Source organism: Salvelinus fontinalis, chromosome 14 (assembly GCF_029448725.1).
Source record: "Salvelinus fontinalis isolate EN_2023a chromosome 14, ASM2944872v1, whole genome shotgun sequence".
Lineage (NCBI taxonomy): Eukaryota > Metazoa > Chordata > Actinopteri > Salmoniformes > Salmonidae > Salvelinus > Salvelinus fontinalis.
In genome coordinates, this window is record NC_074678.1 from 2,430,870 (window position 1) to 2,575,048 (window position 144,179).

A 144,179-nucleotide genomic window follows, 5' to 3' on the forward strand; every position below is an offset into this window, starting at 1 on the left:
CCAAGTCACTTTTTAACAACTCATAAGTAGGTCTCAAGTCTTAGCACTCAAGTCCCAAGTCAAGTCCCAAGTCAAGACCGACAAGTCTCAAGTCCTAAACTTTGAGTTTCGGGTCCTAAACAAGTCATAATGTGCTCTTTACCAAATGTAATACCATTTCAAATTTTTAACAAGAGTAATAGTTAGTATATTACATTTACGCTAATCATGAATGCTTTTACAAATATATATATTTATTACTTTCCAAATAAACTTTATATTTCCATGGAAATACATGGGTAGTCATGAGAAATATCCTCCCCCCCATAGCGATCGACTATCGAGGATCGCAATCGGGCGATGTAGGCTTGTAGACAATCGCCCAACCTTAACACCCGCACACACACACACACACACACCCTATCTGTGTGTGGTAACAGTATGCTAACATATGTCAATGGTTTTAGGAACTGTAGTAACATCAGGCATTAAGGCATTGGTATTAAAGTCAAAGTTGAGTTTAAGAGTCTGACTCGAGTCCAAGTCATGTGACTCGAGTCCACACCTCTGTTATTAACACTGGTATCTTAATTTAATTTTCTGTTTGATTTGAATGAAAAATGACCACAACCACATTGGTCTTTGAGATGGTCCTTTATTCATTAGGCTATAAACAACATTTTGCATTACTGACATTCTCCATGGACTCATGAAATACCCAAGGTACCTATTTAAAAACTTTGATTGCTGCAGCAGCGGCAGCAAATGCAACAGCGGCAACCACAGCCACTCCACCAAGCAGGCCAGAACCAATGAACAAATCCTTCATGAAGTCATCTGCCTATAAGGAAAAAGACAAGCAGAAAACAAATTAATATGGAGTGCATCTCATCAAGCAAAGCATTCATTAGAATATTATCTCGATTATACTGTCATGGCTACCTGTTTGGACTTTGATCTGCCATAACGGAGGAAAGTAACAAAATGCTCGCAGTTGTTTCCAAGGAGGCCATATTTTATTGTACGGCCTCTCATTTTGTCCACATCCCCCATAATGACGTCAGTCGGCCTTGGTTTGAACTCGTCATCCAAGTAGTTGTTGATTTTGTAAGTATTCCTTGATGCCACATCCTTTAACATCTCTATTGTTACCATGCCTTTACAGGGAAGACTGCTGCTGGATGAGCTAACACTGCAGAAAGCTACTCTTGAAGGCCCATCTACAAAACAGGAGGAAAGAAAAAGGTTTGTGTTTTGCTGATGAGAGAAATAGAGACTGAGAGAACACAGCAGATGCTGTAGCTGATTGATTACGTTCATAAAGTTCTGACTCCATCGACCATGTTCAGATATCAGTTTTACTCTGCTGTTAAGGGCAGCAGGTAGTCTAGTGGTTAGAGCATTGGGACAGTACTCTGCTGTTAGGAGCAGCAGGTAGCCTAGTGGTTAGAGCATTGAGCCAGTACTCTGCTGTTAGCAGAAGAAGGTAGCCTAGTGGTTAGAGCATTGGGCCAGTACTCTGCTGTTAGGGGCAGCAGGTAGCCTAGTGGTTAGAGCATTGGGACAGTACTCTGCTGTTAGGAGCAGCAGGTAGCCTAGTGGTTAGAGCATTGGACCAGTACTCTGCTGTTAGCAGAAGAAGGTAGCCTAGTGGTTAGAGCATTGGGCCAGTACTCTGCTGTTAGGGGCAGCAGGTAGCCTAGTGGTTAGAGCATTGGGACAGTACTCTGCTGTTATGGGGCAGCAGGTAGCCTAGTGGTTAGAGCATTGGGCCAGTACTCTGCTGTTAGGGGAGGCAGGTAGCCTAGTGGTTAGAGCATTGGGCCAGTACTCTGCTGTTAGGGGAGGCAGGTAGCCTAGTGGTTAGAGCATTGGGCCAGTACTCTGCTGTTAGGGGCAGCAGGTAGCCTAGTGGTTAGAGCATTGGGACAGTACTCTGCTGTTAGGGGCAGCAGGTAGCCTAGTGGTTAGAACATTGGGCCAGTACTCTGCTGTTAGGGGAGGCAGGTAGCCTAGTGGTTAGAGCATTGATCCAGTACTCTGCTGTTAGGAGCAGCAGGTAGCCTAGTGGTTAGAGCATTGGGGCAGTACTCTGCTGTTAGGGGCAGCAGGTAGCCAAATGGTTAGAGCATTGGGCTAGTACTCTGCTGTTAGAGGAGGTAGTCTAGTGGTTAGTGCATTGGGTCAGTACTCTGCTGTTAGGAGAAGCAGGTAGCCTAGTGGTTAGAGCATTGGGCCAGTACTCTGCTGTTAGGAGCAGCAGGTAGCCTAGTGGTTAGAGCATTGGGCCAGTACTCTGCTGTTAGGGGAAGCAGGTAGTCTAGTGGTTAGAGCATTGGGCCAGTACTCTGCTGTTAGGGGAAGCTGGTAGTCTAGTGGTTAGAGCATTGGGCCAGTACTCTGCTGTTAGGGGCAGCAGGTAGCCTAGTGGTTAGAGCATTGGGCCAGTACTCTGCTGTTAGGGGCAGCAGGTAGCCTAGTGGTTAGAGCATTGGGCCAGTACTCTGCTGTTAGGAGCAGCAGGTAGTCTAGTGGTTAGAGCATTGGTTCAGTACTCTGCTGTTAGGGGCAGCAGGTAGACTAGTGGTTAGAGCATTGGGCCAGTACTCTGCTGTTAGGGGCAGCAGGTAGCCTAGTGGTTAGAGCATTGGGCCAGTACTCTGCTGTTAGGGGCAGCAGGTAGCCTAGTGGTTAGAGCATTGGGCCAGTACTCTGCTGTTAGGGGCAGCAGGTAGCCTAGTGGTTAGAGCATTGGGCCAGTACTCTGCTGTTAGGGGCAGCAGGTAGCCTAGTGGTTAGAGCATTGGGCCAGTACTCTGCTGTTAGGGGCAGCAGGTAGCCTAGTGGTTAGAGCATTGGGCCAGTACTCTGCTGTTAGGGGCAGCAGGTAGCCTAGTGGTTAGAGCATTGGGCCAGTACTCTGCTGTTAACATTTGACTTCAGATGATGTTTACACTCTCCCCCAATTCTGGAATTGGAATATAGGCTACCACAAATACATTTCCAGATAAACATCATACCTGGAGTTACCACATGGATGACCTCTCCATTTCCAATGTACAGAGCCCAGTGTTTGTATGCACCTCTGTTTATCTCAATCATGTCACCGATCTCCATCTAAGAATAAGGTGGGTAAGAAGACATGTAATTTTGTAACACCCACACACACAGTCCTGTTTTACTAACATATTTCCTTTAGCCCCTAACCCTAATGCTGGTCCTCACAAGTATAGTTAAACATGTCCACACACACACACACACACACACACACACACACACACACACACACACACACACACACACACACACACACACACACACACACACACACACACACACACACACACACACACACACACACACACACACCTTTTATTATTATAAATTAGCATTAGTCAAAGATCAGCAACAGTACTTACTGTGGTCGGACTCCTGGTTTATATGTGAATGTCTCACTGTGGGCTGTGTCTAATGACAAAAACGTTTCCCTTAGATTACAAGGTCCAAAACCAACATCCTGTTATTCAAATTAACTCTTTGAGACCCGAGCATTCTTGCAACTAGCTCTACCTCTGACATCGAATGTTTATTTCTCTATGTATTTGTTTCTACATAATCACTACTTCAGAAAGGACACACCACGTAGAAGTATGTTTAACAACTTAATAAAGAATGAATGAGGGGGGTGGGGGGGATTCCAATGGGGTTACTGAGTCTGTTGGTACGTGTTACGGGATTGTTATGGATAATGAGTAACATATGTATACATTTGACTTAGTAGTATCCTGTTTAGTTATAATTCTATGTTACTGTATGGGTGAATTATAACTAAATAGAATACTACTATGTTACTGTATGGGTGAATTATAACTAAATAGAATACTACTATGTTACTGTATGGGTGAATTATAACTAAACAGGATACTACTATGTTACTGTATGGGTGAATTATAACTAAACAGAATACTACTATGTTACTGTATGGGTGAATTATAACTAAATAGAATACTACTATGTTACTGTATGGATGAATGAATGTTATTATAATCATAATGCTGAATATAATGTGTTCCTTGTTAGAAAGAATGGAGTTATCTTCAGACAGGCTTGAATGCTGTGTTCCTTACAGGAAATTCTGTCTCTACCCAGGGAGGGGAGAGACCTTGGGTTGGTTGCAGATTGTTTAACACGTGGCAGACAGTAATGTGAGAACGCTAACTGTACTGCCATTGTATCCGAGAGGAGGAAGGACATTTTAAAACCTATGACGTCAGTTTTATTATATAACCTGGTGTAAATTTTACTATGATCAGTACTCTCGAGAATAAACGCAATTGATTGATTGATTTTGAGACTGGTTTCTGTCCATTTAATGCTGATAAGTATCTTACAAATTCTTATGTACGGGCAGAGTGTTTAATTGAATTGGTTGATAACATATAGGAATTAAATTACTTTAACAGTAAGGAGATTGTGTGAAACAGAAGTATCTTCCTTCCACCAGATGGTCATGTGACCACAAAAGTAAACTTGAATGACCTGACAGATCTCGTCACTGTCACCCTTTATAGGGGATCCAAATTGCCTTATTGGAGATGATAGTAACTGCCATAGAAATTATTCTGATCCCTAAAAACCTCCCTTTTCCCCAGATTGTTATTAAGTTACCTTTCAGGAGCCACATTCTGTGTAAAATGCCAATTTTACAGAAACCAGAAGGTTTTAAGTTCTGTCTGACAACAGCTCAGATATATCATATATGGTGATGCTTATGGTTTCTATAGTGTCAAAGGGGGAATTGTGGAGGCAGAATTTTAGGTGAGCTGTTGTAACATCTCAAGGGATGTAACGGCTTTCTTCCTGGGATGAAGGAGAGGACCAAAATGCAGCGCAGTTAGTGTTCAACATGTTTAATAAAGAATGACAATAAAGTGAACACTATACAAAATACAAAATAACAAACGTGAAAACCGAGCCAGTCCTATCTGGTGCAAAACACAGAGACAGGAAACAACCACCACACTCCCCAACACAAAACAAGCCACCTATATATGATTCTCAATCAGGGACAACGATTGACAGCTGTCTCTGATTGAGAACCATATTAGGCTGAACACAGAAACAGACGAACTAGACACACAACATAGAATTCCCACCCAGCTCACGTCCTGACCAACACTAAACAAGCAAAACACATAAGAACTCTGGTCAGGACGTTACAAGGGATATGTTTTGTGTTGGACTGTGTGTCACGTTCGTTCATATTTAGGGCTGCCTAAATATGATCCCCAATCAGAGACGACGATAAACAGCTGTCTCTGATTGGGAACCATATCAGGCCAACATAGATATACAAAACCCCCTAGACCTACAAAAACCCTAGACATACAAAACCCCCTAGAGTACCCACCCTAGTCACACCCTGACGTAACCAAAATATATAGAAAACAGAGATATCTGAGGTCAGGGTGTGACACTGTGATGTTATGCCTTTTATAGACTCCTGGGATGTCTGCACCCTAACACAAGGCCATTGTGTTCCGGAACTGTTGCTAGTATAGAAAGAACTGTTGTGTAAACATTATGATTGTATTATAACCTCACACTATATAAGGGACATGGAACCATTTATTCTTTGAGTTCTTCCCTGTGAAATCAGAGGTAGATCTCCCCTGCAGCTGCTTGATTAAAGAGTGTTCTATTTCATCATTAAATAGTTTCTGCCATAATCTTTGGATCGACATTTCCACAACAGTTGTACAGTATATACAGTATATAAATACAGTATATATATATATATATATATGACATCAGATTGTTGGATTATGGATTGTAGATTGTTACCAGACAGTGCTGAGACTATGACATTAGATTGACATCAGATTGTTAGCTAGCAAATACAGCTAGCTACTTTAGCCTAGTCAAACACCTGGTTCAAATGTTTGCAATGTTAGCTAGCTGGCTATCCAAAACTGGAACTCTTCCATGTCAAGGTAAGCTTTTGGTTTGATTAATTTATTGCCACCGGAGCCCACCGATGTAACTGCTAAACTGTTTGCTGTACACTGTACTGCATGATTGTAGCAGGCTTACGAACACGTTAGTTTTAGTAGCTACAGTATGTTGACTATGACATTAATATGGTGAAAACGAGGTAGGCTGTATGTAGCGGTTATGGTGTGAAAGTTTGGCTTGGAAAGTTTTTTTTCGCCTGGTCACAGACAGCTGATGTGTTGTGCACTGAAGTCCACAAGTGAAGGGAAAAGTTGAGAGGAGGAGAGAGCGTAGATGCAAGAAGGTAGTATATACTGAACAAAAATATAAACGCAACATGCAACAATTTCAAAGATTTTACTGTTACATTTCATTTGAGGAAATCAGTCAATTGAAATCAATTCATTAAACCCTGATCTATGGACTTCAAATGACTGGGAATAAAGATATTTGTTTGTTGGTCACAGATAACTTTTTTTGTAAAGGTAGAGGCGTGGATCAGAAAACCAGTCAGCATCTGGTGTGACCACCATTTGCCTCATGCAGCTCGACACATATCCTTCACATAGAGTTAATCAGGCTGTTGATTGTGGCCTGTGGAATGTTGTCCCACTCCTCTTCAATCGCTGTGCAAGTTGCTGGATATTGGCAGAAATGCCTTCATGTGAACTTTCATGTGCCTTAATAACAGACTTGTATCCCATCTGTAAATACGAATACAATTGTTAAATTATGAGCCTAGTTGATTTAGCCACAGAAAAATAAAGGAACTTGATTGGCTGAGATAATGAATGGGCTGGACATGCTCGGAGATGAGTTCGGATTGGTCTGCCATGTAACATGCTTCTGTCTCTAACGTGAGCTGCTCAGTATGTGTAGATAATCTCTGCTACTGCGGAGTTTTTGAAAGATATAACATTAGCCTTGAATAACTGCAAAAGTGTTGCTACTGCTCTCAACAACATTGCTATCCTGAATTTAGCGCTATCAACAAAACTCAGTGGGAAAAAGTTGTGACGGTTGTTAAAGGAATTTGGATTCCTGTTTATTAACCAATTCAATTAAAACACTCTGCCCATAAATAAGAATTTGTAAGATAATTATTTGACACATGACATTCAACATTTATGAGTTATAATTCTAAGTCAAATGTATACATATTTTAGTCATTAAACACAAAAATCCCGTAACACGGTCTACTCGCTAGCACACTGGCCGTGTGAATCTGAGTGACTTGACACAACTCGGGCCAAACAAGATGTAGCTACAAAGGTAAAGGTAAACTGAGGTAAAGGTTAAAGGGTTACAGTCTGCTGTGAAGCTTTCATCCATGTATACATACGGGTAAGAGTCTATCTACATTTTCAGATATTATATGTGTCAAATTTCGTCAGGAAGTCATTTTCAATGCAAGTTAAAGCGTACTGGTAGCTAGCTAGCGAAAGTTAGCTTGCTGGCTCGATGGGTAACGTTACGTGTATGATCTGAGTAGTAAGAGAAAGCCATTTGCATTCCTAGTTATAGCTAATGTTAACTAGCTAGCTAACGTTGAACCTACATAGTTAGCATTCACACGTAGGCATGGGAGACAACCATGTAATGTTACAATGCCATTCGCTAGTCTATTAAAAACTCCTAAACACGAGGAGGTTACCTGCCAGTATCATGCCTCATTAAGTTTGCTATGACGTCATTAGCCACGGTCAATAGCTTACATGTTGTCGTCTTTTCTGGTTACTTGATATGAAGTACATTGCATATAGCTACAGGTGGTTGGCTGTGTCATTGCTTAAGGTTGCTTGCTAGATAAGGAGATCTTTTAATGTAGACCCACCAGATGATTTCAGCGAGAGAACCCGGAGGTGTGTCTCCAGTAGAATATCCCCATATGCCCAGATAACAGCCTATCTTGAGAGGGAATCCTGCAGAGCTTCATATAAAAATATAATACATACAGTAAGTTACAAAGGTCATACCACAGAGTACACAGTCTGTAAATGGCAGGATGACTTTAGCTGTTCTATAGTATACAGTCTGTAATGGTAGGATAACTTTAGCTGGTCTATAGTATACAGTCTGTAATGGTAGAATGACTTTAGCTGGTCTATAGTATACAGTCTTGTAATGGTAGGATGACTTTAGCTGGTCTATAGTATACAGTCTGTAATGGTAGAATGACTTTAGCTGGTCTATAGTATACAGTCTGTAATGGTAGGATGACTTTAGCTGGTCTACAGTATACAGTCTGTAATGGTAGGATGACTTTAGCTGGTCTATAGTATACAGTCTTGTAATGGTAGGATGACTTTAGCTGGTCTATAGTATACAGTCTTGTAATGGTAGGATAACTTTAGCTTGTCTATAGTATACAGTCTTGTAATGGTAGGATGACTTTAGCTGGTCTATAGTATACAGTCTTGTAATGGTAGGATGACTTTAGCTGGTCTATAGTATACAGTCTTGTAATGGTAGGATAACTTTAGCTGGTCTATAGTATACAGTCTTGTAATGGTAGGATGACTTTAGCTAGTCTATAGTATACAGTCTTGTAATGGTAGGATGACTTTAGCTGGTCTATAGTATACAGTCTTGTAATGGTAGGATAACTTTAGCTGGTCTATAGTATACAGTCTTGTAATGGTAGGATAACTTTAGCTGGTCTATAGTATACAGTCTTGTAATGGTAGGATAACTTTAGCTGGTCTATAGTATACAGTCTTGTAATGGTAGGATAACTTTAGCTGGTCTATAGTATACAGTCTTGTAATGGTAGGATGACTTTAGCTGGTCTATAGTATACAGTCTGTAATGGTAGGATGACTTTAGCAGGTCTATAGTGTACAGTCTTGTAATGGTAGGATGACTTTAGCTGGTCTACAGTATACAGTCTTGTAATGTTAGGATGACTTTAGCTGGTCTATAGTATACAGTCTGTAATGGTAGGATGACTTTAGCTGGTCTATAATATACAGTCTTGTAATGGTAGGATAACTTTAGCTGGTCTATAGTATACAGTCTTGTAATGGTAGGATGACTTTAGCTGGTCTATAGTATACAGTCTGTAATGGTAGGATGACTTTAGCTGGTCTATAGTATACAGTCTGTAATGGTAGGATGACTTTAGCTGGTCTATAGTATACAGTCTTGTAATGGTAGGATGACTTTAGCTGGTCTATAGTATACAGTCTTGTAATGGTAGGATAACTTTAGCTGGTCTATAGTATACAGTCTTGTAATGGTAGGATAACTTTAGCTGGTCTATAGTATACAGTCTTGTAATGGTAGGATAACTTTAGCTGGTCTATAGTATACAGTCTTGTAATGGTAGGATGACTTTAGCTGGTCTATAGTATACAGTCTGTAATGGTAGGATGACTTTAGCAGGTCTATAGTGTACAGTCTTGTAATGGTAGGATGACTTTAGCTGGTCTACAGTATACAGTCTTGTAATGTTAGGATGACTTTAGCTGGTCTATAGTATACAGTCTGTAATGGTAGGATGACTTTATCTGGTCTATAGTATACAGTCTTGTAATGGTAGGATAACTTTAGCTGGTTTATAGTATACAGTCTGAAATGGTAGGATGACTTTAGCTGGTCTATTTGATTATATCTAAACAAAGCTTTCTGCTGTGAACTGACCTGAAGGAGCAGAGTCAAGACTTGCCTTATTTATTCTTTAATAAATGGTTAAACATATTTGTACGAGGTGTTTCCTTTCTGAAGTAGTAATTATGTAGAAAACATTTTATAGAGAAACAAACATTCTAAACCAGAGGTAGAGCTAGTTGCAAAAACGGTTGGGTCTAAAAGAGTTAAATTGAATAACAGGATGTTCGTTTTGGATCTTGTAATATGAGGGCATGTTTTTTTTTTTCACGAGACACAGCCCACAGTGAGACATTCACACGCAAACCAGGAGTCCAACCACAGTAAGTACTGTTGCTGATCTTTGACTAATACTAATTTTTAATAATCAACAGTACCATAAAAGGAGTTTTTGTGTGGACATGTTTAACTATACTTGTGGCGACCAGATTTAGAGTTAGGTTTTGTGTTAGGGGTTAGAGAAAATAGTTTAGTAAAACAGGACTGTGTGTGTGTGTGGGGGGGGGGGGGGGGGGGGGGGTGTTACATAATTACATGTCTTCTTACCCACCTTATTCTTAGATGGAGATCGGTGACATGATTGAGATAAACAGAGGTGCATACAAACACTGGGCTCTGTACATTGGAAATGGAGAGGTCATCCATGTGGTAATTCCAGGTATGATGTTTATCTGGAAATGTATTTATGGCTCATTCCAGAAATGGGGCAGGGTGTAAACATCATCTGAAGTCAAATGTTAACAGCAGAGTACTGGTCCAATGCTCTAACCACTAGTCTACCTGCTGCCCCTAACAGCAGAGTACTGGTCCAATGCTCTAACCACTAGTCTACCTGCTGCCCCTAACAGCAGAGTACTGGCCCAATGCTCTAACCACTAGGCTACCTGCTGCCCCTAACAGCAGAATACTGGCCCAATGCTCTAACCACTAGGCTACCTGCTGCTCCTAACAGCAGAGTACTGGATCAATGCTCTAACCACTAGGCTACCTGCTGCCCCTAACAGCAGAATACTGGCCCAATGCTCTAACCACTAGGCTACCTGCTGCCCCTAACAGCAGAATACTGGCCCAATGCTCTAACCACTAGTCTACCTGCTGCCCCTAACAGCAGAGTACTGGTCCAATGCTCTAACCACTAGTCTACCTGCTGCCCCTAACAGCAGAGTACTGGCCCAATGCTCTAACCACTAGGCTACCTGCTGCCCCTAACAGCAGAATACTGGCCCAATGCTCTAACCACTAGGCTACCTGCTGCTCCTAACAGCAGAGTACTGGATCAATGCTCTAACCACTAGGCTACCTGCTGCCCCTAACAGCAGAATACTGGCCCAATGCTCTAACCACTAGGCTACCTGCTGCCCCTAACAGCAGAATACTGGCCCAATGCTCTAACCACTAGGCTACCTGCTGCCCCTAACAGCATAATACTGGCCCAATGCTCTAACCACTAGGCTACCTGCTGCCCCTAACAGCAGAATACTGGCCCAATGCTCTAACCACTAGGCTACCTGCTGCCCCTAACAGCAGAATACTGGCCCAATGCTCTAACCACTAGGCTACCTGCTGCCCCTAACAGCAGAATACTGGCCCAATGCTCTAACCACTAGGCTACCTGCTGCCCCTAACAGCAGAGTACTGGCCCAATGCTCTAACCACTAGACTACCTGCTGCTCCTAACAGCAGAGTACTGGCCCAATGCTCTAACCACTAGGCTACCTGCTGCCCCTAACAGCAGAATACTGGCCCAATGCTCTAACCACTAGGCTACCTGCTGCCCCTAACAGCAGAATACTGGCCCAATGCTCTAACCACTAGTCTACCTGCTGCCCTTAACAGCAGAGTACTGGCCCAATGCTCTAACCACTAGGCTACCTGCTGCCCCTAACAGCAGAGTACTGGCCCAATGCTCTAACCACTAGGCTACCTGCTGCTCCTAACAGCAGAGTACTGGCCCAATGCTCTAACCACTAGTCTACCTGCTGCCCCTAACAGCAGAGTACTGGCCCAATGCTCTAACCACTAGGCTACCTGCTGCTCCTAACAGCAGAGTACTGGCCCAATGCTCTAACCACTAGGCTACCTGCTGCCCTTAACAGCAGAGTACTGGCTCAATGCTCTAACCACTAGGCTACCTGCTGCTCCTAACAGCAGAGTACTGTCCCAATGCTCTAACCACTAGTCTACCTGCTGCCCTTAACAGCAGAGTACTGGCCCAATGCTCTAACCACTAGACTACCTGCTGCCCTTAACAGCACAGTAAAACTGATATCTGAACATGGTCGATGGAGTCAGAACTTTATGAACGTAATCAATCAGCTACAGCATCTGCTGTGTTCTCTCAGTCTCTTTATTTCTCTCATCAGCAAAACACAAACCTTTTTCTTTCCTCCTGTTTTGTAGATGGGCCTTCAAGAGTAGCTTTCTGCAGTGTTAGCTCATCCAGCGGCAGTCTTTCCTGTAAAGGCACGATTACAATAGAGATGTTAAAGGATGTGGCAGCAGGGAATCCTTACAAAATCCACAACTACTTGGATGACGAGTTCAAACCAAGGCCGACTGACGTCATTATGAAGGAAGTGGACAAAATGAGAGGCCGTACAATAAAATATGGCCTCCTTGGAAACAACTGCGAGCATTTTGTTACTTTCCTCCGTTATGGAAAATCAAAGTCCAAACAGGTAGCCATGACAGTATAAATGAGAGAATATTCTAATGAATGCTTTGCTTGATGAGATGCACTCCATATTAATGTTTATTTTTCTTTTTCCTTATAGGCAGATGACTTCATGAAGGATTTGTTAACTGGTACTGCAGGCCTGCTTGGTGTACTGGCTGCTGTTACTGTTTCTACAGCTGCTGCAGCAAGCACACTCAGTAAATAATTTTTTGGTTCTCTCATGAATCCATGGAGAATGTCAGTAATGCAAAATGTTGTTTATAGCCTAATGAATAAAGGACCATCTCAAAGACCAATGTGGTTGTTTGGTCATTTTTAATTCAAATCAAACAGAATATTAAATTAATATACTAGCCTTTATATTATTAAAACATGGTTATGGGCTTAACAAAAGAAGACACCTGTACCATGTCAGATACAGTTGAAATGTATTCCATTTTGAGGTTGCATCCCAATATTGGACTTTATATACATCACACAAGACTGAAATATAACAAACCGGTTGACATCAAAACAATGGATTTTCTGCAGTTTAAAACAATATATGTTTATTAGTTATTACATCATGAAAGATATGACTAACATTCCACCCATGAGGCCACTAGAGGGCGATGGACTGCAGGAAAAGCATCTATGGAGAATCCTCCCATACAGTTCATGTACATAATATATTCTATTATAATGTATTAGCCCCGTTTTTACTTTTAGGGACAGATTGCAGGACCCAGATTAAACCTACTCCTGGATTTAAAAGCATTGTTAATGGATAATCTCAATTGAAAGTGATTCTTAATCCAGGACTAGACTTAATCTGGGTCTGTGAAACCTGCACTTTAATGTTCTGAACTAGTTGAATGCATACAGTAAGATACAGTTGAAGTCGGAAGTTTACATACACTTAGTAGGTTGGAGTCATTAAAACTCGTTTTTCAACCACTCCACAAATTTCTTGTTAACAAACTATAGTTTTGACAAGTCGGTGAGGACATATACTTTGTGCATGACAAAAGTAATTTTTCCAACAATTGTTTACAGACAGATTATTTCACTTATCATTCACTGTATCACAAAGTGGGTCAGAAGTTTACATACACTAAGTTGACTGTGCCTTTATACAGCTTGGAAAATTCCAGAATATTATGTCATGGCTTTAGAAGCTTCTGATAGCCTAATTGACATAATTTGAGTCAATTGGAGGTGTACCTGTGGGTGTATTTCAAGGCCTACCTTCAAACCCAGTGCCTCTTTGCTTGACATCATGGGAAAATCAAAAGAAATTAGCCAAGACCTCAGAATTGTAGACCTCCACCAATCTGGTTCATCCTTGGGAGCAATTTCAAAACACCTGCAGGTACCACGTTCATCTGTACAAACAATAGTACGCAAGTATTAACACCATGGGACCACGCAGCCGTCATACTGCTAAGGAAGGAGACACGTTCTGTCTCCTAGAGATGAAAGTACTTTGGTGCAAAAAGTTGCAAATCAATCCCAGAGCAACAGCAAAGGACCCTGTGAAGATGCTGGAGGATACAGGGACAAAAGTATCTATATCCACAGTAAAACGAGTCCTATATCAACATAACCTAAAAGGCCGCTCAGCAAGGAAGAAGCCACTGCTCCAAAACCTCCATAAAAAAGACAGACTACAGTTTGCAACTGCACATGGGGACAAAGATTGTACTTTTTGGAGAAATGTCCTCTGGTCTGAAGAAACAAAACTAGAACTGTTTGGCCATAATGACCATCGTTATGTTTGGAGGAATAAGGGGGATGCTTGCAAGCTGAGGAACACCATCCCAACCGTGAAGCACGGGGGTTTGACCCAAGTTAAACTATTTAAAGGCAATCCTACCAAATACTAATTGAGTGTATGTAAACTTCTGACCCACTGGGAATGTGATGAAAGAAATTAAAGCTGAGATAAATCATTCTCTCTGCTTTTATTCTGACATTTTATGTTCTTAAAATAAAGTGGTGATCCTAACTGATCTAAAACAGGGAATTACTACTAGGATTAAATGTCAGGAATTGTGAAAAAATGAATTTAAATGTATTTGGCTAAGGTGTATGTAAACTTCCGACGTCGACAGTAGGAGAACAGGTTTTTGATGACATCGTCCCACGTGAATGATGCATTGCTGCCTTTGGGCCAATTAGTGTACTTTTGTAAATGACTGATCTCTATGGCAAGACACATCATTCATCCAAGTTCCGTCAAAATCAAGCCAGCGGTGTCTGAAATATTGCTTCTGACTAACGTATGTACAGTTGATTACTATAGCAACCCCCTTTGACAGGGTTTGCAACATGTGTGCCAAGTTTTGTTACAATATGAACATCTTTGACAGATTTATATGCATTTGTGCCAGACCATGCCCACATGAATGTTTATTGGTCGATAGCAGCCATGTTGTTTTAAGTACTCCTCTGAAAAATAGTGTGTTGAGAGACCTTTTGTCCATTGTTGACACATATCAACTTTCATGCAGATCAGTCATTCGGTGCCAGAGGAGTAGCATTTTTAGTGTTCTTCCCCAACATTCAAAATGGAGGAAAATTCATAATTGCTGACCTTGTAGGTATAGGTGCCTAAGGCCAAATTGTTCCTTGTGAAGAGAGGGAACTATGTACCGAATTTCATGATTTTAGGTCAAACGGGATTAGGGACGTAACCTTTTAAAACGTGCGTTATCAATCGCTTGTTATAGCGCCACCATCTGGACAATTAGTATACTTTTGTAAATATGGGATCTCTATGGGGGTGAAGAGAAAAAATGAAACATGGTCCTGAGCACCAAATCATAAAATACTTTATCCAATAGATCCTTGTCCTGTACACACTGACATCACCCACAGATGCGCAAACTCTTGGCGGCAGTAAGAAAGCCATCGCCGTCTGCGCCCATGAAACATAGCCCATTCTTTTTTATTATTTCTAAATAAAATAACTTTTGATGTTACAATGATGTTCTGATTCTTGCTTGAACAATCGCTAAGATTATATTTGGTTGTGATCTTTGCAAAATCACTATTTTGGATGCGACAGTTGTTAGCTAGAATGCTAACGCTCATTGACATTGGCTGTAGCAAAAGCTAGCTAAAGAGACATTTTACTGGTTGAAGTTTAAGTGTTTTTTTTAAAGTATAATGCAGTTGATTTGCAATGACACAAACATTATATTAAGCAGGACATTCATAAGAGCCTTAAAATCATATTATAATCCAATAGTAGTGTGAAATGTACTCATAAGAACATGTAAATAGAGGCTTTATTTGCTGGTATCTACAATAACTCCATTTGTTCTGACACCAACTTTTGCGCATCGTCCTCGTGCAGCAATGTTTGCAACACAAAAAGGGGTCTATTAACAAGATTTCAGACCACCACCAGAGGGCAGTAACAGTTTACCTTCTGATGTATGGGGCGTGAGCATGGGACTGTTGCAAACTGTCAGACATGAGTGAGATTTGGGAATAACACTTAAAATGTTTGAACATTCTAGATAAGGCTTTTAAAACATGAAAGCATGTTATATCTATGGAAAATTAGAAGATTACAAGCCTTAAAGTCCTTAGAAGGCTTGAAAACTGGCTTGATTAGACAAGAGCTGATATCAAATCAAAATCAAATTAAAGTTTATTGGTCACGTACACAGATTTGCAGATGTTATCGCAGTTGCAGTAATGCTAGCTTCAACAGTGCAGCTTCAACAGTGCAGTAATACCTAGCAATACAAAAAACAATAAACACATGGAAACGTTCTGAGAAAATAAATGGAAGAATAATGTAAGAAATAACACATCAAAGTTGTCTAGAAACAGGGCGACCGTGTCGGAAGAACGCTGTCTGATTGTGTTCTCTGCACAGCCCCCTTATTGGGCAAACATGAGGTAGTCCTACACTGTTGATCTTTATCAGGAACTACATTACTGTAGGGGACTGGTTCCAGACCTTTTACTGTTACTGGGCCAAGTACCCCCAGATCCTAGTACCCCCTGTGGATAGGCCAGGTACTCCCTGTGGATAGGCCAGGTACCCCCAGGTCCTAGTACCCCTGGTTGGGAACCACTGCTGTAGGGTATCGTATTCCTACTAAAGAGAGTTGTTAAAGTTATTGGTTCACGTCTGGTTCACTCCGGCTGTTGTTATAATTGTATAATTATTTGAGCAAAAAACATCGCCAGCAAAGTGGATGCATTGTATCATTTCACCTCACCTGTGAGACTGAAGAAGTAATTCAGCAACTCTTTGAGGAAAGTGTAAGTTGATAACAACGCATCGGGAGCCTTTGTCTTCACCAGAGGTTTACAGGTGAAAAAGTAAATCGGAAGACAAGACATGTGATTGGTAAATGAGTTGTGAAAATCTGATCGATAATTGAAAAATATGTAAGTATCTTTCAAAAGGAGGCTAGAAGAGGACAGAGAAGAGGTTGCAAGGTGTCGAGGAAAATCCAATTGAGATTCTCCCCCGCTGTCCTCCAAGATTTGCTGAATTTCCTCTTCACTGAAGAGTGAGGTAGCGACCGCTCAATTGCACCTTACCTGTGAGAACCATGAGCATGTCTGATTATGCAGACTTTACCATGCAGAAAACCATTCAAAAGCTATGATATACTGTATTACCGGAGCTAGACCTGAATGTTTCCCCTTCTACTTGCAGGCTGCTAGATATTTGTTTGATAATAAACAGCCTAGTCCAGTCATGTTTAGCTGGCTAACAAGCTGGTAACTTGAACAGCAGTATGGTATTAGATGGCAGTAGGAGAAAGGAAAGGGATCCTAGACACTGTATTTGTTACATTACCGTTGTTACAGAATTACAGAAGTTTATTTTTTTCATGGCAATCAATACGTTTTAGAAATTATGCCTTTTTACAAGAGATTTTACAGTAACATGAAAGGAAATAAATGCATATAAAAATAAAGGACTCAAACAGGGAGAAGACAAAAATCTGTTCTTCAAAAACCTCAGTTCAATCACAGAAAATAGAAATGAATAACAAATAATCCAAATAGCTGTAAATAATTGAACTGACATTGAGAAGCATTCCCTTGCAGAAGGTGTGTATTAGCGGAGCAGTGACAACAACACATAATCATAATCATTATATCACAGCAGAGAAATCAAATCAGAGTTGAGCTTATTGATATACTGTATTTCCCACATTGATGCATGCTTCCCACAGTGTTTAAAGAGCACATGATGAGACAAATATTGTTCGTAAAATACTGCACCTGTCATTGGTTAATATGTGCATAGCATCAGTGCATTGTGAATGACCACTGAGAAAACACCCTGGACAACAGTTCATTTGTCTCTTCAGTAAGTACAAAATGTCACTATATCGCCGCGTTCATGTACTCATCGGAACTAGGAAACTCAGAAATGTCCGACTTGCTAACTGGTTGAAGTTATACACGTGCCACGTTCAACCAGTTAGCAAGTCGGAAATGTCCGCGTTTCCTAGTTCTGACTGGCTCGTTAACGTGGTATGAATTCAGATAGACGGCTCCTAACATGAAGAATGCCTAGGACAAATACAAAGCGTTTTGTTCCTCTTGATCCTGTGTTATTAGTAAATACTTCACCATTTAAATCCTGTTTAACTCCAAAATATATACAAAATATACAGTTAATCACAATGGACAACATATTTAGAAGAAGTCTAGATGGTGATATTGGAAATTATCTGCAGACACAGTACAATACTAATTTCACTGACAATGTTGCAAACATAGCCCTACTTTTCTCAAACATAACATTGAGGTTGTCATGGCAATACACCACAGAGGGTGTGTTCGTAAATTCAATCTGGAATGCCCGAGTACGTTCAGAGTGCGGTGTTGTCAAGAGTGTCAGTTCGTACATTCTGAGCGTTTCGCTCTCGTCGGAGCGTTCAGAGAAGCACACTGGACGCTGTGGCCGAGGACTACGGTTGTTCCGTGTATTCTGACCTCGCAATGGCGGTCAAGCTCCCAAACTAACTGGCTAACGTTGGCTAGCTTGCTAGCTACTTCCAGACACGTATGAGAGAACAGCTCACTCTGACCACTTGACTCGCCCTGGCAGAGCTGGTTAGGCTGTTTTCATGTTACCCAGTTGGTGACTAACTGTGCTACTGGCAACAATTTAATTACGCCTTTTTTACCGACGTTTACTGACACCAGCCATGTTCAACAGTTGTCAGTTGTTTGCGCTCTGGCACACAGACTAGAGTGCTCTGAAATCGGGGTTGATAGCCAGACCGAATTTACGAACGCAGCTCCGAGAGTGTTCACATACTGCAGGTCCTCCAAATGTCATAATATAAGGTAGAATTCAGTCCTTTGTAAGAGAAAAGAGTGGGTGTTGTAGCTTTCTTTTGTGGAGTGCTTGAAGCACACAGCACGGGTTTGTTCTAGTAGGTTAGGTGCATGACTCGCCCTTTTCCACACTCAGTGATACTGCCTTATCTGTGGAGATAAAACAATGCAAACAGGAACCAGCAAAGGCCCAATGCCTTTATCACAGACCACCTCAGGTGAAACGACATTGAAGTGACCTTTTATAACCACACCCATCCAGTCAAATAGGCTGCAGTGTTTCAAGGCAAGCATGTACAACAATGTTACTTACTAGGCACAGTTAGGAATATGGCAGTGCTAGTGGGCTATGTGTTACGTGTGAAGTATTATGAATATAGTCTTTCAACGCCACAGTGCACGATAGTGTCTGTGAAGCAATCCACATAGAGTAGAGAACTGGTCTGAAATTAATCGAGGCAGAAGGAATCACATAACCATGTCGTGTGTGTGTGTGTGTGTGTGTGTGTGTGTGTGTGTGTGTGTGTGTGTGTGTGTGTGTGTGTGTGTGTGTAAATGCCAAGAAGGGAGCTTTGGTTTTCAACATTCTACATAATCTTAGTGTTTCTGCATAGTCTTAGTCCAGGAGTGTGGTGTTGTCATGACGACATAGGAGAGGGTGGACAGGGTTGGAGGGAGAGCGCGGCTTTAAGAAAGGCTCTTGTCGTAGGCCTTGACCACACGTTTGACATGGAACAGTTTGTGTCTCAACTTGCGACACTCCAGCTTCTTAGCCTGGTAGTCTGGTGTCTGGGGAGGAGCAGAGAGAAAACAGATCATTTGTTTCATCGTCTATTCTCCATCATGGGGTGATAAAGGTTCATTCTTTATAATGTATGGGATTTCATAGAAATGTCTGCTCACCCTCTTAACGTCTTTCAGTCGATTATATTCCTCTGCCACAACCTGAAGTAAAGAATGAGGAGAATAATAAGTATTTCTCCCTGGTTCTAAGTGTGTATCTCAGTGGAGGCTGGTGAAGGAAGGAGAGCTCATAGTATTGAGCTTGTCCTCCCATTTAAATTGACACCAGCCTCCACCATCCGGACACACATATGGCCCCTGGCGACAGGGGTTGTAGCCCCACCTCCACCCTCTGTCTGTCTCCACCCTCAGTCTATGACCCTGCTGTCTCTCTATGACCATACTGTCTGTCTATGACCCTACTGTCTGTCTATGACCCTACTGTCTGTCTATGACCCTACTGTCTGTCTATGACCCTACTGTCTGTCTATGACCATACTGTCTATGGCCCTACTGTCTGTCTCCACCCCTACTGTCTGTGTATGACCCTACTGTCTGTCTCCACCCTCTCTCTATGACCCTACTGTCTGTGTATGACCCTACTGTCTGTGTATGACCCTACTGTCTGTGTATGACCCTACTGTCTGTCTATGACCCTACTGTCTGTGTATGACCCTACTGTCTGTGTATGACCCTACTGTCTGTGTATGACCCTACTGTCTGTCTCCACCCTCTCTCTATGACCCTACTGTCTGTGTATGACCCTACTGTCTGTGTATGACCCTACTGTCTGTCTATGACCCTACTGTCTGTCTATGACCCTACTGTCTATGACCCTACTGTCTATGACCCTACTGTCTATGACCCTACTGTCTATGACCCTACTGTCTGTTCATGACCCTACTGTCTATGACCCTACTGTCTGTCTCCACCCTCTCTCTATGACCCTACTGTCTGTCTCCACCCTCTCTCTATGACCCTACTGTCTGTCTCCACCCTCTCTCTATGACCCTACTGTCTATGACCCTACTGTCTGTCTATGACCCTACTGTCTGTGTATGACCCACCTGTCTGTGTATGACCCTACTGTCTGTCCATGACCCTACTGTCTGTGTATGACCCACCTGTCTGTCTATGACCCTACTGTCTGTCTATGACCCACCTGTCTGTCTATGACCCTAATGTCTGTCTATGACCCTCCTGTCTGTGTATGACCCTACTGTCTGTCCATAACCCTACTGTCTGTCCATGACCCTACTGTCTGTCTATGACCCTACTGTCTGTCTATGACCCTACTGTCTGTCTATGACCCTACTGTCTGTCTATGACCTTACTGTCTGTCTATGACCCTACTGTCTGTCTATGACCCTACTGTCTGTCTATGACCCTACTGTCTGTCTATGACCCTACTGTCTGTGTATGACCCTTCTCTCTGTTCATGACCCTACTGTCTGTCTCCACCCTCTCTCTATGACCCTACTGTCTGTCTCCACCCTCTCTCTATCACCCTACTGTCTGTCTCCACCCTCTCTCTATGACCCTACTGTCTGTCTCCACCCTCTCTCTATGACCCTACTGTCTATGACCCTACTGTCTGTCTATGACCCTACTGTCTGTCTATGACCCTACTGTCTGTCTATGACCCTTCTGTCTGTCTATGACCCTACTGTCTGTCTATGACCCTACTGTCTGTCTATGACCCTACTGTCTGTCTATGACCCTACTGTCTGTCTATGACCCTACTGTCTGTCTCCACCCTCTCTCTATGACCCTACTGTCTGTCTCCACCCTCTCTCTATGACCCTACTGTCTGTCTCCACCCTCTCTCTATGACCCTACTGTCTGTCTATGACCCTACTGTATGTCTATGACCCTACTGTCTGTCTATGACCCTACTGTCTGTCTATGACCCTACTGTCTGTCCATGACCCTACTGTCTATGACCCTACTGTCTGTCTATGACCCTACTGTCTGTCTATGACCCTACTGTCTGTCTATGACCCTACTGTCTGTCTATGACCCTACTGTCTGTCTATGACCCTTCTGTCTGTCTATGACCCTACTGTCTGTGTATGACCCTACTGTCTATGACCCTACTGTCTGTCTATGACCCTACTGTCTGTCCATGACCCTACTGTCTGTCCATGACCCTACTGTCTGTCCATGACCCTACTGTCTGTCCATGACCCTACTGTCTGTCTCCACCCTCTCTCTATGACCCTACTGTCTGTCTTCACCCTCTCTCTATGACCCTACTGTCTGTCTCCACCCTCTCTCTATGACCCTACTGTCTGTCTCCACCCTCTCTCTATGACCCTACTGTCTGTCTCCACCCTATCTCTATGACCCTACTGTCTGTCTCCACCCTCTCTCTATGACCCTACTGTCTGTCTCCACCCTCTCTCTATGACCCTACTGTCTGTCTCCACCCTCTCTCTATGACCCTACTGTCTGTCTCCACCCTCTCTCTATGACCCTACTGTCTGTCTCCACCCTCTCTCTATGACCCTACTGTCTGTCTCCACCCTCTCTCTATGACCCTACTGTCTGTCTCCACCCTCTCTCTATGACCCTACTGTCTGTCTCCACCCTCTCTCTATGACCCTACTGTCTGTCTCCACCCTTTCTCTATGACCCTACTGTCTGTCTCCACCCTCTCTCTATGACCCTACTGTCTGTCTCCACCCTCTCTCTATGACCCTACTGTCTGTCTCCACCCTCTCTCTATGACCCTACTGTCTGTCTCTCTCTCCACAATTCCCGCTGTACTCTCAAAAATAATAACATAACATTTAAAAAAAATATATGTAAATACTACATTGACACAAGCCTCCACTGGTCTCCCACCTGGTACTGGGCGGAGGTCTCGTCCAGTGTGTCCAGCTGCCTGCTGAGTTTGTTCATCTGGTCACTGATGTCATCCATCTCAGCACACAAGTGTTTGTACTCCCTCAGGTCGGCATCAAACTCCCTCTTGTACTCCTGCCGCTGGCTGTCTGACGTTATCTCTGGGTAGACGCTGAGGGGGGAGAGAGAGAGAGAGATAGACGAAGTCAGAGAATATTGTTAGACATTGTTTACACATACACTATACAGTTGAAGTCAGAAGTTTACATACACTTTAGCCAAATACATGTAAAATCAGTTTTTCACAATTCCTGACATTTAATCCTAGTAAAAATTCCCTGTCTTAAGTCAGTTAAGATCACCACTTTATTTTAAGAATGTGAAATGTCAGAATAATAGTAGAGAGAATTATTTATTTCAGCTTTTATTTCTTTCATCACATTCCCAGTGGGTCAGAAGTTTCCATACACTCAATTAGTATTTGGTAGCATTGCTTTTCAATTGTTTAACTTGAGTCAAACGTTTAGGGTAGCCTTCCACAAGCTTCCCACAATAAGTTGGGTGAATTTTGTCCCATTCCTCCTGACAGAGCTGGTGTAACTGAGTCAGGTTTGTACGCCTTGCTCGCACACGCCTTTTCAGTACTGCTCACACATTTTTTACGGGATTGAGGTTAGGGCTTTGTGATGGCCACTCCAATACCTTGACTTTGTTGAACTTAAGCCATTTTGACACAATTTTTGAAGTATGCTTGGGGTCATTGTCCATTTTGAAAACCCATTTGCGACCAAGTTTTAACTTCCTGACTGATGTCTTGAGATGTTGCTTCAATATATCTAGATCATTTTCCTGCCTCATGATGCCATCTATTTTGTGAAGTGCACCAGTCCCTTCTGCAGCAAAGCACCCCCACAACATGATGCTGCCACCCCCGTGCTTCACGGTTGGGATGGTGTTCTTCAGCTTGCAAGCATCCCCATTATTCCTCCAAACATAACAATGGTCATTATGGCCAAACAGTTCTAGTTTTGTTTCATCAGACCAGAGGACATTTCTCCAAAAAGTATCATCTTTGTTCCCATGTGCAGTTGCAAACCGTAGTCTGTCTTTTTTCTGCCGGTTTTGGAGCAGGTTTTGGAGGTTTTGGAGCTTCCTTGCTGAGAGACTTTTCAGGTTATGTCGATATAGGACTCGTTTTACTGTGGATATAGATACTTTGTACCTGTTTCCTCCAGCATCTTCACATGGGTCTTTGCTGTTGTTCTGTGATTGATTTGTACTTTTCGCACTAAAGTACGTTCATCTCTAGGAGACAGAACGCCTCTTCTTCCTGAGCGGTATGACGGCTGTGTGGTCCCATGGTGTTTATACTTGCGTACTATTGTTTGTACAGATGAACGTGGTACCTTCAGGAATTTGGAAATTGCTCCAATGGATGAATCAGACTTGTGGAGGTCTACAATTTTTTTTCTGAGGTCTTGGCTAATTTCTTTTGATTTTCCCATGATGTCAAGCAAAGAGACAATGAGTTTGAAGGTAGGCCTTGAAATACATCCACAGGTGCACCTCCAATTGACTCAAATTATGTCAATTAGGCTATCAGAAGCTTCTAAAGCCATGACATAATTTTCAATTTTCCAAGCTGTTTAAAGGCACAGTCAATTTAGTGTATGTAACTTCTGACCCACTGGAATTGTGATACAATGAATTATACGTGAAATAATCTGTCTGTAAACAATTGTTGGAAAAATTATTTGTGTCATGCACAAAGTATATGTCCTAACCGACTTGCCAAAACTATAGTTTGTTTAACAAGAAATTTGTGGAGTGGTTGAAAAACGAGTTTTAATGACTCCGACTTCAACTGTATATACACAACAGTATGTGGACCCCCCCTCAACTTAGTGGATTTGGCTATTTCAGCCACACCTGTTGCTGACAGGTGTATAAAATTAAGCATGCAATCTCCATAGACAAACACTGGCAGTAGAATTGCCTTACTGAAGAGCTCAGTGACTTTTAACGTGGCACCGTCATAGGATGCCACCTTTCCAACAAGTCAGTTCGTCAAATTTCTGCCCTGCTAGAGGTGCCCCAGTCAATTGTAAGTGCTGTTATTGTGCAATGGAAACGTCTAGGAGCACCAACGGCTCAGCCATAAAGTGGTAGGCCACACAAGCTCATAGAACGGGACCACCGAGTGCTGAAGAGCGTAGCGTGTAAAAATCGTCTGTCCTCAGTTACAACACTCACTACCGAGTTCCAAACTGCCTCTGGAAGCAACGTCAGCACAATAACTGTTTGTCGGGAGCTTCATGAAATGGGTTTCCATGGCTGAGTAGCCGCACACAAGCCTAAGATCACCATGTGCAATGCCGAGCGTCGGCTGGAGTGGTGTAAAGCTAGCCACCATTGGACTCTGGAGCAGTGGAAACGCGCTCTCTGGAGTGATGAATCACGCTTCACCATCTGGCAGTCTGATGGACAAATCTGGGTTTGCCGGATGCCAGGAGAACGCTACCTGCCCCAAGTGCCAACTGTTAAGTTTGGTGGAAGAAGAAGAATTGTCTGGGGCTGTTTTTCATGGTTTGGGCTAGGCCCCTTAGTTCTAGTGAAGGGAAATGTTTACACTACAGCATACAATGACATTCTGGACAATTCTGTGCTTCCAACTTTGTGGCAACAATTTAGGGAAGGCCCTTTCCTGTTTCAGCATGACAATGCCCTGTGCACAAAGCGAGGTCCATACAGAAATGGTTTGTCGAGATCAGTTTGGAAGAACTTGACTGCACTGCACAGAGCCCTGACCTCAACCCCATCAAGCACTTTTGGGATGAATTGGAACACCAACTGCGAGCCAGACCTAATCGCCCAACATCAGTGCTCGACATCACTAATGCTCTTGTGGCTGAATGCAAGTAAGTCCCCTCAGCAATGTTCCAACATCTAGTGGAAAGCCTTCCTAGAAGAGTGGAGACTGTTATAGCAGCAATGTTCCAACATCTAGTGGAAAGCCTTCCTAGAAGAGTGGAGGCTGTTATAGCAGTAATGTTCCAACATCTAGTGGAAAGCCTTCCCATAAGAGTGGAGGCTGTTACAGCAGCAAAGACGGGACCAACTCCATATTAATGCCCATGATTTTGTAATGAGATGTTAGACGTGTAATTGTCCACATACTTTTGGTCATATAGTGAATTTGATCAATATAATTCAAATGTACTATGATCAACAGTATTAGGGTCATATTCTGTCTTGCTGTACACTCAGCATATTTCAACGAGAAGCTCCGCTTTCTTTTTGGTCACTTCTCGACCATTACAGGAATTAAGTGCTCCTGTAATACACAGTACAGCAAGCCAGGGCTTCATATCTTCTGTTTTACACCAGTCAAACAATGGTTTTAAGATCCCAATTCTCTCACCAGGGCCCTCTCAGTCTCAAGGAGAGGAAAGGCATAGGGGAGGTGGATGCAGCTCTCTCACTAACGACCTACTCACAACTGACCCCCACACCTTAAACCTTTGGCCCAATTCTCTCATTATTTTCAATTACAACCTCATGTGGAATGGCATGCCAGTAGAGATTAGTTACTGTACTGGACCAAACAAGACCAGTCCAGACTGCTATACTGTTAGAAAAAAGGGTTCCAAAGCGGTTCTTCAGCTGTCCCCATAGGAGAACACTTTTTGGTTCCAGGTAGAACGCATTTTGGTTTCTGGTAGAACCCTTTTGGGTCCCATGTAGAACTCTTTTGGGTTCCATGTAGAACCCTCTGTGGAAAGGGTTCTACATGGAACCCAAAAGGGTTCTACCTGGAACCGAAAGTGTTCTACCTGGAAACAAAAAGGGTTATTCAAAAAGGGTTATTCAAGTTCTCGATAACACCTTTTTTTCTAAGTGTGTACTGGGTGTGTGTGTGTGCGCGCGTGTGTAAAATCTCAGACTAATATGGCTCTAGTGTTTGTGTGTGTGTGTGATTACGTGTGTATGAGTGCTTGCCATGTGTGTCTAACCTCCCACACTACCATTGCATTGTTGCAAGTGTGTGTGAGTGAGTGTGAACGTGTGTGTGTGTGTGTGTGTGTGTGTGTGTGTGTATGTGTGTGTGTGTGTATGTGTGTGTGTGTGTGTGTGTGTGTGTGTGTATGTGTGTGTGTGTGTGTGTGTGTGTGTGTGTGTGTATGTGTGTGTGTGTGTATGTGTGTGTGTGTGTGTGTGTATGTGTGTGTATGTGTGTGTGTGTGTGTGTGTGTGTGTGTGTGTGTGTGTGTGTGTGTGTGTGTGTGTATGTGTGTGTGTGTGTATGTGTGTGTGTGTGTGAGTGAGTGTGAACGTGTGTGTGTGTGTGTGTGTGTGTGTGTGTGTGTGTGTGTGTGTGTGTGTGTGTGTGTGTGTGTGTGTGTGTGTGTGTGTGTGTGTGTGTGTGTGTGTGAATATGCCTGCCTGCGCGCGCATGTGTGTGTGTGCGTGAACGTGCCTGCCAATTTGTGTGATATAATAATGTATAATATATGCCATTTAGCAGATGCTTTAATCAAAAGCGAGTTAGTCATGTGTGTAATACATTTGTACGTGTGTATGTGTATGTTCATGCCTCCCTGTGTGTCTCACCTCTCCCACTCCTCTGGGTCCAGTTCGTTGCCAGTCTCTCCTCCCGTGGTGTACTCTGTTTCGTACTGAGATTCATCCAGCTCAGGGTTGCGCCGGCGCCTCTTCCCCCTGTTGGCAGAGGGCTTCCGGACCCCCCCTGCCTCCTCAGAGGGGCTGGAACTGGCCCCCTGGGAGGGCTGGTCCGAGGGACGGCTAGCCAGATGCTCCGAATACCTAAGGTAGAACAATAACATTCAATATAAACTCAACAATGAATGTAATGTAAAATGTAAATATAACATGGTAGACACTCTGAAAACCTGAATACATCTGCTCTATGTACCAAAAGCCCTCTGAATACCTGAAAACCTCTGAATACCAAAAACACTCTGAATACATCTGCACTATGTACCAACAATTCTGAATACCTGAATACCTCTGTTCTTTCTACCAAAAATACTCCGAATACCTGAATAACTCTGCTCTATGTACAAAAAATTACCTTCGTTTTGACTTTAGTTTCTATGACCTTAGACATGGCCTTAGTTTCTTGTCACATACAACCAAGAACATATCAGCCATGACCTTCCTATGGTTTCTGATCCACTTAAAGGGGAAAACGACAATGAAGTACAAGAATATAACTGATCACAAGTCACCGAAACCACTGGACAAATGGAAGAGACAGACTCCGGATTTCCTTAATAATAGGAGGGGAAGAGAAGTTCACTGTTGAGTTAGAAGGGATTTAAGGTTTCACCTCAAGGCTCAGTGGAAGTGGCTACGATATTACAGCAGAGCACCATATAACATAAACTAGCAAGGTCGGGAAAGTCTTGAGGCTAGCATTCCTCTGTTTATGAAGCAGGACTTTTAGTTTTATCAACATTACATAAACTCAGCAACAACAAAAAACGTCCTCTCACTGTCAACTGTGTTTATTTTCAGCAAACTTAACATGTGTAAATATTTGTATGAACCTAACAAGATTCAACAACTGAGACATAAACTGAACAAGTTCCACAGACATGTGACAAACAGAAATGGAATAATGTGTCCCTGAACAAAGGGGGGGGGGGGTCAAAAAAGTAACAGTCAATATCTGTGTCACGCCCTGGCCTTAGTATTCTTTGTTTCCTTTATTATTTTAGTTAGGTCAGGGTGTGACATGGGGAATGTATGTGTTTTGGTTTGTCTAGGGGTTTGTACGTTTAATGGGTCAGTGTCTTGTCTAGGTGTTTGTATGTCTATGGCTGCCTAGATTGGTTCTCAATTAGAGACAGCTGTGGTTTATTGTCTCTGATTGAGAGCCATATTTAAGGCAGCCATAGGCATTTGGGTTTTGTGGGTAATTGTCTATGTTCTATGTTGCATGTGTGCACTTAGTTCTGTTTAGCTTCACGATCGTTTGTTTTGTTCATTTTGTAAGTGTTTGTTTTTTCCTTCATTAAAGAAGATGTATTTTTCACGCGCTGCGCCTTGGTCCTCTCTTTCTCAAGAAGACGATCGTGACAATCTGGTGTGGCCACGAGCTGCATTAAGTACTGCAGTGCATCTCCTCCTCATGGACTGCACCATATTTGCCAGTTTTTGCTGTGAGATGTTAGCCCACTCTTCCACCAAGGCATCTGCAAGTTCCCGGACATTTCTGGGGGGAATGGCCCTAGCCCTTACCCTCCGATCCAACAGATCCCGGACGTGCTCAATGGGATTGAGATCCGGGCTCTTCGCTGGCCATGGCAGAACACTGACATTCCTGTCTTGCAGGAAATCACGCACAGAATGAGCAGAATGGCTGGTGGCATTGTCATGCTGGAGGGTAATGTCAGGATGAGCCTGCAGGAAGGGTACCACATGAGGGAGGAGGATGTCTTCCCTGTAACGCACAGCATTGAGATTCCCTGCAATGACAACAAGCTCAGTCCGACGATGCTGTGACACACCGCCCCAGACCACGACAGACCCTCCACCTCCAAATCGATCCCACTCCAGAATACAGGCCTCGGTGTAACGCTCATTCCTTCGACGATAAACGAGAATCCGACCATCAACACTAGTGAGACAAAAACGACTCGTCAGTGAAGAGCACTTTTGCCAGTCCTGTCGGGTTTGTGCCCATAGGCGGCGTTGTTGCCGGTGATGTCTGGTGAGGACCTGCCTTACGACAGGCCTACAAGCCCCCAGTCCATCCTCTCTCAGCCTATTGCGGACAGTCTGAGCACTGATGGAGGGATTGTGCGTTCCTGATGTAACTCAGGCAGTTGTTGTTGCCACCCTGTACCTGTCCTGCAGGTGTGATGTTCAGATGTACCGATTGTGTGCAGGTGTTGTTACACGTGGTCTGCCACTGCGAGGACGATCAGTTGTTCATCCTGTCTCCCTGTAGCGCTGTCTTAGGCGTCTCACAGTATGGACATTGCAATTTATTGCCCTGGCCACATCTGCAGTCCTCATGCCTCCTTGCAGCGTGCCTAAGGCACATTCACGCAGATGAGCAGGGAGCCTGGGCATCTTTCTTTTGGTGTTTTTCAGAGTAAGGAGAAAGACCGCTTTAGTGTCCTGAGTTTTCATAACTGTGACCTTAATTGCCTACCGTCTGTAAGCTGTTAGTGTCTTAACGACCGTTCCACAGGTGCATGTTCATTCATTGTTTATGGTTCATTGAACAAGCATGGGAAACAGTGTTTAAACCCTTTACAATGAAGATCTGTGAAGTTATTTGGATTTTTATGAATTATCTTTGAAAAGACAAGCTCCTGAAAAAGGGGTGTTTCTGTTTTTTTAATAAGTTTATAAAGCATCAAAAAGGGTTGCAATGATATATGGTGAGAGCTACAATATTTCTTATTCAGTCTAATTGATTTGTTTATAATAATTTATAAGCATGTATCCATTATTATTGTTCCAATAACTGTTCTAAATATGTATAAGCCTCAACTCTTAATGAGCAGTATATAGATGTGTGTGTTGACTTTCCATGATACTTCCGAGGGCGGTTGATACAGTACTCTCCTGTCCCAGGCACTGGACTTCATGAAGTAGCTTTTGTTTGACTTATGGCCTGATAGAGGCATTGTTTACTTCACTGCACCAGGTCTTGTGCACCCATTTGCAAATAAGACCAAATAAGACCACTTGAACTGGCAAGTGACCAAGAACTTGACCTGGCATGTGACCAAGCACCTGACCTGGCATGTGTAACTCTGACAGAGAAGGGCGTCTGTCCGTAAACGTTTAACATGCGTCGTTCCTTTCCGTCCTTCCTGAAAGTTATCAATGATCTGACATCCCCGGCGGATAGGTGAAAGGTACTTACTGGAAGCCTGTCTCACACCCATCCCTATTGTGTCAGATCAGTGATTACGAAGGGAGGAAGGAACGGTGCAGGTTATTGTAAACCCATTCAAACAGACCTAATTTTACTTTAACAGTTACACACAGCCTACAAGCTGAAGTACAGTACTTTCTCTTATTTGTATAGAGTTGTGCAAGATGCAGTTCCATATTCTCTAAGAAAGAAGAAAGATGGTTCCGACGGAGAAGCGCCACATCCTACGAGTTCCAAACCGACTTTAGTGACTTTTTCGTGTTTATCTTTACTTTTTTTTGTACAGAAAGTTCCTACTATTATCACGTGACCACCAAGCACTTCTGGACATCAGATCGACAGTTACAAACCTCAATTTAACTTCAAATCCCACTTTAACTCCGACTCAGCTGTTCCTTTGTTCATACCGGACCTTTGTTTCATTGGCTATCAAAACGCTGCAGGCGTAGACGTGGCAAGTGGGCCGGCATCCTGGCGAGACTGGAACAAAGAGAAAATCGACCGCCACTCCCCTGCGGCACTCCCCTGCATTCTATTGGCAAATGTTCAGTCACCGGAGAATAAGATGGACGAGCTTCACTCGCGAGTCTCCTATCAGAGAGCAATATTATATGTGTTGCAGAAACGTGGCTGGATTACTATAAGCATTTCTACATGCATTTCGCTACACCCGCAATAACATGCTAAACACGCGTATGTGACAAATAAAATTAGATTTGATATGTACGTAGAACTCGGTTTCTCCATGCATCGGCACGATCGGACGAAGACGGCCTCTACAATAGCGGGAGTGTGCCTCTTCATAAACAACAACTGGTGTGTTGCTTCCAGTGTCAAGGAAATCTCGAGCTTTAGCTCACCTGATATAGAATACACCATGGGTTAGCTCACCTGATATAGAATACACCATGGGTTAGCTCACCTGATATAGAATACACCATGGGTTAGCTCACCTGATATAGAATACACCATGGGTTAGCTCACCTGATATAGAATACACCATGGGTTAGCTCACCTGATATAGAATACACCATGGGTTAGCTCACCTGATATAGAATACACCATGGGTTAGCTCACCTGATATAGAATACACCATGGGTTAGCTCACCTGATATAGAATACACCATGGGTTAGCTCACCTGATATAGAATACACCATGGGTTAGCTCACCTGATATAGAATACACCATGGGTTAGCTCACCTGATATAGAATACACCATGGGTTAGCTCACCTGATATAGAATACACCATGGGTTAGCTCACCTGATATAGAATACACCATGGGTTAGCTCACCTGATATAGAATACACCATGGGTTAGCTCACCTGATATAGAATACACCATGGGTTAGCTCACCTGATATAGAATACACCATGGGTTAGCTCACCTGATATAGAATACACCATGGGTTAGCTCACCTGATATAGAATACACCATGGGTTAGCTCACCTGATATAGAATACACCATGGGTTAGCTCACCTGATATAGAATACACCATGGGTTAGCTCACCTGATATAGAATACACCATGGGTTAGCTCACCTGATATAGAATACACCATGGGTTAGCTCACCTGATATAGAATACACCATGGGTTAGCTCACCTGATATAGAATACACCATGGGTTAGCTCACCTGATATAGAATACACCATGGGTTAGCTCACCTGATATAGAATACACCATGGGTTAGCTCACCTGATATAGAATACACCATGGGTTAGCTCACCTGATATAGAATACACCATGGGTTAGCTCACCTGATATAGAATACACCATGGGTTAGCTCACCTGATATAGAATACACCATGGGTTAGCTCACCTGATATAGAATACACCAAGGGTAAGCTGTACCCTCTTTTATCTACAAAGAGAGTTCTAATCCGTAGTTATCACGGCTGTCTACATCCCTCCACAAGCCAACACCACTTTGATACTCCAGGAACTGTATGGGGCCATAAACAAACAAACCGCTTACCCAGAGGCAGCGTTTCTGGTGGGTGGAAACTTTAACAGGGGGAGACTTAAAACCGTTCTCCCTCACATCAACCAACACGTCTACCTCACTTCTACCAACACGTCTACCTCACTTCTACCAACACGTCTACCTCACTTCTACCAACACGTCTACCTCACTTCTACCAAGACGTCTACCTCACTTCTACCAACATGTCTACCTCACTTCTACCAACACGTCTACCTCACTTCTACCAACACGTCTACCAGCACGTCTACCTCACATCTACCAACACATCTACCAACACGTCTACCTCACTTCTACCAACACGTCTACCTCACTTCTACCAACACGTATACCTCACTTCTACCAGCACGTCTACCTCACGTCTACCAACACGTCTACCAACACGTCTACCAACACGTCTACCAACACGTCTACCAACACGTCTACCAACACGTCTACCTCACGTCTACCTCACGTCTACCTCACTTCTACCAACATGTCTACCTCACGTCTACCAACACGTCTACCAACACGTCTACCAACACGTCTACCAACACGTCTACCAACACGTCTACCTCACGTCTACCAACACGTCTACCAACACGTCTACCAACACGTCTACCTCACTTCTATCAACACATCTACCAACATGTCTACCTCACATCTACCTCACGTCTACCTCACTTCTACCAACACGTCTACCTCACGTCTACCAACACGTCTACCTCACGTCTACCTACACGTCTACCTACACGTCTACCTACACGTCTACCTACACGTCTACCTCACGTCTACCTCACATCTACCAACACGTCTACTAACACGTCTACCTCACCTCTACCAACATGTCTACCTCACATCTACCTCACTTCTACCAACATGTCTACCAACACTTCTACGAACACGTCTACCTCACCTCTACCAACATGTCTACCTCACGTCTACCAACACGTCTACCTCACGTCTACCAACACGTCTACCAGCACGTCTACCTCACCTCTACCAACACGTCTACCTCACCTCTACCAACACGTCTACCTCACCTCTACCAACACGTCTACCTCACGTCTACCAACACATCTACCTCACGTCTACCAACACATCTACCTCACGTCTACCAACACATCTACCTCACGTCTACCAACACATCTACCTCACGTCTACCAACACATCTACCTCACCTCTACCAACACATCTACCTCACGTCTACCAACACATCTACCTCACATCTACCAACACGTCTACCAACACGTCTACCAACACGTCTACCAACACGTCTACCAACACGTCTACCAACACGTCTACCAACACGTCTACCTCACGTCTACCTCACTTCTACCAACACGTCTACCTCACGTCTACCAACATGTCTACCTCACGTCTACCTCACGTCTACCAACACGTCTACCAACACGTCTACCAACACGTCTACCAACACGTCTACCAACACGTCTACCTCACGTCTACCAACACGTCTACCAACACGTCTACCAACACGTCTACCAACACGTCTACCAACACGTCTACCTCACGTCTACCAACATGTCTACCTCACGTCTACCTCACTTCTACCAACACGTCTACCTCACGTCTACCAACACGTCTACCAACACGTCTACCAACACGTCTACCAACACGTCTACCTCACGTCTACCTCACATCTACCAACACGTCTACCAACACGTCTACCAACATGTCTACCTCACATCTACCTCACTTCTACCAACACGTCTACCTCACCTCTACCAACATGTCTACCTCACGTCTACCAACACATCTACCTCACGTCTACCAACATGTCTACCTCACGTCTACCAACACATCTACCTCACGTCTACCAACACATCTACCTCACCTCTACGAACACGTCTACTTCACTTCTACGAACACGTCTACTTCACTTCTACGAACACGTCTACCTCACTTCTATCAACACATCTACCAACATGTCTACCTCACATCTACCTCACGTCTACCTCACTTCTACCAACACGTCTACCTCACGTCTACCAACACGTCTACCTCACGTCTACCTACACGTCTACCTACACGTCTACCTACACGTCTACCTACACGTCTACCTCACGTCTACCTCACATCTACCAACACGTCTACTAACACGTCTACCTCACCTCTACCAACATGTCTACCTCACATCTACCTCACTTCTACCAACATGTCTACCAACACTTCTACGAACACGTCTACCTCACCTCTACCAACATGTCTACCTCACGTCTACCAACACGTCTACCTCACGTCTACCAACACGTCTACCAGCACGTCTACCTCACCTCTACCAACACGTCTACCTCACCTCTACCAACACGTCTACCTCACCTCTACCAACACGTCTACCTCACCTCTACCAACACGTCTACCTCACGTCTACCAACACATCTACCTCACGTCTACCAACACATCTACCTCACGTCTACCAACACATCTACCTCACGTCTACCAACACATCTACCTCACGTCTACCAACACATCTACCTCACGTCTACCAACACATCTACCTCACGTCTACCAACACATCTACCTCACGTCTACCAACACATCTACCTCACCTCTACCAACACATCTACCTCACCTCTACGAACACGTCTACCTCACTTCTACGAACACGTCTACCTCACTTCTATCAACACATCTACCAACATGTCTACCTCACGTCTACCTCACTTCTACCAACACGTCTACCTCACGTCTACCAACACGTCTACCTCACGTCTACCAACACGTCTACCTCACGTCTACCTACACATCTACCTCACGTCTACCTCACATCTACCAACACGTCTACTAACACGTCTACCTCACCTCTACCAACACATCTACCAACATGTCTACCTCACGTCTACCTCACTTCTACCAACACGTCTACCTCACGTCTACCAACACGTCTACCTCACGTCTACCAACACGTCTACCTCACGTCTACCTACACATCTACCTCACGTCTACCTCACATCTACCAACACGTCTACTAACACGTCTACCTCACCTCTACCAACATGTCTACCTCACATCTACCTCACTTCTACCAACACGTCTACCAACACTTCTACGAACACGTCTACCAACACTTCTACGAACACGTCTACCAACACTTCTACGAACACGTCTACCAACACTTCTACGAACACGTCTACCTCACCTCTACCAACACGTCTACCTCACCTCTACCAACACGTCTACCTCACCTCTACCAACACGTCTACCTCACCTCTACCAACACGTCTACCTCACCTCTACCAACACGTCTACCTCACCTCTACCAACACGTCTACCTCACGTCTACCAACACGTCTACCAGCACGTCTACCTCACCTCTACCAACACGTCTACCTCACCTCTACCAACACGTCTACCTCACCTCTACCAACACGTCTACCTCACCTCTACCAACACGTCTACCTCACCTCTACCAACACGTCTACCTCACCTCTACCAACACGTCTACCTCACCTCTACCAACACGTCTACCTCACCTCTACCAACACGTCTACCTCACCTCTACCAACACGTCTACCTCACCTCTACCAACACGTCTACCTCACCTCTACCAACACGTCTACCAGCACGTCTACCTCACCTCTACCAACACGTCTACCTCACCTCTACCAACACGTCTACCTCACCTCTACCAACACGTCTACCTCACCTCTACCAACACGTCTACCTCACCTCTACCAACACGTCTACCTCACCTCTACCAACACGTCTACCTCACCTCTACCAACACGTCTACCTCACCTCTACCAACACGTCTACCTCACCTCTACCAACACGTCTACCTCACCTCTACCAACACGTCTACTTCACGTCTACCAACACGTCTACCTCACGTCTACCTCACCTCTACCAACACATCTACCTCACTTCTACCAACACGTCTACCAACACGTCTACCTCACGTCTACCAACACATCTACCTCACGTCTACCAACACATCTACCTCACGTCTACCAACACATCTACCTCACGTCTACCAACACATCTACCTCACGTCTACCAACACATCTACCTCACGTCTACCAACACATCTACCTCACGTCTACCAACACATCTACCTCACTTCTACCAACACATCTACCTCACCTCTACCAACACATCTACCTCACCTCTACGAACACGTCTACCTCACTTCTACGAACACGTCTACCTCACTTCTATCAACACATCTACCAACATGTCTACCTCACGTCTACCTCACTTCTACCAACACGTCTACCTCACGTCTACCAACACGTCTACCTCACGTCTACCAACACGTCTACCTCACGTCTACCTACACATCTACCTCACGTCTACCTCACATCTACCAACACGTCTACTAACACGTCTACCTCACCTCTACCAACACGTCTACCTCACCTCTACCAACACATCTACCTCACCTCTACCAACACGTCTACCTCACCTCTACCAACACGTCTACCTCACCTCTACCAACACGTCTACCTCACCTCTACCAACACGTCTACCTCACCTCTACCAACACGTCTACCTCACCTCTACCAACACGTCTACCTCACCTCTACCAACACGTCTACCTCACCTCTACCAACACGTCTACCTCACCTCTACCAACACGTCTACCTCACCTCTACCAACACGTCTACCTCACCTCTACCAACACGTCTACCTCACGTCTACCGACACGTCTACCTCACGTCTACCTCACCTCTACCGACACGTCTACCTCACCTCTACCGACACGTCTACCTCACCTCTACGTCTACCTCACGTCTACCAACACGTCTACCAACACGTCTACCAACACGTCTACCAACACGTCTTCCAACATGTCTACCTCACGTCTACCAACCAGAGGTTCTAAAACTCTAGACCATTTTTATTCTACCCAGAGAAATGCATAAACAGTCCTCCCTTGTCCTTCCTTATGCAAAACTGACCATGACTCTATTCTCCTGTTTCCTGTTTACAAACAAAAGCTCCAACAGGAAGTACCACTGATCCAATAAATATGGAAGTGGTCCAATGAAGCAGGCTTGAGGCTACAAGACTGTTTTGCTACTACAGACTGGGATATGTTCCAGGTCCTCTACATCAAGACACCAGCCACCCACGCCATAGACACCGGAGCATCGGCTCTTGGACAAGCAGGCTCAGCAAGCTTCTACACCCACGCCAAAGACTGTTTACTCTGCTACCGTCCGGCAAACAGCACCGGAGCATCGGCGCTCGGACAAACAGGCTCTGCGAGCTTCTACCCCCAAGTCATAAGACTGCTAGATAGCCATAAGACTGCTAAATAGTTGATTAAATGGTTACCCGGACTATCTGCACTGACCCTATCTTCCACTGACTCTATGCACACTCGCAAGACTATACACTGAGTGTACAAAACATTAGGAACACCTTCCTACTATTGAGTTGCACTACCTTTTGCCCTCAGAACAGTCTCAATTTTTCACGGCATGAACTCGACAAAGTGTCGAAAGCATTCCACATGGATGCTGGCCCATGTTGACAATGCTTCCCACAGTTCTGTCAAGTTGGCTGGATGTCTTTTGGGTGGTAGGCCATTCTAGAGGGCTCCTGAGTGGCGCAGCGGTCTAACATGCTGACCACACTACAGCAAGCGTCTGCATGGCCAGGCACTAAAATAGAAATTGGTTCTATTTGTGACGCTCAACGCACTGCAAGTCCAGCCTCTCCCATCTCCTCATTGGTTTTTAGGAGCATATACCCACGTGCCATCTCCTCATTGGTTTTTAGGAGCATATACCCACGTGCCATCTCCTCATTGGTTTTTAGGAGCATATAGCCACGTGCCATCTCCTCATTGGTTTTTAGGAGCATATACCCACGTGCCTTCTCCTCATTGGTTTTTAGGAGCATATACCCACGTGGGTGATTGAAAGATGAACTTAGGTCCACACTCGGGTCGGTTGTAGTAATGCTGTAAAGTTGGTTGCCAACCACCATATAAAGTTCAAAGAAGAAAAAGAGCCTGAAGGAAGGAGGAGCGATGACGAGAAACAAATTCGGTTTCCCGTTTTATCTGTGGATTAATTGTCGGAGTAGAGGACCTTGTGCATTTCAGGTAAAATAAAAACCCAATGTTTATATCCCAGGACAAATTAGCTAGCAACATCAAGCTAGCTAGCTAAATTGCCATAAAGGTTTAATGTTTTTTGATCTGTCCCCAAAGAAATATAATTGGTTCAGAGTTTGTTTTGATATTTCAACTTGCGTGTCATGATCGCTTCTGGTATGGGTGAACAGAATCAACGTGCGAGTGGGGTTTGGTCAGCGTGTAAGGCACTGCAACTCAGTGCATTAGGCATCACTACAGACCCTGGTTCGATCCTGGGCTGTATCACAACCGGCCGTGATCGGGAGTCCCATAGGGCAGCGCACAATTGGCCCAGCATCGTCCCGGTTAGGAGAGGGTTTAACCGGGGTAGGCCATCATTGTAAAATAAGAATTTGTTATTAACTAACTTGCCTAGTTAAATAAAGGTTAAATAAAAAATAAAAAATAATAATCTTGATACACACAGGAAACTGTTGAGCGTGAAAAAACATTGCAGTTCTTGACTTACTGAAACCGGTGCGCCTGGCACCTACTACCATACCCCATTCAAAGGAACTTAAATCTTTTGTCCTGCCCATTCACCCTCTTAATGGAACACATACACAATCCATCTATTTTGGGCTGGCGATAATGGAAAATTCAACCCAAAAACAATTTTTTGGTATTTGTTTCATTAGTTAATCGTTGACATAGTCCCAAAATTTCACTTGTCAACAATCAAGTTTTCTAGATGTGTAACTTTCAAAATACGGAATGCACGTTAGTTTGCAATTTCATCATGTAAAAACTAGCATTTTCCTGGCATTTTCCAGCCCTAACGCCAGGTTAATTTACCTGTCTAACATCAGCACGCTTCCCCTCAGATGGGAGGGGTGGAAATATTTGTTCTTAAAAACATGATCCAAAGTGCTAATTTCAGGCAGCGCTGGTAGGGATATTTAAGACCAACCAAAAGCTGGTTTTAGTGGTAACACAGTTGGTTATGGCATGAATTTCGAGGGTGGAAACGTAGCCTATTCAGCCGTGTGCATGGAACAAGATGTGCTTTGGGTGCCTGTATACTTTGTATTTAGAGACATTAAACAGTCATGTTTCCCCCCATTTTGTTTTATTTAACTTAAAACCAATCGTAGCTTCCCCTCTGTTTTCGGTTTTCTTTTTGTCCTGCCCAATGTAATCAAGTAGGTTAGTCAAAACCGTTGATAAAGTGTTTGGCTCGTGAGACTGCTTGGAAATAAATCTTAAATCACCAAAGCTTTATTAAAAGATCAAGTTTGAGAGGAGCAAAACAGAGCGCTGACATTACCTTTTTATCTACAGTCGTGGCCAAAGGTTTTGAGAATGACACAAATATACATTTTCACAAAGTCTGCTGCTTCAGTTTGTATGATGGCAATTTGCATATTCTCCAGAATGTTATGAAGAGTGATCAGATGAATTGCAATTTAGGACCGCCTCCTAAAGTTGATTCAGCTGTGGGATCGGGGCACCACCGGTACAGAGCTTGCTCAGAAATGGCAGCAGGTAGGTGTGAGTGCATCTCCACGCGCAGTGAGGCGAAGACTTTTGGAGGATGGCCTGGTGTCAAGAAGGGCAGCAAAGAAGCCACTTCTCTCCAGGAAAAACATCAGGAACAGACTGATATTCTGCAAAAGGTACAGGGATTGGACTGCTGAGGACGGGGGTAAAGTCATTTTCTCTGATGAATCCCCTTTCCGATTGTTTGGGGCATCCGGAAAAAAGCTTGTCCAGAGAAGACAAGTTGAGCGCTACCATCAGTCCTGTGTCATGCCAACAGTTAAGCATCTTGAGACCATTCATGTGTGGGGTTGCTTCTCAGCCAAGGGAGTGGGCTCACTCACAATTTTGCCTAAGAACACAGCCATGAATAAAGAATGGTACAAACACATCCTCCGAGAACAACTTCTCCCAACCGTCCAGGAACAGTTTGGTGACGACCAGCATGATGGAGCACCTTGCCATAAGGCAAAAGTGATAACTAAGTGGCTCGGGGAACATCGATATTTTGGGTCCATGGCCAGGAAACTCCCCAGGTCTTAATCCCATTGAGAACTTGTGGTCAATCCTCAAGAGGCAGGTGGACAAACAAAAACCCACAAATTCTGACAAACTCCAAGCATTGATTATGTAAGAATGGGCTGCCATCAGTCAGGATGTGGCCCAGAAGTTAATTGACAGCATGCCAGGGCGGATTGCAGAGGTCTTGAAAAAGAAGGGTCAACACTGCAAATATTGACTCTTTGCATCAACTTCATGTAATTGTCAATAAAAGCCTTTGACACTTATGAAATGCTTGTAATTATACTTCAGTATTCCATAGTAACATCTGACAAAAAATATCTAAAGACACTGAGGCAGCAAACTTTGTGGAAATTAATATTTGTGTCATTCTCAAAACTTTTGGCCACGACTGTATGTATTGTAGGCAGTGGTGGACAAAGTAGTCAAAAGTCATACTGTAGTAAAAGTAGAGATACTGTAGTAAAAGTAGATACTTTAGTAAAAGTAGAGATACTGTAGTAAAAGTAGAGATACTCTAGTAAAAGTAAAGATACTGTAGTAAAAGTAGAGATACCTTAATAGAAAACGACTCAAGTAAAAGTGAAAGTCACCCAGTAAAATACTACTTGAGTATAAGTCTAAAAGATTTTAGTTTTAAATATCCTTAAGTATCAAAAGTAAATGTAATTGCTAAAATAGACTTAAGTATTAAAAGTAAAAGTATAAATCATTTAAAATTCCTTTATTAAGAAAACCAGACGGCATCTTTTTCTTGGTTTGTTTTATTTACGGATAGTCAGGGGCACACTCCAACATTTCGATCTGCCAGATCAGAGGCGGTAGGGATGACCAGGGATGTTCTCTTGATAAGCATTCAAAATGTAATGACTTGCCTCGTTTGCCTAGTTTTGGGTGTCAGAGAAAATGTATGGAGTAAAAAGTACATAATTTTTCTTAGGAATGTAGTGAAGTAAAAGTAAAAGTAGTCAAAAATATAAATAGTAAAGTACAGATACCCCCAAAACACTACTTAAGTTAAAGTATTTTTACTTAAGTACTTTACACCACTGATTGTAGGCAGGCCTACATTATTTTAGCCATGCAGCACACCTTTTAGATGTGCGTAACCCCTTCCATGATGTAGTCTACATGTGTCCATGCCCATCATGAAACAAGAGATGAGAACCTCAGTGAATACTCAGTGAATGAGTGAATGAATGAACCTCAGTGACTACTCAGTGAATGAGTGAATGAATGAACCTCAGTGACTACTCAGTGAATGAATGAACCTCAGTGAATACTCAGTGAATGAGAACCTCGTATTTAGAAGTTATTTTCCTGTAACAATTGTTTGTTTTCCATTTCATATATTTTTTCAACCCAAGCCCTCCGTAGGCTGCCCTTACTTACCCTAGTTCTACTATAACGAAGGCTGGTTCAACAGCAACGCATCATGTTTCTTTTTTATCCTGGCAATTTCATGATATCATTACATTTTACATGTATTTACTGTTGTAAAAAAAGAAAAGGCTTGTTTTTTGTTTCATTTTATAAAAACCAAACTTATTTGAATGATTCACTGTCCTGGTTTTATGGTGAGGACATCTGTAGCCCCTATATCAGTGTGAATGCTATGTACACTACATACTGTATTTACATCAGGCCTAGCCCCTATATCAGTGTGAATGCTATGTACACTACTGTATTTACAGCAGGCCTAACCCCTATACCCTATACCCCTATATCAGTGTGAATGCTATGTACACTACATACTGTATTTTAACATTGAAGACATGCAATTACTTAGAACAATGTGGACTGCAAACAGGTTCAAGTTAACATATTTAGAATAGATGGGATAGGTCTACATTGTGTTTTTTTTCTTTCTGTAAATTGTTTAACAAACTATAATGGACTAACATTGGAATTGGAGTTGATTCCAAGGCATAAAAGACCGTAAATACACGACTTGAAGCAGCCCCATGTTTAGCCATGGGGCACGTTCCGATTGGCCAGTGAAGGGCCACGCCTTGACACACCCACAAGTTGTTTATTCATCAAAACCCAGCCCTTTCGCGCCAACGCCAACGCCAACGCCAACGCCAGCAACTGCGCCGATAATTGTGCTTGTGAAAATAGAACAAATATTTCTGACATAGCCCTGAAACCTTAGCGCTACCGCTCAGCGCTGAGATTGACCATGACTTTAGGTTTGTTAAAGTAGAGCCCCACGTCTCAATTGCCGAGAGGCTTAAAAATCCCTCTTTAACAGTTCTCCTGCCCTTCCTCTACACTGATTGAAGTGGATTGGTGACAGAGAGTATTCACACCCCTTGACTTTACAGCCTGAATTTAGATGTTTTTGTTGTCACTGGCCTACACACAATAGCCCATCATGTCAAAGTGGAAAAAATAATTATACATTTTTACAAATTAATTACTAATGAAAAGCTGAAATGTCTTGAGTCAATAAGTATTCAACGCCTTTGTTATGGCAAGCCTACATAAGCTCAGGTCTAGAAATGTACTTAACAAGTCACATAATAAGTTGCATGGACTCACTCTGTGTGCAATAATAGTGTTTAACATGACTTTTAAATGACTACCTCCTCTCTGTACCCCACACATACAATTATCTGTAAAGTCTGTCAGTTCAGCAGTGAATTTCAAACACAGATTCAACCACAAAGACCAGGGAGGTTTTCCAATGCCTGACAAACGGCACCTATTAGTAGATGGGTACAATTTTTTTTTAAAGCAGACATTGAATATACTTTTGAGCATGGTGAAGTTATTAATTACACTTTGGATGATGTATCAATACACCCAGTCACTACACAGATACAGGTGTCCTTCCTAACTCAGTTGGTGGAGAGGAAGGAAACCGCTCAGGGATTTCACAATGAGGCCTTTGGTGACTTTAAAACAGTTTCAGGGTTTAATGGCTGTGACAGGAGAAAACTGAGGATGGATCAACAACATTGTAGTTACTCCACAACACTAACCTAATTGACAGAGTGAAAAGAAGGAAGCCTGTACAGAATAAAAATATATTTAAAAAAACATGCATCCTGTTTGCAACAAGGCACTAAAGTAATACTGCTAAAAGATGTGGCAAAGCAATGTACTTTATGTCCTGAATACAAAGTGTTATGTTTGGGGCAAATCCATTCTCCAAATTTTCAAACATAGTGGTGGCTGCATCATGTTATGGGTATGCTTTTAATCAATAAGGACCGTAAAGTTTTTCAGGATTAAAAAGAAACGTAATGGAGCTAAGCACAGGCAAAATCCTAAAAGAAAACCTTGTTCAGTATGCTTTCCACCAGACACTGGGAGATGAATTTACCTTTCAGCAGACAATAACCTAAAACACAAGGCCAAATCTACACAGGAGTTGCTTACTAAGAAGACAGTGAATGTTCCTGAGTGGCCGAGTTACAGTTTTGACTTAAAGATACTAGACAATCTATGGCAAGACCTGAAAATGGTTGACTGGCAATGATCACCAACCAATTTGACTTAAAGAATTTTGAAAAGAATAATGGGAAAATGTTGCACAATCGAGGTGTGGAAAGCTCTTAGAGACTTACCCAGAAACCCTCACAGCTCTTAGAAACTTACCCAGAAACCCTCACCGCTATAATTGCTGCCAAAGGTGGGAATACTTACGTAAATTAGATATTTATGTATTTCATTTTCAATACATTTGCTAAAATGTCTAAAAACATGTTGTTTTTTTCACTTTGTCATTATGGGGTATTGTGTGTAGATGCGTAAAAATCTTTTATGAATTCAGGCTGTAAAACAACAAATTGTGGAATAAGTCAAGGAGTATGAATACTTTCTGAAGGCACTGTATATACACACTCACTCACACACAATACACTCACACTACATAAACACACACACACACACACACACACACACACACACACACACACACACACACACACACACACACACACACACACACACACACACACACACACACACACACACACACACACACACACACATCCACACACACACATTTGCTGCTGCTACTCTGTTCTTTATTTTACTCTTATTATTATCTATCCTGATGCCTAGTCACTTTACCCTGCCTTCATGTACATACAGTATCTACCTCTAATACCTTATTATTATCTATCCTGATGCCTAGTCACTTTGCCCTGCCTTCATGTACATATCTACCTCTAATACCTTATTATTATCTATCCTGATGTCTAGTAACTTTACCCTGCCTTCATGTACATACAGTATCTACCTCAAATACCTTATTATTATTTATCCAGATGCCTAGTCACTTTACCCTGCCTTCATGTACATACAGTATCTACCTCAAATACCTTATTATTATCTATCCTGATTTCTAGTCACTTTACCCTGCCTTCATGTACATACAGTATCTACCTCTAATACCTTATTATTATCTATCCTGATGCCTAGTCACTTTACCCTGCCTTCATGTACATACAGTATCTACCTCTAATACCTTATTATTATCTATCCTGATGCCTAGTCACTTTACCCTGCCTTCATGTACATGCAGTATCTACCTAAAAAAAAGGGAGCATATAACCGATGAAGAGAAAAGGAAAGATGCATTGGAACAGGACTGAGGTGGTGTTTGTCTGCTTACTCACACGTCATCATTGTAGGTGTCTCCAGTGTACACCCTGCTGTCAGCCTTGGTCGGGTAGGAGATGATGCTATTGGCTGAGGCGTTGAGGGGGACGGACTTCTCTGACAGCACCACAGTAGGTGCACCCTGGGTACTTTGTCCGTCCTCTACATTGTTCACCTAAAGCAGGCAGGAAACACACACACGGCGAGGGGCCTCTGTCAGCAGCACACTAACAAACACTAACAAACACTAACAAAGAGGTGGCTGTTGTGTCACGAGACTGTTTTCATGCTAACCTCCTAGCATGACCATAACATTACCCAACATCCTGTCTGGTGAAGACCTGGAATAAAAACACTAGTCTTGGACCTTGAAAGTAATGTAGACGACAGACTGAGACTTTGATTCAAATAGTTTGTTTCAGAAAGATTTCAAGCTGGAACAACTTTAGGCCTCCTCTCCACAACCTATAGTATCAGGATACAAGAGACTGGGCCCCTTCTTACTACAGGGCATTATGTGAGCACGTATGTCGTTAGACAGTGATTCACTTTAATAGGTCTGACTCTTTAAGGCGAAAGGGGGAGCTGTGTTGACTTTGCCCCCAGGAATGGCATTTAAAAAAAATGACTGTTCTCAGCCTGGCTGAGCAGTCGGCCAGGCATATAATTAGCCAGCCCGGGTCTTGAGTGAAATGTGGATTATCTGCTTGGTTCACCAGATTCAAGAGGACACCATGCCAAGTTACCAACAATCACCACAGACCCATTTCCCTTAGTTACTGTCCCCCAAAAAATGACCATTAGTGTATTAATGTTAGCAGGAAGTTCCCTCTGTCCAGCTCCAGTCTTATCATGGACGTAAAACTGAGGGAAAGTTTATGATATGACAGTTGGCCTTGATTCCATTTGAACATCCACGCTAGCTAAGGAAAGGGACTGCAAGACAGGGATGTCCTTTGTCTAGCTATTTATTTTCATTAGCCCACAGAACCCCTAGAATCAATAATTAGAACTCATGGCTCAATCCGGGGCTTAGAGATTGGTGATTGGTGGAGATCAAAATGTGACTTCCTTGTATGCAGATTACATTTTACTTTATTTATCTGAACCAAAAACATTCTCTGTCATTTCTTTTACTACTGTTGGACACATATGGTGCTGTATCAGGATTCAAAGTGAATTGGGAAAAGACTGAAATAATCATTACTTCTCAAGATTAGAAAGTCAATTTAAGTGGAAATAAACAAAGACACGTACGAAATAGCTGTGTGTACTGATACCATGCAGCCTGGAAGAGGAATATAAAATCAATTACTCTCCTTTAATAGATACGTTTGAATCTGATGTTCAGAGATGGCGATCTCTCCCTATTTCTATGTTAGGTAGGGTCAACATAATCCAAATAAATATATATTACCCAGGTTTATGTATTTATTCCATGCCTTGCTAGTTTCAATTCCATCCATCTTTTTTAATAAAATGAATGGCCTGCTCTCCAACTTTATGTGGAATGTAAAGACCTGAAGAGTCAAATTGACTGTTTTCCACTTCCCCTATAACGCTGGAGGTTGTTGGACTACCTCATATGAAGATGTATTACTGGGATCCACAACTGTTTTCACTTAAATAATGGACAGCAGACTATCCTTGTGCATGGACGACTATCGAAGCCACAAATATAATACCGTATGATGGGAAATATATTCACCACATCGGGTCCAAGGCATTGCAGCAGAAAAAAACAGACAATCCAATTATTCTAAAATTCCATTTGTATTTGGGAAAATGTACATAAATTCATGAGGTGGAAAGAACCAATATCTCCAGACACCCCTATTTATAATAATCCCACCTTACCTCCAGTGTTTAATGACAACACCTGGAAGTCCTGGTTCTAAAGCGGAATCGTGAATTTTGATCATGTGCACTAGGATGGATCTCTACTGTCATTCAATCAATTACAAGATTTGAATTTTCCAAGCCCATTTTCTAAGTTCTTACAACTCAGAAATCTTATTAAATCGCTTCAACAGAATCTGGATGTACCTAGGGCATCTAGCATAGAAACAAATACTGAGAGAAGCTGCTATGCCAAAGAAGTCGATTGCCAGGTTATATCAACGGTTGATTGAAACTCTACCTGATGGTTCAGAACCTGTAAGTAAAAAATGGGAAACAGAACTAAAAGGAAGAAATTGAGGAGAACCATTGGTAACAGATATGTGAAAATGTTCAAACCTGCTTCTACAACCTAAGACATAAACTACTGCAATTTAAGATAATACATGGGACTTACTACACTCCTGCCAGAATACATTTAATGCACCCAGAAATGTCACATCTCTAGATGCAAAAAGCACAAAGGAACCCTATAGAGCCCCACAGTGGAGGTGTCATAATACCCATAAAACCTAGTGGTCAAACAGGGAAATGGTTCCAAACATTCATTTTTCCCATAGGGAATTTTAGAAACACTTAAAATATAGGATGTGTTTCAGGTAGGTTTACCCTGGCGTGACATTTTAATAACCATCTAAATCTCTCTTGGACAAGTCGACTTTTATCAATATATTCGCTTACTCTCAGATACTAAAATGCTAATTAGGATAAAAGTAGACATCATGCAAAACTCCAATTACCTGCACGTTATCTCTAGCTGATATCTTTGATAACAGATCTTGTGTCAATTTAAACAAGACCGTTCACAGAATTGTCCATTTAAAGAAATGTAGCCTATTTATTAATTACTACATTTAGCCAACATTAGATAGTTAATCCAGAGATTCTTACCTTTGCCTGGATTTGGCAGTCTCGTACAGAACGTCATGGCATTTGTAGTTCCTTATGATAGCCACATTAGCAGCTAATTAGGGTAAATACAGGCAAATATATTGATAAAAGTCACCTTGTCCCAGAGAGATTTACACAGTTATCAAAATGTCATGGCAGGGTGAGCCTACACAAAACACAGCCCTTATTTTAAGTGTTTATAAAATCACCTATGGGAAGAATGAAAGGTGTAAAAATGATTGGAACCATTTCAGTGTTTGACCTTTAGGTTTATGGGTATTATGACTCATACTGTGGTACTCTATTACATTTTCTGTGGTCCTGTGACAAACTGACACCATTCTGGGATAACGTATGTGCTAATGTGTCTAGGAATTTATATCCATCCATTTCCACAAATATGTCTGTTTTGAGAAATGTAAATATTGGTGATCAATATCAGAGAAAGTGTTGTAATCTACAGTCGGTCTAATTGCTGAAAATTAGATGCATATTGACACTGTGTGAGATTAAACTTAACTGAGTTCTGTAGAAAAACGATTAAAAAAACAAATAGTCAAAGAAAATAAAACCAGAAAAGGGCTTGCGTCTTATGTCCCCCTGCAACAGACTAACTCCTCTTTCCTTTTCCTCCACACAGGGAGAGGTCGCTGGGATATAAACAACAAAGGCTTTATCTATATCAGCAAGTACTTCCACAATAAAGGCCTTAGGACGGGGTCACACTGCAAGCCGAGGCAATCTGTCACTGTATTTCATCTCTGTCACTAACAATGCAATTTATAGTGTGCGTGTGTGTGAGTGTGAGAGAGTGTGAGAGATCATCTAACATACTAGGCTACTGTTCCTAAGACATGTGTACTTCATTACTAACTTCACAGTGCAGGTTCTCTGTAACAACAGCACACCTGCTGCTAGAAAGAAACAATCATTGGGTGGGGTACAGGCAGCACTTCCCTGCAGCTGCAGGAACCAGGAAGAAGGCCACCTTTTGAAGAGCACAAGGCAAGTCATCTAGGAATTCCAACAATGCCCCTCTCTGCATGAAGTAGAGTGGTGCTGGGCCGTGAGCAACCTAAATAAGCAGGGAAGGAATGTCTGAGCCCCTAGGACCTGGGGTAGGGAGGGAGGGAAGGAAGGTGGGAGGGTGTAAGGGCCAGGGAGGGTGAGCAGAAGGGAGAAGGGGGTAAGTGTAGGGATGGAAGGGTGGGAGGAAGAAAGAGGTAGGTCAGAGGGTATGTGGCTAGAAAGGAAGGTAGGGAGGCTGAGGGGCAGGGAGAGTGGGAGGGAGAGGGGGGGTAAGTGTAGGGATGGAAGAGGTAGGTCAGAGGGTATGTGGCTAGAAAGGAAGGTAGGGAGGCTGAGGGGCAAGGAGAGTGGGAGGGAGAGGGGGGGGTAAGTGTAGGGATGGAAGAGGTAGGTCAGAGGGTATGTGGCTAGAAAGGAAGGTAGGGAGGCTGAGGGGCAAGGAGAGTGGGAGGGAGAGGGGGATAGACAGAGGGGGATCCCAAACTAAAGGAGGGCCTACAGCAGCACCTAGACCTTCTGCACAGATTCTGTCAGACCTGGGCCCTGACAGTAAATCTCAGTAAGACAAAAATAATGGTGTTCCAAAAACAGTCCAGTTGCCAGAACCACAAATACAAATTCCATCGAGACGCCGTTGCCCTAGAGCACACAAAAAAACTATACACACCTTGGCCTAAACATCAGCGCCACAGGTAACTTCCACAAAGCTGTGAACGAGCTGAGAGACAAGGCAAGAAGTGCCTTCTTTGCCAGCAAAAGGAACATAAAATTCAACATACCAATTAGGATCTGGCTAAAAATACTTGAATCAACCTATTCCCCTTTATGGTTGTGAGGTTTGGGGTCTGCTCACCAACCAAGAATTCACAAAATGGGACAAACACCAAATTGAGACTCTGCATGCAGAATTCTGCAACAATATCCTCTGTGTACAACGTAAAACACCAAATAATGCACGCAGAGCAGAATTAGGCCGGTATCTGCTGAATATCAAAATCCAGAAAAGAGCCGGAAGCGAGACCCAAACCTTCCATTACAAAGCCATCACCTACAGAGAGATGAACCTGGAGATGAGTCCCCTAAGCAAGCTTGTCATGGGGCTCTGCTCCCAAACATAAACAGACCCCACAGAGCCCCAGGACAGCAACACAATTAGACCCAAACAAATCATGAGAAAACAAAAAGATATTTACTTGACACATTGGAAAGAATTAACAAAAAAACTGAGCAAACAAGAATGCTATTTGGCCATAAACAGAGAGTACACAGTGGCAGAATACCTGACCACTGTGACTGACCCAAATTTAAGGAAAGCCTCGACTATGTACAGACTCAGTACAGAGAAAGGCCGCCGTAGGCAGACCTGGCTCTCAAGAGAAGACAGGCTATGTGCACACTGCCCACAAAATGAGGTGGAAACTGAGTTGCACTTCCTAACCTCCTGCCAAATGTATGACCATATTAGAGACACATATTTCCCTCAGATTACACAGATACACAAAGAATTAGAAAACAAACACAATTTTGATAAACTCCCATATCTACTGGGTGAAACACCACAGTGTGCCATCACAGCAACAAGATGTGTGACCTGTTGCCACAAGAAAAAGGCAACCAGTGAAGAACAAACACCATTGTAAATACAACACATATTTATTTTCACTTCTGTACTTTAACTATTTTCACATAATATGACATCTGTAATTTCTTTATTATTTTGTGACTTGTGTGAGTGTAATGTTTACTGTTTTTTTATTATCTAGTTAACTTTTTTTGGCAATGTTAACATATATTTCCCATGCCAATAAAGCCCTTAAATTGAATTGAATTGATAGGGGCATGAAGGCTGATGGGTAAGGACAGCGGGGTAGGGACAAGAAGGATGATGGGTAAGGAGAGAGGGGGTAGGGACAAGAAGGATGATGGGTAAGGAGAGAGGGGGGTAGGGACAGGGAGGATTATGGGTAAGGAGAGAGGGGGGTAGGGACAGGAAGGCAAAGACAGGGGGTGGGAGGGAGGGGTGAGGGGAAGGAAAGTAGGCATGGGGCAGAGATGGAGGGAGAGTCAGCTGCTATGTTCCCACAGCTGAGCATGGTAGAGGGTAAATAAGCGGCAACCAATCACACCTCCTCTTTTTATCTAACAGCTGATAATATTCTATTTGGAAGTCCCTCCCTACATCTGTTAATACTTACTGTAACTATTATGTCATCTTTAAAGCTGCGATACGACCAAATTAACATAGAAACGTGCGTTATAGATCTGTCATTCTCATTAAAAGCATCTCTAAGAAGGATGTAGATCTGTTCTGTGTGTGTTATTTCTATGCTTCCCGTTCTTAAGGTTCGTTTTTGTGTCTTTTACTTTGGGTTTTGAACACCAGCTTCAAACAGCTGAAAATATTTGTGCTTATGGAAAATATATTTCACAGCAGTTTAGATGGTACAATGATTCTCTACACTATACTTGCTTGTTTTGTCACATAAACTGAAATTAGGCGACCTACTAGAATTTTAGCAACCAGGAAATGGCAGAGTCGATTTCTGCATATCCGCACCTTTAAGGCTGTACTATTCCTTGCCTTAAAGAAGTAGGCGGCACCAGAAGGAGTTATACTGAGTATCACTAAATTAAATATTAATTGCAGGGTTTGCAGAGAATACTAAAGAGAAGCAAATGCAATTAGCCATATTACTGAAAGCCCGTTTCAACGGCCACGTCTTCATCCAAATCAATGTATTTGCAGAGCAGGGAACAGCCAAGCACTTCGAAACACTAGTATGCACTCAAACAGCAAGGCTTTAGTTTGGACAACTGTGGTAATGCATTGAACAGTGTAATAAACTGTCAACCAATGCATGTCATCATGTTGTCTACCAGAGTCAAGGTTGGTCTAATATTCCACCACATCATTCAGCCTTACATCTGCAGAACATGTGACATCATCTGTCGGAGGACAAAGGAGCCTGGTCAGGCTGAATGAGGGCAGTGTGGGTGAGGTCATCAGACAGAGACAGGGCCCTGGGCACAGTGGGCAGAGGGAGTCAAAGTAACTGTCATTGAACCAGTGTGGGGTGACTCACAGCATGGTCTGAAAGATACTTTAGTACATACTACATGTCCTCTCCTGTCCTCTCCTCTCCCGTCCTCTCCTCTTCTGTCCTCTACTGTCCTCTCCTCTCCTGTCCTCTTCTGTCCTCTCCTCTCCTGACCTCTTCTGTCCTCTCCTGTCCTCTCCTCTCCTGACCTATGCTGTCCTCTCCTCTTCTGTCCTCTCCTGTCCTCTCCTCTCCTGACCTATCCTCTCCTCTCCTGACCTATGCTGTCCTCTCCTGACCTATGCTGTCCTCTCCTCTCCTGACCTATGCTGTCCTCTCCTCTCCTGACCTATGCTGTCCTCTGCTGTCCTCTCCTGTCCTTTCCTGTCATCTCCTGTCCTGACCTATGCTGTCCTCTTCTCTCTTCTGCTGTCCTCTCCTGTCCTTTCCTGTCCTCTCCTTTCCTGTCCTCTGACGAGGGCCATCTGTGGGTATGCTCTGTGACAACCACTCTCACCACAAACAACTAGATAACACCCCTTGTAAAAAAGCCTTACTGAAGTACAGGGTTGGGGTAGATTACAGTCAATTCAGGAAGTATATTGAAATGTTTATTCCAATTCCAATACTCTGCAATGCTTCTTAATGAGGAAAATTTGGTTTACTTTCTGAATTTAAATGGAATTGACCCCAACCCTGCTGGACTAACACAACATAACAAGGAGGGATGGGACCCATTCCTTTTGCCTTCAGGCAATTACAGTAAATACATTTGAATTCCGTTCATATGCCTTTAAGGATTATTTTATGGATTTCAATAATTTGCTAATTTAACTGCGGATTAAGTGAAATTGACTTGCGACTGCTTTACATTGAGTAATTTCACGTCACACATCTGTCAACAAGAACAACACATCCCCAGTCTAGATCAGTACTAGTTCACCAATAACCATGGTAACAATGCCTTTCCCCTGGCAACAAGTAACCCGGGTAACAATGCCATCCCCCTGGCAACAATAACCATGGTAACATTGCCTTCCCCCTGGCAACAACAACCCTGGTAACAATGCCACCCCCCTGGCAACAATAACCCTGGTAACAATGCCATCCCCCTGGCAACAATAACCCTGGTAACAATGCCATCCCCCCGGCAACAATAACCCTGGTAAGAATGCCATCCCCCTGGCAACAATAACCATGGTAACAATGCCTTCCCCCTGGCAACAATAACCACGGTAACAATGCCGTTTGTTGACATGCAACCCTGACATGTTGTTGACGTTTAAAACCCCAGCCAGCAGCCAGCCTGCCAGCCAGGGTGTCAGCCTTAGATAAGAGCTCTAGAAACCACCTGTTTAAACTAGTTAATGATCAGCCAGAGTGAAACCAGGTAGACTGAACAAACAGCAACTATGAGCTCCACACACAGCCATGCTACCCGCCTGATAGCCTGATAACAACAGCCCCTCAGTAAAGTGGCAATACTGTAGCAATAGCTAGCAGTTATAAAACTAACCTGAGGAGTCAAAAGGCTGCTCTTAAAATGTAAAACTAGAATAGGGCACGGGTTAAAGGTTACTAGTTTGATTTTCCTAAGTGTGACAAACATTTTATGATCAGACAATTCTCGGTTGTCTGGTAATTGAGAGAAGGTTGAGGCGAGAGACAGGAATTGAAAGGAAGTGTACAAGAGGAAAATGTTGGGTTGATATTGATCAATGACCAGTCAATGTGTCACAGCTAATACAATACTCACTGTATTGACTGATACCCTTTGACATATAGGTGCACAGTCAGATACGTGAAAACATACACACACCTAAACCAAGCCCTCACTACAGAATTATACTGTATCTGTAAGTGTGTCATGTTTTTTTTACTCTTTATTGAGTTCTTCTGTCATAAAAAGCACGAGATGATACTCCTCGTGGACTTTCAACTCATAAAGTAAAAGCTGGGAACTGCAACCTCGCATTCCAAAGTCCGTTTTGAACCAGAACTTACCTCGGGTAAAGAAAACATTGCAACTGACTAAGGTATTGTGCAATTCTAACTGTCAAAGATTTAACATTTCTTAATGTGTTATAACTGATTAGGGAGAGAGGATAGATTAGTCACAGTAACTTGTTCAACCTGACAATGACTCATAGTAAATTAAATATTCCTGCATTAAACCTGGGTGCATCTAAAAACATATACTTACAGTGTATTAATACCAGTATCAGTGTTTTACTCTAAAGAGGAACCACAATGGAAATACAGTACATTCGGAAAGTATTCAGACCCCTTCCCCCTTTTGTTATTTTTTATTTTATTTAAGTCAGTTAAGAACAAATTCTTATTTACAATGACGGCCTACCCCGGACAACGATGGGCCAATTGTGCACCGCCCTATGGGACTCCCAATCGCGGCCGGATGCGATGCAGCCTGGATTCGTGAGATGCAGCGCCTTAGACCGCTGCGCCACTTGGGAGCCCAAGGACATTGTTACATTACAGCCTTACTCTAAATTGGATTTTAAAGATGATTTAAATGCTCATCAATCTACACACAATACCTCATAATGACTGAGCAAAAACAGGTTGTAGAATTTTTTGCAACTGTATTAAAGATTTCAAAAAACAGAAATACCTTTTTTACATAAGTATTCAGACCCTTTGCTATGAGACTCGAAATATAGCTCAGGTGCATCCTCCTTCCATTGATCATCCTTGAGATGTTACCTGTGGTAAATTAATTTGATTGGACATGATTTGGAAAGGCACACCTGTCTATATAAGGTCCCATAGTTGACAATGCATGTCAGAGTGAAAACCAAGCCATGAGGTCGAAGGAATCGTTCGTAGAGCTCTGAGACAGGATTGTGTCGAGGCACAGATCTGAGGAAGGGTACCAAAACAATTCTGCAGCATTGAAGTTCCCCAAGAACACAGTGGCCTCAATCATTCTTAAATGGAAGAAGTTTGGAACCACCAAGACTCTTCCTAGAGGTGGCCACCCGGCCAAACTGAGCAATCGGGGGAGAAGGTCCTTGGTCAGGGAGGTGACCAAGAACTTGATGGTCATTGACAGAGCTCCAAAGATCCTCTGTGGAGATGGGCGAACGTTCCAGAAGGACAACCATCTCTGCAGCACTCCACCAATCAGGCCTTTATGGTAGAGTAGCCAGATAGAAGCCACTACTCAGTAAAAGGAACATGACAGCCCGCTTGGAATTTGCCAAAAGGCACCTAAATCACTCTGACCATGAGAAACAAGATTCTCTGGACTGATGAAACCAAGAGTGAACTCTTTGGCCAAGTGTCACGTCTGTAGGAAACCTGGCACTATCCCTACGGTGAAGCATGGTAGTTGCAGCATCATGCTGTGGGGATATTTTTCAGCGGCAGAGACTGGGAGACTTGTCAGAATTGAGGGAAAAATGAACAGAGCAACGTACAGAGAGATCCTTGAAGAAAACCTGCTCCAGAGCGCTCAGGACCTCAGACTGGGGCAAAGGTTCACCTTCCAACAGGACAACGACCCTAAGCACACAGCCAAGACAATGCAGCAGTGGCTTCGGGACAAGTCTCTGAATGTCCTTGAGTGGCCCAGCCAGAGACCGGACTTGAACCCGATCGAACATCTCTGGAGAAACCTGAAAATAGCTTGTAGCGTAATACCTAAGGAGAATCGAGGCTGTAATCACTGCCAAAGGTGCTTCATCAAAGTACTGAGTAAAGTGTCTGAATACTTATGTAAATGTCATATTTCATTTTTAATACATTTGAAAACATTTCTAAAAAACAGTTTTTGCTTTGTCATTATGGGGTATTGTGTGTAGTCTCTGAATTTGTGATATCCCTGTCACATGTATTGTGATATCCCCGTCACATGTATTGTGATATCCCTGTCACATTTGTGATATCCCCGTCACATTTGTGATATCCCCGTCTCATTTATTGTGATATCCCCGTCACATTTATTGTGATATCCCTGTCACATTTGTGATATCCCCGTCACATGTATTGTGATATCCCCGTCACATGTATTGTGATATCCCTGTCACATTTATTGTGATATCCCTGTCACATTTGTGATAACCCCGTCACATGTATAGTTATATCTCCGTCACATGTATTGTGATATCCCCGTCACATGTATTGTGATTTCCCCGTCACATGTATTGTGATATCCCCGTCACATGTATTGTGATATCCCCGTCACATGTATTGTGATATCCCCGTCACATGTATTGTGTTTTATTATCATATTTTTTCAATATTGGTACTGTGTATATGTTGTTGTTGTTTTTTACTGGCAAATCAAATCCATCAATCAAGAGTATGTGCATGATATTCATACCAGGATGAGTTTTCCTTACCCAGTCCTTCACATCTCTGCCTTCAGAAACTAGTCCTCCAGTCTCAGGGGGCTGTTCCCAGTAGATGTTGGGCTTGCCGTAGCGCCAGATCTTGCCTCTGGTTTTGTGGGAGAAGAAAGCAGCCACGACCAAGGCAGCGGTAACCAGGAAGCCACACACCATGGCTACACCCTGAAGGAGACACATCAACATCAAGCAGATTACAGATTATTACACAAACTATCTGAAATACTACATTGTTATTTAAGGCTTAAAGGGCTAAAAAGAAAATACACCGTATAAGGGTTCAATAAAGGGGTTAAGGACCCGCCTGTAAGCATAGACCAATTCTACATCTTCAGAGCACCAACAACACCACAATCACATGACACATTACACAGGTAGTATAACTGTTGCTTTACCTCTTGTGGGTCCACGTAGCAGTAGTGATAGAGGTACTGGTTATACATGCCGAAACCCCCCACTCCACCCATATTAGAATAGCTGCTTCCGTACAGGTTCTGGCACATCATCAGCATAGGGTTGTACATCATGTTCTGAGAGCTCTGTGCCATAGGGTTCACCCCTACGACGTACACAATGGTGATGATGCCCTGGATGACAGCCATGATAGCACTGACCACCAGAACCACCAGGAAGAACTTCCTGCTCCTGAACGTGGTCGATTTAGAGAAACTGGCCACGAAGAATCCCAGCGCTACAAAGAAGTTGATGGCCGCCATAGCTATCATGGTTGTTTTGGCCGAGTAAGGTGTCGGGTAGGAGCTACCATAGCCTCCTCCATAGCCTCCTCCATAGCCAGAGCCGTAGCTGGAGCCATAGCCGCCGCCCATTCCCCCATAACCGCCACCGTAGCCCATCCCTCCGCCGTAGGAGCCCATCCCCCCCATCCCCCCCATCCCGTACTGCATGTCCCAGACAAGGGTGGAGGCCACACAGGCAAAGATCCCCACACAGAGCACTATGATTGTGCCAAACATGGCCTTGACGATGCCAGGAGGAGAGATCCACTTGTAGAAGTGTTGGGGCTTCTCTTCCATGTAGTAGGAGCCCGGTGGTGGTGGATATGGGTCAAACTCACTCCTGGGCGGGTGGTAGCTTTGTGGGGGGCCGTAGCCATTGGATTCCGGGCTGTATGGAGGACTGTAGACGGGAGGGCTGTCGTAACGCTGCTTCTCAAACATCTCTCAAAGATGGCAGGGACCTACAGAGACAAAATATATGCACTTGACACATAGCTTTGATGAGGTGTGAGGTGTGGCAATGTACAGGATTACACTTGACCGTGCTCATCTCAAGATTTACACGAATAGAATGAATCGACATGACTACACTTGGCAAGCTTTACAGTAATATAATTAAATACATATGTGTGTTTATTGCTATTATATTCCTATTAGACGTTATTTACTTGACTGGTCCCAACATGTATGACTTATAAAACAGATGTGTTTGATGATTGATTGTACATTTACAGACAGTAGTCCGATGTCTGTTCTCCTTTATGAATACTACCAATGTTAAGTTATTTAGAGGGGGTGCACCATGCCATCATTTATTTAGAAGGGGTGCATCAGGCCATCATTTACAACATAAACACTTTACAGATGACCTCGGCTTTGAGTTCCATGAACCAGCAAAGTCAGAACCAGCATGGAGATGTTGGTACCAGGAACCAGAGTTCAGAGTTCAGACAGCAGCCCAACCCAGCACAATGCTGCTTTTCACCCGGGCCCCGTGGGCAGTGGGAGTCTCCTTCAATCCCTCAAATTGTCCTGCTGCCTTTGAACACTTCATATCCCATCCTCGGCCAAATTTGGTTTTGTTTTGTATTTAGGCCACACGTAACTGCTAGCACACAGTATAAACAGACTTAACAATGGCCATTATTTTATAATAGTCAACAGACAAAAGTTTGGCATTCACAACAAGCTGATTTAATTCAAGAAGAAAACATATTTAAAGATGTTTACATTTGTGAAGTATTTATTTTAGTGTTGATGCTGAGGAGGCCATGTCTGTCTTTGACATCAGAAGACTGCATTGTTCCATCTATTTATCATGACACATTGTAGCACCGGGCAAGAACAGTGTGTGGCTAAATTCATTAGATAACAGTAGTACAAGACATTTAGACTTCCTGCCTGCCTGTCTTCCTGCCTGTCTTCTGGCCTGGCTGCCTGCCTGGCTGCCCACCTGTCTCCCTACCTGTCTTCCTCCATGCCTGTATTCCTCCCTGCCTGTCTGCCTGTCTGCCTGCCTGTCTTCCTGCCTGTCTGTCTGCCTGCCTGTCTTCCTGCTTGCCTGCCTGTCTGTCTTCTTGCCTGAAAGGGGGTGAAGAACTCCCTGTTTCCTTACAGTCACACTCACAGACACACTGTGAACGGCCCAAAGCTTTACATCATGGAGGACAAACAAAACAGACAGGCCAGGCTCAACCCAGTACAGCCATTACTTCTCTCTCTTTATGACTCAGTTCAGTAGGGGTCTCTCCTGACTGAGAGCCTCCTTCTCATACACCTTCCCCTCATCCTCTCCCCCCTTCCTCCCACAACCCCCCTCCCCCACTCCATATCTTTCATTCCGTCTTTCCTCTCCCCCTCCCTCCCCTCTCGCTCCCTAACTTCTTGTCTTTGTTTTTGGAGGGTGAAGGGAAAAGTCAAGACTGCTAGGTGTGGGAAATGTGGTTGCCATGGTATTTAGGAGAAAAAAAACTGGCCACAGTAAAAAAAAAAAAAAAAAAAAAGGATCCAACAAGAGCTCTCCTGTGTGGATACTGTGGGAGAGAGGGAGGGGTAGATTTGGGCAGGAGGATCAGGTGTCTTCTGAAGGGGGTTCCACCTCTGTTTATCAATAGCCTGCTTAGTAGCTTCCATCATCATCACAGCATATTGGAAATAACTCCCTCTGCAGTGTGTAAAGTTTAGACACCTGTGTCCATTACACCTTTCCAGGACTCTGCATGTACATGGTGATGATACTGCCTCACCAAAATAAACACCTCCGACTGGACGTTTTGACAGAAGAGACAAAACCACCCCCTATGTTAGGCAAACCTTAAGAAATGGTTAATGGGCTAAATGCTTTAAAGCTAAAGTCCTTAACTGAAACAATAACAAAGCGGCCACCCCTACTCTGTTTTGATTTTTTTTTAAGCTTGAGGAATGGGCCTGGAGAGATGTTACCACTCTCAAATACGTGGACAGAGATATGGATGCAACGACTGACCATCCATGACATCAACATTTTAACCATGTTTTTAGGGTATACAGTGTATGTTTACAGTTTAATTTCCATCCCTGGTTGTATCCAGGTGTGATTGTTTTGTGTTTTTAAATCGTCAAATAAATAAAATACAATAATACAATACAGTTTAACAGCAGCCTACAATTCAGAGCTCCATCTAAATGTTGCCTCTATGAAACAGACAACACAGTGATAGAGAGGCTGTTAAGCTGGAGTCAAAGATCAGCCACCCACTACTCACTGAGCTGCTGTCATCCAGTACAGAGCTGCTGTCATCCAGTACAGACAGCCACACACTCAATCATCTCTTGTTGATAACAGAATTCTAACCCTGAATCACATGCCTCACATCTGTCAAAAACTATTATCCCCCGTGCCTAATGTAGGCTAAGGCCGGGGCACAGCTAGTAGTAGGCGACTCTAGTTACATGGCTATTAAAAACACTCTAGAGAGGGGCACTCTAATAAATCAAATGGAGAATAAAGGAGTACAAGAAAATAATGAACAAATAATGTCTCACAATCTCCCAATGCAGGGCTAGACAGACTAGAGCAAAAATAACTGTGTTTAAAAATGTTTCTCCCTTAGAGAACACAAACGGGCATAATGCCAATGTATTTTAACTTTTTAGCCTGAGATGTTCCCATTAAAAGCTATCTGATGTTATGTACGAAATAATATCAGGTTTACTGAAGAGTCAACCAGGTCAACCACTAGGCATGTTTTCCTAATACAGGATGTAAAATTGAAAATAACAGAAATAACAGAGAAAAGCTAGTAACAATGCAAACGGAAACCCCCACAGGCCACACCTGTGAGAGCCCCCCTCAAGCCCGATGAGCGCACTTCACGTCTCTCAGAGCAGGCACAATTGCGAGCTTGTGTGAGAGAACGCGAACACTTGACAATATATAGACCAAAAGAAAACCTAGTTTAGAGCAACTAATATTAATTATAAAATACTCCAAACGTAGCCTAAAACATTTACAAGCGAAATAATAACCTATTTAAATTGGTCGACGTTATTTTAATATTTAGTTTGAGGCCTATCCCCACTTACAGTACACTCTACAGGGGTTCCCAAACTAGGTCCTGCACCCGCCGGGTGTATCTTCAGGTTTTTTGCTCTAGCACTACACAGCTAATTCAAATAACCAACTCATCATCAAGCTTTGCTTATTTTAATCAGCTGTCTAGTAGTGCTAGGGCAAAAACCAAAACGTGCACCCAGTGGGGGCCCCAGGACCCAGTTTGGGAAACCCTGGTCTAGAAGACATGGTGTTCAATATGTAGCCAATCGAACACCATGTCTTGTAGACTGTTGACTTTTTTGAACCACCGTAGAGTGCGTGGGAAAAGTCCTCAAACTAAATGTTAAAATGAAGTCTACCCATTTAAATAGGTTATTATTTCGCTTTCTAACGGTTTAAATTCGATTTAACGCCCATTTCACTTACCTGAATGTAAAAGAAAAAAACTGACGGTTGTTGGCGCTTAACGCAGTACCGAAAACGCCGTCGTTTTGCGAGTTTACTTTGTATCCGTAAAGATGTAGACCAGAGAGGTTGAAATAAACTCAGCAACGAAATTAACCTGTTTATTAGTGACCTTCTTTAGCTGTGGTGGCTCCCTCTTTTGTCCCGTCCCACGCGCAGAGACGGTTCTGTGTCTGTGAACAAGTGCTTTGTTGTGCTTTCCAAGGACATTGGTTGACTGCCCAACCCTACGCTGTCTGGAAGTAGGTGTGATTTCTAGACCAGTCGACTACCCAGTGTGTTACACTTGAGAGAAAAAGTCCATTGGTTGATTGAATTCCGAAAACACTGGTTCTGTGCATTTTCTCACACCTTTTTACAGGTATTAGCATTTTATCTATCTTAGCATTTAGTTACCATGTAACAACCAATAGACCAAATTCAATTCCTTTGCGCCAGGCTTTTTCAGAACTTTCCCCCCTTCAAGATAAGAGGAAAAACAAAAAATGTATAAATGAAACATTATATATAAACTTGACTTCTATAAAAGGTTTGGGGTTTGGTCAGATGTTTATTTCCACCAGAAAATAACATGTGCAAATTTTGCGCTGGTAAAGTACCAGTTAAAAGTTTAGACACACCTACTCATTCAAGGGTTTTTCTTTATTTTTACAATTTTCTATATTGTAGAATAATAGTGAAGACATCAATATGATGGAATAACACATCTGGAATCATGTAGTAACCAAAAAAGTGTTAAACAAATCAAAATATATTTTAGATTTAAGATTCTTCAAAGTAGCCACCCTTTGCCTTGATGACAGCTTTGCACACGCTTGGCATTCTCTCAACCAGCTTCATGATAGTCACCTGGAATGCATTTCAATTAACAGGTGTGCCTTGTTAAAAGTTCATTTGTGGAATTTCTTTCCTTCTTAATGCGTTTGAAGCAATCAGTTGTTTTGTGACAAGGTAGGGGTTGTATACAGAAGATAGCCCTATTTGGTAAAAGACCAAGTCCATATTATGGCAAGAACAGCTCAAATAAGCAAAGAGAAATGACAGTCCATCATTAATTTAAGACATAAAGGTCAGTCAATTCCACATATGGAATCATGTAGTAACCAAAAAAGTGTTAAACAAATCAAAATATATTTTAGATTTAAGATTCTTCAAAGTAGCCACCCTTTGCCTTGATGACAGCTTTGCACACTCTTGGCATTCTCTCAACCAGCTTCATGAGATAGTCACCTGGAATGCATTTCAATTAACAGGTGTGCCTTGTTAAAAGTTCATTTGTGGAATTTCTTTCCTTCTTAATGCGTTTGAAGCAATCAGTTGTTTTGTGACAAGGTAGGGGCTGTATACAGAAGATAGCCCTATTTGGTAAAAGACCAAGTCCATATTATGGCAAGAACAGCTCAAATAACCAAAGAGAAATGACAGTCCATCATTAATTTAAGACATAAAGGTCAGTCAATCAGTAAAATTTCAAGAACTTTGAAAATTTCTTCAAGTGCAGTCGCAAAAACCAACAAGTGCAATGATGAAACTGGCTCTCATGAGGACCGCCACAGGAAAGGAAGACCCAGAGTTACCTCTGCTGCAGAGGATAAGTTCATTAGAGTTACCAGAGTCAGAAATTGCAGCCCAAATAAATGCTTCAAAGTTCAAGTAACAGAGACATCTCAACATCAACTGTTCAGAAGAGACTGCGTGAATCAATCCTTCATGGTTGAATTGCTGCAAAGAAACCACTACTAAAGGACACAAATAAGAAGAAGATAATTGCTTGGGCCAAGAAACACGAGCAATGGACATTAGACCGGTGGAAGTCTGTACTTTGGTCTGATGAGTCCAAATTTGAGATTTTTGGTTCCAACCGCTGTGTGGGGGGGGGGGGGGGGGTATTTAGAATTCAAGGCACACTTAACCAGCATGGCTACCACAGCATTCTGCAGCGATACGCCATCCCGTCTGGTTTGTGCTTAGTGGGACTATCATTTGTTTTTCAATGGGACAATGACCCAACACACCTCCAGGCTGTGTAAGGGCTATTTGACCAAGAAGGAGAGTGATGGAGTGCTGCATCAGATGACCTGGCCTTCACAATCACCCGACCTCAACCCAATTGAGGTTGTTTGGGATGAGTTGGACCGCAGAGTGAAGGAAAAGCAGCCAACAAGTGCTCAGCATATGTGGGAACTCCTTTAAGACTGTTGGAAAAGCATTCTAGGTGAAGCTGATCGAGATAATCCCAAGAGTGTGCAAAGCTGTCATCAAGGCAAAGGGTGGCTACTTTGAAGAATCAAAAATATAAAATATATACACTTTTTTGTTACTACATGATTCCATATGTGTTATTTCATTGTTTTTTTATCTGCACTATTATTCTACAATGTAGAAAATAGTACAAATAATGAAAAACCCTTGAATGAGTAGGTGTGTCCAAACTTTTGACTTTTACTGTAGGCCTATCCATCCCAAATCTAAATACTAGCGTTGTAATAGGAACCCATATACTTACATTCAAGATGAGGCAAGTCAGTTTAGCTGCTTTGATCAGCCATTTCACTACCTTTTTGAACCAATTTTTATTGCATGAATGCATTTCATCAACTGCAGTGCAGGCAAGGACAGTGAGATCCTATGGGATGTACTGTACATGTGGTCCAGAGGCTACACAGAGGGACTGGGATTGTACACTGAGTGTACAAAACATTAGGAACACCTACTCTTTTTCATGACATAGACTGACCAAGTGAATCCAGGTGAAAGCTATGATCCCTTATTGATGTCACCTGTTGAATCCACTTCAATCAGTGTAGATGAAGGGGAGGAGCCAGGTTAAATAATGATTTTTATGCCTTGAGATTTGAGACAATTGAGACATGGGCTGTGTATGTGTGCCATTCAGAGGGTGAATGGGCAAGAAAGACAAAACATTTAAGTAGCATTGAACGGGGTATGGCAGTAGGTGCCAGGCGCACCGGCTTGATTGTGTCAAAAACTGCAGCACTGCTGGGTTTTCTTCATGCTCAACAGTTTCCTGTGTGTATCAACAATGATCCACCGCGCAAAGGACATCCAGCCAACTGGACACAACTGTGGGAATCATTTGAGTCAACATGGACTAGCATCCCTGTGGAATGCTTTTGACACCTTGTAGAGTCCGTGCCCCGACAACTTGAGGCTGTTCTGAAGGCCAAAGGGGTTGGAACTCAATATTAGGAAGGTGTTCCTAATGTTTTGTACACTCAGTGTAGATCCTTATCTACTGGCCGTGTGGTGCAAGGACAACAACCTCTCCCTCAACGTGATCAAGACAAAGGAGATGATTGTGGACTACAAGAAAAGGAGGATCGAGCACGCCCCCATTCGACGGGGCTGTAAAGGAGCAGGTTGAGAGCTTCAAGTTCCTTGGTGTCCACATCACCAACAAACTAACATGGTCCAAGCACACCAAGACAGTCGTGAAGCGGGTACGACAAAACCTATTCCCCCTCAGGGTACTCAAAAGATTTGGCATGGGTCCTCAGATCCTCAAAAAGGTTCTACAGCTGCACCATCGAGAGCATCCTGACTGGTTGCATCACTGTCTGGTATGGCAACTGCACTGCGTCCGACCGCAAGGCACTACAGTTGGTAGTGCGTACGGCCCAGTACATCACTGGTGCCAAGTTTCCTGCCATCCAGGACCTCTGTACCAGGCGGCGTCAGAGGAAGGCCCTAAAAATACTCCAGCCACCCTTGTCATAGACTGTTCTCTCTGCTCCCGCACGGCAAGCAGTACCGGAGCACCAAGTCTAGTTTCAATTACCTCGACTAACCGGTGCCCCCGCACATTGACTCTGTACCGGTACCCCCTGTATATAGCCTCGCTATTGTTATTTTACTGCTGCTCTTTAATTATTTGTTACTTTTATATCTTATTTGTTTAAGTATTTTTATTAACTGCATTGTTGGTTAAGGGCTTGTAAGTAAGCATTTCACTGTTGTATTCGGTGCATGTGACAAATAACATTTGATTTGATTTGGCATGCTTTGCCAAATGTATGACATGATCTACATTTCTATTTTTTACTCTCTTTATTTAATCTCTTTATGTTCTCAGTGGTTGCCTAATACTTTGGATATCTGAGGTGGCCTAGTTATTCATTAATTCCCAGGAGATACTGTATGTGTTTTGTTTTTGGTGAATGGCTCCACCTTTCTATAGCTTGTGGGTACTGTAAGAATCTTGACCTCACAGTATCACTTGTCTGTTAACGCAGTATAACGACACACCAGCATTATTAAGTAAACAAGAAAATGTACACATTTTACTGAAATACAATATTACCTTCTCATAGACAGTACATTAGAACCAAATATCTTTCTTATGAGGTAAACAGTCACAGACAGTTCTACTAACATTCTTATTTTTATTTAAAATAATCTGTATCATTATCTGTGCTGCATTAAATTCTGTTTTATTGAAAGAATGTTTGACAGAGTACCCAAAAATGTTTCAATAGGACCTTTCCCCTTTTAATCTGATGCTCATCAGAAGGTGTGAGTCCATTCTGTAATCACTAGATGGCCATCTGTGGCCATCTGTGGCCCCGCAAACTGGTGTTGTCCCGTTACAGCATTCTTACCTGTGTTCTTTCTATGTTCTGTGTACCGGTGTGTCTTTGTAATGTACTGTATATCTATGTCTGCGGCTGTTGGCAAGCCTACAATTTTCCTCTCTGGGGATAAATGACATTCACTAATTAGTTGATGAGGAGTTCAGCTGGAGCACACTGAGAGGCTTATATGAATACTAAAGGACATTTTACTGACTACTTGTATGGCAGTAGTCAAAGGCCATTCTCTTGAAGATTGAGTTCATTAGCTACATACTCAGTCCCTTTGTCTGTTGTAGTCACCTTTGATTGTGTTGGGAATTGCACCTTGCTAAGAAGCCAATATTCAGCACTGTGATGACTGACAGGTTGCTGCATATATTCTCAAAGAGATAGTTTATGTTTTACAATGTATACAGATGTTTTACAATGTATATAGAGTAAGTGGTCTTAAGTTGACTCGTGTCCATATTCCCCATACCTTGTTGGGTCACCATGTAGTAAGGCTGTCATGTGTATATTAGGATAAAGGGCCTCAATCCCTAATCAATGGGAAAGATTGGCACCATCTAATTAGATGGAATTACACTACGCTAATATTTTCCATTATTTCAGTTTTGAGGACTTGCAGATTTATGACGTTGTCATGAGCAGCTGGGTGACTTCCGACACATAGACAGTGTGAAGCAGCTGTATAATATATCATCCTAGTCCAGAGGTGATCGGAGAGACAGCAGGAAATGTGGGCAATTACAGTTGTTCACTGTTTGCAGACATAGGCCTGTGTGAGCGCCCCTGAGTGATGATTTAGGCCAACTGTGTAAGATCATGCCTCTATCCATTTTGAATTGCAAGACATTCTCATCTCTAAAACCATCCATTTATCTTTATTGATTTAATTATTTTATTTAACCTTTATTTAAACAGAGAGTCACATTGAGATTAAAATATAGTTTACAAGAAAGCCATGTACACATTACAAATAAAAACATAATATTAAAACAACATACACGTGTATAAAACAATAGAATTCAGCACAATAAAAAAATATAAATATAATATATATATAAGATTTAAGGAAAGCAATCACATTCAACACATAGAGGTCCTCAATCAGTAATGTAAACTGCCTGAGTGGCACCAGCACATCTAACTGCCTGAGTGGGACCAGCACATCTAACTGCCTGAGTGGGACCAGCACATCTAACTGCCTGAGTGGCACCAGCACATCTAACTGCCTGAGTGGGACCAGCACATCTAACTGCCTGAGTCGGACCAGCACATCTAACTGCCTGAGTGGGACCAGCACATCTAACTGCCTGAGTGGGACCAGCACATCTAACTGCCTGAGTGGGACCAGCACATCTAACTGCCTGAGTGGCACCAGCACATCTAACTGCCTGAGTGGGACCAGCACATCTAACTGCCTGAGTGGGACCAGCACATCTAACTGCCTGAGTGGCACCAGCACATCTAACTGCCTGAGTGGCACCAGCACATCTAACTGCCTGAGTGGCACCAGCACATCTAACTGCCTGAGTGGGACCAGCACATCTAACTGCCTGAGTGGCACCAGCACATCTAACTGCCTGAGTGGCACCAGCACATCTAACTGCCTGAGTGGGACCAGCACATCTAACTGCCTGAGTCGGACCAGCACATCTAACTGCCTGAGTGGGACCAGCACATCTAACTGCATGAGTGGCACCAGCACATCTAACTGCTTGAGTGGCATCAGCACATCTAACTGCCTGAGTGGCATCAGCACATCTAACTGCCTGAGTGGCACCAGCACATCTAACTGCCTGAGTGGCACCAGCACATCTAACTGCCTGAGTGGCACCAGCACATCTAACTGCCTGAGTGGCACCAGCACATCTAACTGCATGAGTGGCACCAGCACATCTAACTGCCTGAGTGGGACCAGCACATCTAACTGCTTGAGTGGGACCAGCACATCTAACTGCCTGAGTCGGACCAGCACATCTAACTGCCTGAGTGGCACCAGCACATCTAACTGCCTGAGTGGCACCAGCACATCTAACTGCGTGAGTGGGACCAGCACATCTAACTGCATGAGTGGCACCAGCACATCTAACTGCCTGAGTGGGACCAGCACATCTAACTGCCTGAGTGGCACCAGCACATCTAACTGCCTGAGTGGCACCAGCACATCTAACTGCCTGAGTGGCACCAGCACATCTAACTGCCTGAGTGGCACCAGCACATCTAACTGCCTGAGTGGCACCAGCACATCTAACTGCCTGAGTCGGACCAGCACATCTAACTGCTTGAGTGGGACCAGCACATCTAACTGCCTGAGTCGGACCAGCACATCTAACTGCCCGAGTGGGACCAGCACATCTAACTGCCTGAGTGGCACCAGCACATCTAACTGCCTGAGTGGGACCAGCACATCTAACTGCCTGAGTGGCACCAGCACATCTAACTGCCTGAGTGGGACCAGCACATCTAACTGCCTGAGTGGGACCAGCACATCTAACTGCCTGAGTGGGACCAGCACATCTAACTGCCTGAGTCGGACCAGCACATCTAACTGCCTGAGTGGGACCAGCACATCTAACTGCCTGAGTGGGACCAGCACATCTAACTGCCTGAGTGGCACCAGCACATCTAACTGCCTGAGTGGCACCAGCACATCTAACTGCCTGAGTGGCACCAGCACATCTAACTGCCTGAGTGGCACCAGCACATCTAACTGCCTGAGTGGGACCAGCACATCTAACTGCCTGAGTGGGACCAGCACATCTAACTGCCTGAGTGGGACCAGCACATCTAACTGCCTGAGTGGCACCAGCACATCTAACTGCAGTGAAACTCTGCAGATTGTTCCACACATTTGTGGCATAAAAACAAAATGCAGATTTTCCCCAAATCTGTGGAGACTGAAGGGATCTCTAGTGTTTTCCACTCCTGTGAACGGGTTTGATAACTTATGATTCTTCACTTTATTAATGATGTTACATATAGAGGGAGTTTCTGTCAGATTGCTTTGTAAAAAAATAAAAGAGAATGCTGCTCTCTTCTTACAGACAGAGGTCCATCCCACATTTCACACAGACTACAATGATGAGTCCTAAAATTGTCCCCTCTGATAAAACGTATTGCTGAATGGTAGACTGTGTCCAAGGGTTTTAAAACAGAGGTTGCCGCGTGCATGTTAACAATATCACCAAAATCAAATACAGCGACAGAACTTGTTTGAACAATCTTTCTCTTATTTTTAATACTAAGGCATGATTTATTTTGATATAAAAATAAAAAAAATATTGGAGGCAGTCTACCATTCAGCAAAACGTTTTATCACAGGGGACAATTTTAGGACTCATCATTGTAGTCTGTACTAAAATATGGGATGAACCTCTCTGTCTGTAAGAAGAAAGCTGCATTCGGTTTTATTTATTGAATCAAAGTCATGCTGAAGTTCACGAATGGCCTGCTACACTGAGGTGGCACAGGAATACAACACTGTGTCATCTGCGTAGAGATGAATGGTACAAGTATTAACAGTGTTTCCTATGTCATTAATATACAAAGTGAACAATAATGGATCCAACATCGAACCCTGAGGAACTCCTTTTTGAATCTCAAGAAATTCAGATTTAACCCCATCTATCCAGATGGCCTGAGTTCTGTCGCTAAGATCATTCTGAAACAATTAACAGGCTGTATATCCCAGGCCTACTCTTGATAATTTCTTCAGCAAAACAGAATGATCAACAGTGTCGAGCGTCTTTGACAGGTCAATTAACAAGGCAGCACAGCTCTTTTTAGCATCCAAAGCATTGACAAGATCATTAACAACTAGCGTGGTTGCTCTGGTAGTACTATGCCCAGGCCTAAAACCTGATTGGTTTATATTAAGAATACAATTATCGGATAAAAAGGAAACTCAGGATTGTGTAATCATAGTATTTGTTCATGGTTCTATCTAGACAATTTGATTTAAAGCACAGGTGCAACAGCCCCTACACTAGATGCATAGCTTTTGTGTCTGCAAATTGAGCGGTGCTCTTCAAATATCTCTGTATGATTTATCTTGTATAGATTCTGCCTGTGGCACTCATGCAAGAAAAAGGGGCGGAAAGGGGGCGTTGCCTCCGCCTTTGGCGTTGCCACTGGTGACGCGTCTCCCCCAGCCAAATCCCTCCCTAGACGCCCGGTTTCATTTGTTGTTTTGTGTGTTGCTTTGCTACCGCGCAAGGTGTTCGGACGAATTAGCTGTCAATCTCCGACCAAATATATTTAGGGTAGGTTGATTAAGAGATCAGTACTGTAGCAGTTCCCAGTGAGATTAATTCTGGGTCTGCTAGAAGTTAATGTGATATTGCAAGAGTCCTTGGACTTTATGCCATTTTCAGGTGCATTTACATTAGCTTGGTAAAGCTAACTAGCTAGCTACTGTACAGTAACATCACAAGCAACCTCAGTTTTTTAGCATTTTTTTTTCTACGCTCACGAAATTGAAGATGTCCGACTCCGACATAATGTCTTCAACTGAAGACAGAGCCAAGGAGATTCTGAAGGGGTTTAAGCTGTATCCTTTTCAATTAATTGAGGTTTGCTTGGTTGTTTAGCTAGCTATTTGGCTATAGTCTTCAGTTAACGTAACTGGCTTAGCTAGCTACCTGTCCTTGCTCTACCACGCTGGCTACCGTTACGTCGTTAGCTAGTTCGTTGATGGCCAGTCTAGGTAACGTTAGCGAAGTTAAGATACTATTTTCAGTCTGTTGATGGTTACTAGTTGGTAACGTTAGTGTTGCTAGGGTCTTTCTTGGCCATGCTCTGAATCTAACGTTAGTTTGCTGTCAAGTTAGCTTAACGTTAGCTAACAGTAACAGGCCTCGTTATGTTATCTAGTTATATACTCAACTCATAGATGTGGTGGTTAACTTTAGCCAATTACTTCGGATAAGTTGATTAGGAGCAGTTACATTGGACAAGGAGAAGCTATTTAGATATGCGTTTAATTGAACGTGCAAACATAGGTTAGGTGTTAGCAGAATTGTTGCCGTCGCTAGTTAGCTGACTGGTTCTGACTGGCACTAAACTTGTGTAGTCGTTTGCTGATGCTCCCGCTTAGTCTCTGTAGCGTTAGCTGTTAGAAACATACAGAACGGTATTGGCCAATTGTCATGCATTGCCTGTTACTTGTGCAAGAGCATCTTCCTACAGCATCAGTTTCAAGTTTTCGGGGTCTTTCCCACCAAGTTGGTTTGGTGCGGTTTTTCCCAAACTCTTGTTAAATCCACATCAGTGTAGATGAAGGGGAGGAAGTATTTTGAGACATGAGTTGTGTATATGTGCCATTCAGAGGGTGAATGAGTAAGACAAAATATTTACGTGTTTTTGAATATGGCATGGTACGGTAGTAGGTACCAGGTGCACGGATGTGTCAAGAACTGCAACACTGCTAGGGGGTTTTTCTTCATAAAAGCGTCTTCTAAATGGCATTATTTATTGTATTATTTAAACTCTCCACTGTTTCCCGTGTGTATCAAGAATGGTCCACCACCCAAAGGATAGCCAGCCAACTTGACACAACTGGGGGAAGCATTGGAGTCAACGTGGTCCAGCATCCCTGTGGAACGCTTTCGACAGTCCAGTCCATTCCCTGATGAATTGATGCTGTTCTGAAGGCCAAAGGGGGGGTGCAACTCAATATTAGGAAGGTGTTCCTAATGTTTTGTACACTCAGTGTATAGTTTAGTGAGTGTACCTCAGTGCAAGATAGTTTGTGTATCATTAATTCAGTATTTAGCAGTCTTTTTTGTTGTCTCGGGGCCTTTTGGTCCAAGAGCCAATGTTCCGGTACTGTTTGCCGGGCGGTAGCAGAGTGAACAGTCTATGGCTTGGGTGGCTGGAGTCTTTGGCAATTTTTCAGGCCTTCTTCTGACATCGCATAATATAGAGGTACTGGATGGCAGGGAAGTCGGCTCCAGTGATGTGCTGGGCTGTCTTCACCACCCTCTGTAGCGCTTTGCGGTCAAGAGTGGTGCATTTTCCGTACCAAGCGGCGACGCAGCCATTCAAGATGCTCCCGACTGTGCAGCTGTAGAACTTTTGAGGATCCGAGGGCCCCATGCTAAATCTTATCAGCCTCCTGAGGGAGAAGAGGTGCAGCCGTACCCTCGTCGTGGGTATGTATGGACCGTTTTAAGTCTTTAGTGATGTGGACGACAAGGAACTTGAAGTTCTCAACCCACTCCACAACAGCCTGCTCCTGCTGAATACTGTGCTTGTGACAAGAGATTTCACAAAGATTTCAGCTATAGTTCGAATTGTAGTTCAACTATGATTGACTATCATAAAGTGTCACTTTATGATTGCTTTCGCTTTGGTCTTCCAGCAATATTGTGTATTAGCAGAAAGCAGGATCCCCCCATTATAGTGAATTTAAGAGAAAAATCAATGTTCATGTAATAAAGTTTAGAAGACGATTATAATTGCTTTCTAATACACTAGATGTATGTCCTTGAACCAATTTACTTTTAAATCGCACACAGAAAGTTATAAGGATAATTTAGTTGCTAATGGCAGCTTGCAGTAACCTGGTCAGCCTTCAACTTGAGTTACTCATTTACATTTAAGTCATTTAGCAGACGCTCTTATCCAGAGCGACTTACAAATTGGAAAGTTCATACATATTCATCCTGGTCCCCCCGTGGGAATTGAACCCTGGTCCCCCCGTGGGAATTGAACCCACAACCCTGGCGTTGCAAGCGACATGCTCTACCAACTGAGCCACACGAGACCACGTTACTCAATGAGGGGGCAGCAACGTCTCTTCCTGGAGTAGCTCAAAGTGTGCATGTCTTGTCTCCATGAGACAATGCGCTATTGAGTCTTCACATGGGAGTGAATGGTGTCACGTGATCCATGGCGTTGTCCTTTCATATATACAGTACCAGTCAAAAGTTTGGACACGCCAACTCATTCAAAGGTTTTCCTTTATTTTTTACTATTTTTTACATTGTAGAATAATAGTGAAGACATCAACTATGAAATAACACACATGGAATCATGTAGTAACCAAATAAGTGTTAAACAAATCAAAATATATTTGAGATTCTTCAAAGTAGCCACCCTTTGCCTTGATGACAGCTTTGCACACTCATTGGCACTTCATCACTCTCCTTCTTAGTCAAATAGCCCTTACACAGCCTGGAGCCTTTAGTAGGGGTTTCTTTGCAGCAATTTGACCATGAAGTCTGATTCACGTAGTCACCTCTGAACAGTTGAAGTCTGTTACTTGAACTCTGTGAAGCATTTAGTTGGGCTGCAATTTTTAAGGTTGGTAACTCTAATGAACTTATCCTCTACGGCACCGGTAACTCTGTCTTCCTTTCCTGTGGCAGTCCTCATGAGAGCCAGTTTCATCATAGCGCTTGATGTTTTTTGCCATGAAACAACGTTCAAAGTTCTTGACATTTTCCCGGAGCGGACCTCTGTTGCGGAGGATCGGTTGATTAGAGTTACCAGCCTCAGAAATTGCAGTCCAAATAAATGCTTCACGGAGTTCAAGTAACAGAGACATCTCAACATCAACTGTTCAGAAGAGACTGCATGAATCAGACCTTCATGGTTGAATTGCTGCAAAGAAACCATTACTAAAGGACACCAATAAGAAGAGACTTGCTTGGGCCAAGAAACACGAGCAATGGACATTAGACCGGTGGAAGTCTGTCGTTTGGTCTGATGAGTCCAAATTTGAGATTTTTGGTTCCAACTGCTGTGTCTTTGTGAGACGCAGAGTAGGTGAACGGATGATCTCGGCATGTGTCGTTCCCCCCGTGAAGCATAGAGGAGGTGTGGTGGTGTAGGCGTGCTTTACTGTTGACACTAAGTGATTTATTTAGAATTCAAGGCACACTTAACCAACATGGCTACCACAGCATTCTGCAGCGATACGCCATCCCATCTGGTTTGGGCTTAGTGGGACTATCCTTTGTTTTTCAACAGGACAATGACCCAAAACATACCTCCAGGCTGTGTAAGGGCTATTTGACCAAAAAGGAGAGTGATGGAGTGCTGTATCAGATGTCCTGGCCTCCACAATCACCCAACCTCAACCCAATTGAGATGGTTTGGGATGAGTTGGACTGCAGAATGAAGGAAAAGCAGCCAACAAGTGCTCAGCATATGTGGGAACTTAGTGGGCTTCACCTGGAAGCTTTAACCAGCTTCACCTGGAACTTAATCATTCCAGGTGAAGCTGGTTGAGAGAATGCCAAGTGTGCAAAGCTGTCATCAAGGCAGAGGGTGGCAACTTTGAAGAATCTAAACGACAAAATATATTGTTTTAACACTTTTTTTTTGTGTGTGTTACTTCATGATTCCATATGTGTTATGGTGTGTGTGTGGTAGAAACCTGAGGATGGGTATAGAGTCTTTGCAGGTAGTCAGTGCGGTCCAAATGGTGTCTGGGTGAGAGTGCGGGCAGTGGTAGGTATGAGTTACAACAGCCTGCCCTATGTAACATTTTTAATCCTACCATAGTGGAGGAGGTCATTTGAGGAGCTTTCCATGTACCTTCCATGGGTAATGTTTTGTGTATCTCTCCTACTGTAGCTCAGATAGAAGCCCTTATTCTGGTTTACATAGGCTAACACAAGCCAACGGTCCCAAAATAGGCACGGTAATGCGGACGAGATTAATCACACCTACGCTACTGCCATCGGCTTCAAGACTGAAGATCCATCGTTCTGTAATTACTCCCTGTACATTAAACATGACTTGGTAGCACTGAGGGTAGGCCTATTCAGTGTTGAATAGGTAAGGGATCGTGACTCGTTTAGCAGACTGTGTATTCATGACATGCAAGGCAGGTTTCATTTTCTAGGCTTCTCATTCCTAAATCCTTGATTTGCAGGGACAGGGATTTACTGCCTTATGGTCCTCCTAACAGGCCTGGTGACTGAGTTCAACGTGCTACCAGACACTGCATGGAGCCACGGCCGGCCTCATGCTCCTAGAGTACCACAGTCGAGGTCATAATACCCATAAAACCTAGCAGTCAAACACTGAAATGGTTCCAATCGTTTTTCCACTGTTAATTTGTCCCGTAGGGGATTATAGAAACACTTCAATGAAGGTCTGTTTTGTGTAGGCTTACCCTGGTGTGATGTTTTGATAACCATGCAAATCTCTCTCAGATAAGGTCCCACTTTTTTTGAATTTCTTTTGTTTGTCCCCTTTTTTCTCCCCAATTTCGATCTTGTCTCATCGGAAGAGACGAAGGTCGAGTCATGCGTCCTCCGAAACATGACCCGCCAAACCACGCTTCTTAACACCAGCCTACGTAACCCGGAAGCCAGCCGCACCAATGTGTCGGACGAAACACCGTTTACCTGACAACCGAGGTCAGCCTGCAGGCACCTGGCCTTCCACAAGGAGTCGCTAGAGCGCGATATGCCATGTTAGGCCGGGGGGTAAAGCCCCCCGGCCTAACACGGACAACACTCAGCCTATTGTGCGCCACCCTATGGGACTCCCGCTCATGGCTGGTTGTGATACAATCCAGGATCGAACCCGGCTCTGTAGTGACACCCTTAGCACTGCGATGCAGTGCCTTAGACCGCTGTGCCACTCAGGAGGCCCCGGACAAGGTGACTTTTATCAATATATTTGCCTGTATTTACACTAGTAGGCAGAATTATGTAACCTTATTTAGTCAGACCTGCTATGGTGGGTTTTAATGTAATTGGTATTCACACATTTCTTTTTGAGGTTGAATTACTGTCATGTTATTGATGCCTAATTGTATACCTTATTTGCACTTGCTTTGTTCCAGAACCAATGGGTGTGCCGGAGTCTCATCACCTCTCAACTAGGCAAGCTGTTTCAACCTGGAACACTTTTCTCCTGCTTTGGTCTGTTTGTCGTTGCAGGAAGTCCTGAAGAGCTGGAGTTTATGAAGGGTTTTGTCCCAACCCAGCTCTAACACCTGGCTTAAATAATCAACATAATAAATCACGGTTGTAAGCTAAGATTTGTATTCCGATATGAGCTGGGCAGGAACAAAAGCTTATACATACTCCTGCCGTTCAGATCGGTAAATATTCTGTACTATGGGTACACATTCTTCGCGGGGGGGGGGATTCATTTCGATGGTATTGCTCTATATAATGCATGTCACACTCAAGTTGAACTTGTTGACTGATGCTAAGCTGGCGGCTGCTAAGAAGGGAGCAATTGCAACTAGAAGGCATGACTGGTCCACACCTGCCCTGTCTGTTGGATGAGTAGTATCGGTTGGTACTGTATGTGCCTTTAGGTTCCTCTCTGTGTAGGCTATTGTACAGTCTTTCATACAGTGCCTTCTGAAACATTTCCACATTTTGATAAGTTACAGCCTTATTCTAAAATGTATTTGTTTTTCCCCCCTCATCAACACAATACTCCATAATGACAAAGCAAAAACAGGTTTAGAAATTTGTGTAATTTCATTAAAAATAAAACTGAAATAACAAATTTGCATAAGTATTCAGATCCTTTACTCAGTACTTTGTTGAAGCAACTTTGGCAGTGATTACACCCTTGAGTCTTCTTGGGTATGACGCTATAAACTTTGCACACCTGTATTTGCAGAGTTTCTCCCATTCTTCTCTGCAGATCCTCTTAAGCTCTGTCAGGTTGGATGGGAGCGTCGCTGCACAGCTATTTTCAGGTCTCTCAGAGGTTCGATCGGGTTCAAGCCCGGGCTCTGGCTGGGCCACTCAAGGACGCTCAGAGACATGGCCCAATGCCACTCCTGCATTGTCTTGGCTGTGTGCTTAGGGTTGTTATGCTGATGGAAGGTGAACCTTCAGTCTGAGGTCCTGAGCGCTCTGGAGCAGGTTTTTAATCAAGGATCTCTGTACTTTGCTCCGTTCATCTTTCCCTCGATCCTGACTAGTGTCCCTGTCGCTGAAAAACATCAACACAGAATGAAGCTGCCACCACCATGCTTCACCGTAGGGATGGTGACAGGTTTCCTCCAGATGTCATGCTTTGCATTCAGGCCAAATAGTTCAAACTTGGTTTCAACAGACCAGAGATTTTTGTTTCATGTTCTGAGTCCTTTAGGTGCCTTTTGGCAAATTCCAAGCGGGCTCTCATGTTCCTTTTAGTGGCTTCCATCTGGCCACTCTACCATAAAGGCCTGATTGGTGGAGTGCTGCAGAAATGGTTGTCCTTCTGGAAGGTTCTCCCATCTCCACAGGAACTTTGGAGCTCTGTCAGAGTGACTGAGTTCTTGGTCACTTCCCTGACCAAGGTCATTCTCCCCGATTGCTCTAGGAAGAGTCTTTTTGGTTCCAAACTTCTTCCATTTAAGAATGATTCAGGCCACTGTGTTCTTGGACCTTCAATGCTGCAGAAATGTTTTGGTACCCATCCCCATATCTGTGCCCCGACACAATCCTGTCTCTGTTCGAGCTCTACGGACAATTCCTTCGTCCTCATGGCTTTGTTTTTGCTCTGACATGCACTGTCAACTGTGGGACCTTTATATAGACAGGTGTGTGCCTTTCCAAATCATGTCCAATCAATTACATTTACCACAGGTGTACTCCAATCAAGTTGTAGAAGCTTCTCAAGGATGATAAATGGAAACAGGATGCACCTGAGTTCAATTTCGAGTCTCATAGCAAAGGGTCTAAATACTTATGTAAATAAGGTATTTCTTATTGTTTTTTAACAATTTGCCAACATTTCTAAAAACCTGTTATTGTTTTGTCCATTATGGGATATTGTGTGTACAGTCGTGGCCAAAAGTTGAGAATGACACACATTAATTTCCACAAAGTTTGCTGCTTCAGTGTCTTTAGATATTTTTTCAGGTGTTACAATGGAATACTGAAGTATAATTACAAGCACTTCATAAGTGTCAAAGGCTTTTATTGACAATTACATGAAGTTGATGCAAAGAGTCAATATTTGCAGTGTTGACCCTCTTTCAAGACCACTGCAATCTGCCCTGGAATGCTGTCAATTAACTTCTGGGCCACATCCTGACTGATAGAAGCCCATTCTTGCATAATCAATGCTTGGAGTTTTTCAGAATTTGTGGGTTTTTGTTTGTCCACCCGCCTCTTGATAATTGACCACACGTTCTCAATGGGATTACGGTTTCCTGGCCATGGACCCAAAATATCGACGTTTTGCTCCCCGAGCCACTTAGTTGTCACTTTTGCCTTATGGCAAGGTGCTCCATCATGCTGGAAAAGGCATTGTTCGTCACCAAACTGTTCCTGGATGGTTGGGAGAAGTTGCTTTCGGAGGATGTGTTGGTACCGTTCTTTATTCATGGCTGTGTTCTTAGGCAAATTGTGAGTGAGCCCACTCCCTTGGCTGAGAAGCAACCCCACACATGAATGGTCTCAGGATGCTTTACTGTTGGCATGACACAGGACTGATGGTAGCGCTCACCTTGTCTTCTCCGGACAAGCTTTTTTCCGGATACCCCAAACAATCGGAAAGAGGATTCATCAGAGAAAATGACTTTACCCCAGTCCTCAGCAGTCCAATCCCTGTACCTTTTGCAGAATATCAGTCTGTCCCTGATGTTTTTCCTGGAGAGAAGTGGCTTCTTTGCTGCCTTTCTTGACACCAAGCCATCCTCCAAAAGTCTTTGCCTCGTTGTGCGTGCAGATGCACTCACACCTGCCTGCTGCCATTCCTGAGCAAGCTCTGTACCGGTGGTGCCCCGATCCCGCAGCTGAATCAACTTTAGGAGACAGTCCTGGTGCTTGCTGGACTTTCTTGGGTGACCTGAAGCCTTCTTCACAACAATTGAACTGCTATCCTTGAAGTTCTTGATAATCCGATAAATGGTTGATTTAGGTGCAATCTTACTGGCAGCAATATCCTTGCCTGTGAAACCGTTTTTGTGCAAAGCAATGATGACACACGTGTTTCCTTGCAGGTAACCATGGTTGACAGAGGAAGAACAATGATTCCAGCACCACCCTCCTTTTGAAGCTTCCAGTCTGTTATTCGAACTCAATCAGCATGACGGAGGGATCTCCAGCCTTGTCCTCGTCAACACTCACACCTGTGTTAACGAGATAATCGCTGACATGTCAGCTGGTCTCCTTTTGTGGCAGGGCTGAAATGCAGTGGAAATGTTTTTGGGGTGGGATTCAGTTCAATTGCATGGCGAAGAATTGCAATTCATCTGATCACTATAAATAACATTCTGGAGAATACGCAAATTGCCATCATACAAACTGAGGCAGCAGACTTTATGAAAATTAATATTTGTGTCCTTCTCAACTTTTGGCCACGACTTAAATATTTGATCAATTTTAGAATAAGGCTGTAATGTAACAAGGGAAGGAGTCTGAATACTTTCTGAATGCATTGTATGTGTAGTAGTTTCTCGTATTTCTTGGTTTATCATTTGTCAACTTTGGGAACTTCTCTAATCAAAAATGTGTTATTTTCCATTTAAATATTCTTCCACTTTGTAGATTTTTGGCAAAAAAACCCATCCATTTTAATCCCTCTTTGTAACACATCAAAATGTGGAAGAAGTCAAAGGGTATGAATACTTCCTGAAGAAGCTGTATTTAGGCATGGGTTCCTTGTATATTTTTTGTCTTAAGTATTTCTCATTCTGCTGGAGTTTACCTAGTATTTTATACTGAACAAAAATATGAACACAACATGCGATCACTTCAAATATTTTCTGAGGTCATGTGTTGCTACCATGTTGTCATTTGTATTTATTTTTTGCTGCTATGTTGTTGTCTTAGGTATTTTTGTGGTGTCTCTCTTGCCTTGGTGTGTGTGTTGTCATTTAAAAAAATCACAGCCATTGTCCCCGCAGGCCTTTTGGTAGGCCGTCATTGTAAATAAGAATTTGTTCTTAACTGACATGCCTAGTTAAATAACATTTGAGGAAATCAAATTCACTAGGCCCTACTCAATGGATTTTACATGACTGTAAATACAGATATGCAACTGTTGTTCACAGATACCTTGGGCCTCAGGATCTCGTCACAGTATTTCTGTGCATTCAAATTTCCATTGATGAAATGCAATTGTGTGCGTTGTCCGTCTCTTATGCCTTCCCACACAGCGCCATATGTTGGAGGCGGCTCACGGTAGAGAAATTAACATAAAATGATCTGGCTTTATTGGGCATTCCTGCAGTCAACATGCCAATTGCATGCTCCCTCAACTTGAGACATCTGTGGCGTTGTTATTGTCTCCAGCACAAGGTACACCTGTGTAATGATCATGCTGTTTTATCAGCTTTTTGATTTTCCACACCTGTCACGTGGATGGATGATATTGGCAAAGGAGAAACACTCACTAATAGGCATGTAAACAAATTTGTGCACAAAATTTGAGAGAAATATGTTTTTTTGTGCGTTTGGAACAATTTGTGGATCTATTATTTCAGCTAATAAAACGTGGGATTGACACAGCTCAGTTGGTAGAGCATGGTGCTTGCAATGCCAAGGTTGTGGGTTCTATTCCCACGGGGGACCTGTGCAAAAAGTATGGAAATATATACACTCATACTCTTATCCAGAGCAATTTACAGTATCTGCTAAAATGGCTAAATATTGAGATTTTTTTAAATATATATTTTTGTTCGGTGTGTTTTAAGCCTACCTTCAACATCCAGTTATTTCTCCATTTGTAACTCACCCACCAAATCACAATATGCCGTTTTACATTTGGTTTTATTTATGCTGGTCAAATTCCTATCATGGAAAAGCAGAAAAATCTGTGCGCTTTCAGATTAATAAATAATTTAAGTTTTACTTCAAGTCAGATGTTTATTTTATGTATGCATTGTTTACTATTTAGATTCATTTAAAACAATGTAATTGTTGGAGTTAAGGTGTTTGACTTGCTTGATGGATGACTAGGTGCGTTCTTGTCAAATAAATATGCTTATTCATTCATGACCTGTTAAATTATATTATGAGTTAGTCTGGCTTTGAATCTGCAACAGAATGTGTCAAGTTAGTTCTGAATCGCTTTAATACGGTAGTGCATTCTGACACCATTTTAAATGAAATAGGTATCACCTCCTTCATATAGTTGGCAGAAATTATAAGGGATTAAATGTAGACCACCAGCTAAAGGAGAAGAGGATCTGGGAAAATAAGGGTATGTTGCTAATATAATCTAGGTAGGTTAGCTAACTAGCATCTTTGCAAAAAAAAAAAGATATAGCCATGAATTCATGGCAGAATGTAAATATCTGACTGATAGTATTGTGTACAAGACCAAATGCATAAATAAGCCAACAAATATTATTTAAATAAAATATAGATCAGTAAATCAAAATATTTTGTTTTGTTTCAAGGTAGCTAGCTAACTGACAGCAAAGGTGTCTGCTAGAGATGGCTTGCAGGAATGTATAGTCTAGCATGATGTGTACTTTGATGGTAATTAGCATTTTCAAATTTGAAAGTAAATGGAGCTGACTGTATTGATAAAAGTAACCTTGTCCTAGAGCGATTTACATGGTTATCAAAACGTCATGCCAGGGGAAAGCCTACATGAAACACAGACCTTGTTTGAAAAATGGGTGGTTTAAAAATGTAGGAACCATTTCCGTGTTTGACCGCTAGGTTTTATGGGGCTCTATTGTGTAACTGATTTTAGAACCAAGGCAAAAGAGGTTAGCCTTTTGAGTTTTGTTTTGTTGTGGATTGCAAGAGAATCCCGAGTGGCGCAGCGTTCTAAGGCACTGCATCTCAGTGCAAGAGGCATCACTACAGTCCCTGGTTCAAATCCAGGCTCTGATTGGGAGTCCCATAAGGTAGCGCACAATTGGCCTAGTGTTGTCCTGGTTAGGCCGTCGTTGTAAATAAGAATTTGTTCTTAACTGACTTGCCTAGTTAAATAAAGGTTACTTTTTTTAAATTAAAATTATACAGAGGATAGTCAAGCTGTTTCAAGTTTAAGCTGATCCTCCTGAGACCAAGCAATCAATCTGTACTCTGAGGAATTGTCCATCTTTGAACTAAAACCAAAAACTCCTTCCTTCCCCCCTCCTTCAAAATTTACGTAACGAGCATCAGATTAATCGTGATTACAACATCATCAAGAAGCAGGCTACATTCACACAGATTTCTCAAGGTTTTTCCATCAAATTAATCTAGAAGTGGTGTATTTATTTGATGTGTGCTGATCAGTGTGTTCTGTGTATCGCTTTGTGTGCCGTGTGGTGACTATCGGGTTAAGGAGGTTAGGAAGTCTTCCCCAGCATGACCAGGTTTTTGACCTGTAGGTCATTGTCTAATGCAATGAGGATATTTATAGAAAGCACTAGAAGTTGTATCACAGCAGGGAGAATTCAAAGCCACAAGACGTGCTACAACTCAGCTTCATCACCAATTTGCTTGTTTGCAGACTTTTGATGACGAGAATATCGTAATTGCTTTCAGTTATTACAGTTTCTAAGTCTAGCATAATATTCACATTCTGTAATGAATGTAGGTATAACCAGAAATTATGAAAGTGTGATTTGTGTGCTTTTCCCTTGTACTGCCTAATCAGATTATTATTTGATACTTTGATTCCTGGGAACTGCCTTGCATCCATGAATAACCCAGTACTGTGTGCCTTAGGCCTAGGCTATAGCCGATTACCCAAGTCATGCTGAGAATCCTGCCTTTCCATAGAACACTCACAGTATTTCATTAAGCCGCCCTACAGTAGTTCATTGTATTGAAAAATCTCTGCAATTTTGGTTAATTAGACAAATGTACATCTCAGACTAAAAATCTACAGGCTACATGACTGACTATATGTATGATGCTGCTGCTGCATTGGACTTCCTGGCTTTGTACAGGAGCACAGCTTCTACATCGCCTCTGTTATGTCCCTAAGGAAAGGCTGACCTCGGAGGAGAATGCAGTGTGCCAGCTTCCCCTGAGTAGACCTGACTTGCATTTTAATCTGTCCCTGTAACAAACTGATTCACAGAACTGTGTGGACACAATGACTGGCTAACTTCACAGTGAAAGTCTTGAGTTGGTCTAGTGGTAGGGATATTTGAGCTTTAAGACTTCAGAAAAGTAAAACTGTCTCAATTGCATTTCTGAAGATGTATGTTAAAAAAATTGTTTTTTGAAATGTATTAATTTGCAATGGTTTCATTTGACAGTTTATGCAATATTGCATGCGTCATGACTTTTATGTCTCGTGTTTATTGCATGTGCAGTCAAATGTGATTTTCCTGTCTTTTATATTCCTACTATGAGTTGGGAATAATACTCTGATAGTCTAAGATCTGTTTGAAAAGACAGATTTTTGAAATGTCAGCTTGTTTGCATGGGTGGGTTCTTTGGACCACTTGGCTACATCACCAGGTGACACAAGTTAACCCTGTCAGTCCCGAGACGCCAGCGAAAATCGGCTTTTCATTTATCTGCATGTCCAGTCTTTATATTTAGTCTCACAATGAAGTGTTTTACCATGTTCTTTTCACGACAACCACGGCTTCAAGTAGAACACAAAACATTTTGACATAAACAGTTGCATTCAACTAAAATGTCTGATTTAAAAATGCATTTCTGAATGCTGTAAATACAGAAATTGTTTGCTCTGTGGGAAATCAATATCCAACTAGTCAATGACAACTGTGTAGAGTTTGACAGCAACTATGTGAGCTTGTTACAGTATGACCTTGGATTCATTTGTTTAATAGACCATAACAAAGAGAGTTTGCCCTCCATTAATAGCTAGTTTTCAAGTTACATATCCCTCACGTTAGGCTCCTCCAATTATGCCCCTCACTCAGGCCACTCCCGCACAGTCTTAGCAAAATTGTTCTTTAAAAAAATTGCTTTTTTGCAAAGAAGTTACTTTTGTTTCTTTTTGACCATTTTAATTGAAAAACAATCACAGTAAGGTACTTAATTGTTACCCAGAACAAATATGATATTGAGAAGAAGGGGGGGGGGGAGTCTACATGGACCATTTTTAAAGCTACTCTTTAAAAATGGATGGGGCTTAAGTGAGTCTAGCATGTCTCTAGGGGCTAATTAAAAGCCTGCTTGAGTATGTTGGGGAACAAGGGTCTATCCCCCCTGCGGATCTTCTCTGCTTAGAGCCAGGGATCTCAGTAGGTGTGATCCTGGAGACATCTGTCACCCGTTTCCCCACCGGGCCTAATAGAACTGTGTTGAGCTGACATCTCTATCCGGGCCTATTATGAAGACCTTTGTGTTGTCTAGGCCCTAGTCTATGACCTTAGAATGTACTGGAAACATTTTACGGAATTGTTCTCTGCAGCCAGTTAATGAGCTTAACTTTAAAAATAAAATAAATATATATATATATATATAATTCACAGTGACGCAGCAGCAGGACAGATCGTATTCTAATCCATTCATAAAACGTTAGATGGGTAGACGCTGCTAAGTTGCTTTGTCCCCCAGTCATTGTCCGGCAGGACTGACAACTGTGTTGAAATCAATTAAATGATGTAGGAGACAGACGGCACAAAGTCCACAGCCAAAATATTACCTAACAAACCCGCTTCACACAAAGCATCCCAGTCATGTACAGAGTTTGAATGAAGGGGTAAAACTGTAGCCTCGTGTATACCAGACTGATTACCGCTGCTCAGCAAAGCATTCATGTAAGCTTGCGAGATCAGGGTGGCTTGCGGGGCTAGTAAAACTTAGGTAGTAGGCCTATGTTTTCTGAGGAAGTTTCTATTGAGATGACAGAGCCACGTACTATAGACTTGAGTTTCAGTCTAGGACGATGTGGGAAGCTGCTGGGAGGTTTGTGACTGAGCTGGTGACTGAGCTGACCCAATGTTGCTGGGCTGCAGTCTGTCAGATTTTGAAAGGATTAAATGATTCTAAGCACCACACGTTTCATCTCGCTAAGACAGTCCTAGCTCCACAGCAGCTAGCTAGCTAAGCTCAGTGTTGGAGTTGGTTGCGTCATGTTTCTGTTTTCACTTGACATCAACTGTTATTTTCCTACCTGCTGTTTTTTGAAGTTTGGTCATTCTATATTTAGACTCTTATTAGTTTGAAAGAATTGATCCCGTGGCTCGACAGACACTTTGCTCCTCCTGATTTAATTTCAGTTTCGCTGTTTGAAGCCTTTAGTCATGAAATAGTCATGTCAACTGAATGGCATTGTGTCCTGAGGAGGGCTGGCGCCGTGCAGGCTGGTGCTGACACCCTGTTGGAGGGGAGGGGAGGTAGAGCAGCACAGATGGTCTTGACACAGGGGTTCAGGTGCTTCTGACATGGAGTACCCTCTAGTTGACACACGAGCCACATCTTCAGGTCGGCTTCCAGAGCCGAGTCAGAAACTCTTTGTTCTGTTAGCACCAGCTGGAGAACTGTTACGTGACACACTTGCCTCGGCTTGCACCACTTGACCTATTAGAAGACGTTAGCTAGTAGTAGCTACATAATCATGGGCGGCTTTATTGGCCACTCCAATAAAATAACATTGTGTGAGAGCTGGTGTAAATAACTAGAGCCACAAACGTCAGCTCTCTTAAGAGTTTTGGAAGTATAAAAATAGACCTAAACAGTTTATTTTCTGGCTTTAACTCGTACCCACTAGTTGAATTATCAACAAGACCTGTGTCCATTGGTTAGCTTTTTTTGTCAGAGACTTGAGTTGAACATCTGTTGTATACTTCTGGATTACCTGTAGGTTCCCGAGAGATCAAAGGTTCTATATCGTTGTGTATTTATCTCCTTTTGATTGGGCTTGGCTACTGTTTGAATTGTCTGTCAGTTGGCTTCCACTAAACTATTGTAACTTGATGGGTTTCCTGTTATCCTGGGTGCCACCTTGAGGAATATTGGCATTACTTAATTGATCCCTGGCTCTGAGGGAAAATTCTAAGGTTTGCCACGAGCTGCAGACACAAACAGTACAGACCAGAAACCAGAACCTAGACAAGGCTACTGTTACCTGATGGAAGTACATGGCTGTGTCCGTAGTGTTCCTCGACTCCCCCTGCCAGAAACTGGATGAACCTGCGTGATGCTGAGACCGGGAAGGTGCTGTGGCAGGGAACGGAGGATCTGTCTCTTCCTGGGGTCGAACATGAAGGTATCAAATCAAATCAAATTTATTAGTCACATACACATGGTTAGCAGATGTTAATGCGAGTGTAGCGAAATGCTTGTGCTTCTGGTTCCGACAATGCAGTAATAACAACAAGTAATCTAACCTAACAATTCCGCAACTACTAATATGTACATAAAGATATATGAATGAGTGATGGTACAGACGGCATAGGCAAGGTGCAGTAGATGGTATAGAGTACGGTATATACCTATGAGATGAGTACTGTAGGGTATGTAAACATAAAGTGGCATAGTTTAAAGTGGCTAGTGGTACATGTATTACATAAAGATGGCAAGATGCAGTAGATGATATAGAGTACAGTATATACATATACATAAGAGATGTGTAATGTAGGGTATGTAAACATTATATTAGGTGGCATTGTTTAAAGTGGCTGGTGGTACATTTTTACATAATTTCCATCAATTCCCATTTTTTAAGGTGGCTGGAGCTGAGTCAGTTTGTTGGCAGCGGCCGCTAAATGTTAGTGGTGGCTGTTTAACAGTCTGATGGCCTTGAGATAGAAGCTGTTTTTCAGTCTCTCGGTCCCTGCTTGGATGCACCTGTACTGACCTCGCCTTCTGGATGATAGCGGGGTGAACAGGTAGTGGCTTGGGTGGTTGTTGTCCTTGATGATCTTTATGGCCTTCCTGTGACATCGGGTGGTGTAGGTGTCCTGGAGGGCAGGTAGTTTGCCCCGGGTGATGCGTTCTGCCGACCTCACTACCCTCTGGAGAGCCTTACGGTTGTGTGCGGAGCAGTTGCCGTACCAGGCGGTGATACAGCCCGACAGGATGCTCTCGATTGTGCATCTGTAGAAGTTTGTGAGTGCTTTTGGTGACAAGCCGAATTTCTTCAGCCTCCTGAGGTTGAAGAGGCGCTGCTGCGCCTTCTTCACAACGCTGTCTGTGTGGGTGGACCAATTCAGTTTGTCCGTGATGTGTACACCGAGGAACTTAAAACTTTCCACCTTCTCCACTACTGACCCGTCGATGTGGATAGGGGGGAGCTCCCTCTGCTGTTTCCTGAAGTCCACAATCATCTCCTTTGTTTTGTTGACGTTGAGTGTGAGGTTATTTTCCTGACACCACACTCCGAGGGCCCTCACCTCCTCCCTGTAGGCCGTCTCGTCGTTGTTGGTAATCAAGCCTACCACTGGAGTGTCGTCCGCAAACTTGATGATTGAGTTGGAGGCGTGCATGGCCACGCAGTCGTGGGTGAACAGGGAGTACAGGAGAGGGCTCAGAACGCACCCTTGTGGGGCCCCAGTGTTGAGGATCAGCGGGGTGGAGATGTTGTTACCTACCCTCACCACCTGGGGGCGGCCCGTCAGGAAGTCCAGGACCCAGTTGCACAGGGCGGGGTCGAGGCCCAGGGTCTCGAGCTTGATGACGAGTTTGGAGGGTACTATGGTGTTAAATGCTGAGCTGTAGTCGATGAACAGCATTCTCACATAGGTATTCCTCTTGTCCAGATGGGTTAGGGCAGTGTGCAGTGTGGTTGCGATTGCGTCGTCTGTGGACCTATTGGGTCGGTAAGCAAATTGGAGTGGGTCTAGGGTGTCCGGTAGGGTGGAGGTGATATGGTCCTTGACTAGTCTCTCAAAGCACTTCATGATGACGGAAGTGAGTGCTACGGGGCGGTAGTCGTTTAGCTCAGTTACCTTAGCTTTCTTGGGAACAGGAACAATGGTGGCCCTCTTGAAGCATGTGGGAACAGCAGACTGGGCTAAGGATTGATTGAATATGTCCGTAAACACACCAGCCAGCTGGTCTGCGCATGCTCTGAGGACGCGGCTGGGAATGCCGTCTGGGCCTGCAGCCTTGCGAGGGTTAACACGTTTAAATGTTTTACTCAACTAGGCTGCAGTGAAGGAGAGCCCGCAGGTTTTGGTAGTGGGCCGTGACAGTGGCACTGTATTATCCTCAAAGCGGGCAAAAAAGGTATTTAGCCTGTCTGGGAGCAAGACATCCTGATCCGCGACGGGGCTGCTTTTCTTTTTGTAATCCGTGATAGACTGTAGACCCTGCCACATACCCCTTGTGTCTGAGCTGTTGAATTGCGATTCAATTTTGTCTCTGTACTGGGACTTAGCCTGTTTAATAGCCTTGCGGAGAGAATAGCTACACTGTGTGTATTCGGTCATGTTTCCGGTCACCTTGCCCTGGTTAAAAGCAGTGGTTCGCGCTTTCAGTTTCACGCGAATGCTGCCGTTAATCCACGGTTTCTGGTTTGGGAATGTTTTAATCGTTGCTCTGGGTACGACATCGTCAATGCACTTCCTAATGAACTCGCTCACCGAATCTGCATATTCATCATTGTTGTTGTTGGACGCCGTGCGGAACATATTCCAATCCGCGTGATCAAAGCAGTCTTGAAGCGTGGATTCAGATTGGTCGGACCAGCGTTGAACAGGTACTGGCTGGTTTACTGTCATCTTGCTTCCCTCCTGGAGTAAACCTGGATTTTTAGGCCGTATATTCCAACCACTACCAAGATGACCACTCGGTTCTAGCCATCCCTGCAGTCAGTTTTTCCTTAAGACCTTGAACCCCTGAACCAATGTCAAAATACCCAAAATGATAATTAGCAATTTACCTCTAAACATAGTTATATCATGTTGTGCCATGTTCAAACTTGTGTATATCATAATCAATAGAAAAGGGAACATGTATTTTATGTGAGAAAGTAGCCTAGCTAAGGTAAACATTAAGGGCCTAATTTATAAATCTATCATTTCTTAATTCACCATTTCTGAAAAGTGCGCATGTATAAAAATAGAGAGATTTATAAACTTGGCGCACGCCATACATAAGCATGTTTCTTGTTATAAATCAAACCTGTCATAAAACTGTGTGCGTGAACGTGCATTAGTGGGGCGGCGGGTAGCCTAGTGGTCAGAGTGTTGGACTTGGAACCGAAAGGTTGCAAGATCAAACCCCCGAGCTGACAAGGTAAAAATCTGTCATTCTGCTCCTGAACAAGGCTGTTCCTAGGCTGTCATTGAAAATAATAATTTGTTCTTAACTGGCTTGCCTAGTTAAATAAATAAAGTGTGCTCCACCTGAGAAATGCTCTCCATTCACCTTTTGTGGTGACAATAACGGCCTTTTTATTTGAGGCATAATTTGGAAGTATTGGCATTAGGCCACAGCATGCAAAAGACAATATTCAATATTTAGTTCATCAATATATTATTGGGTTTATATGTCCTACCTTGGTATAGACTATGAGCTTAAATGGGCATTGATGTCACCACCTATCACACAGCAATATTGTAGCCTAAGTTTACCCAAACTGTCAAATATTTTACATAAAGCTACCGGTCTATTTACTGTGTGGGCAGGATGTTTGAATCTTTTGCAGTAATTTATGCTGTATCTGGAAAAGGACTGTCAGTTTCTGAAAGATAAAAAGAAAGGCAAATTGTTGTGGACTTGTCTGCAGAACATTTGAATTCAACAATGTTTTGCATTTACTTTTCCCCCAACCTAAATATGGACTGCCTGCGAATTGTGAAACATTGTCTAAGGCAGGCTACAAATAATGGAATTCCAGTAACTTACTAAGTTCTAAATCAATGTAAAAGATCAATGGTTTACCTGTTAAATTCGACTGCATAATGGTATTATAAACCGCGCTGCCTATGATATTACAAAACTTGAAATACATATAACTTATCTATTTACTAGGCTACTAGGTCCAATTAAATGAGAGATACACGTGGTAACTTGTTGTATGGCTCTTTCAGGAATATAAACCCAATCAAGGCCAGAAAAGGTAATGAATATATTCTGGGTTATAAAATTTATAGGAAAAACATTTCCTATTTTAAATTATTTTAGATTCTAAAAGAAAAATGGATCCTCTCAGTAATGGTAAATGGCTGCATTTATTATTATTATTTTTTACTGTTTTTATTTTTTTATGAATATGCATATCTGCGATTTGCACAAATTACTTACTTGCCAACTTGCGATACGATATTTCAATCACAAGCAGATGTGCTTACGCATGGTCTAAAGTTGGCAGGGATGTGCTTACGCATGGTCTAAAGTTGGCAGGGATGTGCTTACGCATGGTCTAAAGTTGGCAGGGATGTGACCACATTTTCTCATCAAGTATTTTTTTAAATAAATGCCAACTTTAGCGTGAACTGGCTGGCACACACACATTTTGTGGTATATTTTGTATGTACGTACGGTTTATAAATGAGGCCCCAGGATGTTGTTTGTGTTGTGACTGCATTTCTTCTTTCCTAATCAGTAGTTTGACAGTCCGTTTTTTTTAATTTTCTTGCAGCTCGAGTCCCCAAGAAAATTCTCAAGTGCAAAGCTGTGTCCAGAGAGCTAAATTTCTCTTCGTCAGAAAAACTGGAAAAGTTCCGCCTTGAGCAGAAGGTTTTCTTCAAAGGCCAGTGCTTAGAAGGTACTAGTCTCTTTTATCTGTTTCAATGATCATGCTTTTTATATACAGGTAACAGCCAAAATAAAGGAAGCACCAAAATAGTGTCTTAATAGGGTATTGGAACACCACGACCCGCCAGAACATATTCAATGCGCCTTGGCGTAGATTCTAGAAGTGTCTGGATCTTTGTTGGAGGGATACGACACCATTCGTCCACAATAAATGAATAAAAATGTGGTGTTTAGTTGATGGTGGTGGAAAACGTTGTCTCAGGTGCCGTTCTAGAATCTCCCATAAGTGTTTAATTGGGTTGAGATCTGGTGACAGAGACACACACACATCCATTACAGACAGAAATACTCCTCAGCATCCCCACCACCCCCAGACAATCCCGTAGGTAAAGAAGCCGTGGAGGTCCTGGGCTGGCGTGGTTACACGTGGTCTGCGGTTTTGAGACCGGTTGGACGTACTGCCAAATTCTCTAAAATTATGTTGGATGGTAGAGAAATTAACATTTAATTTTTTCTGGCAACAGCTCATTTGGACATTCCTGCAGTCAGCATGACAATTGCACGCTCCCTCAACTTGAGACATGGATTATCTTTGCAAAGGAGAAATGCTCAGTAACAAGGATGTAAAGCTTTTTGTGCTTATGGAACATTTCTGGGATCTTTTATTTCAGCTCTTGAAACACGGGAACAACAACTGACATGTTGCGTTTTACATTTTTGTTCAATATACTTTGTATGCCTCATTTACTCAAGTTTTTTCTTTATTTTGGCAGTTACCTGTATCACAGATTATCCATTTTATTGACCTGATACTGTAGTGGCCGCTCTAACAAGTAAAAGAAATGTCTTCAAAAATGGAAGGCAGTCTGGAGGAGGCAAGAGCCGGTTGGACCGTTCTAGCCAATGAGAGGGCAGATACGCGTGAACAACAGGCACAACGGTTACCACAGATACAAAGTCAAAATTGGCTATATCGTGAAAGATTAGTGTAAGGTATAAGGTTAGCAGTGTGAGTAATGTTAGGTTTAAAATCACATTTTAGAAATAGGCAGGGTTTATGACTTTGTGGCTGTGGTAACTAGTGTCAATCAGGCATACCTCCCATGTTTTTTTTAAGTTGCCCGGGATGTCACGTGTCCTACTTATATCAGTACACTCGTAACAACCTAAACATTACGAAACGTATATATTCGGTCTAATGAGCCACGCATAGTAAATAATCCATTAAATGTTTTGTTAAACCAAATTCGACACTAATTGACCTCCAATCAAAAACTCTTTGCTTGGTGAGCAAAAAAAAACATTTTTTAAACGCCACCCACCTGCTGAAGAAGACAGATTTTGGGCTCAGTTATCCCTCTCGCTTCGCCTCTTCCTTTCTGCCTGTATGTACTAAAGAATACAATATCCGTGCATAGTGAAGAAACACTCATTGAATGTATTTTGGATGGCTCTCTCCTCTACCTGCAGAATGGTTCTTTGAGTTTGGCTTTGTGATTCCCAACTCCACAAACACATGGCAGTCTTTGATAGAGGCGGCTCCAGAGTCGCAGATGATGCCCGCAAATGTTTTAACGTAAGAGTTAATATATATTTTTGATAAACTATTTCAGCCTTTTGCATTTATCTGCATGTGTTGTTGGGTCTTTTGGTCATTGTCCTACATTTGGGTTGTGCAATTGTTTTGTAGGTAATATAGAACTGTCACTCACCAGGCTGCATCTTGAATAAGTAATGAGGCTACAGCCAAATATTCCTTCACACTTTATCTATTCTACACCAAACTTCCTGTAAACTGCAATGTCCTTGTTATGGTGGCGGCTTTGTCTCGTATTATATCAGCTAGAGATGAGTGTTTGCTGAGTTGTAATGTTTCTTTGTTTCTCTCCCTTGCAGTGGAAATGTTGTTATAGAGACCAAGTTCTTTGATGACGATCTTCACGTCAGCACCTCCCGAGTACGACTTTTCTATGTCTGAAGAAGAACGAACAACTTACTTTTTTATTTTCTATTAATCCTTGAAGTGAGAGGGTGTGTGGGGGGGGGGGAAACAGGACCATGCATACACAACTGTTGTTGTTATCCAATGGTCACTGGAAGCCAAGTTCGACGGAGTGCATTTCTCTTTACAGTGACGGGTGACCGCAGCACTAAAGGGAACAATGCAGGAAGAAACCGACATCCAACCAAGTCATCAAGATCACACTGGCTTCTTGGCAGACAAGACTTTTTGTATGTAAATATATATATATATTTGGGCAAAGATGATGCTCATGGCAAGAAACCATGTAAATTATTTTATTTGTACATTCATTTTTTTCCTTGTCATTCCAGAAATGTCACCTTGCGATGTACACTGCTCCATTGTCACCTTGTGTTTTTGATGTTTGCTTCCAATTCATGTTGTGGTTGCTGATATTGTCATTGTTTGGATTTTTTTTTTATATAGCTGTTACTAATCTTGTAAAATAGGCTGTGTTTATTACTACACGAATTATGGATTAAAATATGTTCACTACATTTTTTTTGTAGTTGATTAAGTTTAAGTGCAACAGAATGAGTGGTTCATGCAAGATATTTTGTCTCCTAGGACCCCAAAATTGGCTAATGTATGAGGCATGGGGCACCTGTATGCAAATTAGAACTAAATATTCATGCATATTTTGACTAAGCCACTCAACACTTCAATAAACCCGTGGGCAGTTAACTTTGATTGTACTCCATTGAATGCAAGCCGGTTTCCTAAAATACAGACTAGCCTAGCCCACCACAGGTCAGCTATATAAGTTTAGCTGCAGTGAACTTCAAGTCCCAGAAAGCCTTTCGCCTGAATGAGTAAAGTTGTCTGTGACGACCTTGGATATCGACTGCACTGCAAGCATGGCGAATAAAGAGCCCAATGTGAGTATTTAAAATAACTACCAACCATACTTACTATAGACATAGGGAAGAAATACTTGTTATAGTGTCAGCTTGTAGACGCCGTTTGTATTTCAGACACGTGTGTTATATATTATGACTTACATGCTATGCTTGAGAGGAGAAAGAGAACTAGCACAGGTTAGCTAGTTATGGTTAGCTGGCTAGCTACGCTGGTAGTTAAGACATCCTCTCTGCAATGCTTGACAACTAGCTATCAAATATAGCAAGTATTTTTTTAGATTCCATATGGAAACTAAAGTTTGCCAATGCCAATTTAGCTAAACAGTTCTCTAACCAGCTAGTAACAGGCCAGGTCTCACGTTGCATCAGATGCTAACTAACTTGTCTTTGATAATATTTGCAAGTCACTTCAGAACGCTAGCTATGTTTAACTATGTGCAAATATTGGTATTTGGAATAACAGACGAGCCTAACGGGCAGTTACCAAAATACAACTAGTTAGCAGAACCAACACATTCCAAGTCATTCATTCAATGTCATCACACATGCAGGTAATTAGCCTACCCGTTTCTACGTGGAATACATGGATTTAAGTGCTGCTTAAACGTAAACGTGACTAGTTTACATGCACGTTCATTACTCATTGACCTGCACAATCCAGTTCTGTTATAAATGGTCAAGAATATTCTAAGGTGAATATGAATGGCAGGCATTGTCTTGGACACAAGTACCCCTCAAGACCACCAGATGGGGGAGTGGTGTTAAATGGCTGGACCATCACAAGAAGCCCTTCAAATCGCTCAATGTATTACTGGCCTAATAAATTAACAACTGCAGAGGAAGCCATGTGGTAATTTGTGGAGAAAGGGTCTCTGTCAGATACTTAACATGACGTCCTTGTTCTGTCATTCCCAGAGCTTCCTGACACATCTGCGGGACCTGGCTGGTCGTATGTCTGGTGCGGGGGGCAAGGGAGCAGGGATAGGTATCAAGCTGCTCATTGGTGCTGGAGCTCTGGCCTATGGTGTCAAAGAGGCTACATTCACAGGTATGTTTAACCTCTGGTAGTGGAATGGGTAACACTTATCACAATCATGAGTGCACCCCTCTAATGTTGTGTGAAATGGTTTGTTCCCAGTGGATGGAGGTCAGAGAGCGATCATCTTCAACAGAATTGGGGGGATGCAGATGGACACAGTGCTGGCTGAGGGACTGCACTTCAGGTACACTGTCGGACTCTGTCTCGGGGGTTTATCATAAAGCCAGGCTCGTCATGTTCGGTAGGCTCCAACTTGAAACAAAACTGAATTCCCATGACCATATTGTAACTGAACAGTTTTTGTTCTTTAGGTTACCATGGATCCAGTACCCAATCATCTATGACATCAGAGCCAGGCCCAGGAAGATCGCTTCACTAACTGGAAGTAAAGGTACATGATGGCAGAAATGGAGGGATGGACACATGCAGACCAATACATTATGTCCAGCAGATCAGTAAAGATGTGATTTTTATTTAATTTTTTTAAACCTTTTATTTAAATAGGCAAGTCAGTTAAGAACAGGTTCTTATTTATAATGACGGTCTATACCGGACAAACCTGGAAGACGCTTGGCCAATTGTGTGCCGTCTTATGGGACTCCCAATCACGGCCAGTTGTGATACAGCCCCGTGACTCCTCTGTCTCCCTGTGTCTGTCTCCCTTGTGTAGATCTGCAGATGATCAACATTGGGCTGCGTGTGCTGTCTCGTCCCGTGGCCGCCAACCTGCCCGCCATGTACCAGCAGCTGGGGAAAGACTATGACGAGAGAGTACTACCCTCCATTGTCAACGAGGTGCTAAAGAGCGTGGTGGCCAAGTTCAATGCCTCACAGCTCATTACTCAGAGAGCACAGGTACGGCGCAGGTACTGCCACACAGGTAGACTACAGTTCATCTGAGAGCACAGGTACTGCCACACAGGTAGACTACAGTTCATCTGAGAGCACAGGTACTGCCACACAGGTAGACTACAGTTCATCTCAGAGAGCACAGGTACTGCCACACAGGTAGACTACAGTTCATCTCAGAGAGCACAGGTACTGCTACACAGGTACTGCCACACAGAAGTGATGGATTATATGGGACCACGGTTGTGTACTTTGCCGGTCTCTGCTTAAAAAATGTACATACATTAGATTGACACGTGAACTGCTGCATATATTTAGTCTATTCCCTGAAGGTGTTTTATGAGTCTGCTGTGTTCCTGGGTCTACTGTAGGTGTCCTTGTTGATTCGCCGGGAGCTGTTTGAGAGAGCCAAAGACTTCAACATCATCCTGGACGATGTGGCCATCACGGAGCTGAGCTTCAGCAGGGAGTACACTGCTGCCGTAGAGGCCAAACAAGTTGGTACGTACCCATTGTGGGGAGGGTGTATATGGCTGTCTGTGGATGTGTACTTGCATGTGTTAGGTTGTCTGCATATGTGTGGGGGGGGGGTTCTCAATACGCTAATGTGTGTGTGAGAACATGCATTGGGTTTAAACACAGGCTGTGTGTCTTTTACAGCCCAACAGGAGGCCCAGAGAGCCCAGTTCTACGTGGAGAAAGCCAAGCAGGACCAGAGACACAAGATTATTCAGGCGGAGGGAGAGGCAGAGGCTGCCAAGATGGTAACACATTAACTTCACCACAACCTGCCAAGATGGTAACACATTAACTTCACCACAACCTGCCAAGATGGTAACACATTAACTTCACCACAACCTGCCAAGATGGTAACACATTAACTTCACCACAACCTGCCAAGATGGTAACACATTAACCTCACCACAACCTGCCAAGATGGTAACACATTAACTTCACCACAACCTGCCAAGATGGTAACACATTAACCTCACCACAACCTCTAGACAAGCTGCGCCCTCCTCCTCACATGACTTCAAAACCGGATTATTCTGGTCTACAATAGTACAAACTCCTAACGTGTTATATGAATTCCTTTTTTTTACTAAGTTACCCAAACTACATCACCCTGCCCAGACCCACCTGCTCACACCCCCTCCATCAACTACATCACCCTGCCCAGACCCACCTGCTCCCACCCCCTCCATCAACTACATCACCCTGCCCAGACCCACCTGCTCACACCCCCATCTCCAGCGCCTGCATCACCCTGCCCAGAACCACCTGCTCACACCCCCATCTCCAGCGCCTGCATCACCCTGCCCAGAACCACCTGCTCACACCCCCATCTCCAGCGCCTGCATCACCCTGCCCAGAACCACCTGCTCACACCCCCATCTCCAGCGCCTGCATCACCCTGCCCAGACCCACATGCTCACACCATCTCCAGCGCCTGCATCACCCTGCCCAGACCCACCTGCTCACACCACCATCTCCAGCGCCTGCATCACTCTGCCCAGACCCACCTGCCCAGACCCACCTGCTCACACCACCATCTCCAGCGCCTGCATCACCCTGCCCAGACCCACCTGCCCAGACCCACCTGCTCACACCACCATCTCCAGCGCCTGCATCACCCTGCCCAGGCCCACATGCTCACACCACCATCTCCAGTGCCTGCATCACCCTGCCCAGGCCCACATGCTCACACAACCATCTCCAGCGCCTGGATCACCCTGCCCAGACCCACCTGCTCACACCACCATCTCCAGCGCCTGCATCACTCTCCACCACATGACCTCAAACTGCACCATTTTGTGTCTCCCGTCACCCACAAACTTTCAACATTTAGATAATTAAACATGTGACCTTTCCATTGTGTTATCGACGGAGGATTGATTGATTTCCACTTAAGTATACGTTTTTCCCCAAGATGATTGGTGAGAAAAGTATCGTCCAACCCATCGGGTATCTCACTGCACCTTCATATGCCATGTCTTGAAATATGCAGACAGACGGATTAAAAGTACATTGACATTGTAATACTTCTGACATATGTGAATTTCATTAAGTATTCCTTCATTATGGCTCTAATGTGTTTGTGTTGTAGTTGGGGCAAGCAGTGACAAAGAATCCTGGATACCTGAAGCTTCGACGAATCAGAGCTGCCCAGGCCATTGCTAAGACGGTGAGTTCTAATCATGTCCTCGTTCCTGTATAAAGGAATTGGAGATCATAACGCCATTGTCCTCATAACTACTTTATTCATTCATTTAGGAGGAAATCGTTACTCGACCTTTGATGTTATTGTTCCAGTCAGAATGGGGTCATTCATTTTAGCTGCCTGTTCTTGTTGTGGCTGTTTGGTTCTCATTGCTATGGTAACCCACCGTGCAGTTAGCTTGGTTATATCGGTATCTTCCATTATTTTCTGAGCCAATAGGACTGAAGGAGGGTTGTTTACCCTCCTGCTATGAGCTGCTACAAGACTAACTCTGTGATGCTGTGTTTTCAACTGGGTGTTTTGTCTTATGTTGTCTCAGGTGGCAACGTCCCAGAACAAGGTGTACCTTTCCGCCGACAACCTGGTCCTCAACCTTCAAGACGACTCTTTTAACAAGTATGTTTCTCTTAGCTTCACTCTCTCTTAGCTTCACTTTCGCAACATCATGTCCTAGTCTGGCTCTGTTCTTTTCTTGCATGGCTCAACACTACCCAGATGGTTTGTTGTAGTTGCCTCAAGCAGGGTTAGCTCTCACATGAGTGTTCACATCCACAATTTTGCACACTGTGTAGTGCATTACAGGTGCTGGGGAAAGTCAATGGCAATATTGGGGGGGGGGAAGACATTCCTTCTCTATCACATTGCCTGTGGGAAGAGTAGAAATTCCCTGAAGATGCTCCGAGGTGTTTTGTGAAGCGGCTCCATACTAGCTCAAAGAGAACATGATTTTTAGCAAAACCATGGCGGTTATGACTGCTCTTCTCACGTTCACTCCAGTGTGCATGTCGTGTCATTTTCACAGCTTTGACCTATGACCACCAGGAGTGTTCATTAGGCACAAATGGAAGACGACAGGCTGAAAACAGGGAAGGACTATCCGATGAGAAACGCTAGTTTTCCTAACAGAACATGTTATGTTACGGTGTGCGCTAATTGAACACGACCCTGGTCTTTGCGCTCCATCACCCTGCTTTGCCTCGTCACTAGAATGACTCTGGTCTTTACGCTCCATCTCACTGCTTTGCCTGGTCACTAGAATGACTCTGGTCTTTAGGCTCCATCTCACTGCTTTGCCTCGTCGCTAGAATGACTCTGGTCTTTAGGCTCCATCTCAGTGCTTTGCCTCGTCTTTAGGCTCCATCTCACTGCTTTGCCTCGTCACTAGAATGACTCTGGTCTTTAGGCTCCATCTCACTGCTTTGCCTCGTCACTAGAATGACTCTGGTCTTTAGGCTCCATCTCACTGCTTTGTCTCGTCACTAGAATGACTCTGGTCTTTAGGCTCCATCTCACTGCTTTGCCTCGTCACTAGAATGACTCTGGTCTTTAGGCTCCATCTCAGTGCTTTGCCTCGTCTTTAGGCTCCATCTCACTGCTTTGTCTCGTCACTAGAATGACTCTGGTCTTTAGGCTCCATCTCAGTGCTTTGCCTCGTCACTAGAATGACTCTGGTCTTTAGGCTCCATCTCAGTGCTTTGCCTCGTCACTAGAATGACTCTGGTCTTTAGGCTCCATCTCAGTGCTTTGCCTCGTCTTTAGGCTCCATCTCACTGCTTTGTCTCGTCACTAGAATGACTCTGGTCTTTAGGCTCCATCTCACTGCTTTGCCTCGTCACTAGAATGACTCTGGTCTTTAGGCTCCATCTCACTGCTTTGTCTCGTCACTAGAATGACTCTGGTCTTTAGGCTCCATCTCACTGCTTTGCCTCGTCACTAGAATGACTCTGGTCTTTAGGCTCATCTCACTGCTTTGTCTCGTCACTAGAATGAGAATGACTCTGGTCTTTAGGCTCCATCTCACTGCTTTGCCTCGTCACTAGAATGACTCTGGTCTTTAGGCTCCATCTCACTGCTTTGTCTCGTCACTAGAATGAGAATGACTCTGGTCTTTAGGCTCCATCTCACTGCTTTGCCTCGTCACTAGAATGACTCTGGTCTTTAGGCTCCATCTCACTGCTTTGCCTCGTCACTAGAAGGACTCTGGTCTTTAGGCTCCATCTCACTGCTTTGTCTCGTCACTAGAATGACTCTGGTCTTTAGGCTCATCTCACTGCTTTGTCTCGTCACTAGAATGAGAATGACTCTGGTCTTTAGGCTCCATCTCACTGCTTTGTCTCGTCACTAGAATGAGAATGACTCTGGTCTTTACGCTCCATCTCACTGCTTTGCCTGGTCACTAGAATGAGAAGGACTCTGGTCTGTGCCACACTGAAGTATTTCTCCTCTTATCTTAACGCTGCCAAGGATCTTTAGTGTCCATGTGTAGCTGTTCACAGAAACGGAGACACAGCCTGGTGCAAGAACACCTCTCATTCATAACTCATATACATGTTATATTATTATACAGTTGACAATAATGGCAAGACAAACATAATGAGATATATTCAGGAACATGTCTGCAACCCTGTCCATATGTGTTGATGTTTACTGAAGTTAGTGTCTTGTCAAAGCCTTGAAGAAATGGTGAAAAATGATTTTCTTTTTCTCATGTCACCATTTTGTCTCATCCAACACTATTTAGAGCACTTTAAAATAAAATTTTATCCAAATCTTCCTTTTTTTTTTTTTTTAATTGCTGTTATGTTTTCCGTTTATGATTGCCTTTACTAAAAACAAAAAGAGGATTCACAATAAAGGACTATGTATGTATCATTAACACGGGCAACCCCCTCTCTGCTTCCGTTTCAGTCTATCACTGGGAAAGAAGTAGGCTTTTGAGAAAGCCTCTAGCATTCCACCTGTCTGAGGCTACATCTACTGCTGTCTGTCCACCTGCCTATTAATCTGATTGTATCCAAGTGGTTTACCATCTCGCTGAAGAAGACTGTCTCTGTACAGTAAACCTATGGGACTAGTGGTGTGTATCTGACATGGTTTGGTTCAGATGGAACCTGCAGCGATGACATCATAATGGCATTTGGAATCTATAGTGTTTTGTGGAATCAAACCAAAATGGCACAAGCCTGTAACAACATAATCAGCTGCTTTGTTGTCAATAAGCTGTGTAGATGATGCTGTAGGAATCTTACTTTTTTCTGTCAAGCCCTATATGTGTTTGTGTACATGTGTTGTTGAGAACAGCAGGACTAGGCTCTTGGGCTGTGTTTAGAGAGGTAGGCCAATTCTGATCTATTTATTTACTAATTGGTATTTTGATTAATCAGATCAGCTCTGAAAATAATCTGGTTTGATTGGTCAAAAGACCAATTGGTAGACAAAATATCTGAAATGGGCTGCTGCTCAACTCAGCCTTGGTGCATCAGATGTGTACTAATGACTAAGTCCTTTTCTATGAAACTACTGCTGGGACCAGCTGCCCTCATTGTGTTAAATGACGACTATATTATCTGATAAACCTCTGCTGTGGAACAGTACTACCCCCTCCATGCGATCAAGGGTCTGCCAAAATGATTCCATCCACTAGTTTGGAGCTGACAAGGCTTTTCCCTTCTAAGTGTTATTACATTGTTCACTGTTGATGTGACTAAAAATAAACAAGAACGGCACAGTATGTTTTATTTCAGAATCTTTTTACATGTTCTTGTGTTTGTTTTGGGAAAAAACACAATGTAAGTACTATTACCAAATTGCTTGCTATTCTCCACATTAATGTTTTCCGAGAAATGAAATGATCCCATGACTGAAACTGGGAGATGTTTAGCTGTACATCTGCAGTGGAGTTAAAGCCGCTATATGACTTTCCTTTAATGGATTGAATGTGTTTCGAGGCCGTGTCCTTTTTTTTTTTTTTGCCATTTAATGTTCCAAACCTATTGCTTACTGAATGTCTGCTGCAGAGGGACAAGGGAGCCATGAGGAAATTAGTTTATTCATGGAAATAAGTGCTGAAACCGAATTGGCTTCCTATTTAAAAAGATGGAGAACAAACTGAAGGAAAAATACTGGAGTTCTGGTCAATGTTCAGCCAACTGGTGCAAAAAAATATATATTGAGATGGGATATACAGAGCATTAGAAAAATATTCACACCCTTTTACTTCATGCACATTTTGGTACTTTACAGCCTTACTCTAAAATTGATTAAATTGTTTTTCTCCCCCTTCAGTCTACACAACCCATAATGGAAAAATAAATAGATATTTAGACAAACTCAAATGTATTTATATAGCCCTTCTTACATCAGCTGATGTCACAAAGTGCTGTACAGAAACCCAGCCTAAAACCCCAAACAGCAAGCAATGCAGGTGTAGAAGCACGGTGGCTAGGAAAAACTCAAAGGCTGGAACCTAGGAAGAAACCTAGAGAGGAACCAGGTTATGAGGGGTGGCCAGTCCTCTTCTGGCTGTGCCGGGTGGAGCTTATAACAGAACATGGCGAAGCTGCTCAAATGTTCATAGATGACCAGCAGGGTCAAATAATCACAGTGGTTGTAGAGGGTGCAACAGGTCAGCACCTCAGGAGTAAAATGTCAGCTGGCTTTTCATAGCCGATCATTAAGAGTATCTCTAGCTGTCTAGAGACAGCTCCTGCTGTCTCTAGAGAGTTGAAAACAGCAGGTCTGAGACAGGTAGCACATCCGGTGAACAGGTCAGGGTCCCATAGCCACAGGCAGAACAGTTCAAACTGGAGCAGCAGCACTACCAGGTGGACTGGGGACAGCGAGGAGTCATCAGGCCAGGTAGTCCTGAGGCATGGTCCTCAGGCTCAGGTCCTCCGAGAGAAAGAAAATTAGAGAGCATACTTAAATTCGCACAGGACAGCGGATAAGACAGGAGAAATACTCCAGATTTAATAGACTGACCCTAGCCCCCCCCAACACAAATTATTGCAGCATAACTACTGGAGGCTGGGAGGGGTTGGGAGACGTGGCCCTGTCCGACGATTCCCCCGGACAGGGCCAAACAGGCAAGATATAACCCAACCCACAGCCTCCACACCACTAGAGGGATATCTTCAACCACCAACTTACTATCCTAAGACGAGGCTGAGTATAGCCCACACAACACCAACCCGGACAGGAAGATCACGTTAGTGACTCAACCCACTCAAGTGACGCACCCCTCCTAGGGACGACATGGAAGAGCACCAGTAAGCCAGTGACTCAGCGACTGTAAAAGGGTTTGAGGCACAGAATCCAAGTGGAGAAGCGGTGAAACTGATCACATAAGTATTCAGACCCTTTACACAGTACTTTGTTGAAGCACCTTTGGCAGCGATTACAGCCTCGAGGCTTCTTGGGTATGACGCTACAAGCTTGGCACACCTGTATTGGGGAGTTTCTCCGATTCTTCTCCGCAGATCCTCTCAAGCTCTGTCAGGTTGGATGGTGAGCGTCGCTGCACAGCTATTTTCAGGTCTCTCCAGAGATGTTTGATCAGGTTCAAGGCTGAGCTTCTCAAGGACATTCAGAGACTTGTCCCGAAGCCACTCTTGGCTGTGTCCTAAGGGTTGTTGTCCTGTTGGAAGGTGAACCTTCGCTCCAGTCTGAGGTACTGAGCGCTCTGGAACAGGTTTTCATCAAGGATCTCTCTGTCCTTTGCTTCGTTCGTCTTTCCCTCGATCCTGACTAGTCTCTCAGTCCTTGCCGCTAAAAAACACACCCACAGCATGACGCTGCCACCACCATGCTTCACGGTAGGTATGGTATTGGCCAGATGATGACCCGTGCCTTCTTTCCTCCAGACGTGACGCTTGTCATTCAGACCAAAAAGTTCAATCTGGGTTTCATCAGACCAGACAATCTTGTTTCTCATGGTCTGAGAGTCCTTTAGGTGCCTTTTGGCAAACTCCAAGCGAGCTGTCATGTGCCTTTTACTGAGGAGTGGCTTCCGTCTGGACGGTTCTTCCATCTCCACAGAAGAACTCTGGAGCTCTGTCAGAGTGACAATCGAGTTCTTGGTCACCTCCCTGACCAAGGCCCTTCTCCCCTGATTGCTCAGTTTGAGTGGGCAGCCACCGCTAGGAAGTCTTGGTGGTTCCAAACTACTTCCGTTTAATAATGATGGAGGCCACTGTGTTCTTGGGGACCTTCAATGCTGCAGAAATGTTTTGATATCCTTCCCCAGATCTGTGCCTCGACGCAATCCTGTCTCGGAGCGCTACGGACTAGTCCTTCCACCTCATGGCTTGGTTTTTGCTCTGGCATCCACTGTCAACTGTGGGACCTTTTATATGGACAGGTGTGTGGCTTTCCAAAACATGTTCAATCAATTGAATTTACCACAGGTGGACTCCAAGTTGTAGAAACATCTTAAGGATGATCAATGGAAACAGAATGCACCTGAGCTCAATTTCAAGTTTTTCAGCTTCTGGATCTGGGCCCACTGCTTTTCCTCTGTGGCCTAAAATAACATCACTATTAATCTGGTTGTGGTTATGTGCCCCCACAGGGAGAGAAGTCATCTATAGTACAATGCTCAAAAAAATAAAGGGAACACTTAAACAACACAATGTAACTCCAAGTCAATCACACTTGCCAATCTTGGTGTTCTCTGGCAAATGCCAAACGTCCTGCACGGTGTTGGGCTGTAAGCACAACCCCCACCTGTGGACGTTGGGCCCTCATACCACCCTCATGGAGTCTGTTTCTGACAGTTTGAGCAGACACATGCACATTTGTGGCCTGCTGGAGGTCATTTTGCAGGGCTCTGGCAGTGCTCCTCCTTGCACAAAGGCGGAGGTAGCGGTCCTGCTGCTGGGTTGTTGCCCTCCTACGGCCTCCTCCACGTCTCCTGATGTACTGGCTTGTCTCCTGGTAGCGCCTCCATGCTCTGGACACTACGCTGACAGACACAGCAAACCTTCTTGCCACAGCTCGCATTGATGTGCCATCCTGGATGAGCTGAACTATCTGAGCCACTTGTGTGGGTTGTAGACTCCGTCTCATGCTACCACTAGAGTGAAAGCACCGCCAGCATTCAAAAGTGACCAAAACAACAGCCAGGAAGCATAGGAACTGAGAAGTGGTCTGTGGTCACCACCTGCAGAACCACTCCTTTATTGGGGGTGTCTTGCTAATTGGCTATAATTTCCACCTTTTGTCTATTCCATTTGCACAACAGCATGAGAAATTTATTGTCAATCAGTGTTGCTTCCTAAGTGGCCAGTTTGATTTCACAGAAGTGTGATTGACTTGGAGTTACATTGTGTTGTTTAAGTGTTCCCTTTATTTTTTTGAGCAGTGTATATTTACTTTGTTGGATATAGGAAGTTTCCCTTAGGCACAGATCTAGAACCATCTTACCCTGGCCTCCCCTATTTCAAATCTTTACTACTAGGGGAGAATGCAAAACAAACATATCAGTGGTGGTGGGTGCGGGGAGGGGGGGTCCTTTGTGATAAAGTACTCCGTTATGACACAATCCATTCTACTGTCCCCCAGCAAGATGTAATCACGTACAGCTCTCCCATTGGTTTCTATGTATTTACATTCTTTAAAGGGCACCAATGAGCTGCGTAAATCGTAAGGAAAACATGGGAAGTGGTATTTTTGGAAGGGTGTCTGCTTTTGCTCAACATGCTAAAACTAACTGAACATTGGGTAATAATTGTATATTTTTTTTACCCTTTTTTTTTCAATTTTTCAATTGACCCTTTTTTATCCAATTGGTAGTTAGTCTTGTCTCGTCGTTACAACTCCCGTACGGCCTCAGAACAGACGAAGGCCGAGAGTGGTGCGTCCCCAAAACACAACTATTTATAAAATTGCCCCCCCCCCCCTCCAAATTCAAATCGGAATTTATTTTGTTCTCAAACGACAAGTCCTGGCTCTATGACGTGGTGCAGTTCCAATGTGTCCAGGTAGTTCAACCTTTTCCCCACCAGATGGCGCCCCTTGCAAAGCTATGGAAGTCCTTAAACCTTGATATAATCTAGGGACACTGCAGAGAAGCCATGGCCGTTATTTGATCAAGTCTTATAATGTAATAATTTTCGGCCTTCATGCAATCCTATGACATAATTTAACAACGCAGGTTTTTAAGTCATAACACAGACATGCTGCTGCTGCAGGTCTTGTGGATGTGCACTGCCGTGAATGATTATGTGGTGTTCAGTCTGTGTGCAATGAAGGTTATGTTTCTGCATGCGTGTTTGCCAGGATGCTTGCAGACGTGAGTGGTTTAGAGGTAATGCTCTGTTTAATGGGTTCGTTTTGACCACAGGCAGCACCTGTTCCTGTGAGCTGGCTGCCTGTTCCTGTGCGCTGGCTGCCTGTTCCTGTGCGCTGGCTGCCTGTTCCTGTGCGCTGGCTGCCTGTTCCTGTGTGCTGGCTGCCTGTGCGCTGGCTGCCTGCTCCTGTGCGCTGGCTGCCTGTTCCTGTGCGCTGGCTGCCTGTTCCTGTGTGCTGGCTGCCTGTTCCTGTGCACTGACTGCCTGTTCCTGTGCGCTGGCTGCCTGTTCCTGTGCGCTGGCTGCCTGTTCCTGTGCGCTGGCTGCCTGTTCCTGTGCGCTGGCTGCCTGTTCCTGTGTGCTGGCTGCCTGTTCCTGTGTGTTGGCTGCCTGTTCCTGTGCGCTGGCTGCCTGGTCCTGTGTGCTGGCTGCCTGTGTGTTGGCTTCTTGTGTGCTGACTGCCTGTGTGTTGGCTGCCTGTGTGCTGACTGCCTGTTCCTGTGTGCTGGCTGCCTGTGTGTTGGCTTCTTGTGTGCTGACTGCCTGTGTGTTGGCTGCCTGTGTGCTGACTGCCTGTTCCGGTGTGGTGTCTGCCTGTGTGTTGGCTTCTTGTGTGCTGACTGCCTGTGTGTTGGCTGCCTGTGTGCTGACTGCCTGTTCCTGTGTGCTGGCTGCCTGTGTGTTGGCTGCCAATTCCTGTGTGCTGGATGCCTGTTTGCTGGCTGCCTGTTCCTGTGAGTAGACTACAGGCAGTTCTGAATATGCATCTTTCTCTTACTCTCTCTCCCTCCCCTTCTTGACTCCCTATCCCCTCCCCCTCTCTTCCTCCCCTTCTTCACTCCCATTCCCTCTCTGGTCTCTCCCTCCCCCTTTCTCTATCTCCCTCCCCCTCCCCCCTCTTTCACTCTCTTCCTGTCCCCTTTCCTGTTCATTCGCTCACTCAGAGCAAAAGGGGAGGGGGGGGGGGAACAGCTTACTGCTCAGCTGGTGTGTTTCCATAGAAACACTGACCTCACGCTGTGACAGGCGAGTTGGGCCAGTTGCCATGGTGATCTGCTGTGACATCAAACCTGAGCCTCTAGTTGCCATGATACCACACCTACCGGCTCAGCAGCAGCTATTTCAGTCCTAGTCTTTGAGCCTTATTACAATGTTCCAGTTTTTAACACAGCGCCATATTGTGTTCTGTGTTCTCATTCTGTCCTTGTCTGCGTGTGCAGCAGAGTGCAGTACCCTACATGCAGGAAAGGAACTGTGTTCTGACTGTGGTTGCCCGTCTCTCATTTATAGGTGTACGCACTATGTACGACCACAGTAACGCAGATGTAATATACAATATACAATCACTGTCTGGACTGTATCCCCATTACATCAGCTACTGTCTGCTGGAGCGTCTGTGTGTCTGGTAGAGCGAATGAGAGAGTGAGTGAGTGAGTGAGTGAGTGAGTGAGTGAGTGAGTGAGTGAGTGTGTGTGTGTGTGTGTGTGTTTGTGTGTGTGGGGCATAGCATCTGGTTGTCTATGGCTGAGGGTAAATGTGCTGTGTGTGCGTGTGCGTGTGCACGCTTACACTGCATCTGTGCTCAGTGTCATTGAGAGGGCTGCAAGGACACACAGGATTATCAGCTCTGAGGGTAATCTGGAGATGCTGCTAGCTTTACATTAGAATCTCTATGTACTCTCTTTAGCCTCTCTGGTGTGTGTGTGTGTGTGTGTGTGTGTGTGTGCGTGCGTGCGTGCGTGCGTGCGTGCGTGCGTGCGTGCGTGCGTGCGTGCGTGCGTGCATGTGGACACATGCTTCCGTCTGTCTACTATATACTCTACACTGTCATTAAGCTCCTCTGTGCTCGGGTCAGTTTTACCATTCAGTGTGTTTCTCCATATGAACACATGTGTTTTGTGTTTTATTTACTAGGCCACACAGCAGGTTGGGACCTTAAAGACAGATCTGCTCTATCATGTGGCCCATTTTGATCCTGTGTTTTCATAGAGGTACAAGACGTTTAGTAATTGCTCGTGATAAAGATGTTGGTTTCCAGGGACCTGTATTAAGGGCATTTATGACATTAGTACCAAAAATATATGTACTCATACTGGGGTAAGTCGCTCTGGATAAGAGTGTCTGCTAAATGATTCAAATGTAATGTGTGTGTTTGTGGTGAGTGCCTATGTTCTCCTGAGTGTTGTGTATGTTGTGTGTGTGTTCCCAAAAAATGACTGTGTGCTTTTGTAAAATTGTGTGGTGCGTTAGTGCCATGTGTTTTTTTTTTTGTTCAGTCTCTACGGAGTACAGTAATCACCTCCGGTGCAGCCAGCCTCTCTGTCTGTCATCACTCATACACTGCAGCACATATCTGTTTTTCAACCAGGTGGGCAGGCAAGAGGCAGGCAAGTCGTACACGGGGTCTTGTTCCTTAGTGTGTGAGCAAGCTAGAGGCTAGAGATGATCCTGCTTTCTGAGCGGTCAGGTCATTATGGTAAAGTAGGTTTCATTACGGATGGTGCTGGCCTGGTTGCTGACTGGTGGGTTTGTTCACTTCCTCACTCACGTGGTACGTCCCAGCTACCCCAGGCTCACCTCGCAGCAACTGGTTTCAACCTGGTTCTCCCCCCAGTACATCTGATAACCGAGAAAGACAATGAGGGTCGTTCTAGAATAGGGTGCCTAACCTAGTATGTGACAGATTTGAGTAGGTTTAGTTGGATCAATCCACAATAAATGATGTAGCAACATTATCCAAGTTGTGTGTTCAGAGCTCTGTGTGTGAGCAGCCCAACCCAACCTCTCTGTCTGCTCTGCTGTTTTGATGAACCACTGCTTCCTGTTCTACCTAGGAGGAAGTGTGCCCCAGGTACACATCTAGCCACAACCATGCCAGTCAGAACAGCCTTCATTTCCATAAATACGATTGTGCTGCATATGTCGGCTCAGTAGGGAACTGACTTTAAAAAACCACAATGCCTATAAGCAGAGATCATATTGAACCACCTCTTTCCTGTGTGTTCTCCTAAACTACAGGACCTCACTGTGGATTCTACTGTGTCTGACTCAAACCAGACACCCTGCAGGAAACATTCAGGGAGAGTCCTCACAATAGAGGTATTTTGGTACAGCGCTGAAGGAAGCAGGCTAAATGAGGACTTGTGTACCACAGGACAACTGGTGTGGGTCTGATCAGGGTTAACAAGAGCAGGGTAGTATTTTAACGGTCTAAGGCACTGCATCTCAGTGCTAGAGGCGTCACTACAGACCCTGGTTAGATTCTAGGCTGTATCACAACCGGGCCCGTGATTGGGAGTCCCATAGGGCAGCGCACAATTGGCCCAGCGTCCTTAGGATTTCGCCGGTGTAGGTCGTCATTGTAAATAATAATTTGGTTCTTAACTGACTTGCCTAGTTAAATTAAAGGTTAAATGTAATAATATTAAATAAATTAATCTGTGAGTGTAAAGTTAACCTTGTGTCTGCTTTGAAATGTGATTATTCTGTTTGATAAATGTGCCATATTCACTTCCAAGGGTTTCTTAGATCACTGTTTTAGCTTGAGTTCTCTGTATTCAATGGGAACAAAGTCTACCTCCATTAAACCAAATGCCAAGAGACTCTGTTGATACACACTTCAATTATGAGCTGCATTCAAGATACTTTGTTGTTGTCATCGATATTGTTATTCTTTCATTAGTAATGAAAAAAATGTGACCTGGGATAATTTTTTTTGGGGGGGGGAGTTTACTCTTCGTGGTCTATGCGAATCTGAAATGCATCCTGAAGCAAGAATGACGCAAAGTGCTGAAGGAGATGAGAGAGGCCGTGTGATTCCCTTTCCAATTCCCTTTGTTTGAAATGAGTGTCACCATTAAAACTGATGTTCCTGGCTGAGAATGCTAAGAGGCTGTGTGGTGACGTTACCCCTAGACTCTGATCTAATGTCAGTTTTTATTTTGTCTCCCTTGTGGTTAAGGTTAGGGACTGGACAGGATAAGCTGATCCTAGATCTGTGCTTAAGGGCAGGAGTGCACAGCTTGGTCGTGAGGTTGCAGTATATAATTTGAACTGAAGAGGGCTGCAGGGTACATTTGTTCTTCTCTATCATTTAGATAGGAACAAGAAGAGGGATAAAAGACTCACAGTGCTTAAATGGTTATCTTCTACGGTCACATCAAAGGTTACCTTCTACAGTCACATCAAAAGTCACCTTCTACAGTCACATCAAAGGTCACATCAAGGTTACCTTCTACGGTCACATCAAAGGTCACCTTCTACGGTCACATCAAAGGTCACCTTCTACGGTCACATCAAAGGTTACCTTCTACGGTCACATCAAAGGTCACCTTCTACGGTCACATCAAAGGTCACATCAAAGGTTACCTTCTACGGTCACATCAAAGGTTACCTTCTACGGTCACATCAATGGTTACCTTCTACGGTCACATCAAGGGTCACATCAAAGGTCACCTTCTACGGTCACATCAAAGGTTACCTTCTACGGTCACATCAAAGGTCACCTTCTACGGTCACATCAAAGGTCACCTTCTACGGTCACATCAAAGGTCACCTTCTACGGTCACATCAAAGGTTACCTTCTACGGTCACATCAAAGGTTACCTTCTACGGTCACATCAAAGGTCACCTTCTAAGGTCACATCAAAGGTTACCTTCTACGGTCACATCAAAGGTTACCTTCTACAGTCACCCCTCAGAGCCTGGTTCCTCTCTAGGTTTCTTCCTAGGTGCCTGCCTTTCTAGGGAGTTTTTCCTAGCCACCGTCCTTCTACATCTGCATTGCTTGCTGTTTGGGGTTTTAGGCTGGGTTTCTGTACAGCACTTTGTGACATCGGCTGATGTAAGAAGGGCTTTATAAATACATTTGATTGATTTGATTGATGTCATAAAGCAGAGAAAGAACAGACAGTTTATGGAGTCTATTCTATGGTATTATTCTCAAATATGTCTCAGGCCATTTGGAAGTAAAGTTGCAGGATGAAAAATGTACAGCACGATCACTGTTCTGATTCCATCTGATGCTATTTGATCCAAGATGGCCCTTTTTTCTGTCCGTTCTTCAGTGCTTAAAAGGTATTTCATCCTATATAGACATGGCCTCAGAAAGTATCATATCTGTCTGGCTCCAATTCAGAGCGAACTGTGAATGATAGAATGGGAATTCCTGTTCAGAGGGAATGAATCATCTGCAGCCTCATCTTTCTTCTCAAAAGATCCTTAAACTCTGAGTCCCCGGTACGACACAGAAGAGCTTCAGTATACCTGCCACAGGGAACAGTCAGCCTGAATGAGATGTCTGCCCGGCAGGGTGAGAGAGAGCTGACCTAATGTGATCACGAGGGGAATGAAGGAATGTCTGTTTGGAGGTATTTAGTAATAAGGTGCTGATGTTGCTTATATTATTGGCAGCTGCCTAGAATTCTTGCATTATGAGTGACCCACCTACAGCTGAACAGGCTTAAATGGCCCAATAGATACACTAAGCCATGTTCCTTTAGTTGTGACCCAAGAGGGACTGGCTCTGACCAACCAGTGGCTCCTGATGCAACAGTAGAGAACCAGTATGTCAGGGCTATTTAACTCTGACCCTACGAGGTCTGGAGCACTGCTGCTTTTCTATTCTACCTGATAATTAATTGCACCCACCCGGTGTCCCAGGTCTGAATCAGTCCCTGATTAGAGGGTAAACAAGCATATGTTATTTTCGAACCTTTTATTTAACTAGGCAAGTCAGTCAAGAACAAATTATTATTTACAATGATGGCCTACACCAGCCAAACCCTAACCAGGACGACACTGGGCCAATTGTGCAACGCCCTATGGGACTCACAATCGCGGCCGGTTGTGATACAGCCCGGGATCGAACCAGGGTCTGTAGTGACTCCTCTAGCACTGTGATGCAATGCCTTAGACCGCTGCGCCACTCGGGAACCATTATTCTGCTATACTGAAGGCATTCGAAAGTCACCACTGACCAATGGGTGCACATTCCTAATCCTTCTTGCACCCCTCTATTCCTCCCATAATGGTTTCTCCCGTGTGCATTGGTTCAGGCTGAATATGTAAATACAGCACACAGGTACTGTGAGCAAACATGAATATTTATTGTTTGTTGACACCTCTCCTTTAGTCCCTATCGCCCTCTTTTCTGTGACTCATCTTCTCTCCATTTACATTTGACAGATTTCATTAAGGTCCGCCCCCCCCCCCTTCTTCTTCGTCTCAGTTTTCATTAACTGTAGTCCCCATTCTCTCATGTTGTGTCTGCTTTGTCAGGTGGCATACAAGGTAAGGCTATCTCTCCGATTCAACACAGACCCTGAACGCCACAGACACAGACATAATAAGAGTGATGAAGTCAGTCAGGAGAGAGCGTGTGCCAAATGGCATCAAATGTGGCTTTTTGTGGTTTTGATGTTCTTGACTAATAAAGGAAGTATGTTTTTGGAGTGTTGGCCTTTGCCAAAAGAACACGTGGGCAATGCATTTCAAAGGGTCTTTGTCAATAATAATAATATATCTTAGACATTGAAAGCAAGTTAATTAAAACAACTATGTATTATACGCATTTAGCAGACGCACAGATCTAGAGCAACTTACAGTTTAACGAGTTACGTTTTCATTCTGGTCCACCATGGGAATCGAACCCACAACCCTGACATTAAAAGTGCTACCAACTGAACTACACAGGACTTATATAGATTGATGTCACTGTTTCTTGTACAGTGTTGTGTGAATGAAAGCATCCCTCCATCATGTTACTTGAGGCATTTGGCCAATAAGGAACTAATAACGTATTAAACTATAGAAATGGATTTATGTCTGTGTTTGCAACATTGATTTATGTTTTATGGAGCTACATCGTCACAAACTCTGGGTGAACCCTCGCTGCATTCTTGAACTTAATTTGGGAATATTTGCATACATGATTTAAGGATACAGCTGTAGCTATCGCTCACCGCACGTGTGGAATGTGAAACATCTGTTGGACAGCCCTGTCTCTCCTGTGTCTCTCGTTCTTGATCTCCAGGCATGTGCAAACATGGTTCTGGATAGAAGTTGCCCCGCAGGCACAGGTCTGGGATCAGCGTGAAGGGGGGCACACTGCAATGTTGTGTCAAGGGTGCACGCTGAAATGCTGGGTTTACAGCTCTTCTGTAAAATATATAAATACTCAATACAGTATATTTCTGCTCATTATGGAAAATGCCTACAGATTCTTCAGGGACATTTTTTTTCAACTTTCAAGGCATCCATCTAGACTAGAGAATGCCCTCTGGCTGTTCTGCTGGTGTATGATGGGTGGAAACTGGTGCACCAAATCAGTTGACCCCCCCACTTGGGGAACAAGTCACATGACCCTCCTTGCCTTCAGCATGTATTCCATAATGCATTGAGATATATATATATATATATATATACACACTATCGTTCAAAACTTTGGGGTCACTTAGAAATGTCCTTGTTTTTGAAAGAAAAAACATTTTTTTTATCCATTAAAAGAACATCAAGTTGATCAGAAATACAGTGTAGACATTGTTAATGTTGTAAATGACTATTGCAGCTGTATACGGCTGATTTTTAATGGAATATCTACATAGGCGTACAGAGGCCCATTATCAGCAACCATCACTCCTGTGTTCCAATGGTACGTTGTGTTAGCTAATCGAAGTTTATAATTTTAAAAGGCTAATTGATCATTAGAGAACCCTTTTGCAATTATGTTAGCACAGCTGAAAACTGTTGTTCTGATTAAAGAAGCAATAAAACTGGCCTTCTTTAGACTAGTTGAGTATCTGGAGCATCAGCATTTGTGTGTTCGATTACAGGCTCAAAATGGCCAGAAACAAATAACTTTCTTCTGAAACTTATCAGTCTATTCTTGTTCTTAGAAATGAAGGCTATTCCATGTGAGAAATTGCCAAGAAACTGAAGATCTCGTACAACGCTGTGTACTACTCCCTTCACAGAACCTCCTTGCACAAAGGCGGAGGTAGCGGTCCTGCTGCTGGGTTGTTGCCCTCCTACGGCCTGCTCCACGTCTCCTGATGTACTGGCCTGTCTCCTGGTAGCGCCTCCATGCTCTGGACACTACGCTGACAGACACAGCAAACCTTTTTGCCACAGCTCGCATTGATGTGCCATCCTGGATGAACTGCACTACCTGAGCCACTTGTGTGGGTTGTAGACTCCGTCTCATGCTACCACTAGAGTGAGAGCACCGCCAGCATTCAAAAGTGACCAAAACAACAGCCAGGAAGCATAGGAACTGAGAAGTGGTCTGTGGTCACCACCTGCAGAATCACACCTTTTTTGGGGGTGTCTTGCTAATTGCCTATAATTTCCACCTTTTGTCTATTCCATTTGCACAACAGCATGTGAAATTTATTGTCAATCAGTGTTGCTTCCTAAGTGGACAGTTTGATTTCACAGAAGTGTGATTGACTTGGAGTTACATTGTGTTGTTTAAGTGTTCCCTTTATTTTTTTGAGCAGTGTATATATACACACAGTATCAGTCCAAAGTTTGGACACACCTACTCATTCAAGGGTTTTTCTTTATTTTTACTGTTGTAAAATAATACCGAAGACATCGAAACTATGAAAAAACACATGAAAATCATGTAGTAACCAAAAAAGTGTTAAACAAATCAAAATATATTTTATATTTGAGATTCTTCAAAGTAGCAACCCTTTGCCTTGATGACAGCTTTGCATACTCTTGTCATTCTTTCATCTAGCTTCATGAGGTGGTCACTTGGAATGCAATTCAATTAACAGGTGTGCCTTGTTAAAAGTTAATTTGTGGAATTTATTTCGTTCTTAATGCGTTTGAGCCATTCAGTTGTGTTGTGACAAGGTAGGGGTGGTATACAGAAGATAGCCTTATTTGGATAAAAGACCAAGTCAATCGTTCAAATCATCAAATTTATTTATATAGCCCTTCTTACATCAGCTGATGTCACAAAGTGCTGTACAGAAACCCCGCCTAAAATCCCAAACAGCAAGCAATGCAGGTGTAGAAGCACGGTGGCTAGGAAAAACTCCCTAGAAAGGCCAGAACCTAGGAAGAAACCTAGACAGGAACCAGGCTCTGAGGGGTGGCCAGTCCTCTTCTGGCTGTGCCGGGTGGAGATTATAACAGAACATGGCCAAGATGTTCAAATGTTCATAATGACCAGCATGGTCAAATAATAATAATCACAGGTCAGCACCTCAGGAGTAAATGTTAGTTGGCTTTTCATGGCCGATCATTCATAGTTAGAGACAGCAGGTGTGGTAGAGAGAGAGTTGAAAACAGCAGGTCTGGTAGTCCTGAGGCATGGTCTTAGGGCTCAGGTCATATGAGAGAGAGAGAGAGAAAAAATATACTCCAGATATAACAAACTGACCCTAGCCCCCCAACACACAAACTATTGCAGCATAGATACTGGAGGCTGAGACCGGAGGGGTCGGGAGACACTGTGGCCCCGTCCAACAATACCCCCGGGCCAAACAGGCAGGATATAACCCCACCCATTTTGCCAAGGCACAGCCCCCACACCACTAGAGGGATATCTTCAGCCACCAACCTACTACCCTGAGACAAGGCCGACAAGGCCGAGTGTAGCCCACGAAGACCTCCCCCACGGCACGAACCCTAGGGGGGGGGGGGCGCCAACACGGACAGGAAGATCACGTCAGTGACTCAACCCACTCAAGTGACGCACCCCTCCTAGGGACGGCATGGAAGAGCACCAATAAGCCAGTGACTCAGCCCCTGTAATAGGGTTTAGGCAGAGAATCCCAGTGGAGAGAGGGGAACCGGCCAGGCAGAGACAGCAAGGGTGGTTCGTTGCTCCAGAGCCTTTCCGTTCACTTTCACACTCCTGGGCCAGACTACACTCAATCATATGACCCACTGAAGAGATGAGTCTTCAGTAAAGACTTAAAAGTTGATACAGAGTCTGCGTCTCTCACATGGATAGGCAGACCATTCCATCAAAATTGAGCTCAATAGGAGAAAGCCCTGCCTCCAGCTGTTTGCTTAGAAATTCTAGGTACAGTAAGGAGGCCTGCTTCTTGTGACCGTAGCATACGTGTAGGTATGTACGGCAGGACCAAATCGGAAAGATAGGTAGGAGCAAGCCCATGTAATGCTTTCTAGGTTAGCAGTCAAACCTTGAAATCAGAGGGAGGCTAGCACTGGAGTAATATGATCAAATTTTTGGGTTCTAGTCAAGATTCTAGCAGCCATGTTTAGCACTAACTGAAGGTTATTTTGTGCTTTATCCGGGTAGCCGGAAAGTAGAGCATTGCAGTAGTCTAACCTAGAAGTGACAAAAGCATGGATTAATTTTTAGACATGAAATTTCAGATTTTTGCAATGTTACGAAGATGGGAAAAAAGCTGTCCTTGAAATATTCTTGATATGTTCATCAAAAGAGAGATCAGGGTCCAGAGTAACGCCGAGGTCCTTCACAGTTTTATTTGAGACGACTGTACAACCATCAAGATAAATTGTCAGATTCAACAGCAGATCTCTTTGTTTCTTGAGACCTAGAAGTAGCATCTCTGCTTTGTCCGTGTTTAAAAGTAAAACATTTGCCGCCATCCACTTCCTTATGTCTGAAACACGGGCTTCCAGGGAGGGCAATTTTGGGGGTTCACCATGTTTCATCGAAATGTACAGCTGTGTGTCATCCGCATAGCAGTGAAAGTTAACATTATGTTTCCGAATGACATCACCAAAAGTTAAAATATATAGTGAAAACAATAGTGGTCCTAATACGGAACCTTAAGGAACACCGACATTTACAGTTGATTTGTCAGAGGACAAACCATCCACAGAGAGAAACTGATATCTTTCCGACAGATAAGATCTAAACCAGGCCAGAACTTGTCCGTGTAGACAAATTTGGGTTTCCAATCCCTCCAAAATAATGTGGTGATCGATGGTATCGAAAGCAGCACTAAGGTCTAGGAGCACGAGGACAGATGTAGAGCCTTGGTCTGACGCCATTAAAAGGTAATTTACCACCTTCACGAGTGCAGTCTCAGTGCAAAACCAGACTGAAGCGTTTCGTATACGTTGTTTGTCTTCAGGAAGGCAGTCCATATTATGGCAAGAACAGCTTAAATAAGCAAAGAGAAACGACAGCCCATCATTACTTTAAGACATGAAGGTCAGTCAATACTGAAAATTTCAAGAACTTTGAAAGTTTCAAGTGCAAAAACCATCAAGCGCTATGATGAAACTGGCTCTCATGAGGACTGCCACAGGAAAGGAAGACCCAGAGTTACCTCTGCTGCAGAGGATAAGTTCATTAGAGTTACCAGCCTCAGAAATTGCAGCCCAAATAAATACTTCACAGAGTTCAAGTAACAGACACATCTCAATATCAACTTTTCAGAAGAGACTGCGTGAATCAGGCCTTCATGGTCAAATTGCTGCAAAGAAACCACTACTAAAGGACACCAATAATAAGAATAGACTTGCTTATGACAAGAAACACGAGCAATAGACATTATACCACTATCCTTTGGTCTGATGAGTCCAAATTTGAGATTTTTAGTTCCAACCGCTGTGTCTTTGTGAGATGTAGAGTAGGTAAACTGATGATCTCCGCATGTGTGATTCCCACTGGTGACACTGTCAGTGATTTATTTAGAATTCAAGGCACACTTAACCAGCATGGCTACCACAGCATTCTGCAGCGATACGCCATCCCATCTGGTTTGAACTTAGTGGGACTATCATATGTTTTTCAACAGGACAATGACCTAACACACCTCCAGGCTGTGTAAGTGCTATTTGACCAAGAAGGGTAAAAAAAAGAGAGTGATGGAGAGCTGCATCAGATGACCTGGCCTTCACAATTACCTGACCTCAACCCAATTGAGTTGGATCACAGAGTGAAGGAAAAGCAGCCAACAAGTGCTCAGCATATGTGGGAACTCCTTCAAGACTGTTCAAAAAGCATTCTAGGTGAAGCTGGTTGAGGGAATGCCAAGCTGTGGGTGGCTACTTTGAAGAATCTCAAATATAAAATGTATTTTCATTTGTTTAACACTTTTTTGCTTACCCCTCCATCAGTCCCTCCCTCCCGCCCTGCCCCGGGGCTGTCTGAGGGGTAAGCACTAGAGCTTTATGGATGAGGACAGGAGGGCGGGGGGAGAAGGGGGAGGAAGGGACTGATGGACGGGGGTAGGAGGGAGGAGAGAAGATAGACTAGGAGGGATGGAGTGAGGGGGGATGTAGGAGAAGAAGGAAGGGAGGATGAGAGACATCACTCTTCTAGTTAATGTGGACGGATATTGCTTTTCATGTAATCAATTTGATAATGGATTGTACTTCTAAAGCTTTTTCACTCCATGTCAAAGCCCTTTACATGCATTGGGTTAGCTAGTCCACCTCATTCACCCACCACGGCAGCCATTTTGTGCCACATCACAGAGCCATGACAATAGAGATTCCTTTTTACTTCTATGAAAATGTAAATACAAATTCAACCTTCCACTACCTCCCTTTGTTTGACTTGCCGGTGTGGTTGTTACATCGAGGGGACCCTAGGATCGAGGGGACCCTAGGATCGAGGGGACCCTGGGATCGAGGGGACCCTGGGATCGAGGGGACCCTGGGATCGAGGGGAAACTGGGATCGAGGGGACCTTAGGATCGAGGGGAACCTGGGATCGAGGGGACCCTAAGATCGAGGGGACCCTGGGATCGAGGGGACCCTAGGATCGAGGGGACCCTAGGATCGAGGGGACGCTGGGATCGAGGGGACCCTGGGATCGAGGGGACCCTGGGATCGAGGGGACCCTGGGATCGAGGGGACCCTAGGATCGAGGGGAAACTGGGATCGAGGGGAACCTGGGATCGAGGGGACCCTGGGATCGAGGGGACCCTGGGATCGAGGGGACGCTGGGATCGAGGGGACCCTAGGATCGAGGGGACCCTAGGATGTGGAATTTCAGATGGTTCCATCATAACACACTGGTTGAATCAACGCTGGTCATTTCAATTCATTGACGTCTGTGTCCAGTGGGAAATCCCCTTTCAGAGATAAGCTGAGGGACATGTCATCTGCTGGAGATCAATGAGGAGAGGAGGGGGAAGGGGGAAGGTTGGAGCAGGAATGGGGAGGGGGGAGGAGGAAGGCTGGAGGAGGAATGGGGAGGGGGGAGGGGGGAGAAGGAAGGGTGGCGGCTGGAGGGGGAAGGGTAGGGAGGGGGAAGGGTGGCGGCTGGAGGGGGAAGGGTGGAGGCTGGAGGGGGAGGGGGGGGTGTGGAGAGGAGCTCTGTTTACATAGGGGGAGCTACAGTATATGTAAGACACATACAATGCAGTGAAAAGGTATTTGCTCCCTTTCTAATTTTCTCTACTTCTGCATATATTTTATTTGATATTGAATGTTGAAACAGATCTTAACCAAGATCGAATATTAGATAAAGGGAACCTGAGTTAACAAATAACACAACAATTACATACTTATTTAATGTATTTCATAAACAAGGTTATGCAACACCCAATGCCCCTGTGTGAAAAAGTAATTCCCCCTTTACACTCAATAACTGGTTGTACCACCTTTTAGCTGCAATGACTCCAACCAAACACTTCCTGTAGTTGTTGATCAGTCTCTCACATCGCTGTGGAGGAATTTTGTCCCTCTCTTCCATGCAGAACTGCTTTAACTCAGCGACATTTGTGGGTTTTCAAGCATGAACTGCTCGTTTCAGGTCCTGCCACAACATCTCAATTGGGATTAGGTCTGGACTTTGACTAGGCCATTCCAAAACTCCAGCATTTCTGCTTTTTAGCCATTTTCATGTAGACTTGATTGTGTGTTTTGTATTATTGTCTTGCTGCATGACCTAGCTAATCTTCAGCTCCAGCTCACAGACGGATGGCCTGACATTCTCCTGTAGAATTATCTGATACAGAGCAGGATTCATGGTTCCTTCTATTAGGGCAAGTCGTCCAGGTCCTGAGCAAAGCATCCCCAGCAAAGCATCCCCAAACCATCACACTACCACCACCATGCTGACCCCAAACCATCCCACTACCACCACCATGCTGACCCCAAACCATCACACTACCACCACCATGCTGACCCCAAACCATCACACTACCACCACCATGCTGACCCCTAACCATCACACTACCACCACCATGCTGACCCCAAACCATCACACTACCACCACCATACTGTCCCCAAACCATCACACTGCCACCACCATGCTGACCCCAAACCATCACACTACCACCACCATGCTGACCCCAAACCATCACACTACCACCACCATACTGTCCCCAAACCATCACACTGCGACCACCATGCTGACCCCAAACCATCACACCACCACCACCATGCTGACCCCCAAACCATCACACTACCACCACCATGCTGACCCCAAACCATCACACTACCACCACCATGCTGACCCCAAACCATCACACTACCACCACCATGCTGACCCCAAACCATCACACTACCACCACCATGCTGACCCCAAACCATCACACTACCACCACCATGCTGACCCCAAACCATCACACCACCACCACCATGCTGACCCCAAACCATCACACTACCACCACCATGCTGACCCCAAACCATCACACTACCACCACCATGCTGACCCCAAACCATCACACTGCCACCACCACCATGCTGTCCCCAAACCATCACACTGCCACCACCATGCTGTCCCCAAACCATCACACGGCCACCACCATGCTGTCCCCAAACCATCACACTGCCACCACCATGCTGACCATCACACTACCACCACCATGCTGACCCCAAACCATCACACTACCACCACCATGCTGACCCCAAACCATCACACAGCCACCACCATGCTGACCCCAAACCATCACACCACCACCACCATGCTGACCCCAAACCATCACACTACCACCACCATGCTGTCCCCAAACCATCATACTACCACCACCATGCTGACCCCAAACCATCACACTACCACCACCATGCTGACCCCAAACCATCACACTACCACTACCATGCTGACTCCTAACCATCACACTACCACCACCATGCTGACCCAAAACCATCACACTACCACGACCATACTGACCCCAAACCATCACACTACCACCACCATGCTGACCCCAAACCATCACACTACCACCACCATACTGTCCCCAAACCATCACACTGCCACCACCATGCTGACCCCAAACCATCACACTACCACCACCATGCTGACCCCAAACCATCACACTACCACCACCATACTGTCCCCAAACCATCACACTGCGACCACCATGCTGACCCCAAACCATCACACCACCACCACCATGCTGTCCCCAAACCATCACACTGCCACCACCATGCTGACCATCACACTACCACCACCATGCTGACCCCAAACCATCACACTACCACCACCAAGCTGACCCCAAACCATCACACTGCGACCACCATGCTGACCATCACACTACCACCACCATGCTGACCCCAAACCATCACACTACCACCACCATGCTGACCCCAAACCATCACACTGCCACCACCACCATGCTGTCCCCAAACCATCACACTGCCACCACCATGCTGTCCCCAAACCATCACACGGCCACCACCATGCTGTCCCCAAACCATCACACTGCCACCACCATGCTGACCATCACACTACCACCACCATGCTGACCCCAAACCATCACACTACCACCACCATGCTGACCCCAAACCATCACACTACCACCACCATACTGACCCCAAACCATCACACCACCACCACCATGCTGACCCCAAACCATCACACTACCACCACCATGCTGTCCCCAAACCATCATACTACCACCACCATGCTGACCCCAAACCATCACACTACCACCACCATGCTGACCCCAAACCATCACACTACCACTACCATGCTGACTCCTAACCATCACACTACCACCACCATGCTGACCCCAAACCATCACACTACCACCACCATGCTGACCCCAAACCATCACACTACCACCACCATGCTGACCCCAAACCATCACACTACCACCACTATGCTGACCCCAAACCATCACACTACCACCACCATGCTGAACCCAAACCATCACACTGCCACCACCATGCTGACCATCACACTACCACCACCATGCTGACCCCAAACCATCACACTACGACCACCATGCTGACCATCACACTACCACCACCATGCTGACCCCTAACCATCACACTACCACCACCATACTGACCCCAAACCATCACACTACCACCACCATACTGTCCCCAAACCATCACACTACCACCACCATGCTGACCCCAAACCATCACACTGCCACCACCACCATGCTGTCCCCAAACCATCACACTGCCACCACCATGCTGTCCCCAAACCATCACACGGCCACCACCATGCTGTCCCCAAACCATCACACTACCACCATGCTGACCATCACACTACCACCACCATGCTGACCCCAAACCATCACACTACCACCACCATGCTGACCCCAAACCATCACACTACCACCACCATACTGACCCCAAACCATCACACCACCACCACCATGCTGACCCCAAACCATCACACTACCACCACCATGCTGTCCCCAAACCATCATACTACCACCACCATGCTGACCCCAAACCATCACACTACCACCACCATGCTGACCCCAAACCATCACACTACCACTACCATGCTGACTCCTAACCATCACACTACCACCACCATGCTGACCCCAAACCATCACACTACCACGACCATACTGACCCCAAACCATCACACTACCACCACCATGCTGACCCCAAACCATCACACTACCACCACCATACTGTCCCCAAACCATCACACTGCCACCACCATGCTGACCCCAAACCATCACACTACCACCACCATGCTGACCCCAAACCATCACACTACCACCACCATACTGTCCCCAAACCATCACACTGCGACCACCATGCTGACCCCAAACCATCACACTACCACCACGATGCTGTCCCCAAACCATCACACTGCCACCACCATGCTGACCATCACACTACCACCACCATGCTGACCCCAAACCATCACACTACCACCACCAAGCTGACCCCAAACCATCACACTGCCACCACCATGCTGACCATCACACTACCACCACCATGCTGACCCCAAACCATCACACTGCGACCACCATGCTGACCACAAACCATCACACTACCACCACCATGCTGTCCCCAAACCATCACACTGCCACCACCATGCTGACCATCACACTACCACCACCATGCTGACCCCAAACCATCACACTACCACCACCAAGCTGACCCCGAACCATCACACTGCCACCACCATGCTGACCATCACACTACCACCACCATGCTGACCCCAAACCATCACACTACCACCACCATGCTGACCCCAAACCATCACACCACCACCACCATGCTGACCCCAAACCATCACACTACCACCACCATGCTGACCCCAAACCATCACACTGCCACCACCATGCTGACCCCAAACCATCACACTACCACTACCATGCTGACCCCTAACCATCACACTACCACCACCATGCTGACCCCAAACCATCACACTACCACCACCATGCTGACCATCACACTACCACCACCATGCTGACCCCTAACCATCACACTACCACCACCATGCTGTCCCCAAACCATCACACTACCACCACCATACTGACCCCAAACCATCACACTAACACCACCATGCTGACCCCAAACCATCACACTACCACCACCATGCTGACCCCAAACCATCACACTACCACCACCAAGCTGACCCCAAACCATCACACTGCCACCACCATGCTGACCATCACACTACCACCACCATGCTGACCCCAAACCATCACACTGCGACCACCATGCTGATCCCAAACCATCACACCACCACCACCATGCTGTCCCCAAACCATCACACTGCCACCACCATGCTGACCATCACACTACCACCACCATGCTGACCCCAAACCATCACACTACCACCACCAAGCTGACCCCGAACCATCACACTGCCACCACCATGCTGACCATCACACTACCACCACCATGCTGACCCCAAACCATCACACTACCACCACCATGCTGACCCCAAACCATCACACCACCACCACCACCATGCTGACCCCAAACCATCACACTACCACCACCATGCTGACCCCAAACCATCACACTGCCACCACCATGCTGACCCCAAACCATCACACTACCACTACCATGCTGACCCCTAACCATCACACTACCACCACCATGCTGACCCCAAACCATCACACTACCACCACCATGCTGACCATCACACTACCACCACCATGCTGACCCCAAACCATCACACTACCACCACCATGCTGACCATCACACTACCACCACCATGCTGACCCCTAACCATCACACTACCACCACCATGCTGTCCCCAAACCATCACACTACCACCACCATACTGTCCCCAAACCATCACACTAACACCACCATGCTGACCCTAAACCATCACACTACCACCACCATGCTGACCCCAAACCATCACACTACCACCACCATGCTGACCCCAAACCATCACACCACCACCACCATGCTGACCCCAAACCATCACACTACCACCACCATGCTGACCCCAAACCATCACACCACCACCACCATGCTGACCCCAAACCATCACACTACCACCACCATGCTGACCCCAAACCATCACACTACCACCACCATGCTGACCCCAAACCATCACACTGCCACCACCACCATAGTGTCCCCAAACCATCACACTGCCACCACCATGCTGTCCCCAAACCATCACACGGCCACCACCATGCTGTCCCCAAACCATCACACTGCCACCACCATGCTGACCATCACACTACAACCACCATGCTGACCCCAAACCATCACACTACCACCACCATGCTGACCCCAAACCATCACACTACCACCACCATGCTGACCCCAAACCATCACACCACCACCACCATGCTGACCCCAAACCATCACACTGCCACCACCATGCTGACCCCAAAAAATCACACTCCCGCTACCATGCTGACCCCTAACCATCACACTACCACCACCATGCTGACCCCAAACCATCCCACTACCACCACCATGCTGACCATCACACTACCACCACCATGCTGACCCCAAACATTCACACTACCACCACCATGCTGACCATCACACTACCACCACCATGCTGACCCCTAACAATCACACTACCACCACCATGCTGTCCCCAAACCATCACACTACCACCACCATACTGACCCCAAACCATCACACTAACACCACCATGCTGACCCCAAACCATCACACTACCACCACCATGCTGACCCCAAACCATCACACTACCACCACCATGCTGTCCCCAAACCATCACACCACCACCACCATGCTGTCCCCAAACCATCACACTGCCACCACCATGCTGTCCCCAAACCATCACACGGCCACCACCATGCTGTCCCCAAACCATCACACTGCCACCACCATGCTGACCATCACACTACCACCACCATGCTGACCCCAAACCATCACACTACCACCACCATGCTGACCCCAAACCATCACACCACCACCACCATGCTGACCCCAAACCATCACACTACCACCACCATGCTGACCATCACACTACCACCACCATGCTGACCCCTAACCATCACACTACCACCACCATGCTGTCCCCAAACCATCACACTACCACCACCATACTGACCCCAAACCATCACACTAACACCACCATGCTGACCCCAAACCATCACACTACCACCACCATGCTGACCCCAAACCATCACACTACCACCACCATGCTGTCCCCAAACCATCACACCACCACCACCATGCTGTCCCCAAACCATCACACTGCCACCACCATGCTGTCCCCAAACCATCACACGGCCACCACCATGCTGTCCCCAAACCATCACACTGCCACCACCATGCTGACCATCACACTACCACCACCATGCTGACCCCAAACCATCACACTACCACCACCATGCTGACCCCAAACCATCACACCACCACCACCATGCTGACCCCAAACCATCACACTACCACCACCATGCTGACCCCAAACCATCACACTACCACCACCATGCTGACCCCAAACCATCACACTGCCACCACCACCATGCTGTCCCCAAACCATCACACTGCCACCACCATGCTGTCCCCAAACCATCACACGGCCACCACCATGCTGTCCCCAAACCATCACACTACCACCATGCTGACCATCACACTACCACCACCATGCTGACCCCAAACCATCACACTACCACCACCATACTGTCCCCAAACCATCACACTGCGACCACCATGCTGACCCCAAACCATCACACTACCACCACGATGCTGTCCCCAAACCATCACACTGCCACCACCATGCTGACCATCACACTAACACCACCATGCTGACCCCAAACCATCACACTACCACCACCAAGCTGACCCCAAACCATCACACTGCCACCACCATGCTTACCATCACACTACCACCACCATGCTGACCCCAAACCATCACACTGCGACCACCATGCTGACCCCAAACCATCACACTACCACCACCATGCTGTCCCCAAACCATCACACTGCCACCACCATGCTGACCATCACACTACCACCACCATGCTGACCCCAAACCATCACACTACCACCACCAAGCTGACCCCGAACCATCACACTGCCACCACCATGCTGACCATCACACGACCACCACCATGCTGACCCCAAACCATCACACTACCACCACCATGCTGACCCCAAACCATCACACCACCACCACCATGCTGACCCCAAACCATCACACTACCACCACCATGCTGACCCCAAACCATCACACTGCCACCACCATGCTGACCCCAAACCATCACACTACCACTACCATGCTGACCCCTAACCATCACACTACCACCACCATGCTGACCCCAAACCATCACACTACCACCACCATACTGACCCCAAACCATCACACTACCACCACCATGCTGACCATCACACTACCACCACCATGCTGACCCCTAACCATCACACTACCACCACCATGCTGTCCCCAAACCATCACACTACCACCACCATACTGACCCCAAACCATCACACTAACACCACCATGCTGACCCCAAACCATCACACTACCACCACCATGCTGACCCCAAACCATCACACTACCACCACCAAGCTGACCCCAAACCATCACACTGCCACCACCATGCTTACCATCACACTACCACCACCATGCTGACCCCAAACCATCACACTGCGACCACCATGCTGATCCCAAACCATCACACCACCACCACCATGCTGTCCCCAAACCATCACACTGCCACCACCATGCTGACCATCACACTACCACCACCATGCTGACCCCAAACCATCACACTACCACCACCAAGCTGACCCCGAACCATCACACTGCCACCACCATGCTGACCATCACACTACCACCACCATGCTGACCCCAAACCATCACACTACCACCACCATGCTGTCCCCAAACCATCACACTGCCACCACCATGCTGTCCCCAAACCATCACACGGCCACCACCATGCTGTCCCCAAACCATCACACTGCCACCACCATGCTGACCATCACACTACAACCACCATGCTGACCCCAAACCATCACACTACCACCACCATGCTGACCCCAAACCATCACACTACCACCACCATGCTGACCCCAAACCATCACACTACCACCACCATGCTGACCCCAAACCATCACACTGCCACCACCATGCTGACCCCAAACCATCACACTACCGCTACCATGCTGACCCCTAACCATCACACTACCACCACCATGCTGACCCCAAACCATCCCACTACCACTACCATGCTGACCATCACACTACCACCACCATGCTGACCCCAAACCATCACACTACCACCACCATGCTGACCATCACACTACCACCACCATGCTGACCCCAAACCATCCCACTACCACCACCATGCTGACCCCAAACCATCACACTGCCACCACCATGCTGACCCCAAACCATCACACTACCACCACCATGCTGACCCCAAACCATCACACTGCCACCACCATGCTGACCCCAAACCATCACACTACCACCACCATGCTGACCCCTAACCATCACACTACCAACACCATGCTGACCCCAAACCATCACACTACCACCACCATGCTGACCCCAAACCATCCCACTACCACCACCATGCTGACCCCAAACCATCACACTGCCACCACCATGCTGACCCCAAACCATCACACTACCACCACCATGCTGACTCCAAACCATCACACTACCACCACCATACTGTCCCCAAACCATCACACTGCGACCACCATGCTGACCCCAAACCATCACACTACCACCACCATGCTGTCCCCAAACATCACACTGCCACCACCATGCTGACCATCACACTACCACCACCATGCTGACCATCACACTACCACCACCATGCTGACCCCAAACCATCACACTACCACCACCATGCTGTCCCGAAACCATCACACTGCCACCACCATGCTGACCATCACACTGCCACCACCATGCTGACCCCAAACCATCACACTACCACCACCATGCTGACCCCAAACCATCACACCACCACCACCATGCTGACCCCAAACCATCACACTACCACCACCATGCTGACCCCAAACCATCACACCACCACCACCATGCTGACCCCAAACCATCACACTACCACCACCATGCTGACCCCAAACCATCACACTGCCACCACCATGCTGACCCCAAACCATCACACTACCACCACCATAATGACCCCAAACCATCACACTGCCACCACCATGCTGACCATCACACTACCACCACCATGCTGACCATCACACTACCACCACCATGCTGACCCCAAACCATCACACTACCACCACCATGCTGACCATCACACTACCACCACCATGCTGACCATCACACTACCACCACCATGCTGACCCCAAACCATCACACTACCACTACCATGCTGACCCCAAACAATCACACTACCACCACCAAGCTTACCATCACACTACCACCACCATGCTGACCATCACACTACCACCACCATGCTGACCCCAAACCATCACACTACCACCACCATGCTGACCCCAAACCATCACACTACCACCACCATGCTGACCATCACACTACCACCACCATGCTGACCCCAAACCATCACACTACCACCACCATGCTGTCCCCAAACCATCACACCACCACCACCATGCTGTCCCCAAACCATCACACTGCCACCACCATGCTGTCCCCAAACCATCACACGGCCACCACCATGCTGTCCCCAAACCATCACACTGCCACCACCATGCTGACCATCACACTACCACCACCATGCTGACCCCAAACCATCACACTACCACCACCATGCTGACCCCAAACCATCACACCACCACCACCATGCTGACCCCAAACCATCACACTACCACCACCATGCTGACCCCAAACCATCACACTACCACCATGCTGACCCCAAACCATCACACTACCACCACCATGCTGACCCCAAACCATCACACTGCCACCACCATGCTGACCCCAAACCATCACACTACCACCACCATAATGACCCCAAACCATCACACTGCCACCACCATGCTGACCATCACACTACCACCACCATGCTGACCATCACACTACCACCACCATGCTGACCCCAAACCATCACACTACCACCACCATGCTGACCATCACACTACCACCACCATGCTGACCATCACACTACCACCACCATGCTGACCCCAAACCATCACACTACCACTACCATGCTGACCCCAAACAATCACACTACCACCACCAAGCTGACCATCACACTACCACCACCATGCTGACCATCACACTACCACCACCATGCTGACCCCAAACCATCACACTACCACCACCATGCTGACCCCAAACCATCACACTACCACCACCATGCTGACCATCACACTACCACCACCATGCTGACCCCAAACCATCACACTACCACCACCATGCTGTCCCCAAACCATCACACCACCACCACCATGCTGTCCCCAAACCATCACACTGCCACCACCATGCTGTCCCCAAACCATCACACGGCCACCACCATGCTGTCCCCAAACCATCACACTGCCACCACCATGCTGACCATCACACTACCACCACCATGCTGACCCCAAACCATCACACTACCACCACCATGCTGACCCCAAACCATCACACTACCACCACCATGCTGACCCCAAACCATCACACCAACACCACCATGCTGTCCCCAAACCATCACACTGCCACCACCATGCTGTCCCCAAACCATCACACGGCCACCACCATGCTGTCCCCAAACCATCACACTGCCACCACCACGCTGACCATCACACTACCACCACCATGCTGACCCCAAACCATCACACTACCACCACCATGCTGACCCCAAACCATCAAAGCACCACCATCATGCTGACCCCAAACCATCACACCACCACCACCATGCTGACCCCAAAACACCACTCTACCACCACCATGCTGACCCCTAACCATCACACTGCGACCACCATGCTGACCCCAAACCATCACACTACCACCACCATGCTGACCCCAAACCATCACACTACCACCACCATGCTGACCCCAAACCATCACACTACCACCACCATGCTGACCCCAAACCATCACACTACCACTACCATGCTGATCCCAAACCATCACACTACCACCACCCTGCTGACCCCAAACCATCACACTACCACCACCATGCTGACCCCAAAACATCACACTACCACCACCATACTGTCCCCAAACCATCACACTACCACCACCATGCTGACCATAACCAATCCACTACCACCACCATGCTGACCCCAAACCATCACACTACCACCACCATACTGTCCCCAAACCATCACACTGCCACCACCATGCTGACCATCACACTACCACCACCATGCTGACCATCACACTACCACCACCATGCTGACCCCAAACCATCCCACTACCACCACCATGCTGACCCCAAACCATCACACTGCCACCACCATGCTGACCCCAAACCATCACACTACCACCACCATGCTGACCCCAAACCATCACACTGCCACCACCATGCTGACCCCAAACCATCACACTACCACCACCATGCTGACCCCTAACCATCACACTACCAACACCATGCTGACCCCAAACCATCACACTACCACCACCATGCTGACCCCAAACCATCCCACTACCACCACCATGCTGACCCCAAACCATCACACTGCCACCACCATGCTGACCCCAAACCATCACACTACCACCACCATGCTGACCCCAAACCATCACACTACCACCACCATACTGTCCCCAAACCATCACACTGCGACCACCATGCTGACCCCAAACCATCACACTACCACCACCATGCTGACCCCAAACCATCACACTGCCACCACCATGCTGACCATCACACTACCACCACCATGCTGACCATCACACTACCACCACCATGCTGACCCCAAACCATCACACTACCACCACCATGCTGTCCCCAAACCATCACACTGCCACCACCATGCTGACCATCACACTACCACCACCATGCTGACCCCAAACCATCACACTACCACCACCATGCTGACCCCAAACCATCACACCACCACCACCATGCTGACCCCAAACCATCACACTACCACCACCATGCTGACCCCAAACCATCACACCACCACCACCATGCTGACCCCAAACCATCACACTACCACCACCATGCTGACCCCAAACCATCAAACTGCCACCACCATGCTGACCCCAAACCATCACACTACCACCACCATGCTGACCCCAAACCATCACACTGCCACCACCATGCTGACCATCACACTACCACCACCATGCTGACCATCACACTACCACCACCATGCTGACCCCAAACCATCACACTACCACCACCATGCTGACCATCACACTACCACCACCATGCTGACCCCAAACCATCACACTACCACTACCATGCTGACCCCAAACCATCACACTACCACCACCAAGCTGACCATCACACTACCACCACCATGCTGACCATCACACTACCACCACCATGCTGACCCCAAACCATCACACTACCACCGCCATGCTGACCCCAAACCATCACACTACCACCACCATGCTGACCCAAAACCATCACACTACCACCACCATGCTGACCCCAAACCATCACACTACCACCACCATGCTGACCCCAAACCATCACACTACCACCACCATGCTGACCCCAAACCATCACACTACCACCACCATGCTGACCCCAAACCATCACACTACCACCACCATGCTGACCCCAAACCATCACACTACCACCACCATGCTGACCCCAAACCATCACACTACCACCACCATGCTGACCCCAAACCATCACACTACCACCACCATGCTGACCCCAAACCATCACACTACCACCACCATGCTGACCCCAAACCATCACACTACCACCACCATGCTGAGCATCACACTACCACCACCATGCTGACCCCAAACCATCACACTACCACCACCATGCTTACCCCAAACCATCACACCACCACCACCATGCTGACCCCAAACCATCACACTGCCACCACCATGCTGACCATCACACTACCACCACCATGCTGACCCCAAACCATCACACTACCACCACCATGCTGACCCCAAACCATCACACTACCACCACCATGCTGACCATCACACTACCACCACCATGCTGACCCCAAACCATCACACTACCACCACCATGCTGACCCCAAACCATCACACTGCCACCACCATGCTGACCATCACACTACCACCACCATGCTGACCCCAAACCATCACACTACCACCACCATGCTGACCCCAAACCATCACACTACCACCACCATGCTGACCCCAAACCATCACACTGCCACCACCATGCTGACCCCAAACCATCACACTACCACCACCATGCTGACCCCAAACCATCACACTACCACCACCATGCTGACCCCAAACCATCACACTACCACCACCATGCTGACCCCAAACCATCACACTACCACCACCATGCTGACCCCAAACCATCACACTACCACCACCATGCTGACCATCACACTACCACCACCATGCTGACCCCAAACCATCACACTACCACCACCATGCTGACCCCAAACCATCACACTGCCACCACCATGCTGACCCCAAACCATCACACTACCACCACCATGCTGACCCCAAACCATCACACTACCACCACCATGCTGACCATCACACTACCACCACCATGCTGACCCCAAACCATCACACTACCACTACCATGCTGACCCCAAACCATCACACTACCACCACCAAGCTGACCATCACACTACCACCACCATGCTGACCATCACACTACCACCACCATGCTGACCCCAAACCATCACACTACCACTACCATGCTGACCCCAAACCATCACACTACCACCACCAAGCTGACCATCACACTACCACCACCATGCTGACCATCACACTACCACCACCATGCTGACCCCAAACCATCACACTACCACCACCATGCTGACCCCAAACCATCACACTACCACCACCATGCTGACCATCACACTACCACCACCATGCTGACCCCAAACCATCACACTACCACCACCATGCTGACCCCAAACCATCACACTGCCACCACCATGCTGACCATCACACTACCACCACCATGCTGACCCCAAACCATCACACTACCACCATCATGCTGACCCCAAACCATCACACTACCACCACCATGCTGACCCCAAACCATCACACTGCCACCACCATGCTGACCCCAAACCATCACACTACCACCACCATGCTGACCCCAAACCATCACACCACCACCACCATGCTGACCCCAAACCATCACACTACCACCACCATGCTGACCCCAAACCATCACACTACCACCACCATGCTGACCCCAAACCATCACACTACCACCACCATGCTGACCCCAAACCATCACACTACCACCACCATGCTGACCATCACACTGCCACCACCATGCTGACCATCACACTGCCACCACCATGCTGACCCCAAACCATCACACTACCACCACCATGCTGACCCCAAACCATCACACTACCACCACCATGCTGACCATCACACTGCCACCACCATGCTGACCCCAAACCATCACACTACCACCACCATGCTGACCCCAAACCATCACACTACCACCACCATGCTGACCATCACACTACCACCGCCATGCTGACCCCAAACCATCACACTACCACCACCATGCTGACCCCAAACCATCACACTGCCACCACCATGCTGACCCCAAACCATCACACTACCACCACCATGCTGACCCCAAACCATCACACTACCACCACCATGCTGACCATCACACTACCACCACCATGCTGACCCCAAACCATCACACTACCACTACCATGCTGACCCCAAACCATCACACTACCACCACCAAGCTGACCATCACACTACCACCACCATGCTGACCATCACACTACCACCACCATGCTGACCCCAAACCATCACACTACCACCGCCATGCTGACCCCAAACCATCACACTACCACCACCATGCTGACCCCAAACCATCACACTACCACCACCAAGCTGACCCCAAACCATCACACTACCACCACCATGCTGACCCCAAACCATCACACTACCACCACCATGCTGACCCCAAACCATCACACTACCACCACCATGCTGACCCCAAACCATCACACTACCACCACCATGCTGACCCCAAACCATCACACTACCACCACCATGCTGACCACAAACCATCACACTACCACCACCATGCTGACCCCAAAGCATCACACTACCACCACCATGCTGAGCATCACACTACCACCACCATGCTGACCCCAAACCATCACACTACCACCACCATGCTTACCCCAAACCATCACACCACCACCACCATGCTGACCCCAAACCATCACACTGCCACCACCATGCTGACCATCACACTACCACCACCATGCTGACCCCAAACCATCACACTACCACCACCATGCTGACCCCAAACCATCACACTACCACCAACATGCTGACCATCACACTACCACCACCATGCTGACCCCAAACCATCACACTACCACCACCATGCTGACCCCAAACCATCACACTGCCACCACCATGCTGACCATCACACTACCACCACCATGCTGACCCCAAACCATCACACTACCACCACCATGCTGACCCCAAACCATCACACTACCACCACCATGCTGACCCCAAACCATCACACTGCCACCACCATGCTGACCCCAAACCATCACACTACCACCACCATGCTGACCCCAAACCATCACACTACCACCACCATGCTGACCCCAAACCATCACACTACCACCACCATGCTGACCCCAAACCATCACACTACCACCACCATGCTGACCCCAAACCATCACACTACCACCACCATGCTGACCCCAAACCATCACACTACCACCACCATGCTGACCATCACACTGCCACCATGCTGACCATCACACTGCCACCACCATGCTGACCCCAAACCATCACACTACCACCACCATGCTGACCCCAAACCATCACACTACCACCACCATGCTGACCATCACACTGCCACCACCATGCTGACCCCAAACCATCACACTACCACCACCATGCTGACCCCAAACCATCACACTACCACCACCATGCTGACCATCACACTACCACCACCATGCTGACCCCAAACCATCACACTACCACCACCATGCTGACCCCAAACCATCACACTGCCACCACCATGCTGACCCCAAACCATCACACTACCACCACCATGCTGACCCCAAACCATCACACTACCACCACCATGCTGACCATCACACTACCACCACCATGCTGACCCCAAACCATCACACTACCACCACCATGCTGACCCCAAACCATCACACTGCCACCACCATGCTGACCCCAAACCATCACACTACCACCACCATGCTGACCCCAAACCATCACACTACCACCACCATGCTGACCCCAAACCATCACACCACCACCACCATGCTGACCCCAAACCATCACACTACCACCACCATGCTGACCCCAAACCATCACACCACCACCACCATGCTGACCCCAAACCATCACACTACCACCACCATGCTGACCCCAAACCATCACACTGCCACCACCATGCTGACCCCAAACCATCACACCACCACCACCATGCTGACCCCAAACCATCACACTACCACCACCATGCTGACCCCAAACCATCACACTGCCACCACCATGCTGACCCCAAACCATCACACTACCACCACCATGCTGACCCCAAACCATCACACCACCACCACCATGCTGACCCCAAACCATCACACTGCCACCACCATGCTGACCCCAAACCATCACACCACCACCACCATGCTGACCCCAAACCATCACACTGCCACCACCATGCTGACCCCAAACCATCACACCACCACCACCATGCTGACCCCAAACCATCACACTACCACCACCATGCTGGCCCCAAACCATCACACCACCACCACCATGCTGACCCCAAACCATCACACTGCTACCACCATGCTGACCCCAAACCATCACACTACCACCACCATGCTGACCCCAAACCATCACACCACCACCACCATGCTGACCCCAAACCATCACACTACCACCACCATGCTGACCCCAAACCATCACACCACCACCACCATGCTGACCCCAAACCATCACACTACCACCACCATGCTGACCATCACACTACCACCACCATACTGACCCCAAACCATCACACCACCACCACCATGCTGACCCCAAACCATCACACTACCACCACCATGCTGACCATCACACTACCACCACCATGCTGACCCCAAACCATCACACTACCACCACCATGCTGACCCCAAACCATCACACCACCACCACCATGCTGACCCCAAACCATCACACTACCACCACCATGCTGACCCCAAACCATCACACCACCACCACCATGCTGACCCCAAACCATCACACTGCCACCACCATGCTGACCCCAAACCATCACACCGCCACCACCATGCTGACCCCAAACCATCACACTACCACCACCATGCTGACCCCAAACCATCACACCACCACCACCATGCTGACCCCAAACCATCACACTGCCACCACCATGCTGACCCCAAACCATCACACTGCCACCACCATGCTGACCCCAAACCATCACACTACCACCACCATGCTGACCCCAAACCATCACACCACCACCACCATGCTGACCCCAAACCATCACACTACCACCACCATGCTGACCCCAAACCATCACACCACCACCACCATGCTGACCCCAAACCATCACACTACCACCACCATGCTGACCCCAAACCATCACACAGCCACCACCATGCTGACCCCAAACCATCACACTACCACCACCATGCTGACCCCAAACCATCACACTACCACCACCATGCTGACCCCAAACCATCATACTACCACCACCATGCTGACCCCAAACCATCACACTACCACCACCATGCTGACCCCAAACCATCACACTACCACCACCATGCTGACCCTAAACCATCACACCACCACCACCATGCTGACCCCAAACCATCACACTACCACCACCATGCTGACCCCAAACCATCACACTACCACCACCATGCTGACCCCAAACCATCACACAGCCACCACCATGCTGACCCCAAACCATCACACTACCACCACCATGCTGACCCCAAACCATCACACTACCACCACCATGCTGACCCCAAACCATCATACTACCACCACCATGCTGACCCCAAACCATCACACTACCACCACCATGCTGACCCCAAACCATCACACTACCACCACCATGCTGACCCTAAACCATCACACCACCACCACCATGCTGACCCCAAACCATCACACTACCACCACCATGCTGACCCCAAAGCATCACACTACCACGACCATACTGACCCCAAACCATCATACTACCACCACCATGCTGACCATCACACTGCCACCACCATGCTGACCCCAAACCATCACACTACCACTACCATGCTGACCCCAAACCATCACACTACCACCACCATGCTGACCCCAAACCATCACACTACCACCACCATACTGGACCGTTGGTATGAGGTTTTTACTGTGGAATGCAGTGTTATGTGTTCACCAGGCATAATGGGACCCATGTCGTCCAAAAGGCATTACCTTTTCTCTATAACCCTCAATAAACGTTTTCTACAAATGCTAATTGAGAGTCTGTTTCCTTCATGTGTAAGAAAATGAAAGATCCTGTTTGTGAGATATTGTTACATCACTCTACATCGCCATAATGTAATGTTTACTGTTAATTTCTGATCACGTTTGTTTATTATCTATTTCACTTGCTTTGGCAATGTAAACATACGTTTCCCATGACAATAAAGCCCTAAAATGGAATTGAATTGATATCAGTCTTCCCTTCTTAAGGCTCTAATATTACTGTCAACTACTCTCTTTCTCTCTCCATCTTCCATCTTACGTTCTCTCTCTGTCTACCCTTCCTCTCTGTCTACTCTCCATCTCTGTATATTCTCTCTCTCTGTCTACCCTCTCTGTCTACCCTCCATCTCTGTATATTCTCTCTCTCTGTCTACCCTTCCTCTCTGTCTACCTTCTCTGTCAACCCTCTCTGAATACCCTCTCTCTCTGTCAACCCTCTCTGTCTACCCTCTCCCTGTCTACTCTCTCTCTCTGTCAACCCTCTCTGAATACCCTCTCTCTCTGTCTACCCTCTCTCTGTCTACCCTCTCTCTGTCAACCCTCTCTGAATACCCTCTCTCTCTGTCTACCCTCTCTCTGTCTACCCTCTCTTTGTCTACCTTCTCTTTGTCCCCCTCTCTCCTCCTCTATCATCCTAGCTCTTTCCCCTCTCCTCCTCTGTCATCCTATCTCTCTCCTCTCTTCGTCTCTTGTCTCTTCTTCTTTTCATCTCTCCCCTCTCGTTTCTCTCCCCTCTTCCTCTCCTCTCTTCCTCTCCCCTCTTCCCCTCTTTTTCTCTCCTCTCGTTTCTCTGCTCTCTTCTTCTCCTCTCTTCCTCTGCTCTCTGTTCCAGCTGTCAGTGTGCTTGTCACACTGATGTGAAGATGGCCTCTGAAAGCTAGGTTCCACTACTAGGTTCCGCTAGGCTGAATCGCTAGGCTGAATCGCTAGGCTGAATCGCTAGGCTGCGTCTCTGAGATGCTGCGTCTCTGGGACACACCCAGCAGGCTACAGACGAACACTCTTCCTGTGTCACACACAAGTTTTCTTCCTGCAGCAGCTGATGTGACATAAATATCATACATGTCACAAAATATATCTGCTCTCTGTAAACAACATGCTGTTTAAAGCATGCATTGTGTGGGTACCAAACATGGGTTCAGACTAGATAGACAATACATCCTTTCATCCACAAATTTTCCTCAAAGTAATGCAAGTCGTTTTTTAAATTTATTTGACTTTCTGAGGGGAAGTCAAGGTGATTATCAGTAGAAAATCCCTGACACAGAAGTGTCACGGTTTAGCCGCTAGTCTCACAGACACTTCCTATTAACACTTTGGAATTCCTCTACTGTCATAGTGAAAATGGAAGTGAGAGTGAAAGAGTCGTATGCAGTTGTATGCACGCTCAAAGCTCAGCCTACTAACACATCACAGTATAGTCAGAGACAATGTACTTTCTATGAACTGAGGTGGAAAGAAAATGAAACGTTGAACTTTCTACCTTCTAGACCCCTCGAACACAACTGTGCACATCCAAGCCAGTTCCACTGCATTTCTTTTCTCATCGTTCCCCTCTAACCAGGGACTGATTTAGACCTGGGACACCAGGTGTGTGAAATGAATTATCAGGTAGAACAGAAAAAACAGCAGTGCTCCAGACCTCGTAGGGTCAGAGTTGAATAACCTCTGTTTTAGGGATCTCTATTTTCAGAACATTTCTGGGGCTTTCTTTAGGGTAGATTCTGCCTCTTTAAATTCCCTTTGGCCTATTGATTACTTCCTCTTCATAGGCCTACAGCCAGTTAGACAGCTGCATAACTCTCACTATATGCCTTAGGAGGTCCATAGTTAACTATACCGTTAGACATACTGCAAGCAGAGAGAGGCTGCATCGTTTAGAATATGTACAATTGGAAAGAAAATGGACAGAACGTATGTTTGAAATAGGAAGCCAGATAGTGCCCGTTAGACTGTGGACGGATGACGGCAGGCTATAGTTCCTCAGGTCTTTATTCACTCTTCTCTAAATGAACAGGAAGTACCATTCTCTGTGTGTTGTACTCTACCAGAGAAAAGCCTGTGTACGAGTCACAAGGCCTGTTTATTGGATGATGTATTTAAAATGTTAAACGTTTAAATCTTAATTGTAATAGTCTGTAATTAACATAAAATTGTGGGACGTCAAGTAATTGTTTCAGTTCCTTATGCCACGGTTTGTGCATTACACTGGAAGAAAATGCTATGAAACTGAATAAATTGCTTTATAGACTCGACTGCAATACTAGCACAGACGTTTGTATCAGTTTGTGGCGTGAAGTATTAGTTTAAAAAAATACATGAAGTTTACTGATACAGTAGAAAAACAACACATTTCCTGCTGAGATGAACAATAATAATCTAGAATCAATATGACGTCTTAACCGTAAAGGAGAGATTGTTCATTAAATAATGCCCCAGGATACTGGAACTGACATGTTATTCATTGGTACGTCTGCTAAAGCACAATGAATCTTTAACAACCCCTCCCCCTTGTTAAAGCACAACGAATCAGAGATGAGGATAAAACATATACGCTTGACATTGTCATAATATGCATAAAGAAGGCCTGCTCTTTATCTCTCTGTCTCTCTCTGTCTCTCTCTCTCTCTGTCTCTCTCTCTGTCTCTGTCTCTGTCTCTGTCTCTCTCTCTCTGTCTCTCTCTCTTCCCCTCTCTCTCTGTCTCTGTCTCTCTCTCTCTCTCTCTGTCTGTCTGTCTGTCTGTCTGTCTGTCTCTCTCTCTCTCTCTCTCTCTCTCTCTCTCTCTCTCTCTCTCTCTCTCTCTCTCTCTCTCTCTCTCTCTCTCTCTCTCTCTCTCTCTCTCTCTGTGTGTGTCTCTCTCTCACACACACATTTACAGCCTGTGTGACACATATTAATGAGAGTGGATGTGGGTCATCGTACTAATACATAGAAAGGATTATCTGGAGAGAAACCATGACGATAGGCCTGGATTTACTGAGAGAAACCATGACGATCGGCCTGGATTTACTGAGAGAATCCATGACGATAGGCCTGGATTTACTGAGCGAAAGCATGACGATAGGCCTGGATTTACTGAGAGAAACCATGACGATAGGCCTGGATTTACTGAGAGAATGCATGACGATAGGCCTGGATTTTTCATTTTATTTATTTATCCAGGATAATTGCTGGTACTGTACATGTAACAGTATATCTTCCGTCCCTCTCCTCGCCCCTACCTGGGCTCGAACCAGGGACCCTCTGCACACAGACAACAGTCAACCACAAAGCATCGTTACCCATCGCGCCACAAAAGCCGCGGCCCTTGCAGAGCAAGGGGAACAACTACTTCAGGTCTCAGAGCGAGTGACGTCACCCGATTGAAACGCTATTAGCGCGCACCACCGCTAACTAGCTAGCCATTTCACATCGGTTACATACAGTAAGTTATACACACCAAAATCAATTTATCTTAAAAAAACATTTTTTTTTACACATTCCATTTACTCTACAAACTTACTGTATTGCATGAAGAGAAAGAGAAAAACAGAAGAGAGGGGTTGATACAGAGACAAGGGGGGAGAGAGGGGTTGATAAAGAGACAAGGGGAGAGAAAGGGGTTGATACAGAGACAAGGGGGGAGAGAGAGGGGTTGATAAAGAGACAAGGGGAGAGAGAGGGGTTGATAAAGAGACAAAGGGGGAGAGAGGGGTTGATACAGAGACAAGGGGGGAGAGAGGGGTTGATAAAGAGACAAAGGGGGAGAGAGGGGTTGATACAGAGACAAGGGGGAGAGAGAGAGGGGTTGATAAAGAGACAAGGGGAGAGAGAGGGGTTGATAAAGAGACAAAGGGGGAGAGAGGGGTTGATAAAGAGACAAGGGGGGAGAGAGGGGTTGATAAAGAGACAAAGGGGGAGAGAGGGGTTGATACAGAGACAAGGGGGGAGAGAGGGGTTGATAAAGAGACAAAGGGGGAGAGAGGGGTTGCTACAGAGACAAGGGGGGAGAGAGGGGTTGATACAGAGACAAGGGGGGAGAGAGGGGTTGATAAAGAGACAAGGGGGGAGAGAGGGGTTGATACAGAGACAAGGGGAAGAGAGGGGTTGATAAAGAGACAAAGGGGGAGAGGGGGGTTGCTACAGAGACAAGGGGGGAGAGAGAGGGGTTGATAAAGAGACAAGGGGGAGAGAGAGGGGTTGATACAGAGACAAGGGGAAGAGAGGGGTTGATAAAGAGACAAAGGGGGAGAGAGGGGTTGCTACAGAGACAAGGGGGGAGAGAGAGGGGTTGATAAAGAGACAAGGGGGAGAGAGAGGGGTTGATAAAGAGACAAGGGGGAGAGAGAGGGGTTGATAAAGAGACAAGGGGGGAGAGACGGGTTGATAAAGAGACAAGGGGGAGAGAGAGGGGTTGATAAAGAGACAGGGGGAGAGAGAGGGGTTGATAAAGAGACAAAGGGGGAGAGAGGGGTTGATACAGAGACAAGGGGGGAGAGAGGGGTTGATAAAGAGACAAAGGGGGAGAGAGGGGTTGATACAGCGACAAGGGGGGAGAGAGAGGGGTTGATAAAGAGACAAGGGGAGAGAGAGGGGTTGATAAAGAGACAAGGGGGGAGAGAGGGGTTGCTACAGAGACAAGGGGGGAGAGGGGGGTTGATAAAGAGACAAGGGGAGAGAGAGGGGTTGATACAGAGACAAGGGGGAGAGAGAGGGGTTGATACAGAGACAAGGGGGAGAGAGAGGGGTTGATAAAGAGACAAGGGGAGAGAGAGGGGTTGATAAAGAGACAAGGGGAGAGAGAGGGGTTGATAAAGAGACAAAGGGGGAGAGAGGGGTTGATACAGAGACAAGGGGGGAGAGAGGGGTTGATAAAGAGACAAGGGGAGAGAAAGGGGTTGATACAGAGACAAGGGGGGAGAGAGAGGGGTTGATAAAGAGACAAGGTGAGAGAGAGGGGTTGATAAAGAGACAAGGGGGGAGAGAGGGGTTGATAAAGAGACAAAGGGGGAGAGAGGGGTTGCTACAGAGACAAGGGGGGAGAGAGGGGTTGATAAAGAGACAAGGGGAGAGAGAGGGGTTGATACAGAGACAAGGGGGAGGGAGAGGGGTTGATAAAGAGACAAGGGGAGAGAGAGGGGTTGATACAGAGACAAGGGGAAGAGAGGGGTTGATAAAGAGACAAAGGGGGAGAGAGGGGTTGCTACAGAGACAAGGGGGGAGAGAGAGGGGTTGATAAAGAGACAAGGGGGAGAGAGAGGGGTTGATACAGAGACAAGGGGGGAGAGAGGGGTTGATAAAGAGACAAGGGGGAGAGAGAGGGGTTGATAAAGAGACAAGGGGGGAGAGACGGGTTGATAAAGAGACAAGGGGGAGAGAGAGGGGTTGATACAGAGACAAGGGGGGAGAGAGGGGTTGATAAAGAGACAAAGGGGAGAGAGGGGTTGATACAGAGACAAGGGGGGAGAGAGGGGTTGATAAAGAGACAAAGGGGGAGAGAGGGGTTGATACAGAGACAAGGGGGGAGAGAGGGGTTGATAAAGAGACAAAGGGGGAGAGAGGGGTTGATACAGCGACAAGGGGGGAGAGAGAGGGGTTGATAAAGAGACAAGGGGAGAGAGAGGGGTTGATAAAGAGACAAGGGGGGAGAGAGGGGTTGCTACAGAGACAAGGGGGGAGAGAGGGGTTGATAAAGAGACAAGGGGAGAGAGAGGGGTTGATACAGAGACAAGGGGGAGAGAGAGAGGTTGATAAAGAGACAAGGGGAGAGAGAGGGGTTGATACAGAGACAAGGGGGAGAGAGGGGTTGATAAAGAGACAAGGGGAGAGAGAGGGGTTGATACAGAGACAAGGGGGAGAGAGAGGGGTTGATAAAGAGACAAGGGGAGAGAGAGGGGTTGATACAGAGACAAGGGGAAGAGAGGGGTTGATAAAGAGACAAAGGGGGAGAGAGGGGTTGCTACAGAGACAAGGGGGGAGAGAGAGGGGCTGATAAAGAGACAAGGGGGGAGAGAGGGGTTGATACAGAGACAAGGGGGAGAGAGGTGTTGATACAGAGACAAGGGGGGAGAGAGGGGTTGATAAAGAGACAAGGGGAGAGAGAGGGGTTGATACAGAGACAAGGGGGGAGAGAGGGGTTGATAAAGAGACAAGGGGAGAGAGAGGGGTTGATACAGAGACAAGGGGGGAGAGAGGGGTTGATAAAGAGACAAGGGGAGAGAGAGGGGTTGATAAAGAGACAAGGGGAGAGAGAGGGGTTGATACAGAGACAAGGGGGGAGAGAGGGGTTGATAAAGAGACAAGGGGGGGAGAGGGGTTGATAAAGAGACAAGGGGAAGGTGTCTCTGAGAGGCTGGTCATGTGATCCCTCATATCAGGACTAAATCGATTTATCACAGAGCCGGCCAATAAGCAGGACGCATCATTCATCACACTAGCCTCCGATGAAGTTTACCGTGGTTCCCCCGGCTGCCGCAGTATGGTAGCACAGCTACTGTAGCTACAGTACTGTATTCTTCTCAGGGAGAAAAGCCAAGGGCAACAAAGTTCAATTAGACAGGCTAAAATGAGCATTAGCTGAGCTGACTAAACCTCTCAGTGGCATTTCCTGCTCCCATCCTCCTCCTGCTCACTGCACCATGGTTTCACAAGCCTTTGTTTTGAGCCTAGACAGAGAGGAGGCCTATAGCCAGAATAGTGATCGTTTTCTTTAGGTTGAGGGCCTTAAAAAATCTTGACATTTCTCTTTAGTTGTACTGTAGTATTTCTGTGCAACCCTCTGTGTGTAGCCCTCCTGTTGTCATGCTGTGGTGCTACCATGTTGTGTTGCTACCATGTTGTGTTGCTACCATGTTGTGTTGCTACCATGTTGTGTTGCTACCATGTTGTGTATCTACCATGTTGTGATTCTACCATGCTTTGTTGCTACCATGTTGTATTGCTACCATGCTGTGGTTCTACCATGTTGTGTTGCTACCATGCTTTGTTGCTACCATGTTGTGTTGCTACCATGCTGTGGTTCTACCATGTTGTGATTCTACCATGTTGTGTTGCTACCATGTTGTGTTGCTACCATGCTGTGGTGCTACCATGTTGTGGTGCTACCATGTTGTGTTCCTACCATGTTGTGTTTCTACCATGCTGTGTTGCTACCATGTTGTG

The 144,179-nt window shown here is 45.2% G+C and overlaps 5 protein-coding genes and 1 long non-coding RNA gene across 10 annotated transcripts; 4 read left to right on the plus strand and 2 right to left on the minus strand.

Moving 5' to 3' along the window:
• Positions 1 to 614: 614 nt before the first annotated feature.
• Positions 615 to 3,506, minus strand: LOC129811158 (phospholipase A and acyltransferase 4-like). Its single transcript, XM_055862356.1, has 4 exons — positions 3,399 to 3,506; positions 3,000 to 3,096; positions 922 to 1,199; positions 615 to 820 (listed from the first exon to the last, which is right to left on the minus strand). The coding sequence occupies exons 2-4, from the start codon at positions 3,094 to 3,096 to the stop codon at positions 707 to 709; spliced, it is 489 nt and encodes a 162-aa protein (XP_055718331.1). The 5' UTR covers positions 3,399 to 3,506; the 3' UTR covers positions 615 to 706.
• Positions 3,507 to 9,821: 6,315 nt separating this feature from the next.
• On the plus strand, positions 9,822 to 12,555 carry LOC129811159 (phospholipase A and acyltransferase 4-like). Its single transcript, XM_055862357.1, has 4 exons — positions 9,822 to 9,905; positions 10,144 to 10,240; positions 11,983 to 12,260; positions 12,357 to 12,555. Exons 2-4 carry the CDS (start codon positions 10,144 to 10,146, stop codon positions 12,462 to 12,464), a joined length of 483 nt encoding a protein of 160 aa, XP_055718332.1. The 5' UTR covers positions 9,822 to 9,905; the 3' UTR covers positions 12,465 to 12,555.
• A 4,501-nt stretch (positions 12,556 to 17,056) lies between these two features.
• On the minus strand, positions 17,057 to 60,991 carry si:ch73-61d6.3 (occludin). Its single transcript, XM_055943748.1, has 8 exons — positions 60,728 to 60,991; positions 56,425 to 57,227; positions 56,024 to 56,194; positions 44,820 to 44,977; positions 26,810 to 27,022; positions 22,199 to 22,370; positions 19,472 to 19,513; positions 17,057 to 19,357 (listed from the first exon to the last, which is right to left on the minus strand). Exons 2-8 carry the CDS (start codon positions 57,205 to 57,207, stop codon positions 19,256 to 19,258), a joined length of 1,641 nt encoding a protein of 546 aa, XP_055799723.1. The 5' UTR covers positions 57,208 to 57,227; positions 60,728 to 60,991; the 3' UTR covers positions 17,057 to 19,255.
• An 8,544-nt stretch (positions 60,992 to 69,535) lies between these two features.
• Positions 69,536 to 92,381, plus strand: pde6d (phosphodiesterase 6D, cGMP-specific, rod, delta). Of its 4 annotated transcripts, XM_055943752.1 has the most exons (6): positions 69,536 to 69,913; positions 85,337 to 85,425; positions 89,746 to 89,871; positions 91,332 to 91,437; positions 91,758 to 91,884; positions 91,994 to 92,381. In XM_055943752.1, the coding sequence occupies exons 1-5, from the start codon at positions 69,846 to 69,848 to the stop codon at positions 91,837 to 91,839; spliced, it is 471 nt and encodes a 156-aa protein (XP_055799727.1). In that variant the 5' UTR covers positions 69,536 to 69,845; the 3' UTR covers positions 91,840 to 91,884; positions 91,994 to 92,381. The 4 variants fall into 4 exon arrangements, with proteins under 4 accessions (XP_055799727.1, XP_055799726.1, XP_055799729.1 ...); XM_055943751.1 differs by having other exon boundaries at positions 91,758 to 92,381; XM_055943754.1 differs by having other exon boundaries at positions 69,537 to 69,626; positions 85,314 to 85,425; positions 91,758 to 92,381.
• LOC129869389 (uncharacterized) lies at positions 71,511 to 80,277 on the plus strand. The gene is made up of 2 exons (XR_008761901.1): positions 71,511 to 74,984; positions 75,170 to 80,277. It is a non-coding gene; the product is annotated as an uncharacterized LOC129869389 (long non-coding RNA).
• Positions 92,382 to 92,653: 272 nt separating the features above from the next.
• On the plus strand, positions 92,654 to 100,364 carry LOC129869386 (prohibitin-2-like). 2 transcript variants are annotated; one of them, XM_055943750.1, is made up of 11 exons: positions 92,654 to 92,762; positions 93,660 to 93,792; positions 93,883 to 93,967; positions 94,095 to 94,174; positions 94,454 to 94,638; positions 95,004 to 95,133; positions 95,293 to 95,396; positions 96,740 to 96,817; positions 97,173 to 97,249; positions 99,098 to 99,147; positions 99,542 to 100,364. In XM_055943750.1, the coding sequence occupies exons 1-10, from the start codon at positions 92,742 to 92,744 to the stop codon at positions 99,117 to 99,119; spliced, it is 915 nt and encodes a 304-aa protein (XP_055799725.1). In that variant the 5' UTR covers positions 92,654 to 92,741; the 3' UTR covers positions 99,120 to 99,147; positions 99,542 to 100,364. The 2 variants fall into 2 exon arrangements, with proteins under 2 accessions (XP_055799725.1, XP_055799724.1); XM_055943749.1 differs by lacking the exon at positions 99,098 to 99,147.
• The last annotated feature ends 43,815 nt before the right edge of the window (positions 100,365 to 144,179 follow it).

Coding starts and splice junctions, on each gene's coding strand:
- LOC129811158 (XM_055862356.1), bottom strand. CDS start 3,096: ATGGAGATCGGTGACATGATTGAGATAAACAGAGGTGCATACAAACAC. Junction 1,200..2,999: donor CATCCATGTGGTAACTCCAG/GTATGATGTTTA, acceptor CCTGTTTTGTAG/ATGGGCCTTCAAGAGTAGCT. Junction 821..921: donor GCAGATCAAAGTCCAAACAG/GTAGCCATGACA, acceptor TTTTCCTTATAG/GCAGATGACTTCATGAAGGA.
- LOC129811159 (XM_055862357.1), top strand. CDS start 10,144: ATGGAGATCGGTGACATGATTGAGATAAACAGAGGTGCATACAAACAC. Junction 10,241..11,982: donor CATCCATGTGGTAATTCCAG/GTATGATGTTTA, acceptor CCTGTTTTGTAG/ATGGGCCTTCAAGAGTAGCT. Junction 12,261..12,356: donor GAAAATCAAAGTCCAAACAG/GTAGCCATGACA, acceptor TTTTCCTTATAG/GCAGATGACTTCATGAAGGA.
- si:ch73-61d6.3 (XM_055943748.1), bottom strand. CDS start 57,207: ATGTTTGAGAAGCAGCGTTACGACAGCCCTCCCGTCTACAGTCCTCCA. Junction 22,371..26,809: donor GACCCAGAGGAGTGGGAGAG/GTGAGACACACA, acceptor CTCCCCCCTCAG/CGTCTACCCAGAGATAACGT. Junction 19,514..22,198: donor AGACCTCCGCCCAGTACCAG/GTGGGAGACCAG, acceptor TCTTTACTTCAG/GTTGTGGCAGAGGAATATAA.
- pde6d (XM_055943751.1), top strand. CDS start 69,846: ATGTCCGACTCCGACATAATGTCTTCAACTGAAGACAGAGCCAAGGAG. Junction 89,872..91,331: donor CAAAGGCCAGTGCTTAGAAG/GTACTAGTCTCT, acceptor CTCTACCTGCAG/AATGGTTCTTTGAGTTTGGC. Junction 91,438..91,757: donor ATGCCCGCAAATGTTTTAAC/GTAAGAGTTAAT, acceptor TCTCCCTTGCAG/TGGAAATGTTGTTATAGAGA.
- LOC129869386 (XM_055943750.1), top strand. CDS start 92,742: ATGGCGAATAAAGAGCCCAAT. Junction 93,968..94,094: donor GCTGAGGGACTGCACTTCAG/GTACACTGTCGG, acceptor TTTGTTCTTTAG/GTTACCATGGATCCAGTACC. Junction 95,134..95,292: donor CGTAGAGGCCAAACAAGTTG/GTACGTACCCAT, acceptor TGTCTTTTACAG/CCCAACAGGAGGCCCAGAGA.